This window comes from Taudactylus pleione, unplaced genomic scaffold (assembly GCF_031769625.1).
Source record: "Taudactylus pleione unplaced genomic scaffold, aTauple2 ptg000279l, whole genome shotgun sequence".
Taxonomy (NCBI): Eukaryota; Metazoa; Chordata; class Amphibia; order Anura; family Myobatrachidae; genus Taudactylus; species Taudactylus pleione.
In genome coordinates, this window is record NW_028284681.1 from 1764131 (window position 1) to 1908309 (window position 144179).

Consider the following 144179-nt stretch of genomic DNA (forward strand, 5'->3'; position numbering starts at 1 on the left):
ATGAGGGCCGCCCTCCATAAAAATGGAGCGTCCTCCTGGACGCTCGTATAGCTGTGGGTCACCACCCACAGCCTATACGAGCGTGCAGTTTGATGGCCGCGATGGTCGTGACCATCGCGACCATCGAAACTGCGAGCCGGAGCCTGCGGTTGAGGTTTTCAACCGCAAGGCCCGGAGTGATTTTGGCTCTATCAGAGCCAAAATCACTCCCACTGACATCACTAGTGATGTCAGTGGGCCGGCTTCTGACGGTAGGCGTTCCCTTGGGAACGCCCCCGTCAGGGAGGCACGCCCCCGGCACGCCCACCAAAGGGGGCGTGCTGTCAATCAACATCGACAGCACGCCCCCTTTGATCAGACACAACGAGCGAAGGACTTTCCTTCGCTCGTCGCGTCTGGCGCATGCGCACGACGGAGCTCCCTCCGTCGTGCGCATGCTCAGTGCAGACCATCGACCCACTTGCGAGCGGACAGCCGCTCGCGAGTGGGTCTGAATCAGGTCCAATGTTTTATACCAAGTTGGGGGAAAGGGAAGCCCGCACATATATATTTTTAAGTGTTGTTATTAAAAAAAATATATAATTCTATATTTGCGTCTGCTTAGATTCACATTTTAGTCACTGGTTACTGCTTATCTGCCCTATCCAAGCACTATCTGTAGTGTGTATTCCATGGTACATTGTCATTTTTGTATTTTCAGTTCTCTCAGTGAAAGCATGCCTCCAGTCATACCTCAGGCACATCAGCCCCTATAACTGTATGTGTGGGGGAGAGAGCCGCAGTTACAGACTTACCAATGTGAACAACATTTTTTTACAGTCACATTTTTTTTCTATCAATCATTTTTATTGACATTTTTTAGGTGATAACCAGAACAAAATAAGGGGAAAGGGTGATGAAGAGGTGCAGAATCTAAAACATGGAGGAACGGTTAGGGCAGGGCTTGACAAATTTTTCTAAAATCTAGGAGCCAGGATGAAAGTGTAGGAGCCAGACCACCGCCCCTCCAAAAAAAATTACAGGAGTGAGTAAGGAGCACAGCTCTGTGTGTTATGCAACTGTTATACACAGTATACTAGTCCACAAAATGGACACAGTTGAACGGACACAGTAAAATGGACGTTCCTTCAGTGCTCTGCACAGCTCCCCTGCTTCACCCTGCAGTAATAACAGACCACATTTCACATAAACCAATGGTGCCAGAAAGTACAACAAAACCCCCTCCCCTCATGGTCACACCACTATCCCTCTGAAGCCGCTCCGCAATCCCTGGCCACGCACAGACCCTACTACCGGAGAGCTCTATGCAGCCGGAGACAGTAGACAGCCGGGGACGTACAGGAGGATCAGCGTAGACTGGGACAGACAGCAGGGATCAGAGCAAGCCAGGATGGAGAGGAGTCGTCAGCGCAGGCCGAGACGGACACAGGCACAGCAGTCACCGCAGACGACACTCAGCACATGCACTCCTGTGCATGATATGAACACCGCAATACTATAGGCACGAATCTCCGCCAGAGCTGATGAGGATCTGCTTCCTCCCTCACTGTAAAATCTGGTAGCCATGGCGACCTGGCCCTTGGGATTTGTCGAGCCCTGGGTTAGGGTATAAAGGATACATGGGGCCTGATTCAGAGCTGGACGCAAAGGCGATTACGCATGAAGATCGAGCAATACATAATAATCAAGAGCAAACATCTGGTGCCACTAGCCGGGGGCCGCACATCAGTTCCCCTGCATCAGAGCTTTCCAGTGCCCCAATTCAGCCATGGATATTTGGGCACAGAAGAAAGACTACATCTCCCATGATGAATCAGGGGTAGTCTAAGGAGCAGGCACATGTGCAGTCCAGGAGCGTGGAAGATTAGGTTTGTATCAGGAAGAGTCTCGGGAGCATTCGCATGTGCAACGGGAAAGGACAAAAAAAAACAGGTACAGTGCATCCGGAAAGTATTCACAGTGCTTCAGTTTTTCCACATTTTGTTATGTTACAGCCTTATTCCAAAATGGATTAAATTCATTTTTGTCCTCAAAATTCTACACACAATACCCCATAATGACAACGTGTAAAACGTTTTTTTAAGATTTTTGCAAATTTTATAAAAAACAACAACTAAGAAATCACATGTACATAAGTACATGTAGCTGGAGGGGTAAGGTCTCACCAGAATCCCTGAGTGGGCCTATTATCAACTTGACCACTAAGGGCCTGAGTCAGACCCGCTCGCGAGCGCATAGCGCTCGCAAGCAGGTCGATGGTCGTGCAGTGCATACGCGCGAGCCCCGGAGCGAGTGAGAACTTCACTCGCTCGAGGCTCACAGCAAAACGGGGCGGCAGTCGATGTTGATCAACAGCTCGCCCCGTTTTGTAGGCGGGTCGGGGGGGTGGCTGCACAAACGGAGGCGTTCCCGAAGGAACGCCTGCCGTTTTGTGGGCGGCCCTACTGACATCACACGTGATGTCAGTAGTGAACTTTCTGCTCTATTATAGCAGGAAGTTCACTGGGGCTTGCGGTGGACGAGACCCTACCACAAGGGTCTCGTTGCAAGCCCGATGGTCGCGATAATCACGACCATTGCCAGGCTGCCCGCACAAGCTGTGGGTGGTCACCCACAGCTATGTGAGCGGCCTGGCGCTCGCAAATAGCGAGCGCCTCTGAATCAGGACCTAAATCCACCCCTGTTATTAGTGCTGACAAAGTTATCAATAATATACCTAAAGTGGGAGGTGAAAACAATTAAACTGACAACAGAAACATAACTGTAATAAAATGTAATTATTTCTAAACAATGTAAAAGCAGATGCTATCTAATGCCCAAGTAAGTAATCAGAAAAGTCAGTGAATAGGAGCCTAGCAGGTGAAGCATGGCCATTCCATGGAGCACTAGGGCATAGAAAATATAACCAAGGCACATAGTAAGAAAAATTATAGGTATAGTGAATATATGGGGTATATATCTCACGTAGCTTGATACCAGCCTTGAGTAACCGGGTCTTTGGTGCCTGCTTCAATGGAAGAGATGTCATATGAGGAGGAGTCCTAGTTCACCAAGTGCTTTACGGGGAATCCCCAACGGTAAGAAATGTTGGGGCTTATGTAATAGCGTGCAACTTCCAGCCGCTGCGGGAACTCCTGTCAGTCTTCCCATATATTTAAAGCGTCAATCATTTTAAAGGCAAAGCTAAACTGGTTTTGCCTTTAAAATGATTGCTGCTTTAAAAATACAGGTAGACTTGCAGGAGTTCCCGCAGCAGCTGGAAGTCACAAGCTATTACATAATCCCAGTCGTCATCTCGCAATTCTGCTGTGATGACATGGATGACAGGATCTTCTCTTTGCCAGGGTAGCTGCCGAGAGATCAGGATAAATCTGCAATCCACCTGTACCCTCAGCTTGTTGAGCTCCCCACAGATGTTCTCTTTAACATGAAAGCAATGGACCCTCATCAAGGTATCTCGAGGAATGTTAGATGATTCAACCCACGCTTTAGGGAGTCGATGGATGCAGTCAATAAGTAGATCTTGTGAAGAGGCTGTAGCGAGCAGCTTCTGGAACAATCAGGAATACTGTGAATTTTTTAGTTCATTTGTCTGAATCTGTCCTCCAGCTCAGCCAATTTATCCTTCATGGCAGACATCTCTACTTGGAGGTTGGCATGGGCTGTAAGGAGGTCATAATGAGAGATCAATTCCTGCATTTTAGTTTCTAGGTGGTCTGTGTCCCCAGGCCGGAGATCTCAGGACCTGATTCAGCAAGGATCGCTATTCTGCTAGAAAGCACACACCGCCGTTGCTAATAGCGGTGAAATGCAAATGTTTGCAATCACATTGCGATCACAGCCTAATATAAGGATGCCCACTTCCCCTTACACACATCCGTATACTTGGGCAATTTAGCAAAATAATCAGTAACATCGGACCCATATGCACAGTTAAGGCAGGTCAGACCTCACTTAGGAATTGCTAGCTTCAGCACACGCTATAGGCCTCATACTGCGTATGGTATTGCAGTGGATAATTTATGCACGCTCCTGCAACGGCGTTGCAACGCACCGGCACGCATGCGTTCGTCCGACCACCCCCGTCACCACCTACAAATGGCACTTCCTTTCAATCACTGTGCCCTGGGTTTGTGTAGCCTCTGCAATTGCATTTCCCATCGCAATTGCTAGTTTGCGCATTGCGATGCATGCGCAATGCGAATTAATCGACCAATTGCATGCATCTTTGCTACTGCGATCCTTGCTGAATCAGGCCCTCAGTCCGTAATAATTGCATAGAGGATTGACACACCTACCAACATATCCATGCAAAATGCTGTAAGCATCTGGAACATGGAATGAACTGTTAAAGGTGCACTGGTATCCACATCTAGTCCTAAATCGGCAGGGGTGATGGAGCTGCAGGGCATGGGATGGGATGACAGCAAGGGCAGCACAGCAAGGCAGCATTCTGAGAAGCTTGAACTACTACGGAACAGGCAGAAAGTTGCACACAAGCAGCTTTGTAATTTCGTCTTTGCAACATGCAAATACAGCAGGAGGTGTATGACACCCCCTGCTGCATTTGCAGTCCCAGCCCTCTGACCGAGGTCGCAGGCTGTGATCACCATCGCGACCATCGGTTGCGATGGTGGACGGCGTTGCGCCGCCAGCAAGCTTAGTAAACGTCAATTTACTCAAGCTGGCCGGCTTACAAGGCCAGGAAACTGCATTCGTGCACACAGCCCCTGGCCTTGCCACTCCCGGAAAACGGGGTAAACGCGCCCCCGATTCCAGGAGTGCAGGGTAACCCCGCCCCTTAAATGTCTCTGCCTGTCAATCAAGCAGAGGCATAGAAGGGGCTGCGTGCGAATATGCAGGACCCGTTTTGCACATTTGCAGAATGGGTCCTGTGCAAGCACAGATTTCTGATAATCAGGGATTATCAGAAATCTGTGGCGCTCGCTCTGAATCAGGGCGTTTTATTTTTAATGGAGCCGGCCTCGTGGCAGCTCGCTAAGCTGTGGGTGACCACCCACAGCTTTTGCGAGCGGCCAGGTGATGGTCACGACCATCGGGGCTTGCGACGAGACCCTTGTGGTAGGGTCTCATTCCCGCAAGCCCCAGTGAGCTTCCTGCTCTAATTAGAGCAGGAAGCTCACCACTGACATCACTGGTGATGTCAGTGGTGCCTCCCACAGACGGCAGGCGTTTGTGTAGCCACCCCCACGAGCTGTCAATCACAATCGACAGCCTCCCCATTTTGGTGCGAGACCGGTAGCGACGGAGCGCCCGTCGCTGGCCGGGTCTCACGCATGCGCACGCCAGAGGCGGTGCATGCGCAAACATCGACCTGCTTGCAAGCGGGTCTGAATCAGCCCTTGTGTTCAGCATTGCACGCAACTGAATTAGCCCCATAGATTGTTAGCTCCACCACGGCAGGGACTGGTGTGAATGACTGAAATATTTTCTGTAAAGCACTGCAGAATATGAGCCTGATTCAGACCTGCTCGCTAGGGGGCCCATTTATTAAGGATCGCATTTTGCAATGCGATCAGTGTGTTATTCACTGCTATTTCTGACTTATTATAGAGAAATAGACTGCCAGGCACAAAGCACTTTATTTATGCCGAATACTCCCGATCCGCTGGCCCTACATTATGAAACATATACACCGGGGCTTTCATTCCGGCTCCAGTGGACGCTTCCAGTCGCCATGGAAACTAACCGGAAGTGTCGCCGCGCGATGGATAAAACGAGCCGCTTCAATACACTGACAAAGCGGAAATAAAGGAGTCATGTGCCCGGCTTCAGAGATAGGAGATTTGGCCGTACGCAGCAGAGAGTCATGGGACTTGTAGTATTTTATGTATAGAGACCAGCTGCGTCCGGTACAGTTAGATTGGACGGGGTATTTAAGAGACTGCGTCCCTTACAGGATCAATCCAACTTTGACCTTGAAAAAGACCCAAGCAACGGGTCGAAACGCGTTGGATATTTATTTTCTTCACGGACCCCACGGGACGACGAGGTGCGGATCTTTTAAAGGATACTGATGTCATTTCATCTCAGCCCTGCACGCTGAACTGTGGCATTCTCACATGCACAGTAAAAGACTACACTTTTGCCAGCAAAACTTCATGATCCGGTAATTGTTGCCTTCTAGCCGCTTTTGGGGATTCTTTGTGATACTCATACCAAAATGTTGTGCTACCACTAGCACCTGTTCTTGATTGAAATATCATTTGTTATTTGTGTTCACCTGTTTTTTATGTCATGTTTATATGATTAAACAATATTGCACTATATGCACTTTTCTTTTTTGTATATGGGATTATCATCCTCCATTTTCACCAAGAAAAGGATAATCCTTTGAATCATTTCTCCAACTGATGATTTCTGCAAGATGCAGTTCCCATCAAACAGCTGGATATAAGTATTGTTGTAAAACATAGCGCTGGAATTGTGGTGTTCATTTGTTTTACAAGGGCATGCAGTACCGCCCATGATCGCATTGCAAAATGCGATCATACCGGCCGAATGTATGACCCGGCACATGCAGGGAGACGGGCTCTGAAAAGAGCCCATCCCTGCGATGTGGCCGAAGCACATTCAGGGCTGCTGCGCATGCGCAGTCCCGCGGACTGCACATGAGCGGCGCCCATTGCCGGCGGAGGGATCTGGAAGATCCCTCCGCCGGCTGAAATGCAGTTAAGTGCCCATAGGACACAGCGGCTAACGCTATCTTCAGATAGCGTTAGCTGCTGGGGCCAATATCGGGAATGCTTCGTATTCCCGATATTGATACATTTGGCAGCATCGCATCCCCCATAGAAACCTATGGGGGAGGCGGCTGCCGGCAGCAATGGATGGATCGCAGCAGGTATCGGAGATACCTGCTGCGGTCCCTCCTTCATACATTCGGGGGATACTTAGTATTTGAGGTAAACCCCCGAAAACAGGTGTTTTCGGGGAATTTACCTCAAATGCACTTTGATAAATGGGCCCCAAGATCCGGCCGCTCACTCCCAGTGTATGCAAGTTCAGCTAGGTGATGTCAAGGCAGGTGCTCGCACGGCAAGGCATAAGCACGCCCACTATGTCTTGGCGAGCGATCACTTTGTGTATGTAGATGCCCACCAGCCTGTCTTTAGCCGCCCACTAGCAAACGTCATCTCCTGGAAGTGTATGCAACCATTGGTACATCGGGGTCCATTGGAACTGACCGCGGAACCATTTGCGGTTGAGCGTACCCTACCGCAAGCACTGCGAGCACTTCAGTGTATAATTCAAACAGGTGACATGTACTATGATGCTGCCTGTTAGTTATGCACACCTCTGAAACGGCATTGAAACACTCAGGCACGCCTTCGTCCGCAACTCCACTCCCCCGTTATTACTGCCCTGCCCCTGTTACCACCCACAAACAGCCTCTCCTGTCACTCATTCCACTGGGATGTCTTTGCAGGGTGAGCGAGTGCATCCCGATCGCTCGTACTAGTTTGCACACGCGCACTGCGAACTATACGCATGCGCACATTTGCAAACATTGCCAGCAACGAGTGATCGCTTGCTAGCGACCAGGTCTGAATCAGGTCCTATGTGTGCACTATATAAATAACTAGTAATAAATTAATAAATAAATGCAATGTTACCGTAGTAATATGGAGGTTGAGCATATTTTGTCAACATTCATCATGTCGACATGGTCGTAATGTCGATATGCTTTGCCATATCAACATTGACCATGCTGACATTTATCATGTTTATGTTAAAGTGTCGACATGATTAGAATGTCAAGAAAACAGTCACAGTGGTGCAGCGATCACTTACCTGCTTACAGGGCTCAGGGTGTACCTTCTGGGTCTGGCAGTCAGGTGATGATGACTTCCAGATGTCATCCAGCAGTGAGTAACATCCCTAATCCTAACCCTTCCCTAGTGCCTAACACGAAATATCCCTAACCCTCCCCCTAGTGCCTAACCTAATCCCTCGGGCATTCTGCACAATGTCGACATTTGAAATGTTGACATATGAACAAAGGGCCTGATTCACTACCGATCGCAACTGCGATTTTGCATGCAATCGGTCGATTGTTGTGTTCTGCATATGCATCGCAGTGCGGGTGCGCGAACCGGCCACTGTGGTCGCAGTGACCAGGCAGACCCATTGCAGAGTGATTGACAGGAAGTGCCGTTTGTGGGTGGTGACAGGTGGTGGTTGGCGAAACGCAGGCGTGACAATGCGTTCCAACGCCTTTGCAAGGGCATGCATAAATTATCCACAGCAATGCTGTACGCAGCCTAAGGACTCATAGCATGCGATGAAGTTAGCAATTTCTGAGCAAGGTGAGAGCTTGTGCAAGTGTACTCGATGGTACTTGATTGTACCGATGGTTTTACAGTCTTGCCAAACATTACGGATGTGTGTAAGGCGTCTTTAAGTTGGGCTGCAGCGGTATAGCGTTTGCAATGGATTAGCATACTATCGCAGTGAGACTGCGTGAATAATTGCTATTGCAATCGCAGTTGCGATCGGTAGTGAATCAGGCCCAATGTCAACATAATAACCGTCGACATTTTGACTGTCAACATTGTGACTGCATCCCATAATTTAGCCCTTTTGACCAGACAAAAACAAAATGTAGTAAGCTATATATGTAGGGCAGTGTCATAAGTTCTGCAAATTAATTTACATAACAGTTAAACACATGAGCATTGCTCTGTATAATATAGTTGGCAATGTGGAATGTGCAGTTTGGCAATTGCTAATGTTCAGTGTAGCTCACAACTGGGCTAAGCAATATGGCTAGCCATCGTGAATGTGAAAAGGCCCCCCTTCATGACTTCTGCCCAGTGTTCATGTTTCCTAACACGGTCATGATGAAACTGAAAGCACCCGTCCAGGGGTGTTTTAGGAGAGGAGGGGGCCCTTGTGCAGTCCCCGTCCGGGATCTCCTCCTCTCTCTCCGACATCCGGCAGCACACTGTGCGCTCCGCCAGAACAGCAGACTCTGGGCACTAGTCTAGTCTGCCACGCAATTCTCCCAGTGATTTCTCTACTGCGCATGCACATAACGCCAGGAAAATGGCTGCTGCGGCTATTTTCCACCACTGATAGTGCCAACGTGGGACTCCGGAGAGGTAAGTATTAAAAAATGATGATTTAATAGATACGCTCCTGCACCCGTCGGATATAGAACAAGCCAACAGTCAGATTAATACTCCTTTCACACTTGCAGCCATAACCTGGGTTATTGCATGTGAACGTGCAGCAACCCGTGTTACTGTGCAGTGTGTAAGGGCCAAGCAAAAATAAGTTGGATAGAACCAACGCTTGGAGATGATCTCATCTCCAATCGAAGGTTTAGCACGTGATGGCAGTGACGAGTCGAGCCGCCAGTCTGAAAGGGGTCTCAGCGGGATCGCACCCGGGATGGACTTGTGAACAAAATACCAGGTGCAACGCGGCATTGCGATAAAAAATTGGTATAAGCAGGGGCAGTTTAAGAGAGGAGAGGGCCCGTGTGCAGCCGCTGTGTGGGCCCCTTGCTCTCTGACAGCGCAGTAAACTGTGGCTTGGTTGCTTTCCCTGTGATTTTAGGTGCTCTGCCACAGGCAGATGCAGGACTCTGGAGACTGCAGATAGGTAAGTATAATTACATATGGATGCAGGGTGTGCGGTGTGGGCCCCCCTGGACCCAGGGGCCTGTGTGCACTGCACACCCTGCACCCATTATAGATACGCCCCTGGGTATAAGTGGACTGTGACTCAGGAAACATGTAGCTTTGCAGTAGAGACACATTTTTATACCTTGCAATAATCTATTGCAATTGCTATTTTATTATGTTTTATTTATTATTATTATTTATAAGGCGCCACAAGTGTTCCGCAGCGCCTTACAAGGTACATAAACAAATTAGTTGACCAGTGACTCACAGTACAATACAATACAGGACAAAAAACATGGATAATATACATTGCTACATTAGCAACCATAACACCCAGATAAGCAACAGAGCAAAGCAGGCAAGTGTTTGGTGCCCTAGTGGGGGTAAGAAGTAGAAAGTAGAGAAGGAGAAGCACAAGAAGTTAGAGGGCCCTGTTCGTAAGAGCTCACATTCTAAAGGGGAGGGGCAGACAAACAGGTGTGACACAGATGGGGCAGGCAGGGAGGAAGGAGTATGTAACAGCAAGTTAAGATGAGATCTGGAAGGCTTTGATGAAGTAGTGGGTCTTGAGAGCCCGTTTGAAGGATTGTAGAGAGGTGGAGAGTCTGATCGGAAGAGGGAAAGAGTTCCAAAGGAGGGGAGCAGCACGGGCAAAATCTTGGAGGCGGGAGAGGAAGTAATCAATTGGCATCAGAGGCGGCGTACATTTGTTGAACGAAACAAAGAGGGTGGACAGGAGAGTGAAGGGAGATGAGGTCAGAGATGTAAATGGGAAAGGAACGGGTGAGGGCTTTGTAAGTGAGTGTGAGAACCTTGAATTGGGTTCTGAAAGGGAAGGGCAACCAGTGGAGAGCTTGTAGGAGAGGGGAGGCCGATGCAGACCGTTTGGAGAGGAAGATGAGCCGAGCAGCAGCATTGAGGACAGACTGGAGAGGGGAGAGAAGGGATTTGGGGAGGCCAGATAGGAGGAGGTTACAGTAGTCCAATTTGGAGATGACCAGTAAGTGTATGAGGGTTTTAGTGGCATCCTGGGTGAGAAAGGGTCTAATCTTGGAAATATTTTTAAGATGAAAACGACAGGACTGCTAGTGATTCTGGATATGTGGTTTGAAGGAGAGGAAGGTGTGACCAGACTCCTTTCATCTAGGCCGGCCTTGGTCACGGGTTAGCGTTTTTGGACTCCCACTCACCGTCAGTGACCGCCTGTCACTGACTCTGCCCACTGCGCCGTGGGCGTTTACTGAAGCTACCACCACCAAGCTCCTTTCAGAGGCGATTGGAACCGCTTTTTACGTACAATCAGGCTCCTATCCCCGGCCCCTGGAATCGCTCTGCTGCGTATGCGTCAACTAACTGCAGACACACCTCCTGTTTGGTGTCGGCTGTTCCCACGTTATCCCTCGCAATAGACCAGGTCTGCACGGTAGCTTGGCAGTAGGCTTGAAGTTGGAGACGCTGAGCTCTTACCCAGAACAGCAGGAGAACGGAATAGCGTTTTGGCGCAATTCTGTTGGTCGCAGTGTACAGATGTAGTCGAAGTAAAGGCAAGATGTTTATAGCTCAATGGTCTTTAAAAAGACCCATCCCTTCGGATTGAAGGGGAATAATCAGCATACAGTACAAAATGTTACAGGGATCTTAACAGCAGTTCTTCCCCACAAAGGATTGTCAAAGGTGTACAACTTTACCAGGCACGAAGCCTCCTTTTATGCCACTCCAATACACATCTCCACAGGAAGTAAGCCCGCCCTGTGGTTTCCAACCAATCAACCTAAGTGCATGACCTGTACATGTGCTGGCCACATGCACGTTTAACATGGGTTCCGGACTATAGACAGACAGTAATTAGCTAGACAGTTAATACTTAGACAAGGATAAAAGTTCGACACAGGCAAAAGTCAGACACACTAAAGTTAGACATGTAAAAAGTTCAACAGGTACAAAAGATCAACAGGGTCAAAAGTTCGACATGAAAAAGATCGACACATTTTTTTTTTTTAGGATTGGGGTTATGGTTAGGCACTTACTGGAGGGTTAGGGTTAGGCACTTACCCCCACGGTTAGGGATAGGCACCAGGAGGGAGGGTTAGGGTTAGGCACCAAGGGGAGGGTTAGGGTGAAGATTAGGGCTAAAAAACAAAAAATAATAATTGTCGACCATTTTTGTGGCGACCATTTTCATGTCGAACTTTTGACCCTGTCGCCCTTTTGTACCTGTCGAACTTTTTACATGTCTAACTTTAATGTGTCTGACTTTTGTTTGTGTCTAAATTTTTTCCCTGTCTAACTATTGCCTAACATCTGGTGTCTATCTAGACATTGTCTAACTAATTATTGTCTATCTCTTATACCACACCCGTTTAACATTGTACCCTATGGACAGTGGGGAGTGGTCACTCCTTGGTGTCCAAGCCTGCCCACAGAGCCCGGCACACCCACAGCTCCGACTCATCTGGAAGGCACAAAGCTTTCCTGCCAAAACCGACTTCCAGGAATCTGATAAGGGACCAAGCCAGCCACCTCTGCCTGCATCTGAGCTCCAGAGGTGGGCAAGCAAGGTCCTTGGGCAGCGTTTCCTGGCTCCGGAAGGGAAGCTATTTTGGAGATCCCTGGACCAGTTAGTTGGCTGCCTTAGCCAGCTCCCTATGCCCCTCCTCATACCACTTCCAGGCATGAGGCTGCATAGGGGGACACTTTCTCTCCTCTGGAAGGGGCTGGGGGATCCAGCAGCCCACGGAGGACTCTGGATCCCCTGGCCACCCAGAGCATCACAGGGAAGTGCATTTTTCCTTAAATTATACATTTAAAATACATTGTGTTTGTTTACATACAGTATACACCAAGCCTGTGCCTGCCCACTGCAGCACTGTAGCCCAGGACCTGCTATCCTGGCTCAGTGCTGCACAAACCATTTAGAATATATTTCTTTGTTATTTATTATTTTACTGTGCTCAGCTCTGGGCTTCCCTATACCAGTGCTGGCGGAACCAGGAGCTACTCTCCCGGTCCCCTGCACTCTGCAGCACAAGCAGTGCTTGGCACTCGTTGCCGGGCTTCCCCTGCTGCCATCTAAGTCCGCAGCCACGGGGCTCAGTCCGGGCTGCAGACGCTGCTCCCTGCACTGGGGGTATGGAGAGCGGGCTCTCCCGATCCCCCAGTGTGCGGCCCTTGCAGTCCTCCCCTCGGTGCAGCACACCGAGGGTTAACTGCCCACATGCTGCGCTGCAGAGCTCGGCTCCCAGCGCACAGCACCACCTGGGGACCCGGCTAGCCTGGTCCCCCTGTGCGCCACTTAGCCCTGCAGTCCGGGACAATCGTGTTCCAGCTGCAGCGGCTTTCTGCTGTCCTGGGGCACCTGGTATGGGAACAAATGACAGTCGATCATATGGTTTTAAATACTGAAAAAAAGGACAAAAAAATTGTTCAAATTGGTTACATTTGTGTGTTTTAACCAATTTGTCTGAACAACCATTTTTGGCTATTTTCCACTGTTTGTGAGCAAATGGACGATTGTCATTTGCTCCCGTACATTACCAGGTTTTCATTCCAACCAGCCAGATTGGACAGATATCTGACAGAAAATTGTATAGTGGATGGCCAGCTTTAGACATATTAAATTTAAGACATCCAGGAAGAGATAGCAGAGAGACAATTGGAGATGCGAGTGAGGAGCGAGGGGAGAGAGATCAGAGGAGGAAAGGTAGATCTGAGTATCATCAGCATAGAGATGATATTGGGGGGTCAAAAGAGCTGATGAGTTCACCTAGTGAGAGTATAGAGTATACTAGTATAGAGTGAGAATAGGAGAGGTCTAAGAACAGAAACTTGGGAAACACTTACTGTAAGAGGCTGTGGGGGGGAAGAGGAGTCACAGAGAAGGATCGGTCAGAGAGGTAGGAGGATAGCCAGGAGAGGGCAGTGTCACGTAGACCAAGGGAGTGAAGGATTTTGAGCTATTTTTGAGCTCTCTCTGATTTGTTTTTACTATGTATTGATTTGTGTTTTTAAACTATTTATCTATCTTCTTTTACACACTTATATGTCTTATATGTACACCACTGTTAGACATATACATTGTATTTTTTGATCATGTATGATTTAAATTAGTACTAGTATGCACAAGGTAAACACTGTACTACTAAAACTACTTAACGGGGAAGTCACAGTGCAAAATTAATTATTAATCTAAACAGACACACTAGTATCTGACAAATATATATGACAGACATCATCACGTTGTTGCATTGCCAATCACTGGAATAAGGCGAGTGCAATTTAATATACACATTGCAGTGACAAGAAAACTGTCTATACAGAATACACTGTGAGGAAGATTTACAAAGGATGACTGGTGGACAACCAGCTCCTTAGTATACCTACCCCCATTTATTTTTCATTTTTCCCCCATTTTTGGTACACTCAAAAAGACTGACCTATTGATGCCTATTTTATTTATTTATTTAGACTACTACACTCAGATCTACAGCAAAATAATAGATTATGTAAGAATGGACCGTCCTAAGACTCATTAGTTGCATGAGCTAAGTCATAAATTACATAGGAGCAATGGATTATAAAATGCTGATGCCGTTGAATTCATACATTTCTGCTGACAGTGCTGAGTGCTTCACATACATTTTAAAGCATCTAGGCCAAGTCAACAGGAAATTTCAGCTACGCAATACCTGTTAATTTTATATATAAATATAGTTTCCTTCCGCCTTGAGCTTTAGGCAATATGCCTAGTTGGAGACTGAATTTTAAATCAGGCTATACAGCAGTGGTGGCCCTTCAGCTTTTGTGGGACTACATATCCCAGCATGTCCTTCCACAGTTTTAGCATGCCCTAATAGCAAAACTGTGGCATGCATGCTGGGATGTGTAGTTCCACTGCAGCTGGATGGCCCGAGTTTGACACCACTGCTATACAGTAATTTTAATGAAGTGAACACATACATAGCAGTATCTCGTGATCAACAGGAACCAGCTATTATTAGACCACAAGTCCCATGATTCTTTTCACCCAGCTGCAGTTTAAAAACCTACCAGCTACACGCAAAGTTTCCTGGGAGTAGTAGTTATTGAGGGCTCACTGGCAGCTCTGGTAATCAACTGCTGTTGACGTTACCTCCCCCTCCCTTTATAATAGCTCATCGGCGCACGTGATCCTGTCACATGATATAAGTCATATGAGAGTTGGGAAGTAGTGCCGAGCTGTCGGCGGAGTGAGAATAAGGAAGGCAGTGGTGCAGTACAGGGAGGCTGAGCAAGGTACAGTTGCCATTGCAGCGTTCGCGAATAGCCGCACACAAAGAAGTACAGTGTGTGACAATGGTGGAAACATAACTGAAGACTTAAGGGTGATTAACTAAATGCAACGGCAAAAACTATATGTATAGGTGTTAGGGGGTTAATTGCTGCCGGGGTATGGTGCCCTCATTTTGTCTTTATCCTGATCTCTTGTATTTTCTCCCAGATGCACCTATCTCTGATCTGCTCTGTGCTCCTGGGAGCTCTGCTGGCAGAAGCGGCTCCTGCTGAGGATGAGATCACATATTTGCCAGGGCTGAGAAAGCAGCCTTCTTTCCGCCAGTTCTCAGGTTACTTGGATGTTCCGGGAGGAAAACATCTCCACTATTGGTGGGTTCCAGCAAGAGGCCTTTACCTCCTATTATTCTGACAGTTTTATATTAAATGCATAGAAACGAAATAAAACACTGCACAGATTCTGTTCGACAACCACCCTATATATTATATTTGGTTAATTCTTATAGCAATTTAAACATAGGGAGGGGGGGGGGGGGGTTTGGGGGAAAGGGGTAGTGTATTGGTGCACTAGTTGAACTGAAATATAATTGGTTCATAAATAATGAACAAATTGTTCCGAGGGCCTTATACAGCCCCCAGGCCTGCGGTTTCCCATCCCTGCTCAACAGGATAACTGGTTCATGTACAAAATTGTTTAATTAAAAAGGTGTTGTCTAATTCCACAGTTAATTGTATCCTCAATTTGGTAACTTATGTATCTTATGTACAGGTGTTTTATGAGCACATTTGAGATGATTTGAAGGTACATTGGTTTTTTTTTAGTATTAAAGGGTAATCCATTTTCTTATAGGTCAGTTATCCTCTCATGTATCCGACAACCGACCATATGAACGTGCATTTAAATAGTGATATAATCTCTTACAATTGTCATTACTTCAGACCGGGACTCGGACATCTCAAATAAGACATATAAACTCCCTCCGGTGAAATACACTGTTTATATGTATGCGTAAATTAGTTCTAAGTGGCTCCAGAGTAGTTTCATATGTATAAAATAAATCCTAGTTCCTAAATTAAATAAGGGAATTTAGGTTTAAATGCAGTGTTTGCCCAACAGTCTGATAGTAAGTTGATCCTGTGTTTGGTTTTTACAACAAAACAAAAATAAATAAAATAAAGGTCATTATCCAGTGCTTTGTTATGCACTTTGTGATTTGATAGTATTATGGTGCATGATTGCACCCTGTGGTGCTCCACCTCAGTCCTGCTAGTCAGGTATTCAGAGGTTACAAATGGTAACAATGTTGCTGATATTAGATTATTCTTGAGAAGCCTGTTACAAATTTTGCTTTGCTCCTGAGTATCAGCAGCTAGATGTCGATCTTTGTCAGCTTATATATAATAACAGCTATGCATCTGCACTCCTAAAGTGTCAGTGGAAGGGCTTAAATAATATACATTCCTGTAGCAGAGAGTATCACATGTGTCCTTTTTTTTAACAATGTTATAACGATGTATTTGACGTTCTGCTTCCTTTGTACCCAAGTATATATCACAAATATTTGACCTTCAGCTAATATTGATAATGAGGCTAGTTTAACTCCTAATGATGTGCTCATTTACATATGTTTACAATCAATTATGGTCATGGCGCACAATATACGTTTTATAATGGCACGCTATATCATCGCTCTTGTGTTATCTATTCTGTTAGTAATTGTCTCATGTGTCTGGCTGATAGTCGATTGCTCTTAATCGTTACTGCCCGGCATGTGTATATCACTGTCAGGGCTGTAATCGACGTTATTCATCAACATGCAGTGTGAGGGACACCCGGCACAGGTCCAATGTGCATTTTGTCTATGGCTGCTTCATGGGATCCACCAGTTTTTATATTAAATTAATCATTTCAACTCTTGTCTTAATAGGTTTGTAGAGTCCCAGAAGAATCCTAGCTCTAGTCCTCTGGTTCTGTGGCTGAATGGAGGCCCTGGGTGTAGCTCGCTGGATGGGCTGTTGACCGAACATGGCCCCTTCCTAGTACGTAACTGGTTGGATGTGGGTGAATATTGCTTGTAGACTGTGCTTTAATTGCCTTACTTTTATTGCAGATACAACCAGATGGAGTTTCATTGGAATACAACACATACTCTTGGAATATGGTAGATGCCCTAAAACCAACTGTTACTATTTTAATCTTTCTCCTTAGTTTTTGTTTACTACAATGTTTATCTTTTATTTTATTTTTTTCCCACAGATTGCTAACATTCTTTACCTCGAAGCTCCAGCTGGTGTGGGCTTTTCCTATTCAGATGACAAAAACTATCAGACAAATGATACAGAGGTGAGTTCTCCCATTTGTACACATTGGGAGTTATGTAATAGGTTCTGAGTTGAAGGAACCAGTGTGAGTTTGGTGAGAGATGCTGCTAAATTTAAAATGCTGATAAGTTATAAGGCAAAACCAGCTCTATAACTGTTTTTTTGTTACTTTAAACTTGGCAGTGAACGCCACAAAACCATGCTGGTTCCTTAATCTTGGAACCTATTGCTTTATTCCGAACTAATTTATTCTTCTTCATGCATTCTCTCCATTCCATGTCTAGTCTTATTTTGTTTCTAGATGTGTTGGGCCCAGAGCAACTATTATATTCATTTATTTTCAAACTTGGAAAAGATGAATGAAGAGGGTTTGGCTTGGCCTAGCATTCAATATACTTATACTTATTTTAAGTTATTTAATTAGTGACTAGTTTAATAGACTAGTAGTGGGTGGTCTCTGGTACTTCCAATAATTTGGGAGTTTGGGGCATACTGGCATATTTGGTAAGCTGGGGGACTTGAGTGATGTGGGGCAGCTTTAAGGGCCTTTCTGTGTACATGTGGGATCTATGGTGACTGAGGAGCATGTTGCGGCGTGTTAGTGTTGTGGGGGTAGAGAGGTCATTCTATGTCTTTTTGTTTCTGATATTAAAGTACTATATGGCCCTTTTTGAGTGCTGGAGGGTCAAGCATGTGGCCCTTGAAGTCTATCAGGTTGGCCATCACTACTATTAATTCCTAATCGTTGCTAGTCGCTTGAGAAATAATTGCTTTCCAGTCCAATCGTGTGGTTCCAAAGCACAAAAAGTTATTTATGTAAAGACAATAACATGGTGAAAGATTTAACAATTGGAGTAAAAAGCAATCAATAATAGTACAAGCCGATGCATGCGCACTGGTCCCAGTATACAGTCATCAATCCAGAAGCCTGTGGTCATCAAAGAGGATGTCTGGACACTGGGATCGGGACATAGCCTATATACCTTAGAGTTCAGAGTTAACAAAGGGACTAGTTGACAAGTTTCCATTGGTTCTTGCTTCTGGATTATCTGGTCATTGGTCGGTTCATACGGTGTCATCAGGGGTTTGGCTTCGTCCTCAAACGGTCACATTGTGTAGCTTCCTGCCGAACAACTGGTTAAAACTAGCTACAACTTTGCATATAGGTAATAAGTCTATGCAATAAATCCCTATCACCCATAACTAGCGGACGCAAAATGCGACTTCTTTGCCAATTTAGCAACGGATGTCTGCAAATAAACAGGGATTTAATATGATACCAAACATGACATGTGACTATATTCTAAACCTTAGATCTCACTTAAGTACATTTTACATCATAATTATTAATAACCCAAACCTTTAATAACTCTGGTTATTAACTTAGTGTGTGGGAACCGTTTTATACATATGCGTTCGCATATGTGCGTCTGTATATTGAAATAGGAAGTGTTCGTATGTATGTGAATACGCATGTGAGCGTCTGTGCGTTATGTGCATCAGTATGTGTTGTGGAATCGCATTTGTGTGCATCAGATTGCGCCGACACAAAGTAGCGTCGTGGTAACCAATCGTCAGACCATAGACTATTAGATCGACAGATAATAATTTCAAGCCATCATATCCAATTATGACTTTGACACTACTGATGGGCCTGTCTTTCTAGCCGGTTAGTGTACTAAAGCAGCTTCACGGGCATTTCAAGTCTATCTGTTCAGTGAATACTTAACAAGTCATGTTCTGTGATATACAGCAGGATCCTGTACCTATTGTATAGTTATCAACACTAAGGGGGGGTATTCAATTAAGTCGGAATCGGCGATTAATTTATGATGTCATTTTCACCTATTTCAATTATCCCCGTATTCAATTTCAAAGACTTCTCACAGGTTAGAAAAGTCTTTGAAAAAAACTGATAACTTCACCATGTTTTACATGGCGAAAAAAGTGCTGAATTGGGGTTCCAGGGGGACAGGCTTAAAAAATATAGCCTGCACCCCTGGGAATAGCTGCTAAAAACAAACTGTCAACAGTGTGTGTTTAAAAAAAAAATATATATATATATATATATATATATATATATATAATTTTTTTTTTTATTTTTTTTAAATTTTGGGATTAAAAAAAAAAATTGGAATAGTGTTTAAAAATGCCCCAGGGGTATTCTGTAAGTATGCATCAGGTGTTTTCTAGAATAGGCTATTAGCGGCAAGTGCATTTTTGCAGAATTTAAAAAAAAATTAGTTTATGGACTTAAAAATATGCTAGTACCCATTTTCATGTACCCCAAATTTGATGTGACCACTTAAAAAAAAAAAACGAAAACATAAACCTAACTGCTCTTCTGCATCACTTGTTCTAATGTTGGAAAAAAACACCTGCTGCGGCTATTTAAAAATGCAGAACACATTCTGCAGGGGTACCCAGAGTGAACCCCCATGTCTGGACATTTTTAGGGGCGTCCTAGGAACAAAACCCGAAAATTCCCGAGTTTTTAGCGATGCTAACCTTTCCGCAGGCACCTGTTTTTTGCAGCTTCTTAATTGAATACGGGGATAAAGCGGGCATGCGCACGATACTTTATCCCAGGATAAGCTCCGATGTGGAGCGAAAAGTCCAGCACTGACTTTTCACTCCCAAATTGAGTACGGGCTTAAATGGTGATTTGAAACTTCAGGTAAACTGATGCTTGAAGACTGGCGTATTGAACTCTTCTCGATCTCAAACAATCTATATCTCCCTATATTGTGAATTTTTCACCTGTCCACTTTTGCTTTTACAGGTTGCATATAATAATTATCTGGCTTTGAAGAAGTTTTATCAGCTTTTTCCGGAATACACTGCAAATGACCTTTACATCACAGGAGAAAGTTATGGTGGGGTTTACGTTCCATCACTTGCTGTGGAGGTTTCCAAGGACTCCAGTATCAACCTGAAGGTACGAAGATGAAATATTAAAATAAAATGAGTACTTACAATATTCAATGAAAGTTTAATTATTCAGCGCACATTTTTTGACACATGTGATCTGGAGTTGTCATGTGTTAATTTTTTGTATGGGATATGGTTAAGTTGTGCACCAAAACCTTAGACCAGGGGTACACAACATGTGTCCCTACAGCTGCTATGGAACTACACCTCCCAGCATGCATTTTGCTATTAGGGCATGCTGGCATACCTACTTCTACAGCAGCTGGAGGGCTGCATGTTGAATACCCCTATCTTAGATCTTTGTCTTTAAATTAATGATATATATTTTATGAAACTCTGACATTTAAATAGGCATGTATGGTGTGAAGCTTTCCATAGGTAAATATAGGAAAAATGTATTCTCTCCATTGACCAGTTTTCATTACATTGGGAAAGAGTGGCATGGCGGCAGACTACAGAGATAAGGGAAAGAAAGGGAGTGTGGGAGTTTGCCAGTAGTTCAAATATTTCATTTATTCCAACTTATTCATGAAGTGTTGACTGAGGGCCCCATATTTTAGTAAAGGCTCTAGATGAGTTTTTAATTCTGCTAGACATTTACTCCATACAATGGGTATGCCAAATTCTAACAACATTGCAATCTGTTTATATTGATGATGAGCTACTACTTGTACATAGGGATGCTGACCTGGTGGTTCCCATGCCAGAGAACAGAGCACCTCGGGCAGCTCCACCAGTTGTGAAGAAATGATTGCGCTGACAGGCAGCCTTGTAGACCTCTCACAGGACTTTGGGCGCGATTCTGAGTCTGGCGCTATGCCGATAATCTCGCAAATGGTCAATGGTTTTTCATCTGTGCATACATCTTGGTAGCTAAAGTGTCGCACAGCTTCCCACTGTTGGCATACAGAGTCGCAGCAACAATTCAGATGCAGTCTCAGAAATGTATTGGGCATTGACTGAGGGGGCTATTCAAACACATGGAGAAGTACTGTCATGTGGGGGTGTTGCTGAAGTGATAGTGAGCTCATATGCTCAATTGCTCCTATTGGAGGCCATACTCTGATGGAGAATCTGCTCTTAGCATAGGGCTGGAACAAATTTAGATGGTGTCTGACCTCTAAAGATGCACCAAGAGGTATTCTAGTGGGTGCCTCAATCCTTGCACATTCTGACACAAGTATGCACATCAGGGAAGAGCTTCTACTTGTATTTAGCCTAATATCCCAGACTTTACTTCAGCATAAAATGCACACACTGATGCCACGGAGTCTGACTCTGAAGTGGCCCCTTTGGGTTTATCTTTGCAATTCTTGTTAATCTATAATAAAATTAATGTACTGTAGTAGTTTGTGTTTATATAGCATTTTAATTCATAGCTGTCAACTCTGAATGATATAGATAGATATAGATATCTGTTTATTTGTGTGCATGTTGCTTCTATAAATTCAGTGGCACCCACATTTTGAAGAAGGCGATTGCACGCTCTTAAATGATGGACCCCTTTATTGTCTGGTGGTCACCCAGAGTTACAGGATACCAAACATGCAAAATCTTCCCCATACTGGCCCAAACACACTTGGAGTCATTTTTGAATAAACTGTTTGGTGCATATATAGACTTTTTCTAAACAGCAGGTCTTCAAAGCAGCCAATTATTTAGATTTGGATCCGCATTACGAAGTGTGAAATACACCTGGTTTGTACTTTATTGTATTACTGTTCCAAATTCTGCTGGCTAAATCACTGGTTATCATCTGGTTTGAAAAGCTGCGGTTAAGTAAATAAAACTCCCAGGAGCAGTCATTGTTATCATAGGATATGTATTAGGCGGTGATCCTTTGGGTTCATGTGCAATGCTGACTGCACTAATGACTTCCACTGTCATAAATAAAGGAAAAAGAAATTCAGAATTGCCAGGGGAATTTTAGAACAGACTATAAATAAGAAAGCAGCAGAAACTGACCAAGACAGTAGTGTACATGCTTTGGACTTTTTTCACAACTGGGAATTTTTGGTGAGTCAGCCTAGATGATGCAATGTAATTGGGTGTAATCAGAGTTAAGGGCTCATTAACCTTCTGCTGTGTAGAGTACATGATACTCAAGTAGTGTATACACCTCTATAATGGATCAGATATTTGTTACACAGCCGTATTTCCTCACTTGCTCATTTTGTTTTTAGGGGATTGCTGTTGGCAACGGGCTGAGCAGCTATGAGGCTAATGACAATTCGCTGATTTACTTTGCTTATTTCCATGGAATTCTGGGCAGTGAGTAAGTAAAGTTCTCCCATTGCCTGTCATGTCCCTTTTATGCTCTGGCTGCTGACAGTGCTCTCTCCCTCGCTAACCTTGCATTGATTTGCAGTATCTGACTTCTTCAGATTCGTGTGCTGTGGGAGTATTAAAATGACACACAAATTCACTCTTTGATGGCCTCTCCTTTCTTTTTCACCCATGCAGCCTTTGGACAAAGCTACAGAAATTCTGCTGTCAAGCGGGAATATGTCAGTTCCACAATAACAAGGACACAAACTGCTCCCTGCTGGTAAGGTCCAGTTCCAGGAGGAAGAAATCCCAATGATTGGTTTGTGAAAGAGCTGGTGATGGTGTATTTTAGTTATTGCTCATCTTTGTATACAGGTACAAGAAGCCATGCATGATGTATACAGTACAGGATTAAACATCTACAATCTGTATGAGAATTGTGCTGGTGGAGCTCCAGGCGAGGTCAGGTATGTATGTATGTATGTTTGTATATTTTGTAATTCTTCAACATCCTCTATGGAAAGTCATGCTTAAATGGAAAATACAATCCTAGTTGGTGGGCAATACCTTGTCCCATGCATGACATTTTTTAGTTTGTGTATTGGGTGGATAAGGCAACATCTCACTGCATTCCCATCAAAGGAGAAGGTAAATGTTTGTGCTGCAAGACCCCGGCCCCCACCTTCTTCCCCCAGGTGTTTTCAAGCAGCTAGGACCAAACCGATGACCGTACTGAAGTGGGGCCTTCTCCTTTTGTCCATTCAGGAGCCCAAGTTTGTAATATTTGTTGCTGGCCAGTTCTCACTTGCTGACAGTTGGCAGCAAATGGTAATATTAAAGGAAGAGTGCCCAAGAAGTTTTAGGCACATAAAAGCATATATATATTGAATTGTATAGATGCAACAAAAACTCCCTTTATTGGTTAAGCCCCTAAAACTCTGCTCATTATCCTATCAATTAATTTCCCCTCTAATTTTGATATGATCCCTAATACAGCTATCTTTCTGGCAATGGCGCCAAGCACCCCCTAAAATAGATGGGTAAAACTAATTTCAGAAAAATGAGAAACTGTTTATTTTCACAGGGATAAAGGAGACCATGTTGTTGTTTATTACCCTGGATTAATTTCACCAAAAATGCACGTGCACTTTAACAAGGTGAGTATAATTGCTGTGTATAACTCCTATTCACTCCTGCATTCTCATACTCCTTCCCGTGCCAGCCTATGTCTATTAATGGCTCCATCATGTATGTTATTTCCAACTCACAATGTCTTTGTCAATGTTTTATTGTACTACTTTTTGTTAATTTGTTTATGTTCACATGTTTTGTAATACTTGAAAGAGTAATGTCCATGAGCTCTGATGACACTTAATGCTGATGTGCCTCCTATCTGGTGCAGAAGCTGGTATTACTGTCAGACCTTGAGAAGCCTGTTAGACTGGACCCTCCATGTGTGAACAGTACAGCTTCCAGCACCTACTTGAATGACCTATTTGTGAGGAAGGCCCTACATGTTTCTCCTGAGGTCAACAAATGGGAGGTTTGCAGGTGAGAATTTTATTTTGAATGTATTAAGTAAATCTTTCTAAACGTTAGAAGTTGCTGTTTTTTTTTTTTTTTTTTTTTTCAGTATGTGATACAATTCAAACATTATTATTTATTAACAGTTGCTTATATAGCGCAGCATATTCCGTTGCGCTTTACAAGTGGAAACATTTATAGAACAAAACAGGGTAATAACAGACAGACATAGAGGTAACAGGGCCCTGTTTACAAGCTTACAATCTATAGGTTACTGTAACGGCCTTTTAGCTGTAGTGTCCTTAATTCCTGCCTCCATGTAGCATTAAGTAATCTGGGGCATCTATATTTCTGAGCTAAATATATTTAAATGTAATAACCTTTGCTCTGGTCCCAGCCTTTGCAATTGTCTGGTAGATTTCAGGGGCCTCAGATTGATAAGGCAACAAGAAGTTTTATGGTAGCTTTGTAGTGAATGGCCAGAAATTCCACCATAGGGCTCGTGGAGTTGGTTAAGTAGCAGGGGTTATGCAAATTTTTTTTTTTTTTTTGAACAGATAAAAAAAAAAAAAATGGAGAATTTGTTTGGTTTTGTAGCTTCGACGTAATCAAGAATACCAAATTTGGTATACAGAGATGAAGTTGTAGCTAAAACATTACGCATCGTGTGTGTATATATGTGTGTGTATATGTGTATGTATGTAATATATATATATATATATATATATATATATATATATATATATATATATATATATAATTTATATTATCTCTCTCTATCCTTCATCCCTGTAATATTTTGTTGAATGTTGTGGTGAAACGGTTACCTAATGGCACTATTTTTAAATACATTTTAAAATAGTTTTATTTTTTTTTTTGCTATGCAGCTTTGATGTATACAGAAACTATGGGCGCGTTTACGAGACTATGAAAGACCACTACTTGAAGCTGCTTAGCACTCTGGTGAGTGAAGTGGAGAGTCTAATTTCTAGGAGTGCTGGGAAGGGGACATAAATGCATTCACATAAAGTGGCCTATGTAGTAAACCATTTTTACCGTATCGTTCCTATGTATTGATGGCACAATGCAGGCGATTTTATAGAAATCTCTGGCAAAGTGCTAATTAGCACTGCATGTCGGTGTCCCCATTATCAGGGACTACAATCTGACCCCTATGTAGTAAACTCCAAAAAGCACTGGTAGATTAAACCATCTTCAGATGGTGTAAACTGTTTGCCTATGGGGGCTCCAGGGGCAGGAGAGAGATCTTTCGTTCTCTCCCCCGGCCAGTCCAGGAAGCTGACGCTGTGCGCATGAGCAGTGTCTGCTTACCCCAGGGAAGTGACAGACTTCTCCCAAATGCCAGGGATATAACTCATGGGGACAGTGGTTACCGCAACCGCTGTCCCTGCGAGTTCCCGGTAGTACATAGCCAGGATACTTTTGTTTAAAAATGAAAATATCCCCAGCGGGTTGGAACATTAATCGTCGCTATTATCAATACATACCCAACAAAGGTCTTTTGGGGTCTATTAGACTTTCAAGAGGTTATCTGATGCTTCCTGACATAAGTCTCTTTTTAGAAATACCGTATTTTGGTGTACAATGGTGACGTAGATATGGCCTGCAATTTCCTGGGTGACCAGTGGTTTGTGGATTCTCTGCAACAGAAGGTAGATATTAATGTTCCCCCTCCTCATCTGTCTGAACTCTTACTATACATTCTGTAACACCCATGTATCTCAACTACTGTAGTATCCATTCACAATATAGTCCATATCTTTATCATGGATATGGAAGTCTGTATACCCTTATTGGAATGTTTGTGATGTAGTGCCTGAAGTCAATATGAATCATGTCTTCCTTTTTAATGTAAGCTTGTATCCAACAAAATGCAAGTGGCCTGTATGGTTGAATGAAAGGCATTGGGGTAGAAAGAACAGACTATGCTGTTTCTATGTACTGTATGTAAAAGAGGGGATAAACTTTAATGTTTGTTCACTATAGTAGTGGCTGACCATTGTGTGTTGTCCTGACACCCTTCTGATGTGTTAGCTGCAGGTACAGCGCCGCCCTTGGCTGTATACTGATGGAGACCAGCAGCAGATTGGTGGATATGTGAAAGAATTTTCCAATTTGACGTTCCTTACGATTAAGGTATACCAAGCTTTATAGACTGATCTTCTCCTATAATGCTGTCTATCTGCAAAACACAAGCCCAGTCTACTTCTCTGCTCATATAGCATTCTGTACAACAGTGTATGAAGGCTTACCACTTATACTCTGACTCTTTTCTCCTTGTAGGGAGCTGGTCACATGGTGCCCACTGACAAGCCAAGTTCTGCCTTCATAGTGTTCAGCCGGTACATTAAAAATGAGCCTTTCTAGATGTTCTAATTACCACTCATTCTGCACAATATTTATTGGAGGATAAGGACTCTTCATGATCTAGGACAGGGGTGGGAAATAAGCTGTTCAACTACAAATCCCAGCATGCCTTGCAACAGTTTTAGCATGGCAAAACTGGCAGGGCATACTAGCATGTGTAGTTCTACAACAGATGGGGGGGCCGCTTACTGCCCACACCTAATCTAGGTTGACTCTTTACATGTTGATGCCTGGTCTACATAATCTGAAGATCAATTTGGCAGCAAGTTTATTTGTTGACCTATGTTTCCTCTTTATGGTTAATGTTCCTGTATTAATCTCCCATAATTGGTCCGTCTTGTATATAAGTTTTAAATCTCCCCCTCCCCCTTCCTATATACACTGTGACCTCAGGGTGGTTGTAGGGGTGGCACTGTTATAAAAATTGGGTACATTTCTTCAAGATGACTGATTTACGTTGTTTATTGAGGAGCACGTTGTTTTTGTCTGATCTGTAACGTAACAGTCCTTTTCTTAGCGTGTCCTCCATGAGATGAACAAAGATTATATGGATTTCTATTGTGTTCTGTATAATAACATTGTCATTGCTTCTGCACTTACTAATGTTACAAAAAAGTATATGAATAGCCTTCAAATTATGCTTGACAAATTTCAATAAAGATTATTTTTTAAAAAAATTCATAAAATTCTGGTTTTATACTTAAAGAGAGAAAGTGCTCCTTTTCCTAACCTATGACTTATGAGGCTTTGTCTTTATGTAGCTGCCTATACATTTTATATCTTGGTAAGCTGGCTATGTGATATTGTTCTGGGGTTGAGATCTAGCGATGTAGAGCATTCAATTGGCATGTTCACCTGGTAGACATCTGATATTTCAATGGCCAACCGAGGATGCTTGATGTATGCGTTAGACAGACAGATGCACTTACATTCTAATATCTATCTAGGGATGTGTAAACCCCTTTTTGTATGTTACTGATGCTGCTTGCTGCACAAACCAAACAAAGTATAGCTTCTAAAAGTTAGATATGTTTTGGAAGTTTACTTAAAGATATAATAGCCTGCAGACATTGGCAAGTCCCGTGTGCAACTGTCCGATGTTTTAAAGTAGCCGTAATTAAAAGTCAAAAACAGGTTGATTTTGCCTTTTTTAAATGACTGATACTTTAAATATCGAGCAGTCTCGCACGGGACTCACCGATGCCTGCAGGCTATTACATACAGTGCATCCAGAAAGTATTCACAGTGCTTCACTTTTTCAAAATTTTGTTATGTTACAGCCTTATTCCAAAATGGAATAAATTCATTTTTGTCCTCAAAATTCTACACACAATGCCCCTTAATGACAACGTGTAAAAAAAATTTGAGATTTTTGCACATTTAAAGCAAAAAAAAAAACACTAAAGCTGCATACACACTTAACGTCGTTAGTTATATCGTTCAAAAAATTATCGTTGAAAAAAATCGCTCAGTTTATGAGGCATAACTATGAACTATTATCATTAATGCGTGTTCCCGTTTGTAGTTCATTCTGACTGACCAACTGAACAATTTTTATTAAGGGAAGTTACAAAAATCAGGTGCATCCTGTTTCCACTGATCATCCTTGAGATGTTCCTACAGCTTAATTGGAGTCCGCCTGTGGTAAATTCAGTTGATTGGACATGATTTTGAAAGGCATACACCTGTCCTATATAAGGTCCCACACTTGACAGTGCATGTCAGAGCACAAACCAAGCATGAAGTCCAAGGAATTGTCTGTAGACCTCCAAGACAGGATTGTCTCGAGGTACAGAAAAATATCTGCTGCTTTGAAGGTCCCAATGAGCACAGTGGCCTCCATCTTCTGTAAATGTAAGAATTTCAGAACCACCAGGACTCTTCCTAGAGTTGGCCGGCTGTCTAAACTGAGCGATCGTGAGAGAAGGGCCCTAGTCAGGGAGCTGATAAGAACCCCATGGTCACTCTGTCAGAGCTACAGCATTCCTCTGTGGAGAGAGGAGAACCATCCAGAAGGACAACCATCTCTGCAGCAATCCACCAATCAGGCCTGTATGGTAGAGTGGCCAGAGGGAAGCCACTCCTTAGTAAAAAGCACATGGCAGCCCGCCTGGAGTTTGCCAAAATGCACCTGAAGTACTCTCAGACCATGAGAAACAAAATATTGATTGATTTTTGGTGTGAATGTCAGATATTATGTTTGGAGGAAACCAGGCACCGTTCATCACCAGGCCAATAGCATCCCTACAGTGAAGCATGGTGGTGGCAGCATCATGCTGTAGGGATGTTTTTCAGCGGCAGGAACTGGGAGACTAGTCAGGATAGAGGGAAAGATGAATGCAAACCTGCTCCAGAGCGCTCTTGACCTCCAGACTGATTCGACTGTTCATCTTTCAGCAGGACAACGACCCTAAGCACACATCCAGTGTATAACAAAGGAGTGGCTTCAGGACAACTCTGACTGTCCTTGAGTGGCTCAGACTTGAATCCAATTGAACATATCTGGGGAGCTGAAAATGGCTGTGCACTGACTCTTCCCACCAAGATAGGTGTGCTAAGCTAGTGACATCATAGTCAAAAATACTTGGCTGTAATTGCTGCCAAAGGTGCATCAACAAAGTATTGAGCAAAGGTTGTGAATACTAATAAATAATAAAAAAAAAAATATTTTATATATATATAATTTTGCACGTTGTCTGTGTAGAATTTTGAGGACAAAAATGAATTTATTCCATTTTGGAATATGGCTGTAACATAAAATGTGGAAAAGGTGAAGCGTTATGAATACTTTCCGGATGCACTGTATACCCCATAAAGTTGATTATCATTTTGTTGATGGATAGACTTTTGAAGAAAACAAACACACCCTAAATTAGTCTAGTATTATATGATAGAAGATGTATGCTTAATGTACAATAAGCTAGTCCTCAAAATGTTGCTGTTGCTAAAATAAAATTCTGATAAATGCCATGTTTGGCAAGACTCTCAACTGAGTGCTAGGCTTGGTGCAATATTTTTACGAACATGGTAAGTTTAGAGGGTTATAATTTTCTTACACAATTTGCTCTTGTATTGCAAAATTTGCGGGTCTCATTATATCATGATGTTTCTGTACCTGTACTGCACTGAGGAAACTGTCCCAGAATCAATTGAAGCTACTCTCTCAGCAGATGATATCCCTTGTGCCAAATAATTGGTCAACATTTCTGCAATATTCTTGATTCCTTAACGCACTGTTACAAACCCTTCCATGTGTAACACTCACTCTATGCATTTTCTCTAAATCAAGTTTATAGAATGTTAGCATGAGCCCAGCTAAAGTCCTTATTCAAGCATAAGGGAGTTGAAGCTTTAATCTGAGCTTTCAAAAAGAAAATTACCCAGTTTCTTTACTTCATGTTCGATTCTAGCAAACTGCAGCATCTTGTACAACCAATATGCAGGAACAGACAGGGTGATCATTTCTTCATATCTATCTGTCTGACTACTCAACTTATAAAGCTACCAAACTATTTCCTTTCGGTTATGCGCCAGAGCACTGTATTTGGCACATCAGCTTATTACAGTATGTTCCGTGTGCATGATTTTTGTATTACTAATGCTGTTTCACGATGGTACATTTTCACCAATGCCATAGCAACCAGTCACCCATGTATTTTTCTACTTCACTCCATGGTGGACACGGGCAGAGACCATGGGTGGAGCAGAGGGAGTCCGGGCACCAACTAGTTAACCGTCTCCTAGCAGCCCCTGCTCCTAGCCCCATGCAAACAGTTTAGTCTGGTGCCCTGCAGGAGCAAGACAGTCTTTGCTGCTTTTTATTTAATTTTTATGTTTGTGCAGCGCTGTACCCATAGGAATGAGCTATTGGCATTAGGGGAGCACGTCAGAGGGCAGCCTCTTATCTAGGAGAGGCAACAATTGATACTGGTGTCCTAGCCTTCAGGGTGTCAACTTCCTAGGTGGCTGCTAGGCGAGCCCTCTGACACGTTGACTCAGACTTCAGGAAGGCCATAAGGGCTCTTCTGCAATCAGGGGTAACTCTTTGTGGTCATGATTGTAGCCTCCAGGGGGTGGCCTTCCTCCTTTCAGTGACCTATGTCGTGAAAGTCCTAAAGACACACACCCACTTGGTGACAATACTGAGTGATTGCACGATTACAACATCGTGCATATTAGAATGTCGACATATCGTTCCTGGTGGCCCAGTTGTGACTTGCTTGCTCCTCCTGGCTGCAGCGGCTCCATCACGACTTCTGGTTCCCAGTGATCATGTGACAGTGTCTTCTGTGTCAGACCTCCAGCATTCTGGTGAGTATTACTCCCTGATTCCTAATACTTACCCCTCCCTCTAGTGCCTAACCCTAACACCCCCTCCCCCTGCAGCCTAACCATAACCCCCCCCCTGCAGCCTAACCCTAATGTCAACATTCTGACAACATTGGCATTTCCCTTGCCGACATTGTAATTGAGAGTATCGACATGTTTGTCAACATTTTTAACAAGGTTGACATCGGAACTCTCAACTTTGTGGTGTTGACACTATGAATGTCAACATTGTAAATGTCGACCAATTGGGAACATCCCTCTATAACAGGATTTGTCCTTTTATGATCTAAAATAAATTCCTAAGCCTTTGTGTAAAGCCAGGTCATTCAGCCTTACAGGCAGGGCCGGCACCAGAAATCACAGGGACCTGTAAACACTTTTTTTTTTTTTTTTTTTTTTTAAGGGCCCCCCTCCCCATCCCCGGGTGAAGCAGGTGACTGGGAGAGGGTAGAGAAAAAGGGTGTCATTGTAAGGGTGAGGGCTCTGTAGGAGAAGGGGGAGAGGAGAGATGATAGAGCGACGAGAGAGACTGACTTTGTGCCGGGGCCGGTCACTACATTGTGACGTCAGGCCCCCGGCAACAGTACTCAGAGAGGGGAGGTGCCGGGAGGGGAGATTTCAATGGAGCAATGGCTGTGCCCCTATATGCATAAAAATGTTTATAAAACTCTAGTGCTCTGCTGAAAAAAACTCATTGCCTTTTCTTATACAGAATGCTGTACACATAGCTGAGATTATTTCCACCATCTTCCATTGTTATAACCAAGCAATTGCTGTGTGTCACTGTAGTCACAACCTCATTTTAAGGTCTACTATTCTAGTGTATATACTGGTTTTACAGAGCAGCCTTTTCCTAACCAATCTCCCTCTGAGGTTGTGCATTACAGATGTTTGTCTATCTTCTGTTCTGGTTAAGACCTTTTCAGATGTTTGAGAGTGATAAATATAGCACAATACATTACTGGGAAAATGGAAAGAATGACACACAAGATGGTAAGATGTGTAACCTTTTATAAGCACTACATACTTAAATGGTGATGGATTAGTCTACCTGCGGAAGTAGTTTGGTTGTCTTCTTTTAAAGATTTAGAAACTCTGATGGATTATACTACTATAACATTTAGTCATTGTGAAAGAAAGGAGATGAATATCTATCAATAATGTTTATTCACTACTGTTACTACTTCCTAGGCGTGGCTGGCTACAGTTTCCAGGATCTATTCATGGAGATTTTACTGCCAGGATGTGACGTAAACATGGATCCATGTCACAGCAGAAACTTGTGAAACAAGGCATTGTTTTCCAATCTTGGTGTGGTGAACATGTAACCTCTGCTTCCTGTTCTTCGCTGACAGCAGTGCAAACTGATGTGGTCTTCTGTTGTAGTCTGTTCACGTCAAGGTTTGACATGCTGTGCATTCAGAGATGTATTTCTGCATATCGCTGTTGTAATGCATGGGTATTAAAGATACTGTTGTCTTCCTGTCATCAAGAACCAGACTGGCTATTCTCCTCTGACCTCTCTCGTAAAGGTCACAGAAAATAGTGCACAAAACAAAAAATTCCTTGTTGGAGACTGTTGTGTATGGAGTATCTCAGAAACTGCTAATTTCCTGGGCTCCAACATGGTCTAGAACCGACCCTGTTCAAGGAGCCCTAACAATCCAGGTTTTAAGGATATCCATGCTTGTCCAGAAGGTGAAATTAAATTGACTGAGGTACTAATTGTCATCTGTGCTCATGCATAGAGACCAGGGCGGATTAGGATGGAAAACCAGTCCGGGACATTTATGAAAGCAGCCGTAATGGAGGTGGTGTCCCTCCTCATAGGACCTGAGTTGGATGCAGTTGTAGCCTTCCTTGTGTCTTTTGCTGCGGTCTTGGCTGTGACTTTATGCTACTGCCTCTACAATACCCTTCCCTGGTGTACATCCCTACGTCGGAATATTTAAGGAATGAGACGCTCACTTTCAGGGTCTAAAGACTCAGCTTTATTCATCTTTAGATGCCACCATCAGGGTACAGAGAATCTGTCTGAGCTGGCTTCCAATGTGAGCGATTCAGTGTCTCTGTACACTACTACTTTCAGTAATACATCCATACTACGTTACATCTGCGGCTGATTAGCCAACCCCCCTGTAATTGCCTAGGAACGCCTAACACTGTTCTTAAAGCACTTCTTGGTGAGTCCATTTGAATCTGTACGCAACTATGTACGAACACCATCGGGACACGTGCAGTGCAACTCAGAAAAAAATAAAACCTACGTAATTGCCTCAGCCCCCACAGAAGACTGACCTGTCTGCAGTTTTTGCTGATATGCTTGGCTCCATCTCCGGAGAGCAATGTGTATGTTACTGTTTAGCTCCCGGCATAAGAGCTGTAGTTTATTAACATCACTGCGGAGCCCGGGATGGCAACCGTACCAACACATGCTGCAGGATGAATCAGGCTGTACTTAATTGCCTTGCGGGCAGCATCTGGATTGTTGGCCACTGTCATAGAGACAACTGCAGGGCTCCTGGCTGGTCCATCTCCCAGCCAGAAGCGTTGCAAGTAGCTACAGTGCCTCCGGCATGCACATGCTAATGGTGCCCCAACCTCCAGTAAAGAAATGCAGCGGGGCGGGTAGGGGGTGTGGCCTAATCGTGGAAGGCATGGTCATGCCCCCTTCAAAAAAACAACAACATTTGCGACGCAGTGCTGGGGAGGGGGCCAATGGGGGCACGATCAGCATGATTGCTTCCCCCCCTTTGGCATAAGAGACTGCTCGGGCTGCCTTGGACAGTCTCCCAGTGCAGCCCAGCACACAGCAACATGTGCTGGGCTGCTGTGGATGGGGAGCTATGTCAGACCCAGGTAAGTAGTACCCGCTCGCGGCTCCCCCCCCCCCCTCTCCCTGCACCCCTGTGTATGGGAGATCGGCTGATCGCCCGTACACACTTGCCGATGGACAGATATGTCTGCAGACATATCTGTTCATTGGCTGTGCAGCACATCCAATGTGATATGTCTGTGAACGATACTGTTCACAGACCTATCCTCTGTACACACTGGCCAACGGGGGCACGATATATTGGCCGATCGATTGATCGGCCAATATATCGGCCAGTGTGTACCCAGCATTATGCTCTAGGACATGTAGTGTGTGTGTCTCTTGGGCATAGGGGTAGGGTGGGTAGTGTATATTCATGGGCCTGGGGGTAGGGTGGGGAGTTTGTCACTGGGGCTGGGAAAGGGGCTATGCTGGGGGTGTAGGGTGGAGGCCAGTCAGGTTAGTGTATTGTCCTTGGGTGGGGGGGGGGACTGTTTACATCTGTGGGGCCATGTAGGCTGGGGGGTAGTTTATTCCTCTGGGGTAGAGTGGGTGGTGTATGTAATTTTCTTTATAAAAACTCCACAATGAAAAAGGTACAATGTAGAATTTATATATGCCAAATACATCCCATTTGCTGTATCTAACCATTGGGTGCAGTACATATATTCTATAGCAGGGTATAAATATGTGTATAAATCTTTGTCCTTTGAGATAGTATTTTGTATTTCAATACATTTATTGATAATATTTTTTTGATTTGGTGCGGCACCGAGGAGGGGTTTTATCTTTTGCTGAATGAGTTAAACCACTTAGACAGCACGGTACACCTGACTGGCCAATGTAACCACGATATTGTTAATTTCCTGGACGTTACCATTAATCGCTTAGGCAACAGGCCACACTCTACAGAAAAGATACAGACTGGAACACCATTTTACAAGCAACAAGTAACCATCCACTGAGCCTGAAGAACAGCCTCCCTATTTCTGAATTCATGAGTCATAAGGAACAACACTGACCCAGAGGTGGCTGAGGTACAGTTGGGTGAAATGTTTAATCGCTTCCTCGACAGGGGCTATAAGCGAAGTACCATTTAAGGGTTGCCTCACCAGAGCACATAAGAAAGTGGCCACTAAATTGAAGAAGGCCAAGGAACATATGATTTTTGTGACCCAGTATGACGAGGTCTCCTCACAGGTGGCCCGTTCGATCAAGAAACATTGGCCGATTATAGCCACTGATCAGAGTCTAAGAGGGGTATTCAATATGGGAGCGAAAAGTCCGTGCCGACATTTTTTTTTCGTTTTTTTAAGTGGTCCCATCAAATTTGGAGTACATGAAAATGGGTACTAGCATATTTTTATGTCCCTAAAGTCTTTATTTAAAAATTCAGCAAATATGCACCTGCCGCTAATAGCCTATTCTAGAATACACCTGCCGCATATTTGCAGAATAGCCCTGAACCTAGGGCCTGATTCAGAGCCGCTCGTTCGCTCCGAGCGATGTTCGCACATCTGTGAATGCGTATGGGTCGCAACCAGTCAGTGCGGTCGGAAATCGAGCGCTCGAAAAATAGCGAGTGCCTGCTAATTTGAGTGACAGGATGAGGCGTTTGTGTGTGGTAACAGGGGAAGGTGCTTGAAAGCGAAGAGTGGAGATCCGAACGCAGGCGTGCCAAACAGTCAAAACGGGCGTTTTAAGGGTGTGCATAATTAACAAAGCAGCGTCATCGGCCACGTCACTTGTTTGTCTTAGCCTGAACTGTTCGCAAGATTGCGGTAGGAAAATCCAACCACAAGCACTGCGTGCAGTTCAGACGCCTTTCGATGTACTCGATTAATGTAATAAATAGCGGAGATGACGTAGGATGCGAGCGGCCAGGGGGCGTCTTTACAAAATAGCGAGCGCATGTTTCGCTCAGAGGCGTCAACAGACCGCAAAGAGAGAGCGCTCAATTTAAATAGCCGGCCCCTTTTTCTGAACGAGCGAGCGCAAATAGCATCCGGCTCTGAATCAGGCCCCTTTTTCCCTATTTTTAAACATTTTTTTTCCCAATTTTTTTCTTTTTTCACCCCAAATTTTCAATAATTTTTTTGGGGTGTCCCTATTTTTTTTTAAACTTTTTTTTGACACAGTTTATTTTAAAATGACATTTCCAGGGATGCAGGCTATTCTTTTTTTAAGCCTGCACCCCTAATCCCCAATTCTGCACTTTTTTTCGCCACCTATTCAGTGGTGAAAAGTTATCCCCGTTTTTTTTGAGGAAGATAACTGGTAGGGCGCACAATATAGCTGCCTAAAATTATATCAATATTCCAAAAGAATCTCACCACAATTCACAACAATAGCATGGAATAAAAGATTGAATAGCAAAACCTCTGGCGTTAATGTAATTATGTACAATTATGATACATCCCTTATGATTGATAGTGCGGAAGATGCCGTCTTGTGATGGAATCAAGTTGACTGAAATTTCTCTTTCTGGATCAGGTTTCAAAGTAGTTTCCGCTCGGTCATAACATAAGGGGAAACATCAAGAGGAGAAACCAATGTGTAATAATGTCAGGAGCCACCATGATGTTACAAAGAAAATGGATAAAACTGCTTTAGAATAATCTGTTGTTGAGTATCCCACTCACATCATAAATGAGTGGTAAATGTACTAAGAGGTATCTTTGTATTTCAAATAAGGGTTATGGATAATCTTCTTTAATAGATTTGCGTACCCAACTCACTTTCTCTGTGTTTAGAATAAAAACATATAATGTTCTTTGTATTTCGTCCCACAGGTGGGATCAGCATATAGGTATATTTAACACTTCACAATGCAATGTTGAAGCTGATATAAATGGGACACTCAGCAGCGTACCCCAACTCACGCTGTATTGTAGATAATCACATATAGGTATCCTTTAGATGGAAATTGTGGGTGCATACCCCGACTCACGTGTAGATGCTGGTACTCCCAAAAAGGTATCTTTTTTTAATCAAGATTTATCCTTCAACATAGGTCCTCAAAATTGTTGCTACATTGTATATATAGGCAAAACAAATGTGATTTCAGTCCAAAAGATGTTTTAATGGTATAAAACAAAAGTATCCCATAAAAACCACAATCAGCACCAAAACATGTAGAAGGTGCATAAAATGGTGACTAATGTTCAAAACGCATGTAGCAATAAAAAAATAGGTAAAAAATAACGGATTATCCATTGATATTTTTTATCTAAGTAAAAAGACAAAGTCCAAGTATTGAGCTACTCACACCCCTAGTAGTTTGTCAACGCGTTTGAAGGTCCTGTTCAAACTACATCACCGGATTGGACTGGCAACATGTGGCGTGATCCAATGAGTCACGGTTCCAGTTGTTTTGGGCTGATGGTAGGGTTTGGGTGTGACACGGACCTCAGTTGTCAACATGGCACTGCACAGTCTGCTGGTGGTTCCATAATGGTGTGGGGTGTGTTCACATGGCATGAGTTGGGTCAGCTGGTCACACTGAACATATTATTGACTGGTAACTGCTACGTTGAACTGCTTGATGGCCATTTGCAGCCTTTCATGGACTTAATTTACCCTCACAATGATGGAATGTTCCAGCAGGATAATGCAGTGTCATCAGTTCAAAGTAGAATTGATGCCACGTTGAGTTGCTGCACTTCGCCAGGCTAGAGGGGGTCCTACTCTTTACTAGCCATCTATCTCATAACTTTTGTCACTTCAGTGTACAATACTTGGTACAGCAGCTGGGAACTTGAGAGCCATATTGTGTGGCTGTGTCTCCACACTTCTTTGTGTATCACACAACTGCTGCCTCTCTCACTTAACCCTAGTTATTTGTTGGTAAAATGTATTGACTTCCCAAGAAATTATACACAATGTAGTTATCGGCTCCCTAATAAAGTTCTGTAGTCTTTTAAGAGGTCATCAAGATGGGAGCAGGTCAGCTATGGCTTAGATTGTGATGGTCAAATGTCATTGTAGGATAAGTATTTTGATATATTGTTCTGAGTAATTACACCATCCCTTTTCCATAAGTTATTTACTATTTCTTCACAGTTTTCAGTCCAGTGTGGTCATCTTGTTACGAATTCCAATGCCTACCCCATGTGACACCACAAGAACCCAGCTAGCGAGATCTTCTGCCAATAACAACCGTCCGTTGCTCCCTTAGAACCAGGATGCATTCACCGGTACTTAGGCGGCTGCCTGGACTTATGCTCGAGGTAGTAGCGGCTCACATGGAGTTACAGGGGAATTCAATAGGTAAAGAATGTACAGTTAGGACTGACACAGTTGATGATGATAAGGATATCGATTGTACGGATGTTGTGAGAGTACAGTTTGGTTCTTTGGATAATAGCTTGGGAGCCGATGGTGTGGCAGCTGTGCCGATGGCGCAGCAATGGTGCTGATGGTGCGGCAATTATGCAGATGGTGCGGCAATAGCTGTAGATAAACAGTCTGGGGTTAGCAAATGGCTCTGAGAGCCGATGGTGCCGATGTTGGGGCAAAGTCTATGGTTTGATAATGGCTTTGAAAGCCGATGGTGCGGCAAGTGTGCCGATGTTACAGCGACTGTGCCGATGTTGGGGCAATTGCCGTAGATAAGCAGTCTATGGTTTAATAATGGCTTTGAGAGCTGATGGTGCGGTAAGTGTGCCGATGTTGCAGCGATGGTGCCAATGTTGGGGCAATTGCCGTAGATAAACAGTCTAGGGTTTGATAATGGCTTTGAGAGCCGATGGTGAGGCAAGTGTGCCTTATGATGAACGTTGGCAGCACGGGAGCTGCTGGATGTGGCTAGGAAGCCGTTTGGAGATTGGTGGTAGCACGGAAGCTACATGGAGCGGATAGGAAGCCTTGTGGGAGTTCAGTGAACAGGAACAACCTGACTCTGCAGCCAGGCTGAGGGAACTCACAGACACTCTATAGTCTGCACAAGTGCAATAGATCAGTGAGTATAAATAGGCTGAAGTCCCAATCAGGTTTGCACTTGTGGAATACACATCACTTCCTGAGGTGTGCCAATCTCCTAGCAACAGGAAGAACTGGAGTAACCCCGTCCTGTCTGGGCATACTGTCAGAAAGTGTCAAGTCGTGACCGCGACTTGTAACACATCGTCACTATCCCTAATTTGCTTTTCTCTGCTGTCACTCTTTATATGATTCTCTCACATCTCACTGTTCTTCTCCTTCTTACCCAGACTGCTCATGATGACCAAGAATGATTTTTATTGCTCCTCTTCCCAGAGTACGGTGTAAATGATTAATACATAAAGGAGGAGAATTATTGGGGACTTTGGGCCAAATGTAATAGGTAGTCTGTTTTGGTAAATTGCGAGTTTGGTGCTAAACTCGTAATTTTTCACAACTCTCCAATGTAATAGGGTGTCTGTTCACTAAAACTCGCATTTTTCAGAGTTAAGCTGGCCACACACTAGACCAACTTACATCCAACCAGCCAACTAGTTGATTGGTTGAATGAAAATCTGGTAAGATATGAAAGCAAATGACAATCAGCAATTTGCTCCCAAACGGCGGAAAATGGACAAAAACTGCTGTTTGAAAAAATAGTTTAGATCAAACATTTAACAAACTTGTCTGGACGTCCATTTTCATCTGTTTTCTGGCATTTAGGAGCAAATTGCTGAACATCATTTACTCCCATTCCTTACCAGATTTTCATTCCATCCAATCAACTAGTTGGATGGTTGGATGAAAGTTGGTCTAGTGTGTGGCCTGCCTTACTAAAACTCTTGATTCTCAAACTCGCATCCAGATGTTTTCACATTGAAAACAATCAACTCGCCCAATGTAATAGAGTGTCTGTTTCAGACTCGTCAAAAAAAGATTACCAAAAGTCCCCAAATAATAGACCTGCTTCAGGCTAGCGAGTACATCCTGAGCAGGTCAGATTAACACTGAAACATGCACATATCCATGAGATATGTACTTGTTTCTGTGTGTACTTATGTTAAATGTTTTTAAATAAAAAAAAAATGACGTGCACCCCCCTCCCCAAAACCATAACCAGCCCCGGGCTTTATAAAGCCTGTTCTGGTTCTAAAAATACAGGGGCCAAAATGCGTAGGGGGCCCCTGTATATTAAGAACCAGCACAGGGCTTTGTTGAGCTGCTCCTGGTTCTGGAAAATCAGGGGACAAACGAGTAGGGGTCCCCTGAAAATTCCAGAACCAGCACCGAACTCATTCTAGCGGGGGGATAATGCCACAGCCAGGGAAAACCTTTCACCGGTTTCCCCGGCCAAAGCATTATCCCTGACCGCTAGTCAGTCCAGGCCGGGGATCCCTGTGGAGTTGGGTACCCCCCCAATAAAGGGGTACCCCTCTCCAAGGCACTCCAGGCCTAGACTGATAGCCCGGGGCTATCCCCGACACCCTATGGCCGTGGGTGCCGGGTTGATAGTGTTAGTGTAAAGTGTAAAAATGAAGTTTGCATATTGTCTTTAGTTGTAGAACCACAAGTACCAGCAAGCCTTCCCTGCATGCTGGTATTTGGAGAACCACAAATACCAGCATGCGGGGCATTACGGGCCCGCTGGCACTTGTAGTTCCACAACTAAAGAAATACGTAAATAAACAAACATACACTGTGAATGTAAAATTTATTAAAACATACATTCACACTCACACATACTCACCTAGTATCCGAAGTAATCCATAGGGGTGTACCTTGAAAAAAAAAATCCATACTCACCTCTCCTATGCGTAGATCACGTCCACTTGTCCAAGTAGGCAATCCAGGGGTTAAAATAAAAAAAACGCAAAAAACCCGATCCATGCCGGACTGAGCAAAGGTATGTGTGTACACATACCTTTGCTCCGCGTAAATGACCGGGGCACACGTGTGTCCCGTCAGTGAAGGGGCCACCAGCCAATCAGGGAGCATCTCCGTCGGAGCAGCGACATTGTATCATTGATGTAACCACAAGATTAACCCCTATTAATCTTGCGGCTACGATGTAGCGGTTCCCACCATAGACTTCAATGGGGATTTCTCACCATAGAAGTCTATGGGACACACAGGCTGGCCGCATTCAGCTAATCAGGGAGCTGCTCCGACGGAGATGCTCCCTGATTGGCTGGTGGCCCCTTCACTGACGGGGCACACGTGTGCCCCGGTCATTTACGTGGAGCAAAGGTATGTGTACACACATACCTTTGCTCAGTCCGGCATGGATCGGGTTTTCTGCGTTTTTTTATTTTAACCCCTGGATTGCCTACTTGGACAAGTGGAAGTGATCTACGCATAGGAGAGGTGAGTATGGATTTTTTTTTTTTTTTCAAGGTACACCCCTATGGATTACTTCGGATACTAGGTGAGTATGTGTGAGTTTGAGTGTGCATGTATGTTTTAATAACATTTTACATTCACGGTGTATGTTTGTTTATTTACGTATTTCTTTAGTTGTGGAACTACAAGTGCCAGCGGGCCCGTAATGCCCCTCATGCTGGTATTTGTGGTTCTCCAAATACCAGCATGCAGGGAAGGCTTGCTGGTACTTGTGGTTCTACAACTAAAGACAATATGCAAACTTCATTTTTACACTAACACTATCAACCCGGCACCCACGGCCATAGGGTGTCGGGGATAGCCCCGGGCTATCAGTCTAGGCCTGGGGTGCCCTGGAGAGGGGTACCCCTTTATTGGGGGGGTACCCAACTCCCCAGGGATCCCCGGCCTGGACTGACTAGCGGTCAGGGATAATGCTTTGGCCGGGGAAACCGGTGAAAGGTTTTCCCTGGCTGTGGCATTATCCCCCCGCTAGAAAGAGTTCGGTGCTGGTTCTGGAATTTTCAGGGGACCCCTACTCGTTTTGTCCCCTGATTTTCCAGAACCAGGACCAGCTCAACAAAGCCCTGTGCTGGTTCTTAATATACAGGGGCCCCCTACGCATTTTGGCCCCTGTATTTTTAGAACCAGAACAGGCTTTATAAAGCCCGGGGCTGGTTATGCTTTTGGGGAGGGGGTGCACGTTTTTTTTTTTTTAAACACACACAGAAGCCATCACGGATCTCACTGATCTGTGATGGCTTCTCTAAAACTAGCACCTTTTAATGCTACTCACATCAAAAGGTGTCAGTTTACATAGTCCTAAACGCGCCTAAACTCGCAAATGCAGTAGCCTCGAGCTGAAAAGTTCGCAGGCTATTGAATTTGCGAGTTTCAGTACAAACTCGCACTTTTTAAAAGTGCGAGTTTGTACTGTTACTAAAACAGACTACCTGTTACATTTGGCCCTTTATGTTCAAATTTTGCAAGTGGTACTGTCAAAGTATCATATGAACGTAAGAGGAAAATGTATTTATGCAGATACAGGACCTGATTCAGACCCATTCGTAAGCATCCACTCGCTCGCTCCTGGTCGATGTTATGCAATTGCGCATGCATCGCAGTGCGTGTGCGCGAACTAGTCTGAGCGATCGGGATGCGCTCACTTGCCCAGCAAAGACAGCCCAGTGGAATGAGTGACAGGAGAGGCCGTTTGTGGGTGGTAACAGGGGCAGGCCAGTAGTAATGGGGGAGTGGAGGTGCGAACGCAGGCGTGCCTGAGTGTTTCAATGCCTTTTCAGAGGCATGCATAATTAACAGGCAACATCATAGTACACGTCACCTGGTTGAATTATACACTGAAGTGCTCGCAGTGCTTGCGGTAGGGTACAGTCAACCGGCAAGCGCTGCGTTCAGTTCCTATGGAACCCGATGTACCGATGGTTGTATATACTTCCTGGAGATGACGTACGCTAGTGGGTGGCTAAAGACAGGCTGCTGGGCGTCTATAAACACAAAAGTGATCGCTCGCCAAGACACAGTGGGCGTGCTTATGCCTTGCCGTGCGATTGCCTGCCTTGACGTCACTTAGCTGAATTTGCATACGCTGGGAGCGAGCGGCCGCATCTAGCGAGCGGGTCTGAATCAAGCCCACAGTATGTATGCTGTAACTCTGGAATACTGTAATAAAAGGACCTTACCATGTAAGCTTTCTTGCTTACTTACCCAGGTCTAGCTTACCTCTTCAACTTGTCTTCCTCTCCTAGCACATTACCTTCCATCATCAAACCTTTGCTAATCTCCCCTATCCACAAGAAACTCTAATTCAACTTTGCATTTCTTCAAATAGTTCCTTGTGTTCTCTCCTATTGCTTACAAACTACTTGAGATGCTTGAGTACAACTATTTAGCTCACATTCTCACCCAGCCACTACACTCAACCGAGACTGCCCTAACTAAAGTGACCAACAATCTGCTCATAGCTAAGATGAAGGGTCAATTTTCCATGCTCATACCTTGACCTCTGCCACTTTCAATACAGTGGACTACCCTTCTCCTGCATGGCCTTAGTTCCCTTGGCCTTCATGACAACGTGCTCTCGTAGTTTACCTAGCACCTATCTGAATGCTCCCTCAGAGTCTCTACATCTGGCAAATCCTCCCTTCCACTATTTGGTGATGTCAATGCAGATCTTGAACGAATGCATTTCTCACTTTATACCTCTTCTCTTGATAAAATGACATGCACCTTCGAACTCCTCTTCCTCATCTATGATGAAAATCAAACATACATCTCCTTGCCTGACCTCTTTCTTTATCTTTTATCTTGTGTATTCAGTGGTCTCACCACCGTCTTTACTTGGACATTTTGAAGTTCAACTTTCGGATGTCCAAGTCTGAACTCATCATCTACCAAGTGTCACTACTCCATTTCTAAGTTCTCTAAATGTTGACATCATCATGCATTCCTAAATCATCTGCCTAGATTTCACTTTTTGAGTCTACCCTCCACACATTCAGTGCCTTATAATTTTTGGTTCCTTACTACACTACATGAATATTTTTGTCATTCAGAACATTACCAAAAATCTAATTTATTATTTCATAATCCCTGTCCTTGGCTTCAAGCAATCTTCTCCTGTCATGCTTCCATCGTACCCATCTATCCAGCTCTAATCTCTCCTAAATGAAGCAACAAGACTTATCATCCCTTTTCACTATTCCACATCATCTGCAGTTATCTGTAAATACCTACACTGGCTTCCCATAACTTCCAGAATCCAATTTATGCTACTCAAACTCAACTTCCTCAAATCCCCTCATCAATGCCACCCCATGATATGTCTCTGACGTTGTCAGAAAGACCCTGTCCCTCAAGCCCTGCCTCCTCGCCTAAAGGAACTTATCTTCCCACCTATGTAGATACTCACTTAGGGGCATATTTAACAATAATGGGAATCCCCCCCTCTTAAATATTGTGTTGTTGCACATTGTGCCACACAGCCCATCGCACATTGTTTCAGAACACAGCCGATCCCGGTGAAGAGTAAAGCTGGCCACACACTTTAGATTATTTTTCCAACCAGCCAACTATTTGGTTGGTTGGAATGAATATCTGGTAATGTAAAGGAGCAAATGACAATGAGCTGTTTGCTCCCGAACAACAGAAAACAGTCATTCATACAAGTGGTTTTAAGCCGTTTGAAATAACTAATTGTCTAAAATACTTTTTCTTTTTTTCTTCATTATTCTGGCGTTTGGGAGCAAATGGTCAAATGTCGTTGGCTCCTATACATTACCAGATCTTCATTCACAGATACTCTTTAGGTGTGTGGCTAGCTTATAAAGTACTTTAAATGATAACAATTGGGTCTCATAAAGGTGATAATACTTATGTGTAGTGTATTTTATATTTAAAGGAATTATATACAGTAGCTGTAAGCAGTATATTTGAATAATTTTATATTAACTTTTTCACCATTTATTTATATTACCTTTGGGAGACCCTTATTATGCTTCTATTGGATCCAGTTTACATAGATCCAGTCATGCTAGGAGGCAGGAGTGTCCTGATACAGGTCTCTTATGCTGCCCTGCATTTTTGCTAGGGAAGTCCTTGTGACGTTACTGACAATGGCAGCCATGGCTAGTGGTGACTACAGCAATGCAGGGCAAACCAGCTCCTGGCAGTACATAATTGCATAATTGGTAAATGGTCTTCATTTTTGATGCATTATTAGATTACCTACACTTGATACGATGGATTGTATCACGTTGTTGTTGTTGTTGTTGTATTGATACTCTATAATGAACAGATTACACTAAAGTTGGCCATGCCTGTTAAGTTTCGGTTGTATAGTTGTTGGGTAAAAGTGCGGCATCTACTAAAGCCTCATTGCTGTGGTTCTCCGAGCACCATGCACGCAGAATAATAATAATAGTCACCGACTAATTGTATTTTCAAACAGAAATGATAAAAATACAACCTTTAGTGGTGGTATTTATTGTCACTCACATGTAATTTGAATAGCCCTTTAGGCCAAATTGGGTTAAAATGTTTCCAACACATTTAGGGGTCAATCCAATTAGGTGCGAATTGCCGTTAGAACGGCATAGACACGCCGGCCAGAGCAATTCATCACCCCGGACTCGCACATTTTTAGTGTTCATTCTAGCACCTTGAACCTGTCAAAACCCGTTTAGTTCCTCCTTCCTGCCTGGGGTGTCGCTCTCTGCTCTGGTGCTTTTAGCACACTCAGTTGATGAAACAAACTTCTGATATACAGACCAGAGTGTGCTAAAAGCACCAGAGCAGTGACACCCCAAAAGGTACTGCATTGGTTGTAACAGCTGCAGGGTGCTAGAATGAAGACTATTTGTGCGAGTCCAGCAGTACCGTATGTGCGGCATACCGAACATCTCTCCTAATTGGATTGACCCCATAATATTAAATTTTGGTGCATAACTCCCATCAATGCTAAATTTCTATGAACCATTTATAACAATAAAAAAGGACAATTGATTGGAGCCAGGAAAGGGTAACTAGGAGGAGATATTGTCATCATTATTGTGCAGCTTTAGTATGGCGTGTGATTTGCTGGCTGCACCTTTTAAACTTCAGGCATTTAAGTGCAGTTTCAGGATTCCCTTTTAGCTTTAACCCCATTTTACGTGAGAAACATAACCTTACATATAGTTATCTAACATTGTTTCTGTCCTGAGGCCTCAATTCTGCTTCCCAAGCCTGCTTGAGGCGAGGAAAATCTTCCTGTATTTGAGGAATGTTCTCAATGTGCAGTTCTGTAGAAAAAGCCAATGGCCCCCAAAGCTACACTTCATATAAAAATGTTTTGGAAATAGACCATTTCCTTGACAAGACTTGAAGAGCTGTTCTGGTGACGTGTTTCATCAATGGTATGCAGTCAGTAACTAAGATGTTGGCTCAGAGATAAAAACTACTGGCTGTAAAATGGGAACTTACTATTGTGTGCTTCCACTTCATTAGCATGTTCCTTATTTTTTCTTTTTCTTCAGAAGTATTTTACTGTAATATATTGTGCAATAGAGATGTTGCTTGAACTTTCTTGGTATTGTGTGATTTGTGCATTTCATTAACCAGGGGTTAAGCACCTTTTTGTGACCATATGGCAGAAACACTCCCTTGGTCTGGTAGGTTGGGTCTTTTGAACTGTGAACTTCACATTAATGATCAATCCAAAAAAGTGCATTTCTACTTCAGGGTCCATAGGGGGTCCACAGGGTTGACCTTGGGGGTATAGGTTGGGGAACCAAATCCGGGCACCACGCAGTTAAAGCTTTCAGCTCCCAGGATGCACTGGGTCCACTCTCCCTATACTCTCCCGCCCCCCAGTCTGAGGCACCTCAGTTTAAGTTGGTGCCCGGCCAGAGTCGGGTCAGTGGGGGCTGATTAGCAGCCCCTAAGCTTTATTTTTTTTCTAAGAACAAAGTTTTTATTTTTACTTTGGACTTTTAGAGTGGCAGCGTCGGACTGTCCTTAGGACGTCTAAGCTGCCGCTCCGTCACCCCGCCGGCGCTGAGACGTCAGTACAGATCTGGGGATCTCAGCGGGACCCCAGAGTCTGTACTAGCCGGACTCGGTGGGCACCCAGGACTGCTGCCGGATCCACAGGGAGCAGGTAAGGTCGCGGATCATCGCAAGCGGTGATCCGCACATTTAATATGCAGTCCTGTGCCTCCGGTCTCTGGGGACAGACCAGAGGCGCCGGCAGTGGCAGTGGGCCCCCCCATACCCTGTGTGTCCACTAGACCACCAGGGACTTAGCGATCGGCGCTGGGAGCCTGCGTCCCGGGGGTTCATAGCCGGCCAGGGGAGGAAGCCTTCCCTGTTGTAGCAGCTCCTCCCCTCAGCTCAGCGCGCCTTTCAGTAACCATAGTCTGGCGTCGCTGAGCTGCTTCCTCCATTTCTCCATCTCTGCTGCACTATTTTCTCTCTAGTGCAGCAGAGATCTCCGGAGATGTCAGTTGGTCCAGTCCCCCTGGTACCTCACCATCAGGTCAGTGTACACAGCGCTGTAGCCTTCCCAGACACTGAATCTGGGCAGTTGAATGCAGTGACATAGTGCAGTATATTATATGACATGTTTATGTATATATCTGCATAGTATGTGACTTATGCTAGTGCTGTCTGTACTTTATTCTCTCACCTGTCAGTGTATATCTATCCCTTTTCTTTATCTGCCCTAATACAGCTGTACTTAGGGTGATTCTGAGATCTCACATATATATACTTGTTAATATTTGTGAGGTTTGTCACATACTGTTGCGTGCTGCACGTTGCCATATTTTAGGTGGAACTGTGTGCTGCATACGCAGAAAATGGGTCCCTGCAGCTAACTTTAGCATCAGCCAGGACCAGTATAGTGCTGCTTGATATTTCCGCCAAGATGGTTAGTCAGATAGGTCTGACAAGGAGAAAGAGCGTTATACTGCACCCATTTTTACTATCCTGCAAGTTATGTGCTGCAGGTGTTAATGCGGAGGATTTGACTCATAAAGGGTTCTGTATGTGGCGTCATCTGGTGCCGGCCCCTTTCACGACCCCCTTGGGCGGTTTGTTTTCTCGGGATCCTCTCAATTGCGGATCGCCGGGCGGGCCCCTTTGTTGAAACTCACTTGGGATTACTTCACCATACTGCCCTTTTCATCTCAGGGTATCTCGCAGTTTCTTGCACTCTATCCCTGTGACACAGACTAACGCTCCTTACAGGTTTTCACAGTACATGAATTCCCCCTGGTGCCACAATAGTCTGTCATTCCTGTTGCAGGGATTACCACAACAGCCACCCTGGGTGGATGTCGTTTTTCTACGAAACGCAAAATGGCGTGGTATACGCCCTGTGGTTACTTCCCAATTGGCTCTGCCGGTTGGGAAGTGGAGGCTGTTTTGGGTTCTTTCCCTCTGACAAGGGGGGGAAGCCTTTTTCAGGTATTATTATCCATGCTTTGGGGCTGGTAGTCAGGTCCATTCTGGTTAGAGAGAATGTTGATCCTGCACCTGTATCTTACACCCTCAGTCTAACGGGCCTTCAGGTTCCCTGTTTCTGACTAGCGGGTGGATCGCATGGCGGGACTCTGGCTGTCGCTAGATACGAAGTATCACAACAGCGATTTAGCCTCCTGTCCCAAATTCCCTGAGGGTCATCACGAGCCCCTCCTGGGGGGGATCGGCATGTAACTCGTCTGATTACAGACGTTACTACGCCTTATATTCCTGCGTGGTCGGATTCTACGGATCCGTAGGTGGTAACTCTGCCTGAAATCAGTATACTTGCTTTCAGGGGCTGTTACCCGTCCTACCATGGCTATAGCATGGTTGGTTGCTACTATTGCTTACTGGGCTGATGCATTTGTGACATTTTTTCACCTCCATCACGTCTGGGGTTCAACTGTCTTTGGTCGCTCACATAATGTATGCAGTTGTCTTATGTGGTTGGATACCAGTCTCCTAACTTTCAGAGTTCCGGCTGCGACTGTATCCACTGTACTACCCTATGGCTGAGCTCTGGGAATGCAGAGGTGCAAATACCATCTAGAGGGAAGATCTTGTTTGGTCCTGACCTTGACAAGATTGTAGTAACATTGGTAGTTTTACTAACAACACGTTTACCACCTTCAGCTACTCCCACTACAGGGCTCAGACTAAATCTGTTACTCCTTTCAGTCCTCAGAGTCAGCCTAAAGGCCTGTTTCTTCTTAGGCTGTCGGCCTCTACAAGGGCCGCCATATCCAGTACCGAGCAGACCTGGACTTCCAGCCGACCCTGCTTCTGAACCTCAGGATAATTCTTCAGCCTGACGGGACAGGTCTACAACTGGGGGATTCCAGAGTGAGTTACTGACTTTCTCAGTGCGCCCACTGCTGGTGTCAAGTCGCCACGGCTGCATAGGTAGGAGTGGTACTCTCTCACGGGTATGCCCTCTCATTGCTCAGGCGGCCTCTTTACAGGTGGTGGTGCGTGGGCCCTTCTTCAGACCCGAACAGGGTCTTACATATCCAGAAAACTATACAGTTTTTGCGGTAAGCAGAGCTAGTTAGGCCAACCCCACTATCTCAACGAGGGGCTGGTTGTTCTGCGTTCTTTCTGGTGCAGTGGCTGAATGGTCCTCTTTGGCCTATTCTCTGTTTCAATTCGCTGAACCAGTTTCTAAAGGTACCTGGGCTCAGGAGGAAACTCCTATGTTCCATCATCCGATGTTTGGATCCTGGGGACTTCATGGTATCCCTGGATAGGCGGGACACGTGCCTATGGGTACATATAGAGACCTCTCATCAGCATGGGCTCAGGTTTGCTGTGCCACAGCAACACTTGCAATTTTTCAGGCTCTGCCTTTTGGGACTGTCCTCAGCCCCACAGGGGTTTACCAGCTTTATGGATTTTCTGACAGTTCACCGGTTCAGTATATCCAACTGCTCCAGTATCTGGATGGCCTCCTGCTCTTAGCAGGATGACCGAGGTACTCTACAGCCAGGTCAGAATAACCGTGGCTTCTTCACGGGGGAAAAGTCCTACTTGCCTCCCTCTCAGGGTATTCTTCATCTGGGAGCCCTGCTGGATTCTCAGAAATCTGAGAATTCTTCTGACATAAGACGGGATCTCCACTCCTTGACTAGGAGTATGCGGATGTCTATGTAGTCGACATATGTCAGTACACTCTGGGATGCGTGGTCAAATATCCAGTGTGTCTGCCTTTGGATGGGTGGAATGGGCTTAGTTCTATTCCAGGCCTTTCCATAATTGGCTCCTCTCCAGGTGGAACGAGTTTTTTCCGTCAGATCACTGTTCATACGACGATGCTCTCTCCGGAGGCGAGTCGGTCTCTGTCCGGGTGGCTATGGCCATCTCATCCAGGGTATTCTTTTGCTACGAACAGTGTCTGGTTCGCATTCATTTCAGTGCAGTTGGACATCTGTCGATTCTGCCCTACCAATTAGCTTGTTGGAACTTTAGGCTGTCTTGGGCCTTCCCTAGCATTACACGTATTTCAGGGTAAACCTCAATAGGGTCAGTCTGACAGTGTTATTACAGTGGCTTCCATGGCAACCCTGTTAGTTGGGTGGCTATGACAGAATTGTCTCACATTCTGACATAGGCCGAGGGTTTCCTCCAGGCCATCTCTGCAGCATTCAGTCTAGGAGCTCTCCAGTGGGAAGCGGGCTTCCTCAGCCATCACAAGGTGCATCCCGGGGACTAGTCACTTCTCCAAGAGAGGTTTCGTCTCCTGGTGAGCAGAGGGGGCCTCCCTGAGGTGATCCTCATGGCCTTCTGACTTTATCACACACTACCGGTGTTACGGTCCAGCACTAGGGGATTGTGATGCTACCTTCAGTGACTTTGTCGGTGAAGTGGTCCTTCCACTTTGTGTACCTGGGTCCTCTGGTCTCCTTTCTTGGGAGTCCTACGGCTTCCCTGGCTTTGTCATCAGAGCGCATAGATCAGCTTTTGCCAGGACCTTCCACCGACTGTGGCAGGCTTAATTCTTATGGTATCGTACCTGTCGCTATGATCCTCCAGCGTTCAGGATTTCCAGATATTCTGGCATTCCTTCCAGCTGGCTTGGGTCTCACCCTCCGCCTAGCCTTTCTGACAGTGCGGATCTCTACACGGTCAGTATGGTTAAGGTGTGGAATTGCTCCACTCTGGTATCCAGTTCATCCTTCAGAGTGTTTTCTGGATTATGCCACCATTTGTCCCCCCTAGGGGCTCCTTGGGAGTTAGTAGTGGTTCTTCGTTCCCTCCGGGGACAGTCAATGGAACCACTGGGTGTGATAGCCATTACATGGTCTATTGCTTAGTCTCTCTCTCTCTTATGGCGTTTATATCCGCCAGGTGAGTGTCGGAATTGGGAGAGTTCTCAGGTGCACTCGCCCTGTGTTTCTTCCTAAAGTGGTTTTTAGGCTCCATATTATTCTGGAGCTTAGTGTACGACCATTCAGTCTACAGTCCTCTCAGCTCGTGTAGCCTCATTGACTGCGGTCCGGCCTCTTTGGATTTATGTGATCCATTCAAGTTCCTTAGGGAAATCGAACTCCTTATTTGTGGTCTAAGATTTCTGGTTTTCACAGGAAGAGATGGCCGGCCTATAATCAGATGTTGGCTGGATGGCTTCGTATGTCTTCCTCAGGGGCTTACCCATGGGTAGGCCTTTCTGTTGTTGATGTTTGTTTTTCTTGGGCCGTGTATCCCTTGTGGGCGGCTCGCTGTGGCACCTCGGCTGTTCTGCCTTACTAGGTGGCCACGTGGTCTTTTTAAGGTTCTAGGCATTGGTTTTCCTTTGCCTCTCAGGGTGCTTCCTTTTGGGCGACGGATTCTCCTCTCAGCACAGGAGCGTCCCCACCCTTGGTTGAACTGCTTTGGGACATCCCCAAGGTCAACCCTGTGCACCCCCTATGGACCCTGAAGTAGAAAACAAGAGATATGGTAAGAACTTACCTTTGTTATCTCTGTTTCTACGAAGTCCATAGGGTCCACAGGGCACCCGCCCTGACGCACCTGGCTTCATATGGGCTGTGTTACTGGTCACCGGTTTCCCGTCTCCTTTTCTGTGAGTATGGTTCTTGAATGTTCCAGTTTTCTCTCTCTTTTTCTTTCCTCCCCCAGGCCTTTGGCTACTTACAAACTGAGGTGCCTCTGGCTGGGGGGCGGGGGTGGACCCAGTGCATCCTGGGAGCTGGAAGCTTTAACTGCGTGGTGCCTGGATTTGGTTCCCCAACCTATACCCCCAAGGTCAACCCTGTGGACCCTATAGACTTTGTAGAAACAGAGATAACAAAGGTAAGTTCTTACCAGATCTCTTGTTTTTGTAGAGATGCACATTTACCTCCAGTATGAAGAATGTGCTAATAGATGTCTGATGCCCAGTCTGCTTCTTCTTGTATCTATAAACATGTCGCATTTAAAGGTCTGGGTGCTAAAAAAAAATAAAAATATTCAGATTCTTACCACCTGTCCCATGGTTGATTACTTATGCTGGATACACACTTAAATGAGCGGCCGATTTATGAGCTATACACACACTTACCAATCGGGCGCTCGATATGTCTGGCCTGATATCACAACTGGGCAGGCATTTAAAATTAGGGTATGGTTCAATGGGTCTACATTGTCTAGATAGACAGTGTTTAGGTAGACAATGGAAGATAGACAGGCAAAAGATAGACAGGAACTGAAGGTCGACTGGTGACAAGGTCGACGGGTACAGAAGGTCGACAGGTACTAAAGGTCGACAGGGTCAGAAGGTCGACACACTAAAGGGCGACTGGTAACAAGATCGACATGTATGAAGGTCGACAGGCAGTAGGTCGACACACTAAAGGTCAACTTGTAACAATGTCGACAGGTATGGAGGTCGACAGGCAGTAGGTCGACACTCATAGTGAAATGGTCGACACTTTTTTTATTGTAGGGTTAGTCACTTACTCAGACGGGTCGACTAGTAACAAGATTGACAGGTATGAAGGTCAACAGGCAGTAGGTCGTCACTTACATAGTCAAATGGTCAACACTTTTTTTTGGGGGGGGGGGGCACTTGCCCCGACGGTTAGGCACTTACCCCGACGGTTAGGGTTAGGCACCAAGAGGAGGTTTAGGAATAAAGATTAGGGCAAAAAAACCACACAAAAAACACGTGTCGACCATTTACATGTCGACTGAGTGTTGACCATTTGCATGTCGAATATGAGTGTCGACCATTTGCATGTCGAATATGAGTGTTGACCATTTTCATGTAGACTGAGTGTCGACCATTTTCATGTCGACTATATGAGTGTTGACATGTGTTGATCATTTTCATATAGACTATATGAGTGACGTGTCAACCATTTGCATGTCGACTATATGCATGTCGACCTAATGACCCTGTCACCCTTCATACCTGTTGACCTTGTTACCAGTCGACCTTTAGTGTGTCGACCTTCAGTTACTGTCGATCTATTGCCTGTCAACCTTCAGTTACTGTTGACCTTCTCTACTTGTCGACCTATTGCCTGTCGACCTTCAGTACCTGTCGACCTTTAGTGTGTTGACCTTCAGACCCTGTCGACCTTCAGTCCCTGTCTATCTATTGCCTGTCTATCTAGACAATGTAGACCTAAAGACCGGATACCTAAAATTGCCTGCCCAAGTTATGATGTCAGTGTCGGCAATCCCTGCTGTCAGCATACGGGCTGTCTGCGGGTTGCCTATACACCCAGCCAGACGTACCTATATATCTGCAAGATTTATCACCATCGACTGTGTTGCAGGCCTGACCTGATATGTCTGTGAACTACATTTTTCACACACATATTGGGTGTAAACACTTGTACTAGTGATATCATCTGTTGAACGAACGATATATCAACAAGTGTGTACCCAGCTTTAGTCTAACTGCTAATGTTGAGGTGGATATGCAGCTCCTATATCACAGGACTATGGAAACCACCCAGCATTATGCAGCATGTATTATTCCCATTACAGGGTGAGTGTTTATCAGTAACGTCTGCTTTGCATGTGTACCACAATCTCCGTGCGATGTCTAACAAAATAGGCATGATTCGGAGGCGGACACAGTGGCAATGGCGGATGCAAGTATCTGGTTCACAGACTTAATACATCAGAGTCACAGCGCGCATGCGTCCCGATGGCTGCTGCTCGGAGGTGCAGAACGAATATGGATGCATAGATTAATTTTCTGTGGGCATTCCTGGGAGGTAACGGGGTGTGGCTAGCCAGACAAGGGCATATTACAGACAGCGGCTGCATCTAAAGATGCAGAACTCATACCAGAGGCCACGCTCAGACAGAGAAACTGTACCTGTCATAGGGCTGGTGCAAGTTCCAATAGTACGACCGATGGTGCATTTGAATACACACAGAGAAGGATTATCGCAGCAGCCAGTGGTCTTCTCAGTAGGAATATCATCGGCCTCTTCCTGTGCTGCCCTTAGTCACACCTCATTTTTGTGCCTATTTAATAAAAATCCTTCTCTGACCTTGCTCTTCCCATGTGCAAAATCAGCTAGCCGCATACTCAGACTGCATTAGCTAATAGAGACCAGCTTAACTTTTCTGAGTTTAAATATCCCATTTTGCTGTAACCATACAGAACTATGGGCTGATGGTGTTGATTAAATCTTTAGTGAATGCCTGAGATATCTGTAATATATACAGCATTATAGAAATAATATATAGGACCACATTTTATTCTTTCCATAATCCTGTGAAAACAGATGGTTTTTGTGGAGTTATGGCTTAAAAATTATTTTGTACCAGTCTTAATCACAGCTTCTTCAGGTCTTCTGTTCCAGCTTTAACCATACCACTGTAACCCCTTCAGTGCCAGTCATAAGCATACCACCTTTACTCCTTCTGTGCCAGCCTTAACCTTACAACATTTACTCCTTCTGTGCCAGTCATAACCATACCACCTTTACTCCTTCTGTGCCTGCCTTAACCATACAACATTTACTCCTTCTGTGCCAGTCATAACCATACCACCTTTACACCTTCTGTACCAGTTCTTTTTGCCAAAGTAGTGCATGTTCAGATGTATCTTATTGGCTATCCAAAACACGTGCGAGCCAAATAACCAATAAGTTGCCGGTTTTGGGATCCAAGCATAACCGAGTAAAACCGAACTGATTATCTCTTCTTATGTACTATCTACATAACTTTTTCACTTCTCCTGTACCAGTCTCAAAACATACCAGTCTCACCTCTGATGTTGCATTTGTTTATGTGAGTGCAGACTCATTTCCTTTATATACAAAACAAAAAGGATGGTGCTGATCTGTGTCTGCAATGTGGGAATCATGATATGCAGGAGTCTGGCATAAATTAAAAGGACATTTTTATTCTATACACATATATTAAACATACTTGCCTACTTTTGAAAAAGCATTTCAGGGATGTTGTGAAAGCAACACTTATGAGTGTGGAGGTAAAGTGGACGTGTACTGCTACATCTGAGAGGCGTGTCATAAACCTGACTTACATCCAAATGTAAACAAGCGCAAAACCAGTCAGTAAGATCTACTCGTTGAAGAATATACACTGATGCTTTTCAGAAAATACATGTAATCATAGGGATCATTGGGGGAGATGTATTAACCGCCGAAGTAGCATCAGCGCAAGTTATGTGCGGTGATACAGATTCTCCCCCATATATGAGCGGAAGACTGGCGGTCCTGCTATCTGCAGGATAGCAGCACCGATAGCCTGGGCAATGTATGAACGGTCAGGACGCCTGACAGTTCCGCCTGCTGCAGCTGTCGCTATCGACAGCTACAGCCTGGCGATGCCCCATCCCCACAGCAGGGAGAGCAATGTCCTGCTGTGGGGGCTGCCGGCTCCAGTGCTGCACTCTGGATCTCGCGATACTTGCGAGATCCTGCCCATGCTCAGTGGAGCCGGCCGGGAGTGAGACACTAGGTGGATGCGCTGTGGTATCTAGCGGTGATCGCCGTACGGGGTAGTTATCACTCCCCTGCTCCGGCCGATGAGATGTTAATACATCTCATCGTTAGTGCTTCCTGCCTCGGTAAAGAGGCGAAGCAGGAACAGTTTAAGCGGCACGTTAAGTGCCGCTACAATTCAAACTCCCCCATTGTGCTCTATAACCAATGCAGGGAAATGATACTAATGATCCAATTTGAATGTATATATCTCTGTTTTTTAATATATATAACAACTTCATAATGGGGGTAAGGTGCAATCAGGGAGATTTGTAGACTCTTCAGGGAGTCAGCGTGATTGCTACTATTTCAGGGAATCTCCCTGAAAATGAGGGAGAGTTGACAAGTATGATATTAAAATCAACACATTAGAATATTAGGTACTTGTGTACTTTACGGACTCATTGCAGAGAGAACCCAATGAATGTTTTAAATGGTACTTGTGTACTTTACGTACACAAGTACCGAAAGTTGTCCCCACCTAAAGAAGAAAGTGCTACGCTCGCCACAAGGTTATATTCCTCCTCTATGCCCACTTGGATGGTAGGGAATGACGCTGGACACTGGCTGATGATGTCAGGGTCCTCTCCATGAAGGGGATTTAGACATTACCATGATTGATAATAATAATGAGAGTAGGACACTTGGGTTCTCTCTGCAATGAGTCAGTAAAGTGCACAAGTACCGCATATTACACATATAATAAGTAAAGATAGATGCATACAAACTCCCAAGAGTTCTAGGGATTCATTTATCAATTAGTTTTATCGCTCACAACGAGTAATAAAACTGGCTGCATATGCTAAATTCTGCTCCAGCCAATCAGCTCCCAACTGTCATTTTTCAAACAGATGACAGTTGGGAGCTGATTGGCTGGAGCACCATTTATCATATGCAGTGAGTTTTATCACTTGTTGTGAGTGATAAAACCGGTTGCTAAATGAGGCCCCTAATATGAAAAAACAGGGATGTCTTTGCTCAATTATCATGTAAGTTTGAGCACTATACACTATATGCTGGTGAATAAATCTCTAATAAGATATATCACAGAAATAGTAGGGCTATCCTTTTATCTGTCACGCAGACCTTTAAATAGCAACTGCACAATAACAGTTGATTTTCAGGTACAGCTGTGACTTCGTAGCCAGCCACAGGGATTTCTCCACAGGTGTTAAGCAAGACTTGATTAATGAGCCATTCAGCACAAGTCACCATACAATGTAGCACCTCAAAGCTCCAGCATGCTAGTTTGTAACAGAAGGGATGTTGACAGCATACTGGCGTGCGGGATTTCGACGATCAAAATATCGGTGCTAAATCCCAACAGCGTCGGGATCCCGGCTCCACAATCCCGTCCGCCAGCATCCCGAAGGTACGTATCGGGGGTTAGGGGTAGAGTTAGGGTTAGGCACTAGGGCGAGGGTTAGGGTGCGGGGAGAGGGAGGTTAGGTTCAGGCACCGGGGAGGGAGGGTTAGGGGTAATGCTGCCCATCCACTAGGCGATTAAATTGAACAATAACGACGTCGTTATTGTTCAATCGTTCATTAATCGTTTGAAGATCGTTCACTAAAATTTCTAAAACGACCAGCGATGCGCGTGCCCACTGGTCGTTAAAAGACGTCTATCATCGTTCAAACAAGCTGGTCAACCTGACAACGTCAGGTTGAGCATGTTTGCAGATGATTGATGAGCCTGCACTGAACGACTGCTCGTTCAGTGCAGGCTCATCAGACTGACAAACGACTGCACGATTACAATGTCGTAATTGTGCAGTCGTTTTCAGCTCGTCTAGTGGATGGGCAGCTTAAGGGTTAGAGGCAGGATACTTGCCTAATAGTGTCAGGATTCTGACTGTCGGGATGCCGCTGTTGGTATTCTAACCGGCGGGATCCCATACCCAACCCATAACAGATATATGGCTGAATCAGTTCTACCTTATATGCTTCACATATAGTGCATATTCTCCAGTTAGAATGTCCAGGTATATACAGGCGGGAATTCCAATTGGCATTAAGGATTTCAGCAATATCGACAGTATTACCTGTCTGTGCTGCTATCCTCTGTTAACCGCAGCTTATTAATTCACTGTCAATAGATCCTGTGGTGAAGCTAGGACCAAAGAATCAGTGGCACTTGTAGAATCTCTGCTGTTTAATATAGTGATAAAGGCTGTAAGCAGGTGGTTGGTGATTGCAGCAGCACTGGATTCCCATAGTTCCTATTGCATTTCTCCACACTGCGTCTGTGTTCATCAGAGGATTGACAATTTTCGAATGAACCTTCACAGCAGGATGTGTTGACAGTGAATTAATGCCACCCACCTTGCACTTCCCTTTCCACGGATCGGTGAGCTCTCTCCACCGGTCATCTGGTCTCCAGACTCCTGGTCTGTGACCCCGGTCAACTGACTGTGTTGTAAACTGAGGTCCCGGTTTACAGCACAGCTGACCGGGTCACAGTGCAGGGGCCTGGAGACCAGCTGACCGGAGGAGAGAGCTCACTGGTCAGCGGACCCCCAGCTGCAGGTACGTTTTTTAATTTTTTTTAAACAGCTTTTTTTTTGCAGTGATCAGCTTGTTTTATTTAGACAGCAAAGCTTGACCACAAGGGGCCAGCTCCCAGGTCTGCTCTGCTTCCAGATGGCGTTGTTATAGCAGGGCTCACACCCAGTATATTTCACAATTCTCCCTTAGTACATTTCAAGCAGATCACATTTCCATTTACAAGAATGGGAAATGTGATCTGCTTGCTAAAGATATGAGAATTACAGGGCTTACATGGGGAAGTTTTTCACGAAAAATGCTCCAAAAACCCTTTAATACAGGTCAGTGAAATGAGTGTGAGAACATCTATTTTCACATTATTTTAGTAAAAAAAAAATGTAATAAATAGAGTCCTTATTGTGCAGTTGCTACTTAAAGGTCTGCATGACAGATAAAAGGATATCCCTACTATTTTGCTGCTATATCGGGTTGGAGATGGGATGATGGCATTCAAGATCCCGGTGGTCAGAATCTCAACACCAGCATCCCAACAGGGTTAACATACCGAAACTTGACTGTCAGTATCCTAACCCTCCCCCTCTCTCCCTGGTGCCTAAACCTAATCTAACCCTCCCCCTAGTGCCTAACCCCTAACCGTCCCCCTAACCCCAGTACTTACTGTCGGGATGCCGACACCGGGATTCTGACAGGTGACTGGATTCTGGCATTCTAAACGCCAGCATCCCGACTGTCGGAATTTTTTACGGATCCCTTTTATTCACCAGCATATTGTGCTCTATTGGATTCAAACTTACATGATAATTGAGCAAAGACATCCCTGTTTTTTCCTTATTTGCACTCTTGGGAGTTTGTATGTATCTATCTTGACTTATTATATGTGCAATATTGTAATGTGTTGATTTTAATATGTGTATTGTGATAGAAGCACTGGTAAAGTGGTCAATGGCAGGTACATTTGTCCTAAGTCTTGGCCCATGTGTTCTAAAAAAACCCAGGAGAAGTCTGTTTTGTAAACAGACCAGAGTATCGGCTTTTGGAAAAACTGGTTTGGGTCCTGGGGTGTGGATGTCAAGAGAGGGAGGGCTCCATCCACAGGCCACTCCAGGTTTTGGGCCTTTCAGCCTGGTAACAGGCTCATTAGGGCTTGCATCTGGAAATGGCTAAGATAAGCATGGTTTCTTTGTGGCTCACGCAATTGGAGAAAAAAAACTGGAGAAAAGTGTTCTCCATCCCAGATCAGGTGAAGAAAAAAAAAAGCAAAGTCAATATTTTTGGCTAAAAATGTGGGGATTTCTTTCAGAACCTTTTGGACAGCCCCCCTAATGATACTTTGGCAAAAAAACGACCGCTGAAATTTCGGTCCAATTTTTTTTTTATTCCATGAAAAATCCGTTTCACGTAATGGGGCTGGTATTTCGGAGGGCCATAAGGATGCGTCAAGTGATCTAAACTTCGCACGTGGCTCGCGCAGGCATTTTTTTAGCAGTTATAAAAAAAAACACCTGCGCCAGCCACGTGCGATGTTTAAAACAATTGTCGCATCCTTATGGCCCTCCGAAATACCAGCCCCAATACGTTAAACGCATTTTTCGTGGAAAAAAAAAAAATTGACCGAAATTTCAGCGGTCATTTTTTGCCTAAGTGTGCAACTTACGATTTTTTTTTTGCTAAAGTATCATTAGAGGGGATGTCCAAAGTGTGTTCTGTAAGAAATCCCCACACTTTTACCCCAAAACAGGGATTTTGCTAATTTTTTCACCTGCCCTAGGCTGGAGAAAAGTTTTCTCCAGTTTTAGGCAAAAAAATTGCAGTTTTTCGCCATCCTTGGCAAAATCGTGCGCAAATCGTCCAATTGCGGCCGATTTGTCGGCTGATCTGACGGCCGATTTGCAAACGACGGTGAAAACTGACATTTTCGCCTCTACTTGAATACAGCCCTGTGTCACAGTATATAAGAAAAGTGTCCTTTTAATTTATGCCAGACTCCTGCATATCATGATTCCCACATTGCAGACACAGATCAGCACCATCGTCTTTGTTTTGTATATTCTGGAGGTTTAGCAATTACCACCTTTTCAATTACTGCAGATATGTTTTCTGTATATGATTGGGATTAATGAATATTAATAATGTATATGATATTTAACTAATTTGTTAATTTCCTTTATAACTTTTGTAAATTATTATATTATTTCTCAACCACCATATTCTGACCATTTGGTATATTATTCTTTTTCTAAACTCCTTTTCGATATAAAATTGATTTTATTTTCAATTATTGATCTCCTATAATTTAACTTTAAAACAGTACATGTCATTGTTTTTCCCTTCTCACTAAAGCCTTTTGGACCCAATTCAGATTGTTTTCTAACATATACAGTCCTCTTTTTGTTCATACAACACTGTAAGCAGTACATAAGTAGGGCTAGGAAGCAGTTTTTCTTATTTCACATTTGATTGGTTCACAAGGAGCAGTTCACATGATATAAGACAAACCTGCTTTTGTTATGTTCATTTGTTTGATCAATACTAAGCCCATCTAGTGCACCCCATGTCATGGCATGGCATGGCTACAGACATCTTTGTTACATCAGGCTCTTTTGTATGGTATCTGTTAGTTTAAGATTGTTACAATGTCATAGTTCACATAGGTTAAACAGTTAGCTTTTGCTAAATTACTTATTGCTTTTTAGAATGGTTAAAAATTGTATGTTGGCAGTGATAAATAGTTGTCTGTGGTTTGATATACATTAAATGTTTCTACTTTAACACAATACATGAGGTTCTTCTAAAAGGTTGCTGCCCGCACGGCTGTTACAGATTGGGGCTTCCTGTAGACTTTGGGGCAGCTTTGGATGAATCACTTTAGCATGCCATTGAGTCAGAGACACATTAGATTTGTCTCTCAGATGAACCTCTTTCTGTGGCCACCAGGAACACTCAGATTTTGTGAGTCTCAGAAAGCCTCATTAGACCCTTGGATTGTGTCTGCTTGGGCAGTTGGGGAAGGACGATATTTGTCAATGACTTCACGCAGACTCATAGAGAAGTGCAGATCCCCACCGATGAGAATGAAACCCTGGAATAAATGCAGAAAACAAGATTGCATATCTGGGCCCCCGCTGAAAAAATACATGCACACTTATTCTGGGACTTACTGCGTGATGTGTAGTTGTCTCCCTTGTGAAATCCAAACCCTCGGGAAGTGGGATGCCAACCCCTCTCTTTGTTCTCTCTGCGACACACATTTCATGCAACAAGTTATATTTTGATACCGTGCAGGCACATTGTGAATCATAGAGAATGTATGGTCTTACCATTAAGAATGGGCATCACCGTTAACTGCAAAAGAGTCTTTAAGGGGCTTTGCAAAGGTATGAGCTGCAAAAAAAATGTATATGGTTGTTATTACTTCAGTGAGCCACAAGGAGCACTTTCTACTGACTGTAATAGCTCACTCACTGCCAGGGACTCCAGTGCAGACTTGTTTGAGTATATTCTGAATCTAGAAACACAAAGGAAGTAAGAAATCAGAAGTTTTCATAGACTCTTCAGGAGACAGACACACTTAAATTAAGGAGAATGTAAAGTAGTTTATATAGTTAGAATTCACGGGCTTCACTTGTAACAGCAGATAGCTCAATGGTAAGCTGTCTGACTGCAAATCAAAGTGTACAGGATCGATTCCCAGCTATGACTGTGATGAGACGCAGAGAGGAGATTCTGGCCTGGGACTCACAGAGCCAAGGGAACTCTTATATAACGGCAACTTCATGATATGCTGCCATGGCGTTCCACCTCTGCCAGGCCTGCTACGGCGACCAGGGCACATGCCCTGCTTGTTACACCACTGACCAGGCTAGCACCATGTAATTAGGACCCTCCCCCTAGCGGCAAAATGCTGTAATTCGCGGGTCAATCGGGAGGGAGCGAAGCCAAATGACAAGTCTAATGGAATCACATCATATTGGCTCTGCCTCCTCCCTATTGACGCACAAATTGTGGGATTTTGCCGCGAGGGGTTGGGGCTTAAAAACATGATACCTGCTCTCAAGTCTGTCATGGTGGTTTCTGAGTACCCTGTACGTAACTGCTTTTTAACACACTGACGAAAAATCCAACCATTTAAGGCACATTTACTTTCATTGCTTCAATAGCATTCAGGTAGGTTTTGTTTGTGTCCTCAAAATTCCCATCTATTTGTATATGCGGGATGTAGTTTGAATCCCAGCAGTGGTGAAGCCGGCGCTTAGAATGCCGGTGCCGGAATCCCAAAACCAGTAAGAATCCTGGGACCAGCATCCCAATGGTAAGTAGTGTGGTTAGATACCTTGAGGTGTTTTTTCAGCTATGTTTTAATGGGAGTCGGGTACGTCGACCTCTTAAAAGTATCACACATTTTCTGGTGTTCCCGTCGGAGTAAATGTGCACGATATAAAGATACTGCTATAGGTTTAAACCTAACTAACCAAAACGTACCAGAACTTACACAATTGTAATTTCCCCATTGAGTGGTTTCCCTTTAAGCGGTTTTTTAAGAGCCCCTCATTTTTTTGGACTATTAAGTGTGTATGGATATGCACACATGTGTAAATGCATAACTATTTCTATTAAGTGCGCTCTTTGATCTTTTTTCCGAAATTTTTTACTTTTGTGTATACATTTTCTTGATATTGGGCAAGATTGGATAATAGATTGGAGCTGACATTTATATAACTTTGCGCCCCTACAATATCAATTATCACCATAAACAAGTGTTCTGAACTCAATAAAGCAGGGTGTTATTGTGTGTAATTATAATCAACAACTTATTTGGGTAACTCCACAGATAATTTAATTAGTGTATATGTTTTATTATTGAGAAATGGAATTACCCCTTAAACCCGGTGCTCCTTAGGGTATACACACTCAGATAGTGAACCTAGGCAATAGCCCATTACCTCTTATTAGGGCAGAGATGAACCAAAGGTTTAGCTACATTACCTCTTGAGGTCTAGTTGGACTTGTAAAGTGGTCTTCTTCAAAGTCACCTTGGCATTGAGGCGGGATTCCTGGGGGCACATAAGATATGTAATGTTGTTGAAAATGTATACAGCCGAGTTTTGCACACATGTTTAAATCACATTTTTTCCCCTTTTAATATAGCTTCTCCATTTTGCTGGTGTGTAGGGGTGTTTAGCATTCATGTACATGAGTACTACATTAGCGCGGCTATGTTAGTGATCTGCTGCATTAACCACAGCTTCATTATCTGTTACTTTATAGGCAAATGGATTGCTACACATACCTCTCTGTCCATGTACACTGGGATATAGCACACCTTATCTGCAATGGGCACTAATGGAGAGAAATACTGATTGTGTGCATTAGACCTCACAGAAGATCTGTATACAGACAGACAGAAAGAAATTGATCCAGTGTTGATATTTACAATGCAGTAGTCTTTAGTTAAGGACCACAGGTAATTCTAGCTGTGTACTGGATTAGGCCCCAAATCAGGCCTGTACATTATAGGGAAAGTGGTAGGACTTCCTTATTGGCCTGTGGACTAAAGAGGGCAGTCCTGGTCATGGTCTATTTCACTGTAGTACCCTATTAGAAGTGACCCCCTTCTCCCGTACTTCCTTCTGTCTAGATGCCATTTTGCAGCAGCGCTCATTGTCTAGTTCTTGACTCCTCCCCAAATGGTGTCTCAACGTTCCACCACAACTAACCGGTGTTGCCTGCCTAATATTTGCACACTACTTACGCTGTGTAGGCAGAAGGGAGTACAGAGGGGTCTATTTACTAAGCCGTGGATGGAGATAAAGTACCAGCCAACCAGATCCTAATTGTCATAAACACAGCCTGTGACATGGCAGTTAGGAGCTGATTGGCTGGTACTTTATCTCCGTTCATTTTCTCTCCTTCCAAGGCTTAGTACATAGACCCTAGAATCTTTTAGGAGAAATCCTTCATTTCCAAAGAATGCCAATATGAAGTATTAGGGTAGTGACCTATAAAGTTAAATAAACATTAAAAAGGTAACTTCTAGAAAATAGTAATTTATTATAGTAAATGCCAGAGCATGTTAATCTCTTCTCCTCTGGTGCTCTGACAATCATAGTGTAACTATCTCTGGAACCATACCATGGTCATGCTGCTCAGTTGCACAGGGGGTTGGTCTGCTGGAACCAGATAGATGTTCAGTATGGCGTTGACTGAAACGCTGGTTCCTGTTGGTTTTATGGTAAACCGTGGAGAGGTCGAAACACGGAGGTCTAGCTTCATAGGGGCCTCTGCCACAGAAGGATCCTACAAGTGTAAAGAAATGTCAGCACAGTGCAGCCTGTAAATTGTTAACTGTACAGCCACCGATTGTGCAAGTTGTTGCACTTTAAAAGATGAGAGAGGTCTGTAATTTCCATCATATGTACACTTTATTTTTTTTCCGAAAGAATATACAAATAAATTGTTTAAAAATCATACAATGTGATTTCCAGAATTATTTGTTCAGATTCTGTCTCTCACAGTTGAAGAGTACCTATGATGGAAATTACAGACCTCTCTCATCTTTTAAAGTGCAACAACTTGCACAATCGGTGGCTGTCCAAATACTTTTTTGCCCCACTAATATATATATTATATATATATCCTAGTGCAACATCCTAGAACACCGAGTAGTAAAAAAATAAATAAATGTAATATAATACTATGGTGTAACTGGCACAAATGTGCTTCCCTCAGCGACCAGTCAGACCTGTGCTTCGGGTAGTCTTGCAGTTTGCCCTTATTAATAACTAAGTATTTACATGGATCTCAATTTTGATGCACACCTGATGAACAGTGCTTTAATATGCCAATACCCCTTGCCCCATTCAATGTGCACGTCTTCCCTACTCTCAAGTTAGTAGAAGTGTACGTAGGTGTGTAGTAGAGAATCTGAAAATGGGTCACAATTAAAAGTCCAGCATTCTACTACTTTGGAATCATTGCACTCTTTAAACGTTCCTGTTTTTCTCCCAGCATACTATTTAGTATAGTCTAATTTATTGATTAATTTAATCATGAGGTCTTAATGACTGTATTTATTATGTGTGTCTCTTGTGTGTTTTAAGCTGTGTTACAGTGTTCTATTGGGCTAATGAAGTCGGTTTATATAAGTTCTATCATTTAACAGCTGTACCACCTTATTACATAAACCTTGAAATGTTCACAAAGAACAAATCTGTTACAAATACATTAGTGGCTAAAAAGTATTACATGTAACATAAATTAGAGCTAAATTACAGTGGATTGATAATAACAAAGCAGCGTACCATTTTACTAGATGGGGAAAAAGGGCATTTGTCTTGGGCAGCAAGAAAAGAAATTGGTTCACTATAAACTGCCTAGTAATGAAATCTGGATATTAACGCAAATAAATATTTTCTAGCTCATTCCCTGTAGGCACACAGGATGTGGTGCTCTAAGCTGCATCCAATCTACTAGCCGCAACTTTTCCTGTAACTTCATTACATGGAGAAGAATATAGTGCAACTGCTCAGTGGCGAAACTTCCGACAGGACACCCTGAGGCATGGTTTCCGGGCACTGCCCCCTAGTTTATCTTATGCTGGGTGTTGTGGTGCGCCAGGTTGCGCACTCACTGTGAGGGCTTATGTAGTGGTGGCAGTGGAATAGCTAATACACTATCACCAATGCACTGTGTAATAATAACATTTATACACTCTCCCACTGCAGGAGATACTCAGGAAGTCAATCAGGTTATTTTATTTGTTTCCTTTGTTATGTTTCTGATTTGATGAATAAAAAATAAATGTAATATATGAGCTGCATGTATGGCAAATGCTTCTGCCGCCCTATGCTACCTCTAGTTCTTTACATCCTACACAATTTACATTTTCATATATTAACATCACTTGGAAAGAGGAATGTAATGATTATTTCCATGATGTGTGCAGCTCCTTACCAGAAGCATGAGACTTGCAAAATATGAGGTCCGCAGCAAAACTTCCAGGTCTTTAGGCATCTAAATGATAGATATCCAGAGTTAAATCAAACAGATTATAATAGTGTCCCAGAAGGTTTAATAATGAATCAGTTAGTGCAACACATTTACTACTAATGCCACACACTTACTACTAATGCCACACATTTACTACTAATGCCACACACTTACTACTAATGCCACACACTTACTACTAATGCCACACATTTACTACTAATGCCACACACTTACTACTAATGCCACACATTTACTACTAATGCCACACACTTACTACTAATGCCACACACTTACTACTAATGCCACACATTTACTACTAATGCCACACACTTACTACTAAATATGATGATATTGCCGATCATCCAAATAATTTTACTCAGAACTACTTGATTGTTCAGCATTACCCTCACATTACACTGCAACTCATGTAAGGCGAAAGTATTACCCAGGAGCGTCTTAAGAGAGGAGGGGGCCGGTGTACAGTCTCCATCTGGGGCCCCCTCCTCTCATCCCGGCAGCGTACTGAGCCAGAGCGCAGAAGACTGAGCACTAGTTGACTCTAGCGCTGTGTCAAAGTCTACTAATGCCCCCATTATAGAGACGCCACTGGTGTTACCTCCCTCTTCCTCTACAGGCAGCTGAAGTTCCTCTAGCATCTTTAGGCCAAATATTAATGGGATTTAATAGCAAACATCTGAAGCTACAGTAAGTTTAGCTGTTTTGACATCGCTAGTCCTGTTCCGGTGTATGACTCCACACAGTATATATCTACAGTGTAAGCCAATCTGTCAATGTCTGAAGAACCTACTTCTTAATATGGCAACTTGCTGCCAAGGAGTAAAAGAGCATGGACAGGTGTAGTTTAGATACAAACATTCCAGTTGTTTCATGTGTAATATTCATCTTTGATTTTCAGTCTTTGATATATTTATTTATATACTCGTATACTGGCTTTACTAGCTTTTTAGTTGCAGTTGTCATGGATGTTTAGCGTGCTTTTATCTATATATTAAAAATTACAGCTGATTTAAATTCTGTCATCACACTGGTGCCCGCACGTGTACATTAGACATTACGTGCACAGTGTCTGCACCTGCCACTGATCACCTACCAGGCATGCACATGCGGTGCATGTTAGGACGGTCGAGCACCCACCAGGCCGATGACCCTGCACAAATGACTAGACAGAGGCAACTGCGGTGCAGCAGCTAAAGAGGACGTGCCCGCAGATGAGGACTGGAGGTAAAGGTAAGTGGAAGAGAGACAGAATATAGAGGAAGACACTGATGGCAGGAAGGAAAGAGACTGAGGGGCAACGATGGGCAGTAGAGAAAGACTGAAGGAGAACTAGGGCAGGAGAGTAAGACTGAGGGGCAGCAAGGGGCAGGAGCAGGGACAGATTAACAATGGGATAAATGGGACTACAGCTCCAGGACTCCACATAAAAATAGGTCCACCATCATGACAGCAAGATGTTCAGCAGCCGTCCAGCTGGCCACACAGTCAGCCATATTTTCCTCACAAAAAAGTAATGTTTTTTCCACTTTCATGTATTTAGGGAAACATTGGGCTGATCGTGTAGGGGATGTATACACCCACATACAACTCCTCTGCTTCTCACAATAGGCCATTGAGCAATTTCAGCCCCAGGACCATGTGGCCTTTAATCTGCCCCTGAGCAAGAGAGATAAAGATTGAGGGGCAACAAGGTGCACAATAGAAAGAGGGGGCAATTTTTCTTGGTGATGCCGAACATATATCTATTTATGGATATATGCATGAGCTGTTGAAGCAGAATATATAATGAAAGAGATTTGTATCTTGAAATCAAAGGTGGTCCCGCACTGATTGAGTGGTAGCAATCTTAAATCTGAGGTAGTCAATACGTTTAATATATGTATAATATTACTTTTGAGCCTATACAACTCCAATAGTTGGAAAGTATTTCTAGTTTCCGGAGGTGCCCCCAGACATAGTTGTTTGAATAATATATATATCAACAAAAAGGGAAAGGGAAGAGAAAAAAGGAAAAAGCAACTTTTCCTGGTCTGGTGCACTGATAGGCTTGAATATAGATTAATCTAGTCTCCTCAGAAAAATAACTAAAATATAACTTTTATTACGCACTTGTAAAAATATATTATAATAGTGCAATCAGATAAAGGGCGAAATCTATAATGAGTAAAGTAAAGTAGGATATATTGAAAGTAAGTGGTTGGGGCTGCTTTGTCGGCGTTCCCTGCACGCTGCCGGACACCGCACTCAGATGCGGGATTACAAATCACTACACCCACGTATGGGATAGTGATTAGAACACTCGGTATACTGTACTGACCATAACAACACTGCCATACTATTGTCGGCGGTGTTGTGGTATACTTATATGATCTAAAGATACACACTTGTATTAATAATCTCCCCTCTGGTTATCCCTAAAATATTAGTGGAACCAATAGAGCAGATATTAAGAGCGACTGTGACTCTCTGCCTAATATTATTCCTCTTTATATATACAGATAACTTATGCTCCCCATAAGAAGGTGATTATCCATAACATTAAGGTGTTGATAAGTGTGGGGGATTTCTGTGCGGTTACCCTCATACGTATAAACTACATACTACCACATTTGGCCCCGATAGCGTCATGATATATGTGAGAAATAATAATTATGTACACAAAGAATATTTGTGAATCCTCATATGACAATCGAGACACTTGGTATCTATTCATATAAAACATTGTATCCATTTAAATACAAACAGGACTATCTGCTTTGTGACTACTGAATATTATAGATACTGAGTGCCTTGTGAGAATATAAACACTTCTTGGTATTTAAACAACGGTATTAAGATACCTTGGTTGAGTTGACACAATAGTAAAAAAAAATATATATACCTATTATATCTATGTGTACAAGGCTATTACCTACGAGGAACGATTCATATTACTAACAGCTATACATATGGGCAGTACTATTTAGGATATCTGGTGGGGATTGTGTACATACACTTATATAGATATCATATTATATCACATACCAGTGTATTCTATCACTATTATGATAGATATATGTAGTGTATGATAAGATATAGAATTTACAATAGTAATTCTTTACAATAGGATACGTATAATCCGGCAGGTGCAGGAGGTGTTTTAACCACTTACTTTCAATATATCCTACTTTTCTTTACTTTACTCATTTTATATTTCGCCCTTTATCTGATTGCACTATTATAATATATTTTTACAAGTGCATAATAAAAGTTATATTTTAGTTATTTTTGTGAGGAGACTAGATTAATCTATATTCAAGCCTATCAGTGCACCAGACCAGGAAAAGTTGCTTTTTCCTTTTTTCTCTTCCCTTTCCCTTTTTGTTGATATATAGATTTGTATCTTGGTAGTCTATACATATGTTATAAACATACTTGTATTTTATGGACATGTAAATACGATCACGAATGATAAATTAATCTGTCTAATGATTACCTGAGTACTGACATCTGATTGATTCATGTGCAGCTGATCAGTAATTAATGAAAAAAATGTTCTATTGGCTGTCAGATATATAAATATGGACACTTGTCTGACATTGTTGACTGACCCTCTGGGGAAACCGCTGGATACTTTTAGCGGAGAAACACGCCAGAGACAAGTCCAGTACTCCCGTAGAAACCCTTACTGTGGCTGGCAAGCATTGGAATAATATCCTATTAAAAGGAACATTCAAAGAGAAAGTGGTCTCCCTCTCCTGTGGAAACAACTATAAGGCTATACTAACCAAGTGTTGGTCCCAGGCTAGGGAAATACACCTAACAGCGGCTTCTGGAATTAGAGACTCCGAAACCAGGAGAATAAAAGGAGTGTGGAGGATGTGGAAATTAGCACTGGATATGACAACTGATTTGTAGCTATTGGAAGAGCTTTATTGATGTCATCAGATATAACTGATTGAATAAGACCCCACACATATTAAACCAGCTCAATATCCATAAGAGGTTACTATTCCCGTGGAGAATTTGAATACAATATTTGTGGACTTCGTCCGATACATCTTTTACTGGACATACTATCTTTTAGTAATTTGTTATATATAAGGAAAAAGGGAGATTCCGTTAGCAACACATGTTGCATATTTTCAAGGTAATTTTTGATGTGACTTTTTTATATTACTTTTTTATATTCTGCTTCAACCTTGACCATCTTTTATGGATGTATATGTTATGTCATACTAGATTTTTATTTATCAGTCAATCCAGAATGGTCTGTTTGGGAGCTGCGTGACGATCAAGGTTGCTTAGGTGATCGTCAGACGGCATTGATTGTTTTAGGTTATCTATTTATATATCTTTGCACATATATATATATAACAGCAGAGGGACTGGCACTCAGAGTATAGCAGTATGACTTTACCGGGTGCCTCCACGGCAAAATGTAAAGTTCCAGAAAGGTGCGGCACTCTCAGATGAATTATACAGGCACCTGTTGTGCCTGTATAATTCATCCGAGAGTGCCGCACCTTTCTGGAACTATATATAAATATAAGGGACAGAGGTGTAGTCACAGGGAAAGGGAAACATAGGAGGGAATAGTCAGAATGGAAAAAAAAATAAAAAGGCAACCGCTAGTAAAATCATATAGAGCAATCACACTTACCTGTTCATGAGAAATTTCCAAACTGAGCACATCTGATTTATAGTATGCATACATTGCCGAATCAAAGAAATACTCAGAGAGTGCAATGTATACCATGCGTTCCTTCTGCTTTATGTGCAGTGCTGGGGACGTGTTAGGGATTGTATCATTCTTTGCAGATAATGGAAAGAACATGCCCTGAAAATAATGGAAAAAAGCTTGAGTAGAATGTTTGGGAATCATACTCTGCCATTGTGCAGTGCACTGTGTGTGCTCTGCTGTGCAGACACCATAAGCCCAGAGCTATAGGGATGTTACATTTTACCTCTAGTACACACAGCTGCATCCACTGCGAGCGAGGGTGATGCAGTTAGATTGCCTGGTGGCATCATAGAGATCATTGTATTCTATAGTAAATGTTAGTACTGTCCTCACTAAAGAGCAGGACACCCCTAACATAGTACATAGTACATTTCCGGTATGCTATGCTCTTAGTAAGTACAGAACAGGTGTTCTCAATAGAGATTAATGATATCTTATCATAGCAGCGGTTCTACAGCAATGACTGAATGATAAAGTGCTGTGGTTTATGTAGAAGGGTTTTCATTGTGTGGTCAAGTAGATTTGGCTTCCAGAGAATGTCTAACCAAAAGCTAGAAGACATTAGAGTGGGGCATGGTCATTGGTCACAGAACAGAAACGTTAGTATGTGCTGGGAGGAGAGGGGAACCCATTACCCGAATACAACCGGGGCTCAAGATAGTTCTAATTTGCCAATGGCACTGCAATAAGTTACTTACCATGGCAATGCACTAATACAGGGGGCCCTAAAAAAGTTTCTGTCTCAGGTCCCCTAGAAAAATTAACAAAGCTTTTTTAGTCTTAAACCTATTACACATTCCCAACATAAGTTCATGTTCTAAATTAAAACTTACACCAACAATTAAAACTGTGGGGGAGATATATCAAATTTTGGAGACAAAGGGGGTCATTCAGACCCGGTCGTTAGCGCCGATGCGCTCGGACCGTGTCGATGGCCCCCCACAGAGCATGTGCATGACGGCGCCGTCATGCGCATGCGTGAGACCCGCTACGACCGACAGCGCCGGTCGTAGCGGGTCTCGATCCAAAGGGGGCGAGCTGTCGATGTTGATTGACAGCTCGCCCCGTTTGGAAGGCAGGCCGGGAGTTCCCATGGGAACGCCTACCGTTTGGGGGCGGCCCCACTGACATCACTAGTGATGTCAGTGGAGAGCTTCCGGCTCAGACAGAGCCGAAAGCTCTCCGGGGCTTACGACAAGGGAGACCCTACCCTAGGGTCTCGTCGTAAGCCCCAATGGTCGCGATGGTCTTGACCATCGCGACCATCACCTTAGGCGGTCGTAAGGCTGTGGGTGTTAACCCACAGCCTTACCACCGCAAAGGAGGACGTCTTGAAAATTCAAGAGGTCCTCCCCTCATTCAGACCGACCGCACGCTCTGTGCGACCGGCTCTGAATGAGGTCCAAAGTACCAACCAATCAGCATCTAACTTATTTTTTTAGCACAGCTTGTAAAGTGACAGGAGCTGTTCGGTTGGAACTTTCTCTCAATTTGGTAAATCTCTCAACTTATTAGCTGATCTCCTGACATTTACAACCAAGTTCTAACAGAACGCAGATATTGGATCTTTAAATTCCAAAAAATGTAAACTCACAAAATGTAACCGGTATTATAAGTGTAAAAAAAGAACATTCTTTCGGTGGGATGTATCAAGTATCGCATGTGCTTTGTGAGACATCCTGCCCTCTATTGCATGCATACTGTACCAGCGTTTATTAACAGAGGTATGCATGATTATTTACAGTACCTTTTGGGACAATACCTCTGATGCAAAGTACGGACTTCCAGGTCTATAACCCGGGAGTCCTAATGCACATGTGCGGCCCTCGTCCAGCTGAAAAGGACTCATTACAGTAAGAAGCCCATAGGCTTCTATAGGCAACGGACAACGTGGCATTACCTGCAGACCATTTTATTGCATACAGGGAACCATATGTACTGCAGTAAACCTCCTAAAACTGCAGAGGTGCGACTGCATTTTTTAGATTGATACATTCCGCCCTTTGTTCTGTACTCCTAGTCTCTTGAGAAAACTTGATACATAATTTTTGTAGGCATTATCAGAAGATTATTATGTAGCATGGGAAAATATGGGAAAGTTAATTACACCTTTAACCTGAGTCACTAAAGCTATGTTACTAATGGTCCCTTTCTTGGATGGATGGATATTTTTTCTAAATAATCTAAATCGCCCTATGTATTCTTCCTTCCAAACTGTTCCTCCTTTGGGTCGGATGTTTAGATCTATAATGAACATTTAAATGCATGTTGGCGTATTTTTGAATTTTGTTGCCCTCCTATTACACTGCATTATGGAGTTGTGTGCTAATTTGTATTAAAATGTCTGCACAGAGCCCGTGTTTGTACATAAAACACAAACAAAAGGTGTGACAAGTCTGAATTGCCATCTGGAATGTTATAAGTGTTTATTAAGGTATATAAACACCTGAGGGGCGGATGCAAAGGTGAGCACAAGTCGGTCGTAATTGTTCCCACATTACATGCATGGCATGTATACATATATTTGCCCGTACACAGCTCTGCAACCAGACCGTCCATATCCATACTCTTGGTGTCATACCTGTAATTATTATCAGGGTGCACTTGCACCAATTCTACTAGGCACAAAATATCCATCTGAAACAGGCATATTTATTTACTCATACACACAACTCTGCAGAGGCAGCAACTTCAAAGATATACTGAAGAATTTAGGGCCTGATTCAGAGTTGGGAATAGAGTAAGATTGCGCAAGTAACTGTGCATCTTGGTAAAACAATGCAGCACTGCAGGTGGGGCAGATTTAACGTGTGCAGAGAGATTTCGATTTGGGAGGGATGTGCCCGCACTGAAATCTTAATTGCAGTGTAAAAATAAAGCTGTCCAGCATTTGTGGGCTACATGCAAAAGCAGGGAATGGGATTGAAATGCCGACGGCTGTGTAGCCGCCGATTCAAATCCCGACAGCGCTAGCCCGACGCGGAGGAAATCCTGAAAGCGGAGGTAATTAATCTAACCCTCCCCTCTCCCCCGCTAACCCTCCTTCAGGGGTGCCTAACCCTAACCTTCCCCCCAGTGTCTAACCCAAACCTTCCCCCGTTAGTTCCATAAACCTAACCCTCCCGGGGACGTCCATAACCCTAGCCCCCCCCCTAATGCCTAAACCTAACCCCTCCTTTCCCTAGCCTAACCCCAGGTCCCCCTGGGGGGGTCCCTAAACCTAACCCCCCCCATCCCCGGCTACATCGCTACTTACCTCCGGTGCTAAACGATCGGTCAGGCATCCTGTCTGGTCCCGGCATCGGGATTAACATAGGCGTCTGTATTTCGATACCTATGTTAAATCCCCTGCCGGTATTGTAGTGTCAGGATTGAGACCGGCGGCCATGCGTTCCCTGGTCTCATAACTACATCCCTAAACGCAGCCAGTATTTACCCTGTATGTATTTGCTCCCTCTGCATCGCAATATGGTTTGTCCAGGTATACAGTTACTTGCTATTGCTTACTCTATTCCCAACTCTGAATCAGGCCCTTTGTGCGAAAAAACAGCATTAGAGCACAGTTACTCATACTCTGCTGCAAGTAGATTTGTTACTGGGCTGCATATTTCTTGACATTGTTGCAGTTGCGTATGCTTGGCTCCAGAGCATATGTTGTGCAAAATACAGAGACTGTCTTTAATACATGTATTATTAGCTTTACATGTTATAATAATTTGGAACATGTTTCTAGGCCGAAATGCAACATTGCAGTGCAAAGCTCGTCATATTATAAATTTGCTGATTATACATACTACACACTTGCAGGGCTGTAAGACATGTGCCATGGTGCAGGGCACGAGACGTCTGTCAATTTTCGGTTTATGATAATTCTCACTTGTAGCTTCTTCTTCTTGGATATCCTGGCTGCCCCTGTCTCCTCCCTGTCCGACTCCCCCTCAATCTGGCCACCTCCCCAAGCACCATGAATAACATCCTTTTTATTTAACACACACATTTCAAAATACTGTAATACCCGACACTCAAACCCATCACCTCTCACATGGCAGTCAGACACCTTACACATGGAAGTATCTGCACCTGCAGTAAAAGCCTGCCAATTCTAGTTATATGAAACACAATATACTTTTGCAAAAAATAATCAGCATTGCAGTTGAGCAGATCTATGTAGTGTGTGGCTACACCAGTCTAGTTGCGCTTGTCCCTGTAATTTGGTGCACTAACAGTCTGAATAATTGTCTGGTAAGTACTGTATCTGGCTCCCCTATTTGAATTTTGGACTGCGCTGCACCCCCACTTCTGGAGCCGCCACTGGACGTGAGCACACAGAAAGCAGGCGGTGAAGTGTAACATGCCTCTATATAACACAACTTGTTGTACGTTGCCATGGGGGCCAAATTGGTTAATCTTTGTGGCCTAAACAAATATGTCTATTGACAAAGCCACTGTACACGTTACTCCTACCCGAAAATCCATGTCCAGGCTGTCCTCCGACACATCAGGGTCAGTCAGGAGAGAATAGTCAATGCCTATGTAATCATCTACTGGATTCTTCACTGAAAGACCAGAATTAACATCATGAATATTTTGAGAATTCCATAGGGGTCATTTATGAATAACAAAATGGCAACTCCGCAGTGCAAGAGCAGCTTTTAAACCACCCTGCGCAAAGGTTTACAGAGTTGAAAACCGATGTTTGCAGATGAAGTGGGCGAAGTGAAGTAGGCTGACTTTGATATTTATTTTTCAATAGATTTTCACATTACTGCATTGTGCTTAGGGCGTTAGATTGGGGCAAATGGAAGACATCCATTGCACCTATAGTAGTTACTACCGTGCAGATATGTATACATTAAATTGGAATTAAAATGACATTGAGACAATGGCGTTGGTTTTTCTGGAAAGTCGAGGAAATGCAAATAAAGTGCACACAAAGTTTTATTTTCTACTTTCTATGGTCTACTTGCCAAGATTGATAATTGCAGTTAATAGTTTAGTAATTCTATACTAGTTGGGATACCCAGCACTGCCCGGGTTGAAGACTGGTTCTTAAAAGGTGTCAAATTACTGATTTCTGCACTTTTTATTAATGGTCGAAAATGATAGCAAGCAAGTGATTTTCAGCAAATTAAAGTCTTTCCAGCATTTTGGGGTGCAGAAAAATATCTGTATATTTCTCATTTTCTTTACTCTGCAACCTAGTAGCTTACACAAGTCATTCATTGGATTGTACTGTCTTATGCTTCCCTAATTGTTTTTAAACACGTTCACAATGAAAATCCTTTATATGTATTGATTAATGGACATTGCTAATGATAAGCAAATGTCCATTCTCCGTATCAAGTCACTGATATTTTAACTAAAACTTACCTGTTAACTATGGCTGGTGTTTGGTGTGGGAATGGCCAGTCATTGCTTAGGCCAAGGGTGTTCAACATGTGGCCCTCTATCTGTGGAACTACACATGCCAGCATGCCCTGCCACAGGTTTGCGATTAGGTATAGCTAAAACTGTGGCAGGACATGCTGGGATGTGTAGTTCCACACCGCTGGAGTTTGGACACCCAGGTTTAGGCACTCCAACTGCAAAAATATGTATTATAATTAAGTAATGCTTCGTTTTAAAATGAACTCTCCGATCCCTGCCCTTTTTATTGCTTCTGCCGCGGTTCTTATACAGCGATCAGTGTTCATTGATCATTGGCTGATAACTGCATGGAGTGGCTGTCAAAGTTCACTGCAGGCAAAGGAGCAACTAAATTGGCTGCAGAGTGTGCAGTACACCTGGGCCCAGGGTGGCCCACACCGCACACCATGTACCTATTTCATATGACACAGGATTATTTTTATGTGCAGAAGTCTTGTACAGTGCCAGAGTCTTTGCGAGGTACTGCGTCTGCACCGTACATCTTCACAGGGGCTACCTCCAGTCTTAAAACACAAGGTAGGGTATAGCTCATTCAGCCATTAGACTGATAGCTGCTGAGCGAGGGACCCAGCAGGTAGAACAGAAAGAAGCAAGATGAAGGTGGCACCTGGGATGAGCCGGACAGTGTTTGTGCAGAGGGATGATGACAACAGTTAGAAATACCTGAAATCAGTGGCATCACACCCGCCGAGGGGCGACACCAAGGTGCAGACTCCCCCCTCAGTGACAGGAGCCAGGTGCTGCACTGTAGCAGTAAGTGCAGCACTCAGCTTCTGATTGTTAGGGAGCCGGCACTGCAAACAGGGCAGTCCGCACCTCCCGGAACCCCCCACCCCAGTAATCACCATGGGGGTTCGGTCCACGAGACCCCTTCCCTGACCGGCGCACCCCCTTTTCGTCGCCACACGGCTCCGCTGCACACACAGCATCCCTTTGCGCACCAGGTGGCACCACGGGGAGGGATAGCTCTTATCAGATTTAGGGCCGTATTCAATTAGAAGCGAAAAGTCAGTTGCTGGAGTTTGCCGTCTTCGCCGGTTTTGGGTGCGAAAAAGTATCGCGCTCGTCCCCGCTTATCCCTGTATTCAATTCCAAATCGCCGAAAATGGGACCCGGCGAAACTGAAATCGGCGAAAGGTTCTGTCAGTTTTGGGGAAATCAGCCTGACACCCCCCAAAAGATGCACTGACATGGAGGCTCACTATGGGTATCCCTGAATAGCCCTGCTAAAGGTATTTGGAGTCGTTAAATGGTCTCAATAGGGGCTATTTAGCGTCTTTCAGCAAGTGGTGAAGAATAGCATTTTACAACTTTTTTGGGGGAAAATAAGTATTCCCATCAAATTTGGGGTACATGAAAATGGGTGCAAGCATATTTTAAAGTTGCTAAAGTCAAGCATTAAAAAGCGCCAAAAAACGCACCTTCAGCAAACGCCTGCAATCCAAAAAACACCTCTCCCATACTTGCAGGCCCCCCCAAAGGCTATTTTGCTAGTTTTTGAATTTGTACCCCCACTTTAATTTTTTTTTTACACAATTTGCGTCAAGGGGGTGTACAAAGGGTACAGGGTGGTTTCCGCACCTCTGCATCCCAAAACCCCAATTCTGCCCTTTTTTCCGCTGGGTATTCATAGGCGAAACTTATTCGCCCATTGCGTTTTCACACTGACGAAAAGGCGCTGAAATTGAATACGGGGATAAATGAAATCGGCGAAAATGACGTCATTGGCGAAAAAGTATCGCGGAAACTGACTTTTCGTTTCTATTTGAATACAGCCCTTAGTGCCAAATATGGCTCTACATGTCATAATTTACATGCATTTCAGACATATCAACAAATTAGACATAACTCCACTTATTAGACTTGGAACCAGATATACTATTGTACATCTGACTTGGCAAAATATATGGTTCTACATATTATATTAAATTACATATAACTCAGTATATTATGTACGTTTTATGCTTGGCACCAAATATTGCTCAGCAAATTATATCTGACAGCTAATACAGTATGGCTCCACTGTGTATTTAGTAGCAGACATGGCTGGGCACATCAGACTACTAGGCATCAAATATGATTTAGATTTGTATTATAATTAGCTTCGTATAAAACCCAAGACACTCACCAGGTATAGTGTGGAGCAGAGAGTTTAGCAGCACCATCCCTGCATGTCTGAGTGCTGGACAGATCTGTAACAAGAATCATGTAATGTGGAAACAGGTCTGCATTCCATTATATATTTAAAAAATAATATGTGAAAGATTATTAAAAGACAGCTAACCAGAATATTCAGGTAGGTCATTAAAAAAAAAATTCTTAGGACATTCAGAAATATATATGTATATGTATAAGGCATTTCTGAGTGACTCTAGAAGAGAATGGGATGTAGATGGCTTCCCGGCTCCAGAGTCCTGACACCTCGACGGTAAGTATTAGGTTTAGGGATCAAGGTTAGGTGGGGGGGGGGGAAGTGGTTAGGATTAGGCTGCTGGAAAGTTGGATAAGGGATACTTGGACATTCTGCCAGGAATCTGACTGTTGAGATGCCGCTGATTCTGACCGCCAGCATCCCGACGGCCAGGAACCCATACCCAGCCCCTTGAAATAAATAGATTTGCATTTTAGGAGTAGTGATTCTACTGTGACATTTGTCCTAAGCAAAAAGCAAAAGACTAACGGGAAGATTTATCAAGCCTTAGGGGTCTAAGGCTCAATGTACGAAGCCTTGGAGAGAGATAAAGTACCAACCAATCAGCTCCTGTCACTTTACTGGCTGTGTTTGAAAAATGACAGGAGCTGATTGGTCGGTACTTTATCTCACTCCAAGGCTTAGTACATAGACCCCTTAGAGAGTGATAAAGTAGAGAAGTTGCCCAAAGCAACCAATAAGCTTCTAAAGGCCATTTTACAGGCTATGCTAGAAAAATGACAGAAGCCGAATGGTTGCTATGAGCAACTTCTCCACTTTCTCTTTCTCCAAGGGCCAAATGTAATAGGGTGAGAGTTTAGCAGTAAACTCTGCCAATGTCCGATAACATACAAACTTGCATGTTTTTAGACAAAAAAAACAAAAAAACTGAAGGTGCCTACACCCATAGCGATGTGCTCACATCCCACAATGTGTACGATTTCCCCCTGGACTCTCCCCGGTAGTCGTGGGCACGATTTGGTCTGAAAAAGCTGCCAATTTGACACACAATCTATTGTGCCTCATAAACTATCCAGTGCATAATGACTTGAGATTGTTAGATCTGGCCAACAGCACGGCAGATCTGAAGATGCGATGTGCGACCTGCGGGGACACGCATTGCATCGTGATCGTGAGTGGGGACTCACGATTTGGGCATATTTTACATGATCTGTTGTTCCGATACATCGGAATCGGCGAGACCGGGTAAAATATCGCCATGTGTGTAGGCACCTTCACGATGTAAACTCTCATCCAGATGTTTTCCCATTTTGAAGATAAAACATGACCAATGTGATAGTTTACTGCTAAACTCACATTTTCTAAACGCTCACCCTATTACATTTGGCCCCAAGAATTGAAACATCTCCCCATTAGCGGTTAATTTACTAAATGACGGCTTTGAAAAAAAAAATGTAAAAAAGATGTACTGCACTTATTATTGCTATTTTAAATTCTGGGGCCAAAAATGTTGTTTAGTACATAAACCCCTTAGTCACTGACTTTTTATTGTGCAGGTTATTGTTGGATGAAGCAGCACCCAATAAGCAGCAGGGGCTGGCAATTTTAGACTGTCACTTGGGGGACATGTAACTAGTAGATGGCCCATGGAAAAGCAGCATCACTTCATTATAGCAATGTGTTGAAGCCATTAGACATAATTCATTACCCAGCTGTGGAGATGTTCATATAGGATGTCTATAGATTCTTGAACAGGTTTGACAAATCTGTTCTACGCCATGGAGTTTTTTACATTTTAAAAAGATTATAAAGAGGAAAAAAAATTCAGGATAGTCGAACAAGATGGAGCATGGGTAAACCAGTTTAATATTCAAGATTCTCAAAAAAAACCCCACTCAAATATTTCATAACAATCTTCAAATACAGTATTGCTCAAAGTTTTAATTCATTAAAAATCCTTATTTTACGCCTAATGCGCGAGGTTGACTGGGGAAAGGATTTGGGCAGGCCCCCAGATGCAGTTTCTACTCATCTCAAAGAACATTCCTATTAGCTCTATTATAGGTGGCATTTTGTTCCATCGAGACTCCAGAGACTGCTTGGCACAGCTTTCCCTCAGGGTTGGAGAGGTTGTGATGAATTAGGCCACATCCTGCATATCTAGAAGACCTGCCTAAAATTGCAAAATGTTGGGATAATATGGTCTCTTTCATATCTAATTTTAGCCTGTTTCTAAAGATCCAGGGTCCTTTCTTTTATGCTCATCAATTGAACGTCTGCCCAGCCCAAGCCTTTTAAAATCATTGAAAATTGATCAACATTGATTTTGTTTCTGGGGCTAAATCACACATTTATTAACAGACAAGTTTTGTTACGTATTAGTAAATGTGCGATTTAGCTCCAGAAGCCAAGCATCTATGTTAATCAATTTTATTCAATTTTAAATCGATTAAAATCAACCTTTAGTAAATATACCCTCTAATATCTGTACTGTTTAATTTGTAAATAAAATCGTAGTCAATTTTTTATTAATAAAAAAAAAAAAAAAAAGTATAATTTAGGGCTTTTCACATTATTTAAAAAAAAACAACAAACCCCCCCCCCCACTAATTTTAGCACAAAAGGCACATTTTGAACCCACAGATTAAATCGAGTTATACTGATGGCTGTAATGCAAACATGTTGAGGGCCTCCGAACTGGTGCAATATGATCACATTTCAAACCAGTTTGAATGTTTTCTACATCCCTGTATGTAAACATATTTTTCCTAATGCCCCATTTATTGCCAGCCCTCCTCTTATATTATGCCTAGTATTAATAGTATGTGTTCTTCAAGCATATTACTATTTATAGTAAATAGAAAAAAAATAGCATGCATCAAGGCATCGGTTTCAATAGTTTTTGCAGCACTTCTACATTATGTAGATAAAAGTGATTGTTCTGTTTGCTGTCAGTGTCCAATCAGATTTTATTGACGTCAGTACTTTGTAGGTCCACCATGTGCAGTGAGTACGGCAGACACCCTTCTTGGCAAACTGTCCACAAGTTCCTGGATAACAGCAGACGGTATGTTTTGCCATTCCGCCTTAAGTACAGTGACACCGAAGAAGGTAGAGTCAGCCTAGAACACACCCATCGCTCTAATTCGTCCCAGAGGTTAATGGGGTTAAGATCTGGACTCTGAGCTGGTCAGTCCATCTGGGTTACCAAATTTTCTGTATACCAGTCCAGCATCGCCCTGGACACATGCCAGGTGGCATGGTCATCCTGATAAAAACATTTGTTTCCGTAGAACTGCCACAATGTAGGGAGCACAGAGTTATTGAGAACATCTCTATACTTTACAGAGTTAATGTGACCATGCATTACAACTAGTGAAACCATGCCAAACCAGCTGAAACTTTGGGTGTCCAATCACTTTTGTCTACATAGTGGACCTACTGTACCTGCTTGTTTAGGAGGAATCTCATTCCTGTTGTTATGAATGAAGCAAGAAATTCATACACTGTCCTGCAATGATGAGAAGAAACAAGTGAAGACAGGAGGGTAGATAAGACAAAGATCTGTAGGAATAAATATGCCCGCCTTACTACCACTCATGAGTAGAGATAGCAGGGGGTATGTGGATACAGGGAAGAGCCGTAGTAGAGAAGAGCACTATTATTATATACAGTATTAGAGAAATCTATTCTCCTATGCCTCAATAATGTTCACTGGTTCCTGGTGAATTGATAGGGTGCATATTTATGAATATTGTTTCAGAATACAAAATAGATTAACTAAACTAGTCACACACTGTAAAGTTAAAGGTATAATTTATTATGACTTCAGATCCATATGATCCTTGAAATCACATCAAGAGATCGTGCCTGTGTATGTAGTTAGCAGAATATATAAGTGAATAAAGAGGATATAGATGAGATTTAAGGAGATGCAATAATAATGTAATACATAAATCACGGCAGCAATATTAAAGAAAGTACTTGGATAATAGTGGTAGTTATCTCACTTGAGTGTGCCACTGAATCCAGCCTGCATCCTTTCGATAGATGCCTCGCATGACATGTTAGCAATCTTTAGTCGTCCTTTTGAATCACGGGCAAGATCCACATCTGTTTTAATGTGTACTCCCTCTGCTGAGGCATTGATCATCCCCACATCATAGCTGTGGGATAAATAATGATACTAAACTGCATTTCTAAGTACTGAAACTCCATTGCAAAAAGCCTGGTGGCTAATTATTAGCGCAGAGAGGAGCATACGGATAATACAACAATGAGGAAAATACTTACAAGAGCCAGTAGAGAAGTTTTCTCTGGAAGTTGAGACTGATAGATGCATTATTTATGTCCAACACCAACTGCTTGTCTGGCTGAAACCACAATGCGGACTGCGACAGTTGTAAATGTGTAACACGGACACTGCAAGAGACAATACCAGGTAACACACATCTGTGAGCCAGTGCTTAGATAGCAACCATTGGGCCAATTTTGATTCCTAGTACCAAATCAATTTCCAATGTTGCTAGTTTGGGAGTCCTGAATTGTAACTGAATCCCAGGAGATTAAATTATTAGGAATTTTATGGTAAGTGGAGTTGCTTAGAGTTCATTTAAAATGTCATAAAAAAAAAAAAAAACCTTAAAAAATAGTAAGTTAAGGTTACCACATTTTGGGGTCTATTTGGGTGAAGATAAAGTGGAGGGAGATAAAGTACCAGCCAACCAGCCTATGACATGGAAGTTAGGAGGTGATTGGCTGGTACTTTATCTCTGTTCACTTGATCTCCATCCAAGGTTTGGTAAGTAGACCCCTTAGATTTCAAAACAACTTATTTTACACAAAACTTTTGTCTAAAATAAGGAATAGTTTAGAGTATGAACAACTTTTTGTCTTTCGCTGGATGAGATACCAGTTCAACTAGGTGGGGAGTGCACCTTCCTCTGCAGAGACCCCTCCCCCCCACAACAAGATGACCTTTATTTTGTATAAAGTTGATGGTAATCGCTAGTCTTCTTATACTGTCAATGATGAGTACTATTTGCATTTTGTAGGTGCATTTGATGGGAAAGAAGCACACTTTTATGAGCCCAAATACTAAAAAAAAAAAAGCATTTCTATTATTAAAACAAAAGGAGTAACTGTGCACCTGGACAAACCAGGTTGCAAAGCAAGGGGTGTAAATACAATTATTTATTTACTTTACATGTAGGGCAAATACGGGCTGCTTTTACATGTAGCCCACAAATACTGGGCAGCTTTATTTTTACACCATAATAAAGATTTGAAACAAATCCCTCCCAAATCTAAATTTCTATACACCTCTTAAATCTACCCCATCTGCAGTGCACCATAGTTTCTCCAAGCAGTGCGGTTACTCCCTTTTACTCTTGCAAAAAAAAAAAAAATCACTGTTTTTGTGAATAAAAGAGAAAAAAAAAAAAATCAATGGTCATATTGCCATGGAAATGAACATGCGAAGCACTGTGTATACTCACTCACTGATGCTGTAGCTGAACCTCCCCTCTTTCCCATTCAAATCTGGAATTGTGATATTCTCCAACTCCTGTTCCACAAACTTCAGTCCCTCTTGTTTCACTGGTCACAAGAAACGACTGCTCAGTCCATACTCACACACATGTTAAGCCACACGTATTCTAACTTAAACATACACTTATTATACCAAATGCTATGGTTTTCTCTTCTGTCATTTCCAGTATGAAAGGTTTTTGTGGTTTGTATTTATTCTTCTTTTTAATTATATATTTATTTAATAGCTAAATCAGAACCGCTGAATAGTAATTATTTTATTTAATAATAGTAATTATTTTCTCTCATGTATCAATGTCACTTCTAAATTCAATACTTGGATTTTTTGTGGCTGGATTGTAAGTGTAAATAATACTAATTATTATTATTATTAATAATAATCTTACCACCTATCATATATCATTTCATATTGTACCATGGCATCTTAGCTACATGTCCATGATAGTCACCAGAAGAACTGTCAGGCTTTACAATCTCTACTCACCAAACTGGAGCCCCTTAGAGGTTATCCTTATTCTGCAACCTGGATTCTGGGAGGAGGACTTTGACACCACAAATGGAATAGCAAGTAACAGAAGGTACACTGACATAGCCATTGTCCTTTACAATCTGAAAGACAAGGCATGTAGAAGAAACGATAAGCAAAAGCAACTAACAATTAATATATTTGCAAAAATATGTGCCAAACATAATGGCACGCATGACAGACCAAGAACGTCAATCAATTCTTCCTCAAAAAACAAAGATAGTCTACAGACAAACCCCAACGTTCGGCATAGATCTTATACGAAGCCACCTCAAGGAAGAATAAAAGACAAGCACCTGGCTACCGACAAACACCTCAGGTTTCCGGAAGAATTAATGGCCACTTTTACAATATCAAGAATCAGAAGGAAAATCATAGCATCCCGGTACATTTTAAAAAAGACATGCAAGTAACCCTGCAACCCTGATCTTTACAGACCTTAAAAAAAATTAAAGCACCATGGAGGGGAGGAGATTTTACAAGTATACTAACTTAAGAAGAAACCAAGACAATCTACGAGCCGGACACCTTAGCTCCGAAGGGGCTGAACATTGATTTTGAAATTACTCTCCTTATCTAGCTCCGGCACAGCCTTTTGCACACAAAGATTTATACAACCCACCACCTTTACAAGGCGTCACTTGTGTAGTTAAATATAAATAAATTTTTGGAACCATCGAGCCCCTACACTGATGTAAAAGGGATATATATACACAACACAAGGATAGAACTCGTACAAATACAAGTTGTTTCTACGATACGTACATCAATATTTTTAGTAGGGCATACTATTACATATATTTACTATTTATTATATTGTATCTATTTATTATTGCTCCATTTTAATTAATCTACTTATTTTCTATTATTCTCATTTATTTGTATACGATCTGCACATAAACCAACGACAGCACAAATATGGAATATATCCCCCCTCCATCATACTACATTAGAACTATGGATCTTATGTACAATAAATTGTCTTCTAAGGGGTCAAAATACTATATCCAAGGATAATAGCCATCTTAAGTTGGTACACCCATCGTGCCCAATTTCCATGTAATTGTTACACTCTCCAATCCCGAAGTATACATCAATAATCACTACACCTCCAACCCAACATGTTTTATTCCCGTAGATTAGTGTTTATATAATTTGTCTGTAACTGTCAGTAGATACGTAATCCTCTATACCTATATGTAAGTCTTTATGCTATATATGCAGTCTCTAAACCACTCAACTTTATATATTTACGAATATCCACCATGGGCATCAGATCCCCAATGAACAGATTTAAACAGATGCAATCTATTAAACACCAGTCCCTCTGCTAAGATAACGTCAATGATCATTAGAATAAAAAGATGTGTATACAGACATAGGATTATCCCTTTGAGCCTGACCAAGCTTGTTGTGACAAGCGAAACGCGTTGCAACTTGGGAATCGGAAGCATGCAGCAATTACCTTCTACAGTGTATGAGAGTTTGCCGGCGGACACCCGTACACCATTCCAGCCCTCTGTCTACCAAGGGAATCGTGACCTCCTTGGATGATAATATAAAGGAGGATGGACACCAGGATAAGGAGCAAAACAAGCAGGGGAAACTACATGCAGCAGGACCAGGTGAGTAAAATGCTCAAGGCATATCACTATTACCCTGCTGCAATATCCCTGTCTAATTAGTTATACCACTGCACTGTGATACTTATCACACTGGATTTAGAAAACATTGGTCCTTACCTTGGTGCACAAAGCATTTGCATATCCATCAAACTTTATTTTGCGTGCAACACAACAAGGATATCTGTGCATCCTGACCTGTTGAATGTTCTTTGCAGTGTGGTGCATATATTATTATCTTCCTAAGGAACAGCTACAACAGTTCTGCATATATCTTTACATTATACTGCCGATTCTCATTGTTTGCATATTGTTAAGTGTTAGTATACCGGTATTAGGCACAATTTAATTGTATTTAATTTATTTTTTTTGTTTAGGTAGTACTACAGAACACTACGCTTCTTTCTGTATATAACATATATAACTGTGGCCAGAGCCCGACCACACGTGGCTAAAATCGCCACCCCGGGACGAAAGGGGTTAACCCTCATTGCACGGCACCATCTTTAAAGGGACAATCTAGGCGCAGGATGCCATGTACTGTAGATTTAAGGGTGATATTGCATTTTATTATTTAAAGTGCTGTGCACAGTTTTGAAATTGGGGAAACATGTTTGAATGTACAGGCTATGATCTTGTAGAAATGTAACTGGTATTGACATTTGGAGACAAACTGCTGTTTAGACATCCTCACCTAGGGATAGATATGGTAATGGCCCTAGCCTGGCAGTGGAGGGTTGATGTTGACTGAACAAGCCTTTTCTTTGAAATACAGGCTAGGAAGGCTCCTGTGTGTCTCTGTGTATAATACTCAGCAAGTTGGGGAAAACAATTTGGTTGTGTTTAAGACGCTCTAATTGGACTGAACTTCCTAAGAACTGGGAGGTGTTAACACAGGTAATGCCATACTGGTTTTATGCATTGTTCCTCGTATTTGAAAGAATGAATGCAATTTATCAGTTCCTGTGAAAAATTATATTTACCATTTGAGAGAGAGTTTATCCTAAGTTTGTGTGTTTTAGGAAAGCCAAAATGTTTTTGGGTGGTAAGGAAGAAATTTAGTTAATTTCTGTGAAATGTAATATATTTTTATTTATGTTTTGCGAGACAGCATGATTGGCTATAAGGAACCCAGGGTGGACTTACCCCCTGTGGTAATGTGTATTGGAATGGCATAAAAGAAGGGCATGTGAGCCCTGTGTGCGTACATCTTTGTATATCTTTTGAAGATCAAGACTGCTGGAAGCAGTAGCGGCTCTTGGCACGGGCAAGCCAGGCCATCGCCCGGAGCGCCATTGTATCCGGCGGGCGGAAAAAACGCCCACCCTCCCTCCCAGCGCTATCTATTCAGGGGGAGGAAGCGGAGGAGGGAAGGTGCGGTAACACAGGACGGACCTGGGCACAGCAAAGCCTAGCGCCGGCCCTGGCTGGAAGATCTCTGTATGCTGTACCCCCTTGATGCTAAGGGGAAGGGTAATTTTAAAGACCATTGAATAATAAACATCTTTTCCGTACGACTGCATCTGCATCTTGCGACCAACAGAATTGCGCAAAACACTATTCTGTTCTCCGACTGTTCTGGATTGAGCCAAGTGTCTCTAAAGCTCCCTCTGCTAACTACCAGGCAGAGCCTGGTCCACTGCGAGGGATCAGTGAATATCAGCCGACACAAACAGGAGGTGTGGCCACAGCTAGTCAACGCATGCAAAGCAGTAAGCTGTTCCAAACGCCGATGGGAGGAGTTTGGTGGTGGCAGCGACATACATACCCTGCGCAGTGGGTGGAGTCAGTGACAGGCGGTCACTTATGGTAAGCGGGAATCCCTGATACCCCGAGACCCAGTGGGGATCAAACCCAATCTGTGATCGGGAGTGGAGGCTGAGGCCGTCCAGTCACAATCTTTTACTATGTACATAACTATTCCTTATCAGACATAAAAATATACAAAAAAAAGGGTTTTATTTTGGCCTTAATAAAATTGCTATATTATATACTGTAAATATATATAATAAAAAAGTTTTAGGCAGCACACAAAACTTAATCAAGGGTGCCAGGATCACATAATTTATAGCAGTTGGTCCTGAGTGGACAAAATCCAGCACACCTCTTTAGAAATAGTTAGAAAAAAAACTTTTATTATTTAAAATGTTACCATCAGGGTATAATGACAAGCCATAAAGCCATAGTAAAAAATGTAATACTCAACACATATTATTGATAAGCAGCCTTCACAGGGCCCAGGGAGCCAAGCTCTGAACCCATATTAGCTAACCGAGCTACCAGCATAGCTATCTTTTCCTTATCTTCATACTATGAATCTCTATCCAGTAATGATACTGGATCAGAACCTCTATATACCCCTGCCTATACCTTCTAATATCCTACCTATAAACCTCTAAGGATGACGCTAATTTGCGTACGCAGTCATACAGTAAATAAAGACTTAAGACCTGGAATCTGTGGTTCCAAAGCACAAGTATTATTCAGGTAAAAGTACAGTCAGTTACACGCTATTGATCCATACACAATTCGGCGCAAAGGAATTATACAGACCCAAGTACAGTATACATACGCAGCGCTTTCTGGTCCAGATGTTAGGCATCAGCAAGAAACCCCTCGTCCCTCAGCGTTCAGCAAGAAGACTAAGAACCCAGTGTTGGAGCACACATTTATACCCCCCCAGAATAGACAGGACAATAGAGAAGTTTGTTGTTTATGCCATTGGCTCCCATGGGGGAAGCATCTGTTACAGAGCGTTTAACAGGCTGGTTCAAATAGACTCAACCCAGCCTCCAACAACTGGGGGTCTCTGCCCTCCCACCCCATGCAATCATCCTAACAGTTGTTCATATAATATACATTTTGTTGCTTGAAGTCTCTGCGGTCCATAAGTTGAGAATGCATGATGTGATCTCCACACCGATAATACCGGAATTCTGTTGAAAGAGTACGCATCAATACGAAACCAAACACGGCTTTCTTAGCATGTATAAAACCTTAGTTATCAAATATCTTTATTTCACAGCATTTATACTAACTGAACAAACTTAAATCTTATACCTTAAAGCTTATTAAACCTTTTATGTGGATATGTAATGTGTGAGTATGCAGGATTTGATATAAAGACGCTAGTTAACTTGGGGCAGATGCGTGCGCATGAAGCTAATAAAACAGTGTTTTCACACAAGGTCTTATGCATTCGCTAATACGTGACTAGTTAACAGAGCAATTGTGTGTATTAATGTGTGTATGAGGAATAGTGCACTTAAATCTCACTTACTAAGTGAACACCTAGCAGTGTTGAATGCTGAGCCTTATAGTTCCACATGCCCCTTCTCTCAGCAGCCCCCACCTTTCCCAGGCTCAAAAGAAAAGGCCCTTTATTCTCCCAGACTCTTGTGTGAATACAAATTAGCCCAGCTACAAGACCCAGACCTAAGATAACACTCTTGGCTTTGAAGTTATTTCATTGCAGGAAGCCTGCTAATGTAAGGTGTGTATTCTAGCCGGGCCACCTGGAGTGAGAGCAGACGTTATCCAGGAAGCTTATCTACACAAGCTAGTTGTCACGTGGCCATTTGCTCTGTTCAGCTAATGCAATCCAATTTTGACATACTGTAAAGCCATTTCTGAAATATATCCTTTATAATACGTAAAGTCATGAAATGGGCTTTTGGTGAATCGCCGTAACTTATGGCGATGGTCACAGATGCATTCGCATGATGCTAATAGTATTATCGCCACATGTACTAAAGTGTGAGTTTATCTAAAATGGCGCTTAGGCAGCCATTTCGCAAAATGGCATCTTGCGGCCAGTTGCAAGATGGTGTCGCTGCGATTCAATTTTAAACTGATCTTGTCTCAGCCAATAATCCAGTTTCGACAGCAGGTAACAGCCATAATTGTCAGCTGTTTGTTATACTCAGTAATACATATATTAGAATAATGCCACCATAAATTGCAGTCTCCTTGCTCAGCAAAGCTATCAGTAACTGAAAAACTGACTGCCAGAGCAGTAAGGGCAAGATTTTCGCATAGATAGTTATACGGAGGGCTAGATTCAGATAAAATTGAGAAGGTGGCTAAAAACGCTGGTAGTGCTGTTACACGGCGTGTGCTAGATCGCTCGTATTTTGCATGCTGGTGATTTCTCTACTAACTGTTACAAGTTGCACTTACGACTTGTTCCTATCCAGCAATGTTCCTCCTTCTGGCAGTATTGTTCCTGGTGCCGTTCCGTTGGTTGCTAGGCGATCCAGACGCCGCAGGATGGCACGTGTTATCCACAACATGGTATGATTGGTTCCAGCTCCTAATTGTGCACACAGACCATTTGCTGCCTCTTGCCAATTATAGCGTTCCTTGTGGATCTCTTGGCTCTGCTGCATGGTCAGCGTTATTATTCTGGTTGTTGTGAATCCTTCTCCACTGGCTCTCTAGCTGCTCCATCAGCCTCCAAGCTGCTACTGGCTCCCTAGCCACTCCACCTGCTCTCTAGCTGCTCAGCCTCTAAGCTGCTACCGGCTCCCTAGCCGCTCCACCAGCTCTCTAGCTGCTCAGTCTGCCTCCAAGCTGCTACCGACTCTCAAAGCCGCACCATCGGCTCTAGTTTCTCCATCTATTCTCCAAGTTGCACTACCGGCTGCAGAGCCGCACCACTGGCTTTTTACTCTTATCCAGTATCTTCCCCAATTCTCTGGTTCCCGGAGGTAATCCATGTAAACCACTACTACTCTGAGTTGTAAGACCAGGTGGCCACTTAAGTACCGGTGAATGCTTCTAGTTCTAAGAGAACAACGGGCGGCTGTTAGTGGCAGAAGACCTCATTAGCCTGGGTTCTTGGGCCTTTGGGTTACCGCCAATAGATGCAGCCCTACAATCTGTCAATGCCTTCTTCACTGCTATGGGCAATTGTATGATGACCCTGACAGAACTGCTTTGGTCGAGTCAAAATTGCAGTCCCTCAGGCAAGGTCAGAAGGCAGCAGAAGATTACTCTTCTGAATTCGGTAGATGGGCAGTGGACTCTGGTTGGAATGACCCGGCCTTACACAGCCAGTTTTGTCTTGGACTCTGAGGCCTTCAAAGATATTCTTGTTCAGCATCCTCCCCCTGAGTCTTTAGATGACCTTATGCATAAGGCAGTCAGAATTGACTGTCGTCTCCGTGAACGAAGACGGGAGCAGAATTTTCCTACAAGATTGCATCGGTCTCCCACCTTGGTTCAGTCTTCGGAACCGAAAGAGCCTATGCAAATTGGTGCCTTTCGTTTACCTCCTGAAGAGAGATGCAGTAGACGTTCCCAGGGTCTGTTTGTATTGCGGGAACAAGGGACATTCTTTGAGTAATTGTCCACTCAAGCCAGTAAAAGGCAAGGCCTAAGTGTTCAGGAGCGATTGCATTTAGGCCTGGCTCCCATTTCCTCCAAAAATTCCATTCTAGTTCCTGCAGTTGTCCAACTCTACTCTGGCCACTTTTGCATTTCTGGATAGTGGTGCAGCTGGCAATTTCATGGATAGCTTTTTTTTTTTTTTTTTTTTAATCTTTGGGTATACCCACAATCCCTTTGGATCAAGACATCCCTATCTGCGGACTGGATGGAAGACTAGTCTCCAATGGTCTTATTAAATTCAAAACACCTCCCATTTGGTTGTTAGTAGGATTTCTACATTCGGAGCTCATCTCGTTCTACCTTCTCCAGTGTCCATTAGCACCCATCGTTCTTGGTCTCCCTTGGCTCAGGGATCATAATCCAGTCATTGACTGGTCCTCCGAGGAAAATCATAAGATGGAGTCATGCATGCCAGTCTCGTTGTCTTGCCTTACCTGTTTGGACGGCTCAGCCTACAATTGCTGAAACTCTTTCAGCCATACCCAACCAATACCGGGAGTACTCCGATGTCTACTCCAAACAAATGGCTGATGCCCTTCCTTCTCACCGCCCATATGACTGCCATCAATTTAGTTCCTGGTGCCAAGTTACCTAAAGGTCGGTTATATGCTTTGTCGGTGCCCGAAAACAAAGCCCATGGAGGACGCATTGGCTAAAGGATTCATTCGCCCCTCTAAATCTCCAGTCAGGGCTGAGTTTTTTGTTGTTGAGAAGGACAGTTCCCTCCATCCTAACATCGATTACAGGGGTCTCAACAATATCACCATCAAAAACTCCTACCAGTTACCTCTCATATTGGTCCTTTTTGATCAATTGCATCAAGCCACAATCTTTTCTAGGATCGACTTTTGGGGAGCCTACAATTTGATCCAAATTAGGAGTGGTGATGAGTGGAAGATGGCTTTCAGTACTCACTCAGGACATTAGGAGTATTTGGTCATGCCATTCGGCCTAGCTAACGCTCCTGCGGTCTTTCAAGACCTGATCAATGATGTCCTTCGTGAATTCCTGGGAGTCTTTGTGATTGTAAACCTTGACGACATTCTCATTTACTCACAGTCCGTGAGTCATCAACATGTGTGTCAAGTTCTTCAGAAGTTGCAGAAAACCACCTCTTCGCTAAGCTGGAAAAGTGCGATTTCGACGTCAGTCAAATTGCTTTTCTAGGCTATATCATATCCTCCCAGGAGTCCTCTATGGACCCGAATAAGGTCAAAGCGATACTGGAGTGGGCCCAACCATCTTCCCTTAAAGCTATTCAGTGCTTCCTTGGTTTCGCTAATTACTACAGAAGGTTCAGCAAGTTCTTCTCTGCTATTGTGGCACCCAAAAAAGGAGCAGACACCCTCAATTGAGCACCCGAGGCTGTCCGAGCATTTGAGGATCTTAAGGCCCCATTTACACAGGCTCCTGTTCTCCGCCACCCTAATCCGGATCTCCCGTTCATCCTGGAAGTTGACACCTCTGAGATAGGAGCTGGAGTCTTTTTGTCCCAGAGGGATTCTGCAGACAATAAAGTTGCACCCCAGTGCTTTTTTTCTCCCGGAAGTTCGCCACTGCAGAACGCAACTATGATGTGGATAATCGGGAGTTACTCGCTATTAAATGGGCTTTTGAGGACTGAAGGTACTGACTGGAAGGGCCAAGCATCAAGTCACTGTTCTTACAGAACTTATCTTACATTCAATCTACTAAATGGTTGAATTACAGGCAGGCACGTTGGGCATTGTTTTTTTACCAGTTTCAATTCTATCATTTCTTTGTGTCCTGGAGTCAAAAAACATTAAGGCTGAAGCTCTCTCCAGAAGTTTTGTACCAGTTCAGCAGACCACTGTCTCCGATGAACCCATTATTCCTAATTCTCACATTCTCTTTGCTATCACCCGGAATTTGGCTGAGCTTATTTGGGCCTGTCAGTTGGAAACACCTTCGGACAAACCTCCTGATCTTTTGTTCGTACCAGAAAAATTCAGAAAGTCAGTCTTATTGGATTTCCAATTTCTCAATGAGCTTTTGGTCATACCTGCATTAGTAAGACTCAGGAGTTACTATCCTGCTCGGTTTGATGTCCACGAATTTGTCCTAGCATGTGAGGTTTGTGCCCAAAATATGACGTCGCGGACAGCTCCTTCAGGTCTGTTACTTCCTCTCTCTATACCTAAGAGACCTTGGACTCACATTGCCATGGACTTTGTCGATCTCCCAGTTTCAGCTAGTTGTTCCATGATCTGGACAGTCGTGGACCGCTTCAGCAAAATTGCACACTTCATTCCCTTGTCTAAATTCCCTACTGCCAAAGACCTCTCTGGGTTGTTCCTCCAGCATATCTTTTGCCTGCATGGATTGCCTGTGGGCAGTCTCGGATCGGGGAGCACAATTTGTTGCACAGTTCTGGAGAACCTTCTGTTCCTCTTTAGGCATCTGCCTCTCCTTTTCTTCAGGATATCATCCTCAATCTAATAGGCAAACGGAACACGCCAATTAATCTCTGGAACAAAATTTACGCTGCTATGTCTCCAAATGCCATAACGACTGGGTTTCTCATCTGCCTCTTGCGGAGTTTTTGTTTAACAACTCGTGCAATTCAGCATCTTCAGTCTCTCCTTTCTTTTGTGTAACTGGTTAACATCCCAGGGCTAATTCGTTTGATTCCAGTTTCTCCAATGTGCCCGATTCACCTTCTGTTTCTCGGCTCCGTCGCATTTGGAGCAAGGTACATCTAAGCCTTCGTAAAGTTTCTCTCCACTCCAAGAAATCATTGCTCAGGTGAATCTGGTAGCTTTCAAGCTTCCATTACCTAACTCTCTCCACATCAACAACACCTTTCACTGTTCTTTATTCAAACCGGTCTTCAGCTCTGCTAAATTCAAGCCCAAATTTCCATCCAGACTTCCTTCGAGTGTTGTCCATGGTCAATGCAAGTTTTCCAGGGGTCGTCTGCAGTTTTTGGTGCACTGGAGGGACTATGGCCTGGAGGAACGGTCCTGGGTCCCAGAGACTGCGCTACATGCTCCTAGGCTGAAAATACTTCTTCCGAGATTTTCCTGACAAACCGGGTTCTGGGGGTTCTTCAACCCTGTATCAAGGGCGGATACTGTTACAAGTCACGCTCATGACTTGTTCCTATCCAGCAATGTTCCTCCTTCTGGCAGTATTGTTCCTGGTGCCGTTACGTTGGTTGCTAGGCAATCCAGATGCCACAGGAAGGCACATGTTATCCACAACACGGCATGATTGGTTCCTGCTACTATTTGTGCATGCCGACCTTTTGCCACCTCACAGACTATAGCGTTCCTTGTGGCTCTCTCGGCTCTGCTGCATGGTCAGCATTATTATCATGGTTGTTGTGAATCCTGCTCCACCGGCTCTCTAGCCGCTCAGTCAGCCTCCAAGCTGCCTAGCCGCTCCACTGGCTCTCTAGCTGCTCCATCAGCCTCCAAGCTGCTACCAGCTCCCTAGCCACTCCACCAGCTCTCTAGCCACTCCATCAGCCTTCAAGTTGCTACCGGTGCTCAAAGCCGCATCACCACCTCTCAAAGCCGCACCACTGCCTCAAAGCCGCACCATCGGCACTCAAAGTCACGCGAACTGCGCTCAAAGCCGCACCACTGACTCTAGTTTCTCCATCTATTCTCCAAGTTGCACTACCGACTGCAAAGCTGCACCAACATCTCCCAGGCCGCTCCACTGACTTTTTACTCTTATCCAGTATCTCACCCAATTCTCTGGTTTCCAGAGGTAATACATGTAAACCACTACTACTCCTAGTTGTAAGACCAGGCGGCCACTTAAGTACCGGTGAACGCTTCTAGTTCTAAAGGGAACAGTGGTGGCTGTTAGTGTCGGAAGACCTCGTTAGCCTGGGTTCTAGGGGGTTTACACAGAGCAGCCTTGGGATCCGTAATAGGGCAATCCCAATTTGAGAGGAAAGTCCCACCATTCTGTGGTTGGCTTGTTTTCTTGACTCAAGGGCATACTGCTAATCTTCCTGACTCCCTGAAGAGTCTAGTAATCTCCCTGATTGTGCCTTACTCCCATTATGAAGCTGTTATATAAAAGAAAAAACAGATATATACATTGAAATGGGATCATTAGTATAATTTCCCTGCATTGGTTATAAGGCACAATGATCCCTATGGCTACATGCATTTTCTGAAAATTATCAGTGTGTTTTCATCAACAAGTAGATCTTACCAACTGCTTTAGGGCTCATTGACACGCTCCCCAGATGTAGCAGCACATGTCCACTTTCCCGCGCGCTCATACATGTTGCTTTCACAATCTCCCTGAAATGCTTTTTCAAAAGTAGGCAAGAATGCTCAAGGGAAGTTGGGAAAGATGGCTTTATGCACCATAGTGGGCCTTTGGTGAGTGCAGCAATTCAAGGGTGTTTAAGGGCACAGCTGGGGAGTGAGATTAGAGGTAGTCTTGTGCTTCAAAAGCACTAGACACATTCCTGGGATGTGGCTACACAGTTGTGACAGGATATGCCTCATACACGCCACCCATCCCCTTTGGAAGTAGTGTAGCCATGTCCCAATTAGGGAATGTCAATTGTTGGTAGGTATGATATAACACAATTGCCTATTGCACTACATATACCACTTTGCCTTACATTATACACACCTCCTCTCACAATGTAGAAGTTGCTGCACACTAAGCATTTTTCTATGGTTCTCTTGTTATCACCAGCCTGATATACCATGCCATCCAAGTGAATTAGCTTCTACATGCAAAGGCACGTAGAAGCTATCACCATTGATATTTGGCGAATTTTACCACTGACAATATCAATGCTATCACCAGGGCCGAAACTAGGATTTATGACATCTCTCCCATAGTGCCCGTGGGGAGAGCCGGAAGCTGGAGTTCAGGTGAGAACTCCAGCTTCCAGCTACCACGGTGCTGCAGGGAAGGAGCCGGGCACTCTGGTAATAAAATCTCAGCGGGCGTCCGGCTTGGAGCCTCCCTGCGGCGCTGGGCTGGGGGACACTGGCGGCAGGTGCAGCGGCTCACGTGCACCTCCAGCCCCCCCCCAAAGTAATAACCTTTAAGCTGGGTACACACTACTTGATATAGTTCAATCGAACAAATTATATATTGGTAGCGGATCGGTAGGTGTGTACAGGGGTGCTGAGAGAGTACTAATTACCCGGGCTGCTGGAGGGGCCCGGCGCCACCCCCTCCTCCCTCCCTCTTAAGTCTCAGCAACCCGGCACACGCTGGGGGTGAAAAGTAAAGTGGGGGGACATGCATAAAAACTAGCAAAATAGATTTTTTGTAGGTCTGCAAGGATGGGTTAGGTGTTTTTTTTTATTGCAGGGTGCGCAATAGGTGCGTTTTGAAAAGCGGCTGGAATTGAAAAGCCGAGATCGGTGATACTTTTCTGCGAATCTCGGCTTTTCGAGTCTAATTGAATATGGGCCTAAGTCGGGTACCGGTGTACCCAGCATAAGATATATAAGGAAATAAGAAGAAAAAAGGTCTATCACTGGTAGGCCCAGACTGGGACTTTAATATTGGCCCTGACATTTCAAGCACACAGGCCCTCCTCGGCGATAGCTCTCGGCGTTCTCCTCTTTGCTCTTCGAGCGGCTCCCATCATCCCCCAGTATGCCTTACAACCGTCCTGTCAAGCAGAGCGCCAGGAGGCAGAGCTGCTCGGCCAGACCTCCAAACAGCTTAGTCTCTGACTGTCAATTCAGGGGCAGATCTAGATTTTTCTTTTAGGGGAAGAATTTTAACAATCAATACATACTCTTCCCTTTCTATTCCTAGTTCTTAGTCCATACTCTTACAATACAAATATAATTAAAATGAAAACATATAAGTGTACATCATTCTCTGTACTGAATCACACACACTTCACTGTTCAGTAAGCCTTGTAAACTGTAACTATATATAAAGCAGTTGTAATTGTTAGTTTAGAGTGACCACTGCTGACAGGCAGATCTACAGTATGTAGTTTGCGGCTGCAGGCTAATAGGGGGTACTGAGTTAATCCGTGCTGCCCCTCTACTAGCCTGCAGCCACACACCACATAGATCTGCTTAGCTGCAGTGATCTAAGTGAAGAATTACCAGGCTTGCTACACAGGAGCAAATAGGTGTTAAGTGAGAGACACAAGGTTGTGAGTTCAAGTCCACTGCATGGCATGCTATGCATTGTGTGTTTTCAATACTTAAGGTGCATCCACACATAATGATTTTTTTGAACGATTTAACTATAACGACGACGTTATTGTTAAATAGTTTGTAAAATCATTCATCTTTTTAAGCTGAACGATAATCGTTCATTCGCGTTCACGTTTGTAGTTCATCATCCATTGTGACTGTCCAACAAACGATTTTCGTTCAGAAAATCGTTCATGTTGTGCAGAATGAATGATAAACGATTTCCATTCATTGTATGCATGATTAAAAAATCGTTCATCGTTTTTGAATACCGTTCATTATTTTAGTAGCCAACAATTTTTAGTGAACGATTTTCGTTGACTTTTTCAAAGGAAAATCTGAATGAAAATCGTTCACTAACATCGTTGTGTGTGCATGCAACTATAGTTTTAAATGAAAGTTAATTTTTCACAAAGTGCACATATTTCCTGCCCATTGGACAAGCTGGCTCAAAGGGGTTGCTGACAAACTATTCACATGAGGACAGAAAGGAAGTGTGCCAGTATTCTATTTTTTTTTTTTTTTTTTTTTAAAGGTAATTTCTGTTTTAGATTAGTCATCTTTAAATTCTATAATTGCATCCTATTTTTAATACTTCTGATTATAAACAAAAACATTAGAGGACCCCTGTAAACTAGAGAAATGCATGAAAATGGTGCGCAAACACCAATAGCAACAGTGCACATATATTAAAGAGCACCCAACATTTACTCATGAAAGTTTTGTTAGATAGTAACCTTGAAAGATGTACAGAACCTAGCATTCATATTTATCAATTGGTCCTAATTCCCCATGTCAGTCCCAAGTTTTAAGGGCTTCAAATTAGAATTTTCTGTTCCTGGAAATGTTCATATTTTTCAGTGTACACCAAATATATTCAGAAATAATAAAAAATCTCATATACAGTGACATTTTCATTAGCTCTTCCTGTTATCTGGAACTTACAGGTTAAAATAAATTAATAAGGTGTTTCATAATATGCAAAAATATATAAAAATTAGTAGAGAACAAATCATGACGGGAGTTTAGTATACGTCATACTTGCAGGCACTTTACTTCTCCCCACAACTCTGCCGATGGTGCATGGCCGGTGGTGTTGCATCATTAGGTAACACCGCCTCACTGCATAGTGCTGCAAATCGAGGGTCTCTGAAGGGGCAGTGCTAAAGTGTCGCAACTCTCATTTCCTGGCCCTATGCCCCCTCCCGATTCAATTCACTAGGACGTGTGAGAGATAGAGTACCACCTAGTATTCCGGGTGGAGGGGACTACCAGATCATTTGGAAGTCTCTCGGACATTATGGGAGAGTAGGTAAGTTTGGAATATGAAGGTCCACCAAAGCAGTATTGTGCATTACATACTAAAGTATCCCTGGAAATAATTTCAAATGGTTGGAAACTAGGGAGCTGACGTAGATTTTACAGAGGTTACTTACATGTTATCACACTGCATAATTCTCTGGAACCAAGTGTACGTAAGAAGTGATGCAGAGTCACGTACAACTCATGTGCATCTCTACTTGCAGCTGAAGTGATGCAACTTGGTGGTAACAGTGTGTTTCCACAGAGGCAGAATTTATGTTAAAGGAATTGTGGGCTGAAACGTGAATTTTCAGACCTATTTTTTTTGCACCAAGTATAGGGACGTGCAAGTGTGCAGTAATAATGATAACTGCTAGGAAAGAAAGTACAGATGTGGTCAGTCCCATAGGCAAATGCAGGGGGGGGTTTCCGTCTGCCTGGAAACCCCCCTCCCCAGCTCACACCATGACCACAATAGAACTAGTAATATAATACAATGTTACTAGTGCTGCATGTTCTTCTCAGTATCACAAATGAAATGAATGGCACAAACTGTGGATCTTTTAAAATGTGTCAGCCAGTAATAAATATACCTGTGCACCAACTAGGAGATGTGGAAAACATGCACTGTTAGGGGTGCACTGCTATAGACCATCAATAGGGTTATTTATTAATACTGTATAATACACTATCCAGTACATAAGGAGACCAATATGTACATATATGTCCTGGGCAGTGCTAAGTTCTTCTGCTGCTCCCTCAGATTCCCGGACTTGCTCCAATGCTCAGGAATGGTGCCTACAAAAGAAAAAAAAACATTCTGCTCAGACAGGATGGACCTACTGCCGTATCTAATGGCTTACTGTGATCGCTGGTCCTGTATATGCTGGAATTATGAAACACAATATACTTTGTAGTAACATATTAAAGCTGGATAAGAGCTAATTATGCCCTCTTCATGGACAGGCCACACTCACTCTAAAATCAAGCATTTGGAACCCCCCCCCTCTAGAGATCCTGTGTTTGCCACTGAGTCCTGCCAACAGATGCGTACAACTAAGCGTGCAACCAAATATACGCATTTACTCTATGCAACCCGGGAGCAATTACGGACAACTTGCATTCAACTCTGCTTCGGCACCTAAGTGTATCTGCTAATATAAAAGCATAATATCCAGGTGACATATGTAGAGACCAGCATCCTGCTATTCATGTAGATTGTTATATACTGTACAAGATTTACTGTTGCTATTTAAGGTCACTGTCTATAGTTCAGCATCATGTGATTCTACCCTTTTTTTAGTCATCTTTTAATATTTAATTACAGTGAGGCTGTTTGTCCAGACATTCCAACCCAATACTCTGATGTGATCAGTATCAGACACCAGGGCCGGGTGATCATGGGTTCAGAATTCCCACTGTTGTTACTTCAGCAGTTGTGGTCAGATAAAAGCCGGTAAACAAGTGGTATTAACAGATGTCCGAACCTCGTGATCTGATGATTCCTTTTGAAAAACAAACTTTAAAATTGCACAGCAAGCAAGTCAACATTTCCATGTTCCGTTCTTCCTGTACTCTTTGATAACAGACTGCAGGCAAAAGTTCACTGGCACAGAAACCCATTCCAGGACCTAGGCGCATCATGAGTGCTGTAGGACACCACATCATACACTTGAAAAGTGTAACTCTAGCTGCATCCATCCCTGTTATTATATGTGTGTAAAGCAAGTGAAGGCTTTAACCCACTCATACTATAGCACCACAGGCTACACCCTGGTTAGTTCTTTATAGACTGCACCATATATAGTCCTACAATTTTATTTATGTGGGTAAAGACCAATAGGGTGGGTAACAGTAATTACATCCAAGCAGAAGACGACTTCTACAAACCAAAACTTACATACAGCCATATTATGCCAGTACACAGTACTATTCCATACTCCTCATTAACTAGACCCAGCCCAAGAAACTTGCAATTTAACAAGAACTGTGCAATTGGAAACATAGTGAAGCTTTCTTGATACAATTCATAGAGCATCATTAATGGAGCCATAGAGGAGAGTATGGGATATATGTGTAATTATAGATGTAGGTAACATGCTTTATGAATGCACAACTGGAAATTCCTGACCAAGAAAAAGAGAAGCCATGAAATCAGCTACAATCTCCCATAGGTGCCGCTATTGCCAACTGCTAATATATCATTGATGAGATGTCATGAAGGGGGAATATAATACAGATAGTGGGGATTCAGGTAGTAGGGATCATGAACCTTACAAAGTTATATTTCAATAATGATTGTTTTTCCTATTAACAATTTTATGTTCCTTTATATTTTCATGTGTTTTTTATTATTATTTTATTTAAGGATTTATAACTGTGAACCCAACTATGGACTTCTAGTGCAGTGCGGAGGTGTGAGACATGCATGCACAGAAGGAACCCATGTTTGTATGGGAAATCTAATGCTGATGAAACCCGGTGAACCTTATCTGCAAGGGCCACCTCCAGCAAGAACACCAGTTTTAACCGTATAATAAACAATCTGGTTAGTCTGCTGTGTTGTCTTGAGCGGTGTATCCCCTCTTCTATATTATAATATGATTAATAAAATACTCCTCCTGATTGGCTGCATATCTATAAAGTAGGCAGATTTGCCAATGGTTAACTCATTTACGCCAGGACCTCTAGCAAGATGAAAAGTAACAATCCCTACAATACAGAAAATGTGGTCAAATATTATTCAACAAATAAAGCAAATATTTATTTAAAAATATTGGTGACACTATTAGTTATTATCTGAAATAGGAACTATTAATATTTGCTACAGAGGTGGGTACAGATAAAATTTACTACAAGTAAGGAGGCTGTCTTTGTGGGCCCTCGCACCTACAATGGCGGCAGTTTTCCACCATGCAGTTGTCTTAAACTGTATACCATTTAGGGGTTTGAAATCAAAGACCATCTCTAGCAATTTCTGTTTCAATCCTCCAAACTGCTGAATACATCTGTTGTTGGGACGGCAGAATCGTAGATTTCAGACCACTGGGAAAATCGGCATTTGATAAATTGACCCCTTAATGTTCAATTATAGCAGTGTTGGCTAACCTTGACACTCCAGCTGTTATGGAACTACATAACCCAGCATGCACTGCTACAGTTTTGCTATTAGGGCATGCTAAAACTGTGGCAGGGCATGCTGGGATATATAGTTCCACAACAGCTGGAGTGTCAAGGTTAGCCAACACTGAATTATAGGATCAATCACTAGAATGGAGCTTCGAATGAGTGCCATGCTCTGTGGCATAAGCATGGAAAGATCTTTCCATGTTGAGTCTCATAGCCATAGACGTAACAGCTAAATTACCGTACACAGGGCTCGATTCAGACCCGCTCGCTAGATGCGTACGCTCGCTAAATGCATATGCAAATTCTGCTAACCAACAGCAAGGCAGGTGATCGCACAGCAAGGCATTAAAACGCCCCCTATGTCTTGGCGTGCGATCGCCCTGTGTATGCAGACGCCCACCAACCTGTCTTAAGACGCCCACTTATGCACGTCATCTCCAGGCAGTGTATGCAACCATCGGAATCGAACAAAGCGCTTGTGGTGGGCCATACCCTACCGTAAGCACTGCGCGCATTTCAGTGTAAAATTCAGCCGGGTGACATGTACTATGACGCTGTATCTTAATTATGCACGCCTCTGAAACAGCGTTGAGACGCTCTGAGAACGCCTGCGTTTGCACCTCCGCTCCCCCGTTTTTATAGACCGACCCCTGTCACCACCCACAAATGGCTTCTCCTGTCACTCACTTAGCTGGGCAGTCTATGCACAGCGAATGCTTCCCGATCACTCGGACTGGTTCGCGCATGCGCACTGCGATGCGCACGCACAATGCAAACATCTGTGTGCGAATGCTTCCTAGCGAGCGGGTCTGAATCGGGCTCAGTGTCTATTTATTAAACTGATATGATAGATTTTTGTAACAAGGTTTACCCCGATAGCTTATAAATAATGTCACAGGGGCCGCTGAGCGCAGTTTAGCTCACCAATGGTACTGGCTGGCACAAAGCCTGTAGGGATGCATGAGCCGGCATTTCTGGTTCACACATGCACACTGACATTTACAGAAATCTCGCCGACACTCTATGGGCCCCTGAAGGTTTGTGACCTAGGGAGACTCAAATTCTTACTATCTCAGGGTTGGCCTCTATTGGAGAGCGCCATTTAAGATTTCAACTGGTAATCGTATGCCCTTAACTTTGCCACTGCTAATGATAAGTAGTTTGCAACCAGGGTTGGACTGGCCCACAGGGGAAGTCCCCGGTGGGCCCCAGTGCCTGAGGGCCCCACCTCCTCTTCCTATCAGGTTTCAGACAATGCACTGAAATTATACATTGTTCCTCTATTACATGGTCAGTTACTTGGTAGAGCAGGAATATGGATGAACAGACCACGCACTATAGTATTCTTGTTGTCTGCAGGCTATGTCCTTTATAATGACTGGCCAAGCCTCTGTGGAGGCTGGCCACACCATTTAAGCATAGGCCCCTACCAGTGCTTTCCCTGGTGGGCCTTTCATGCCTCTATCCGACACGGTTTGCAACTATACCTTATTGATTATGATATTATAATCTATACATTATTGAAATATAATGTAAATTCACCTGTCAGTTATCTTTCAATGGAACATACATTATATCCTATTTATAATTGTTTTATTTCTACGTATGTCTGCATTTATGAACACAAGTTCAGTCTTACCATTATCCGTGTCATTGTGGATATTTTAATAAAGGGATAAAGGATCCAACGTCACACTGAAGACAGCAGACTCTGGGGTGTATTAACCATGAAAACAAAAGGAAGACAAAAAGGTCTTGTCCTCTGAATGGCGCACAATAATGTTGATGTATTATTAGTAATAAAAACTTAATGTTTATTAGATATACTTTAAAAATGTCCCTCTATCTCTAGGACAAGATGTATAGTGAAATATTAATTAAAATATAGAAAGATAGTGATAAGAAAATGTATTAGAGAGCGTGTGTTAAAATAAAATTATCCCCGCAGTGTGTCTGTGCGATTATTACTACGGAATCAAGACAAGAATATTGTGGTTAAACTAGAGGTCACTTAAGTAAATTGCAGCAGCTTGGTTTAAATAGAGGAAACTATTGATTATTGCCCTTAAGTTGGTCATATAGAAATAAATACAACAGGTGGGGTGAGATTTCACATTGGGATACCTGCACACACGTATCTTGATTGCACCAATTAATATTTATTACCCATTCATTAAAGAGTGAAAATGACATGGTACTTTTGGATAGTGAATCCAAATATTTGTTATAAGATTACACCTACATGTGATATTGTTGTGTGGTCTATAAAAAACCTCCCATCCTGTGTAGGACTCTAATGGTATACGTATATATTCCAGGATCGGTTAACAATTGTTATTCCTAAAATGACCTATAATGATCTAATATCACACTGCCAATTTTATATTGATAATCCCGAAAGCCTCTATCTTAAACACTATAAAATAAATATATTGTAGCTTTATTATGAGATTATCATTTTTAGTGACATTGTACAAGGGCTCATTTATAGTAAAATCCCTTGAAACGGACTGATCTATACTGAATGTCTATTATTGTCTCTACTGCATACAATTAAATAGTAAATGTTTCCTCAAGTGACTATTGTCAAAATATTCAAAGAGACTTTATAACGAGTACTGTAGGAGCATTCTATTCAATCTCAAACCTCTTTTCCTTGTGTATTAACCATGAATTGCCATTTTTTGGAGAAAAAAACAAGCTCTATTCGCTTGCTGATCTCACCTATCTACAGTATTGTGCAAAAGGTTTAGGCAGATATGGAAAGAATGCTGCAAAGTAAGAATGTTTTCAAATATAGAAGTGTTAGTTTATTTTTATCAATTAACAAAATGCAAAGTGAATGAACAGAAGAGCAATCTAAATCAAATCAATATTTGGTGTGACCACCCTTTGCCTTCAAAACAGCATCACTTGTACACAGTCAGGAATTTTGTAGGATTATAGGGCCTGATTCAGGATGGATCGCAACTGTGATTATGCAGGCAGTGTCACTGCAAAGGTATGATAATCCACTGCGATCACTATGCCATCGTATTACTACATAAGGAAGCTCACCTTACACATCTGTAATACTTAGCAAGACTAACAAAACTATCGGTAACATCGAGTACCATCGCAGCCTTACGCACACTTGCACAAGGTCAGACCTTACTCAGAAATTTCTAACATTTCGGTACGCAGTGAGAGCTCAAGCTGCATATGCCATCGCAGTGGATAACTTATGCACGCCCCTGCAATGGCGTTCAAACGCACTGGCACGCCTGCGTTTCTCCTACCACCCCCATCGCCACCCCAAAACGGTACTTCCCGTCAATCACTCTGCGATGGGTCTGCGTAGTCACGGCGATCACAGTCCCGATCGAAGGGAGGTATTTGCGCACTGCGATGCACATGCAGTACGCAAAAATCAATCCAACCTGAATCAGGCCCACAGTCAGGCGTATGATTAACCAATCATACCAAACAGGTTATAATGATCATCATTTTCATATGTAGGTTGAAACTCAGGGCCTGATTCATTACGGATTGTAAATGCGATTGCAGTAGCAATTACGCAAGCAGTCTCACTGCGATAGTATGCTGATCGCTAGGCTGCCGCAGCACTACATAAGGATGCCCACTTTACCTTACACACATCCGTAATCCTTAGCACATACTTACCGACTTTGAAGATTCTCTCTCTGGCAGAGCTGCTTCTGCTGGCCAGATCGGGGGGTGGGGCCAGGCTGTAGACGTAATTAGCCCCCACCCCTTTCCCGGAAAAGTCCTTGATTCGCGGGTCCGCAAGGAGGGGTCGAGACTAAAAACCACAATTTGCATAATTTAGGCCCGTCCCCTCTACGGACCAATTAAATCTCCCCATCTTGCCCTCTTCACTAGGAAGTGGGCAGGATGCGGGAGATCTGCCTAGACTTCCGGGAGTGCCGGGGGCTACCCGAAAAATCGGAAGCCTCCCGCGACTTCCGGGAGTGTAGGCAAGTAAGCCTTAGCAAGACTGCGAAGCCATCTGTAACATCAAGTACCATCGCAGCCTCACGCACACTTACACAAGCTCTGACCTTACTCAGGAATTGCTAACTTCATTGCACACTATGAGTAGTAGTTATACTGCATCAGCAAGGTCTCTCCCAGGCAAAGATTTCAAAGTAGACTGGGCTTTCAAGATTAGGGTTAGCCTGAGGGTGAGAACTAACCAATAATGGCTTAAGATGGTCCGGTCTGTGATAAATAAAATGAACCATTGGAACAGTGATGCCATAATGCTTCTGTGTTTTATTAACCAGTGAAAGCTTTAGCAGATGAATACCTCATATATGGCAATGTTTTATTATACAATAGTAGTAGACAAACATATGGTTTTGAAAGAAAAATTACTAATCAGAGGAGTGTGGATTAATAGATAGTAAAAATGTATACTGTCTAGATAGACACCAGATGTTAGGTCGTCAATAGGTTGACTGGGACAAATGGTCGACATGTAAGAAGGTCAACAGGTGCAAATATTCAAAAGGTCAACATGATTATTTTTTTTTAGCCCTAATCTTCACCCTAACCCTCCCCTGTGTCCCTAATCCTAACCCTCCCTGTCGGGCTAGGTGCCTGACCCCAACCGTCCCTTCTAGTGCCTAACCCTAACCCTCCTGGAGCCTAACCCTAATTATCAGGGTAAGTGTCTAACCCTAACAAAAAAACATGCGGCGACCATTTTAATGTCGACCATTTGTATCTTGTCGACCTTCTTACATGTCAACATTTAGTGCGTCAACCTTTTGTCCCAGTCGACCTATTGACTGTCTAACATCTGGTGTCTATATAAATTTTGTCAACCTTTTTACTGTCCATCTGTAGTCCGGCACCCATTCAGACTGGAGTTATGTCCCTCTGAAGTGGTTTCAGGAGTAGAACAATAAAAATTAAACATATCTACAACACCCATTCACTGAAAAAAATAATATTACATAAAAATGTTTTGGTGTTTTTGCTTGATACATATTTTTTGATCCAAAACAGGAACATTCTGCATATGACTACATGTAGTTCACAAGCAGTGATATTATCTTAGTAAAGAACTCAATGTCTTTGTTTCTGGAGTCAAAACACTAAACAAAAAGCAGAATTTGGCTTAAGGCCTTTGCTTTGGGATAAAAGTGACTTTCTCTGATGAGCTGCCAGCGTAGCGGTGTCATGGTGTGAGGTCCCATAGGTGGTGGGCGTCTCACAGTTCTTACAGGTTTTTGTTAAGTATGAAAAAAAAAAAAAAACCACAATGTCAATAAAATAACTTTCCTTGTAATCACAATTAGAACTGGTGAAGTCCAAATGTATTTTCTCTGCAACTAAAAATGGATTTTAAACTGAACTATTACTGTCACCACATAAAAGCACACTGTGCTCTCGCTACTTACCTTTGGCATCCCAGCGGTCGGGATGTCGGCGCCGGTAATGTAAGCGTCGGCATCCCAACGCATCTGCTCTGTAAAGTAGCACTCTAATATAAGATGGAAAAACAAATCACTATTTTAGGCCAGAGACTGCCTTTTGCAACTATTTCTTGTGGTTAGTCTCACAGACTTGGTCGCGTGATGCGGAAAAGGGGGTGGGAGCAGGGATAACCAATCAGAAGCAGATTGAAAAGCTGCAATAGCCCGCACATAAAATCAACAGGTGCCTGGCAAGTATTTGATGTACTTTAAAAAAGCAGGACAAATATCAGTACTCATTTCCAGCTCTTCCACAGCTGCAGCCTTCTCTGTTTGTAAAGTAATGGTGCATACACACGGTCAGATTTTTCTTCAGATCTGAACGATAACGATTGAAAAAATCGTTCATCATTCAGACATGTCAGATTTTCCTTCAGATATGAAGGAACGATGAACGATGAGCGTTCCCGATGGTCAGATAACGATATCTGACATCTGATGTGTTTGCAGTCAGATTTGGACGATTCCATTCATTTTAATGCAGTCAAAATCGTTCATCTGACAAATCTGACCGTGTGTATGCTCCATAACAGAATACCTGCTACTCTATGCTGTAAGCAGGACCCACTGAACCTTGTCTTGCATCTGTCCCCGGCGTCTACCCATTCGCACACTGTCCATCCTTTGTGTTCTCTCTAATTGTATGGCCGTTACATGATTTGTACATGCTCTAAATTGTATAATTACATGCTCCGAGAATTTACACACGTCCACACTGGGCACACAGCTGTGCTTATTCTGGGCATACACTATACAATTATCTGTCAGATATCTGAACACAGAAAAAAAAAAAAAAAAAAAAAAAGGAGGAGATGTGCCCCCCCGCACACTGCAGCAAAAACAATACTTAAATCCTACATGATAATAGTGATTCAGAGGTATTAGTTACATACATTTGCAAATATATGAATAAGCGCCAGGCCAATCGTCAAGGCTCCTCTATACTGGCGTCCCTAGCATTAAGGGGTTCACGTCCGATAAGCAAGGCACCCCAAAAAAATTCCAACCAAGGGCCATACCCAGGGCATCACACGAAAAAGGGAAAAAGGTGATAGTGAAGTATAAAGATAAGATGTGTAAGTATAAATCAATAAGTGTTAATGAAATGAGAAAGAATTTGACGATTGGCCTGGCGCTTATTCATATATTTGCAAATGTATGTAACTAATACCTCTGAATCACTATTATCATGTAGGATTTAAGTATTGTTTTTGCTGCAGTGTGCTGGGGGGCAAATCTCCTTTTTTTTTTTTTCTGTGTTCAGAGTAAACCCCGCTCTTTACAAGCACCTGTGTTATGCAATTAAGCTGATCTGAGCAACTACCATTTTTTTTGTCTGTCAGATATCTGTCTGGTTGGAATGAAAATCTGGTAATGTATGGGAGCAAATGACAATCGACCATTTGCTCACATACACTGGAAAACAGACAAAAGTTGTCGTTCAGACAAACTGGTTAAATCAAATGAATTTAACCAATTTGACCAATCATTTTTGCCCATTTTCCAGTGTTTAAGACTATATGATCGACTGACATTTGCTCCCATACATTACCATTCCAACCAGCCAGATTGGACAGATAATTGTATAGTGTATGCCCAGCATTACATGACTCTTCCATTCATATCTCTTGTTTTATCTGTTTTTAACTGCTTCCTTGCCTCTTTGACACTGCAGAACTTACAGTGCCTTATAGGTAAAGACATACTATCCTTTCTTTTTAAAAAAAAGCATATCAGGGATATTGTGAAAGCAACACCTATGAGCGCGAGTTACAGTGGACGTGTACTGCTACATCTGAGAGGCGTGTCATAATACTGACTTACATAAATGTAAACGAGCCCCAAAGCAGTTAGTAAGATCTATTTGTTGATGAAAACACACTGATACATGGCTTGCTCATATACTGTGTTTTACAAGGGGTTCCATACAAGTGCAAAGATAAATCTTATATGAAAATGCATGTAGCCATAGGGATCACTGTGCCTTATAACCAAAGCAGGGAAATGACATGGATTATACAATTTGAATGTATATTTGTCCGATTTCTTCTATTTTTCCCCCCCAAATATATAACAGCTACATAATGGGGGTAAGGTGCAATCAGGGAGATTGCTATTATTTCAGGGAGTCTCCCTGACAATCATGTAGTACAGGCTATCATGAGGAAAGATTCATGATAATGATAATTATTTTTCTCTCTGAAACGCAGAGAATACAACTTGCACTAAAGAAGAGCTGCCAGAGAAGGAGATATAAGGCCCAATTCACATAAGCACAAGGTTACATAGGAACCCCGCGTACAGTGTCTCGACGGGATGTTATGGTTCTAATACATGCACCTCAATCCCTGTCAACAAACCAACAATGTAAATTTCACTTTAATACCCCTACAAATTGTAAGTTTTATTTACAACTTACAAGTATAAAAAAATATAAAATTTGGCCTGATACTTCAGACACTTATTTTCTGAAATGATTTCACAGGTTTATTCCTATTTCTTGAACTAGCTATAAGATGTGTATAAGAATGTCAATGTGTGCCGTTGAGTACCATCAGGCAGAAAAAAATTGTTCCTGCTCATAAAAGGATCAAAGACTCTTTAACAACCTTCATTATAAATAAATAATACAGGACTTGATAGTTTAAGAACAAATAATTTTTATATCTTGACCAACCCATAGGGACCTTCAGTAGTTTGCCTTACGTTATGCATAGTATGCTGCACCTTACGTTGTGTGTAGTACGCTGTGTATAGTATGCCTTATGCTGTGCATAGTATGCTTAAGTTGAGCATAGTAAGTTGTGCCTTAAGTTGTGCATAGTATGTTGATTTTTACGTTGTGTATAGTATGCTGTGCTTTACGTTGTGGAGAGCACATCGTGCCTTGTTTAGTGCATAGTACGCAGTCCCTTGTGTAGTGGATAGGGCCTGTTTCGGAGTTTTACACTATGCTGATATTTTCGCAGTTGAGCGATAATTGTAAACTGCGCAGGCATCCAAGTTAAGGTACATTACAGTAGTCACTCGCGATAATCATTTATTCACAGTGTGATTGACAGACAGGGAGCATTTGGGGGAGGTAACGGGGGGGGGGGGTGGAGGCAAGGAACGCAGGGGTGTCACAACACTTGCAGGGGTGTGTCACATCCTGCGTCTGCAATTCCCTGTCTTTGCAGAGGATTGTGTAAAAATATCTGCAATGTATGGGGTTCACAGATTGTCGATTCCGACCAAAAGTGATCGGAATCGGTAAATCAGGTTGTCCAACATGTTGGATTTCACCGACCAGTAGGGGGGTGTAGTGATACTATAGCCTTCAGGCTACAATGGCTGACCTCATCTAAAGGTGATGTTAGATTTTTGGAGCTTGTTATATTGGGCATTTTCTCAGTCCCCATAAAAAAGTTATAGGGGCTGTTCCTGAATTTGGAAACACAGGGACTACTGCAGATATCTCTGATTTCTTCTGCAGGTCCCGTTTGTTGAATACTAGGGGTGAGCGGGTTCGGATTTCTGAAATCCGAACCCCCCCGAGCCCCCCCGATCCGAGGCAGATCCGAATCAGGCTCGACTTTTCCCGCCTGACTCGGATCTGAAATCGAGGCAAAACGTCATCATCCCGCCTTCCGGGTCTTGGATCCTATATAAAGGTACCCGCGTCGGCGCCATTTTCTCACTTGGCTGTGGACAGTGAAGAGGGAGGGTGGGAGTTAGGGCTGGCTGGGCTGTGTAGTGTAGTGTAGTGTAGTGTAGTGTAGAGTAGTGTTGTGCTGTGCTGCTGTTGTCCATAGGGGCTGTGTCCACTACTTCAAAGTCCATAGGGGCTGGCTGGACTGTGTTGTGCAGTCAGTTCTCCATAGGGGCTGTGTCCACTCCAAAGTCCTGTGCAGAGTCCCAGTCCTAAAGGTGTGCTGTAGTGTTGTCCAGGGGGTGCTCTGTCCATCAGGGGTTCTCCCCCCAAGTGCTAAAAAAATAATATTTTTTCTGTGTTTGTGAATTGTGTGCGCAGTAGCCGCACGTGCATCAACAAAGTAGTGCCAAGCGTGCGCCTGTGTCATAAGTAAAGGGCCGGCTGGCTTGACAATTAAAGGGTGCTGTAACCCCCAAAGTACACTCCAAACCAAATAAAAAAATATTTTCTGTGTTTGTGAATTGTGTGCGCAGTAGCCGCACGTGCATCAACAAAGGAGCAGCGCCAAGCGTGCGCCCGTGTCCCATAAGTAAAGAGCCGGCTGGCTCATTTCTTAAAGGGTGGTGTAACCCACAAAGTGCACTACTCTCCAGCAAAAATAAAAAAATATTTTCTGTGTTTGTGTGCGCCTTAGCCGCACGTATATATCAAATCGATATAACATAAATGGAGGACCAAACTTTCTCCGATAAAAATAAAATAGAGAAAGATCAAGAACCACTTCCTCTTAGTGCTGAAGCTGCTGCCACTAGTCATGACATAGACGATAACATGCCATCAACGTCGTCTGCCAAGGCCGATGCCCAATGTCATAGTAGAGGGCACATACAATCCCAAATGACAAAGTTCAGGAAAATTACCTTAAAAAAAAACATTTAAATCATCTGAAGAGAAACGTAAACTTGCCAATATGCCATTTATGACACGGAGTAGCAAGGAACGGCTAAGGTCTTTCCCTATGTTCATGACTAGTGGTTCAGCTTCACATGACGATGGAAGCCCTCCTCCCACTAAAAAAAAAATCAAAAGAGTTAAGCTGGCAAAAGCACAGCGAAGAACTGTGCGTTCTAAGAAGAGATCACAAATCCCCAAGGAGAGTCCAAGTGTGGTGGCGGTTGCGATGCCTGACCTTCCCAGCACTGGACGGGAAGAGGTGGCTCTTTCCACCATTTGCACGCCCCCTGCAAGTGCTGAAAGGAGCACCCACAGTCCACTTGCTGATATGCAAATTGAAGATGTCACTGTTGAAGTACAACAGGATGAGGATACTGGTGTAGATGGCGCTGAGGAGGAAGTTGGCGAGGAGGATTCTGATGGTGATGTGGTTTGTTTAAATCAGGCTCCGGGGGAGACAGTTGTTGTCCGTGGGATGAAAAAGCCCATCACGGTCATGCCTGGGCAGAAGACCAAACATTCCACCTCCTTGGTCTGGCAATATTTCTATCCAAATCCGGACAACAACTGTCTTGCCATATGTACCTTATGTAAAGGTGGAATAAGTAGGGGTAGGGACGTTAACCACCTAGGAACATCCTCCCTTATACGGCACCTGCAGCGCGTTCATAATAAGTTACTGTCAAGTTCAGAAACTTTGGCTAAGACCGTAAGCAGTCCAGGGACACCTAAATCCCGTTGTCCTGTTGTATCCAAGCGCCTGCAAACCACACTGTCAACTCCCTCCTCGTCAATTTCCTCCTTAGTCAGGATCGGAAGTAGTCCTGCAGGCCATGTCACTGGCATGACTGACTCTCCTATCCGGGATTCCTCCGGAGGATCCTGCATTGCTACGCCTCCTGCTGCCGCTGCTGCTGTTGCTGGGAGTTGTTCATCATCCCAGAGAGGAAGTAGGAACACCACTACTTTTACTAAACAATTGACCCTCCAACAGTCCTTAGCGAGGAGGATGAAGTACGACAGCAGTCATCCTGAAGCAAAACGTATAACTGAGGCCTTGACTGCTATGTTGGTGTTAGACGTGCGTCCGGTATCCGCCATTAGTGCAGTGGGATTTAGACAATTGATGGAGGTAGTGTGTCCCCGGTTCCAAATCCCGTCTAGATTCCACTTCACTAAGCAGGCGATACCGAGACTGTACAGAAACGTCAGAAAAAGTGTCCTCAGTGTCCTGAAAAATGCCGTTGTACCCAATGTCCACTTAACCACGGACATGTGGACAAGTGGAACAGGGCAGACTAAGGACTATATGACTGTGACAGCCCACTGGGTAGATGTATCACCTTACGCAGCAACAGCAGCAGTGTCACCAGTCGCAGCATCTCAGAAACGCCAGCTCGTTCCAAGGCAGGCTACGCTGTGTATCACCGGTTTCAGTAAGAGGCACACCGCCGACAACCTCTTAGAGAAACTGAGGGAAATCATCGCCCAGTGGCTTACCCCACTTAGACTCTCCTGGGGATTTGTGATATCTGACAACGCCACCAATATTGTGCGGGCATTACATCTGGTCAAATTCCAGCACGTCCCATGTTTTGCTCACACAATAAACTTGGTGGTGCAGAATTTTCTGAAAAGCGACAGGGGTGTGCAGGAGACGCTTTGGGTGGCCCGAAAAATTTCTGGCCACTTTCGCCATTCAGCGACTGCGTGCCGAAGACTGGAGCGCCAGCAAACACTCTTGAACCTGCCCCGCCATCACCTGAAGCAAGAGGTTGTGACGCGGTGGAACTCAACCCTCTATATGCTTCAGAGGATGGAGGAGCAGCAAAAGGCCATTCAAGCCTATACATCCACCTATGACATAGGCAAAGGAGGGGGTATGCACCTGACTCAAGCGCAGTGGAGAATGATTTCCATGTTGTGCAGGGTTCTCCAGCCCTTCGAACTTGCCACACATGAAGTCAGTTCAGACACTGCCAGCTTGAGTCAGGTCATTCCCCTCATCAGGCTTTTGCAGAAGCAGCTGGAGAAAGTGAAGGAGGAGCTAAGATGGAGCGATTCCGCTCGGCATGTGGGACTTGTGGATGAAGCCCTTCATTCGCTTTGCCATTATTCCAGGGTGGTCAATCTGTTGAAATCAGACCACTACATTTTGGCCACCGTGCTCGATCCTAGGTTTAAAGCCTATGTGGTGTCTCTTTCCGGCCGACACAAGCCTGCAGAGGTGCAAAGACCTGCTGGTGAACACACTGTCAGCTGAAGCGGAACGTGACACGTCAACAGTTCCTTCTTCATTTTCTCCCGCAACTGGGGCTGCCAGGAAAAAACTTAGGTATCCTAAGCAACCCGCTGGTGGTGATGCAGGGCAGGCAGGACCAAGTTTGGACATCTGGTCCGGACTGAAGGACCTGGCAACAATTTCTGACATGTCTACTGTCACTGCATATGATACTGTCACCATTGACAGAATGGTGGAGGATTACATCGGTGACAGCATCCAAGTAGGCATGTCAGACAGTCCATACCTGTACTGGCAGGAAAAAGAGGCAATTTGGAGGCCCCTGTACAAACTGGTTCTATTTTACCTGAGTTGCCCCCCCTCCAGTGTGTACTCCGAAAGAGTGTTTACTGCAGCCGGGAACCTTGTCAGCGAAAGGCGTAGGAGGTTGCTTCCACAGAATGTGGATAAGATGATGTTCATCAAAATGAATTATCAGCTCTTCCAGGGAGACCAGCCTCCAGAACGTACAGAGGGACCTATGGTGGTGGATTCAAGTGGGGACGAATTAATACTTTGTGAGGATGAGGATGTACACACTGAAGAGGGTGAGGAATCGGTGGATGAGGAGGATGAGGATGACATCTTGCCTCCGTAGAGCCAGTTTGTGCAGGGACAGATTAATTGCCAGCTTGTTTTGTGGGGGCCCAAACGAACCAATCATTTCAGCCACAGTTGTGTGGCAGACCCTGGCGCTGAAATGATTGGTTTGTTAAAGTGTGCATGTCCTGTTTATACAACATAAGGGTGGGTGGGAGGGCCCAAGGACAATTCCATCTTGCACCTCTTTTTTTTCTTTGCATTATGTACAGTTTGGGGCCTAGTTTTTCAAACTGCCATCCTGTCTGCCACTGCAGTATCACGCCTAGATGGGTCACGTGTTTGTGCCGCCCACTCGTGTCGCTTAGCATAGTCATCCAGCTACCTCGGTGCAACCTTTTGGACATAAAAACACTACTGTGAGGTGTGAGGTGTTCAGAATAGACTGGAAATGAGTGGAAATTAAGGTTATTGAGGTTAATAATAGCATAGGAGCAGAAAAACCTACAAATTCTGTGATTTTAGCTGTTTTTATGCTTTTTTTCAAAAAAATACAGATCCAAAACACAAAACCCAGAACCCAAAACACGGAAGGGTGGTTTTGGCAAAACCAATCCAGATCCAAAACACGAAGAAAGATCCAGATCCAAAAACAAAACACGAAAAGTGGCCGGTGCACACCCCTATTAAATACCCATATACTTGAAATGAATGCAAAAACACAATAATAAATAGTCCCCATATAACAGCTATCTTGGGCGTGTGAGTTTGTGTCTTATAGCGTATTAATGGCCATGGACACATGCAACATGTAAATATATAAACCTATATGACATTTGGGCAACATGAATGTAGTGGGAAAGTAACATTAATTGTGTTCAGTAAAAAGTTGCTACAGAAGATTTTTGATAGTCAGGGATATAAATTCAGGTATATTATAAACTGATTATAGCACAACATAATTTTCACAAAATCTGTAACCAATACTGCGTTTTACTCATGTCTGTTTGGTCTACTTGAATAAAATATTTTGTTTACAAAAAAAACAAATTAAAAACAGCAAACTTTTTTATCACAAGCGAATTAAATAAAAACTGCAAAAAAGTAGAAAGAAAAAGTAAAAAAAAAAAAAAACAAGGCGATTTTGGGGTAATTGAGACAACTTTAAAACCCAAAAATGACATGTAATTATTGGGCTAATTAAGCTATTTGAAAACTTCCACTTGCCTAATTAGTCATTTTTTTCAAGGGGTTCTGCACTGTGGACCTGACTCAGATGTACGCTATTGCAATGGCAGCGGTGATGTCGCACAGAACGCAGCTACGAATTATACCAAGTACTCATTTCCTGTCCAGTGCTTAGAGACCCCCACTAACAGCGTCTCATATTCGCTGCTCACGCTAAAAACTGGAAACATTGATTGAACACAGGTCAGATGCCCATCAGTCTTCTGAGTAAGTCTAATGGTGCATACACACTGTCAGATTTTTCTTCAGATCTGAACGATAATGATTTTCAAAAATCGTTCAATCGTTCATATCTGAAGGAAAATCTGACATGTCTGAACGATGAACGATCCCGATGGTCAGATAACTGTATCTCACATCTGATGTGTTTGCAGTCAGATTTGAACGATTCCATTAATTTTAATGCAGTCAAAAATCATTCATAGTTCAAATAGTTAAAATCATTGGTCAAATCGTTCATCTGACAAATCTGACCGTGTGTATGCACCTTAACCTGCCACAGACACATCAGGTCTTCAGACATGTAGAGGGCTCTCCAACTGCCAGCATGAACGCAAAGGCTAATTTATGCACACCCAGAAAACGAAGTTTAATGGTTAGACACGCCTGTGTTTTTTTTTCTAACTACCCCCATTGCCTTCCCCCAACAATCGCTCGATCATGCGTAAATATCAGTATTGCATACTTCTCTGAATCAGGCCCTGTGTCCAGACATTTTTACCTTAAAATAAAGAGTTTCACTACTTTTTCACCTGTTCAGGGGGGTGCGCAAAAAAAAGTGAATTTCATCTGGAAAAGCAATGGGAGTTTGGAATTGGATTGCAACTGTAATCACTAGCAACTTGAGGAAGCCTGTTTAAAAAGTAACTCTCAATGGTGTTAAGAGATTAAGGTATTTATAAAATAAAATGTTTTTATACATATATTTTTTTTTTTTTATTTACAAGCTGTGCACAACTGAAAAGACAGGTCTGAAAAAGAAAAGTGGTCAGTTAACACTGACCACTCTGGGGAAGCATTGTCTTTGTTATATTTCATAGGCTACTTGCCAGTGATGATGATAATAATAATAATAATAATAATAATAATAATAATACCACAATAAGCATAGATAAAACAATCTTACTTATCATCATGATGGAGGTTGTAGTAATACATGAACCCTTAAATTCGGGAAAGAATTGCATTGGAGAATTTCCAATATTGTTGCACCTAACAATATAACTATTTTGGAAGAGTACAGCAAATGTAAAACACTCAACACCTTATGCTGCTATACTTATGTTTATTAACATAAAAAAAAAATAAACATACCAATTTACTCAATTAATTCCAGTTAAATAACTTGCAATTAATGATACAAATAAGAATAAATTATTCTGTGCTCTAAATATAAAAAATATTTGAAAGTCACTGGAAGAGCAGAAGAACAGATGTTTCCTGGGTGACCCAATTTCCACCTGATAACTGCCTCCCTGACTCCCTAAAACTGCTCTCACAATCTGTCACAGGCTTAACACCAAAGCAGCCATTAGCATTAGTATGAATAACCAGACCATATCTGTCTCACCAAACGGTTGTCTTATTTTATACCCTTGTTTCACTACTGACTGTTCAGTGCCACGAAGCAGATTCCACTTAGAGACACATCTGACATAAAAGTGTAGTACACGTGACTGATATTTCTCACTCAGAGTACGTTAGGTTATGGTTTAGTCTTTTTCAGTGGTGTCTAAAACACGCTGTAACCTGTATGAGATGACATCATACATTTTAATGATTGTTTTAAGCTATGCACAAGGCATGGCAGCGATCGCACGAGGGCCTGTGGATGATAATATATTTCCTCTCTGATATAAAGAGGTCACTATATAGTGTGGCCAATGTACTCAATAATCACCTAAATAGTACTTTCATTAGGATGTGCCAAGTTACATATATTTATTATTTATTTATTAACAGTTTCTTATATAGCGCAGCATATTCCATTGCGCTTTACAATTTAATCATTAATAGAACAAAACTGGGTAATAACAGACAGCTATATAGGTAGGAAGGCCCTGCTCGCAAGCTTACAATCTATAGATATAGTAATATACCTGTCCTTAAATGCTGCATATTAAACTTGAAGACTAACTTAGACATGTAAACTAATTAGTTGTCACTTAGTAATTAATATTATTATTGACAACAGTCATCTTAAGAAATCTGGGGGCCAAGGGAAAGACAGAAATTTAGACCCCCAACAGTCATCTTGATTAAGAAGATAATTGTAAATAAAAGTAAATTTCCTTTCAAAAACAGACAAATATTGCGAATATAAAAGTTATTTTGGAACCATGACAAACTAATCAAATGTTGATAAAAACATTAGTGTTTATTTTGGAACCATGACCTACTAAATATACATTGATAACAGTACAGGGCTTATTCTTGAACCATGACAAACTATAGGAAACCTTGATCTAAAAGGCCCCTTGGAACTGGGGTTTAGGAGCAAATGCAAAAGCCACAGACGTAACCATGCACTTTGGGCCTGATTCAGCAAGTATTGCAACTGCTAAAGCGTATGCAGACGGCCGGTTTCTCACTGCGCATGCATCGCAGTGCGCGTGTGCTATGGCACCGATACAATCGGGTGTGCGATTGCAGTGACTACGCAGACCCATCGCAGAGTAATTGACAGTAAGTACCGTTTGGGGGTGGTCAGAGAAACGCAGGCGTGCCAGTGCGTTTGAACGCCGTTGCAGGGGTGTGCATAAATTAGCCACTGCGGTGGCATACGCAGCTTGAGCTCTCACTGCATGCAGGAAAACTAGAAATTTAGTTGTAGGGTCAGACCTGCCTTAAATGTGCGAGTGGCTCCGATGTAACCGATGTTTTGGCTGGATTACAAGGTATTACGGATGTGCGAGAGAGGAAGTGGGCATCTGCATGTTGTCTGTGAGAGCTTTGCAATTATTAGTCGCAGCAGAACTGAGTTTCCAATTGCTACCGTGACCGCAATAGCGATCCTTGCTGAATCAGGCCCATTGTCCACACAATGCTAGACACATGCTCATTAATGCATCTCAAAACTCTGCTGTACTATAGTGTATAATGTACTTAATGAGCATGTTACTGAATGACAGTGTTTCTGAATGGTATAAGGAACAGCAAAAATTGATGTAAAGCAACCATGTGTGGACAAGTCCAATCCACTTACAACATGTTTTTTTTCCAGCATCCTGCCAGGAGTGGAGGTCCAGGTGGGAGGTGCAGGAGTGTGGTGGTGCATATCGTGCCCTCGTGGCCGGGTCCCCACTGTGCAATGCCGCAAATTGCAGCACTGTGCAATAGGGGGAAGGGCCACAATAATGCGATCACTGCAAAACACATCTTCAAGCCCCTGGAACACCCACTTCCCTAGGGAAGAGATGTGGGGTCTGGTCTGCTGTCTCTGTAGTTTGAGTTAGTTTTTTGAATTTTGTGAGTCTTCCAGACATTCTGAGAGAGTATGTAAGTATGGCTTGCATTATTCCCGAGTCTAAAGCTGGGTACACACTAAACGATGTGTGTACCCAGCGATCGTCAGATTGAGCAGCATGTAGGACGGACCTGACGATGCGGCTGGCGACCCCGCGGGAGCGCGCACCGCCTGACAGTGCGTACACACACTGCACAAATTTCCGTTGGAAATTGTCAAAAATATCGCTGTGTGTATCCAGCTTAATACTAGCATGAAAGTGCATTTAATACACACCTCCCAACCCTTTATTCATCTAATTTAATGTTTAACTGGTTTTCATTTTAGCTTAATTTCTCAACTTGGCGAGTCCATTAACTGGCTTTTATAAAGTAATAATAATAATAATAATAATAATAATAATCTTAAACTGGCCACACACATGGCGATCTGCACACGATCAGCCGATGTGTGCGATTTACCTTGAAACTCTCCCCGGCAGCTCTGCACATGATTTGCACATGCTTTGGTGTCCAATCTTCATACGATCTCTCCTGCAGTCAGACTTTCACAGTGCATCGCCTCCTAGATTGTCAGATCTGCCCTACTGCACGGCAGACCTGACGATACGATGTGCGACCAGCGGGGATGCGCATCGCATCGTGATTGTGAGTGGGGACTCACGATTTGGATATATTTTACACGATCTGTCATTCCAATGTGTCGGAATCGGCCAGATCGGGTAAAATATCGCTATGTGTGTGGCCAGCTTTAGCATTACTGCCTTTTAGTTTACCACAACTGTGCTGATTTTCTTAACATCACTTTTTAAAATCAATTGATAAGTAACATCATGTTATTTCATTTCTCATCACCTGGCCTTGCAATTGTAAATATTTTCCCTTGGAAAGACCCATCAGGAACTATAATGTAAGATACTCTGCTTAGGAACACAACACAGATCTATAAACTCCAGGATATGTCTAATCTTGCATCTGGCTCTTAAGAAAAAACAAACCTAAACTACAATACACTTCTGAGGAGTCTGAACTAAAGCTGGGTACACACTGTACAAGTGTCTGTGCAATCAGCAGGTAATTGTATGATCTGACAGAGAATTGTATATAACACAAGTACAATCTCTATTTATCATAGAAAATGGTCTGATTAGATGATTCTCTCATCTCATGTACATGCTTGAGATCCAAAGTTTAGTCCAGACATTGTACAGTGTGTACGTTCTGCTGACCGATATCTGTGCAGCTTGTACAGGGACATGATCTTACCTTCCAATGATCAGGACAGATAAATAGTAGGATTGGAGAGACAGTTGTATAGTGTGTATGTGTGAATATCTGAGCTTTTCCTCGCAAGGGCAAATCATGAGTTGATCACATCATAAGTAAAAATTGTACAGTGTGCCCCCAGCTGTAGACAGTTTAAAACAATTTGTAGAATTAAAACTATCATATATTTGGTTGACCACCTGTCAGGAGTAAATACATTATAATTAGATCTTATCACTTGTATGTTGCCTAGCAGCGTAGTGGCCCCTCAGTCTATACACTGAATATATTGAATCAGACACTGAAGATAAAATTATGTAGATTGTTGAAATAACTATCTGATTAGAAATCTGGTCATTCATTGCAGAGCTGGGAATTGTTTTATGAAGGAATAAACATATTTTATGTGAATGTGACTTTAGTATACAGAATTAATGGTTAGAAGTCTGTGCAGGTCCATAAGGTGTTTTGCTGGAAATAGTCTTCTAAGTCAAGGTGTTTGAAGATTTCACCATTACATATAGAATTTACTGGATGAGAAATAGATGGACTCTATCTGCTTGAGTCCCAATTGGATGCATTCATTCTGCAAAGTATGTTTGCTGAATACAAAACATAATAAAAAAGGTAGGTAACTCATTGGGGTTGTTTCCTTAAAATACAATAAAATACAATATATTTATTTAATTCTAATGCAAAAATAAAGTGTAAATTAATATTCTCCTGTGCACATAGCCACATACACAGTATTCTGCTCACACTCACCTTGTCCCTGTGCTCACTTGCAGTTTGCTGATGCTGTGCAGATCCTTCACTGGTACAAGACTAGAGAGCTGCCTGCAGAGGCTTATATAGAGCACACATTCACACACACCAGGCACAGCCCCTCCTCCTCCCACAGACCACACAGCTGGACACAGAACAGACCCTGAGGCTGCAGCATATCATGTAAAAGACTTGAGCAGGAAAAAACACAACATGAAAGACATTAAATACAAATATACATTGCAAAACCACAGGAGTCCCACAAAACTACTCCATGAAGAAGATGACATAGCAACACAGTGACAACAAACACTGTAGCAACAGAGGGAACATGATCCAAACACAACAGATGTACAACAAATGGCATGTACATTTGAGCAGCACAATAGCACAGTGGTTAGCAGCACTGTACTCTATTCTGACCAGGGCACTATCTGCATAGAGTTTTCATGTTCTCTCTGCATTTGTATCATACTTGCCTAATTTCAAAATCTTCTTTCCGTGAGAAGCCCAGAGAGGAGACACAGGTGGCCGGAGATGGGGTCAGGGCTGGACTATTTGCTTAGGGATGGCCATCGACCATCAATGTTTCCAAAACATTGATGGTTGCTGGCCGATGTCAACTACTTTTGCCATTGGTTCTCTGCCATCGATCGTTGAGCAGGAGCCTATGTTTTTTTTTTAGTGGCAGGACAGAGCTCAGCCCTGCCCCTGGCGGCCGCTAAGCGCCCCCATTTTTCATTGGTCCGCGGCCCGGCATGCCCGCAGCAGAGGTGACCATCGAGGGGGTGCAAACCATCGATGGTTAATCATAGATGGTTTGTGTGCCATCGATGGCAATTGATGGGCCCATTGATGATAATAATCGATGGCCACCCCACCAATGACCATCCCTATATTTTCTTCATTATTATATATGTATATAAATAGGGGATGGGGGTAAAATAATGTGATTAACATAGAATTGTATCACTAGGCCCTTCCCCCCCTCTTCATGTAATGCGATTCCAGGGATTAATTTACCCATCCTGCTCACTTCACTTGGAAGTGTGCAGCATGTGGGAGGAGTACTCACTCTTCCTAGAGCCAGGGGATTACCAAAAAACGTATGAGTCTCCAGGTGGTTCCGGGAGAGTAGGCATGATTTGTATTGGTTTACTCCTTACCACTGATGTACATAATTAACTCCTTTACTGTCATGTGTATGGTAGTCACTTGTGATTAGGGTCAAAAGTTCATCCTAGGCACCTAGGGTCAAAATAGACAGTGCCCAGGTACGTCCAAGGCAGCACTGGTATTTCCAGGTACGTCCTCCCTGGTATTTCTGGCTTGCGTATGTGCTGGAGGTGCAAAGGAGGAAGTGATGTTCCAGTAATCCTGTCAGTTGTGGATAATCTCCTTCTAATTATCCACAGGTCTCTTCAACCTTATCCCTCCTTGTGTCTCTCCAGCTTCATTCCCCCATGTTTCTGGAACTCCAGCCCCACAGTTTCTGTCCAGACAGCCCCCAATGTCTCTCCAGTCAGCCTCCCAGTGTCTCGCCACCCCCCAGTGTCTCTCCAGCTCCTGCCAGTCCCCTTCTGTCTCTCTAGCCCCAGTGTCTCTCCAGCTCCAGCCAGTCCTGTTCTGTCTTTCCAGTCATCTAGTGTCTCTCTAACTCAACCAGCCCCCTTCTGTCTCTCCAGACCCCAGTGTCTCTCCATCGCCAGCCTCCTTCTGTCTCTCCAGACCCCAAATGTCTCTCCAGCTCCAGCCAGCCCCTTCTGTCTTTCCAGTTTCCTAGTGTCTCACCAACTCAGCCAACCCCCTTCTCTTTCTCCAGCCCCCCAGTGTCACTCCAGCTCCAGCAATGCCCTTCTGTCTCCAGACCAGACCCCCAATATCGCTCCAGCCATTCCCTTCTGCCTCTACAGCCCCCCAGTGTTTCTCCAGCAGTTCCATTCTTTCTCTCCAGCCCTCCAGTGTCTCTACAGCTTCATCCAGCCTCTTCTGTTTCAATATCCTCCATCATGGCTGCTATAAGCACAAGGCATACAGGCCTATTTTTTAAAATCATTTCAAGAAGATTGTGCAAGTAAAGATTAGGCGGCCCAAATTGGAGAGTGTCCTGCCCTACCCAAACAATACTTAACTGGCTGCCATTGTCATGGAATAAAGTACTGTTCAACATTAGTAATTCAGTATGTAAACGCAGCTGTTTAGGACTATGCTCAAATAGAGAGCTACTGTAAATTCAGAATTAATAATAGCATACAGCACTGCTACACAATGTATTTCTACAAATAATCTCTACAATAAAGCGTCTCTACAAAAGTTTTAGGTAGTCATCTTTGAACAACAATAAAATACATCATTTTCAAAGCTGAAATTCATATTTGTTCAATGACAAATTGGGCAAATTAAAAAAAAATTGTTTTATTTAATTCATTTCAATTATTTATTTTTTTTACAATTCCCTAGTAAATAAAATATGTATTTCAAAACTACATTCACTACTATGAAGTAAATAGATCAAGAGTTTAATAAACGTTTAATTAACAGATTTTTTTTCTACCATACGTTTACGGCAATACTATAATATATAATTAATAATGTAATATATATAATATTACAATGTAATAAGGCTGGCTGTAATATTTCCCATGATGATAATGACACCATGCTACCCTGGATCAGGTTGGAAATACAAGTCTCAGCATACATAGTCGCTGGAACTTCTAGTTCCACAAAAGTTGCAGTGCCTAGTCCTACTCTGGAAATGACTCTCACTTACCATGAGTTCATATAGCCAATGTTTGAGTGCGATTACAGTCAGGTCACATGTACAGTCCTTTACAGAAGGCTGCGGTCACTCTCTGGGGTGTCTGGGAGACAACTATTTTGGGAGTGTCTCAGTCAGTCCATTGTCCAGTATGGCACAAGGGATTTGTTTGATAGAGGGAAATCTCCTCTTCAGTTAAGCTGTGTACACACTTACCAATCGTCTACCCGATGTGCCGGGCTTGACAGCTCAACTGGGCGGACATTTAAAGTACCGGCCTAGTCGAGCTCACAATCACCGCCGGGTCCCTGCAGCATTTGTACAGGCGATCAGCGTGTCACAGGTACACACCAGTAGATGACCAATATAACTTTCATATATATTGCCCATCTGCTGTGCTGCACAGCAGATCGGATATATCTGTGAACGACGTCGTTCACAGACATATCCGCTGTACACATAGATAGATATATCGCCCGTTCAGTGGAAGTGGTTGATATATTTGTATCACTCTAGTGTGGTGGGTGCTGCCTTGGACGTACCTGTGATCTTCTGAGCTTACACTTACTGCAGAGAGGCGGATGGCCCCAATCCCAACACAATGAATGGTACAATGGTCAAAATAACGTTTAATTTTATTTATCTGGATCTCTTCAATTCAAATTCGGAACCTCTTAATCAAGGGTTACACAACAGCAAATTACACACAGTAACACAATGGGGTCTATTTACTAAGCAGTGTTAGGAGATTCTATTTACTAAGCAGTGTTAGGAGACAGAGTGAAAAGTGATAAATCTGTGATAAGTTGCCAGCCAATCAGCTCCCAACTGTCATTTTTCAAACACAACCTGTGAGATGGCAGTTGGGAGCTGATTGGCTGGCACCTTATCACAGACATCACTTTTCACTCTGTCTCCTAACACTGCTTAGTAAATAGACCCCAATATCTTATATTTATGCAACACTTTACAAGTATTTTCCAATATCAGTACTCAGGAATTTCTATCATGTAACTCCATCATCAGTGTTAACACTTCAGACATACAGTATAACTTTATGATCACCCATAAGAAGTAAGCAATTGGTGATAAGCAATATCTCTACATGACAATATACATATAATTACGTTTTGTAAATGTAATATATACTATCCCAGTCTTTATTTATCCTGACACAGGTTAGTGATATTGGGGCTGCTGAAGCTTCCTATGGGCTGCAGGCTCTGAGACTCTGTAAATCGTTGGTTTAATGGGTTTACGAGACTGTCTTATATATTTATTTTGCAGGAATTGTTCATTAATCTTAATTGCCTCTTAATGGAATTAATTTCAGCAGTGACAGTGTTAACAGCTCATTAACTCCCCTGAGGTAAAGGCTTGTGTAGTGACTGTCCCTTTTGGTGTTTCACTCTTTAGTCTATATCAGTAAACTTATCAGCCATCACTGAGGGACCTTTAGCTAACTTCATAGGGCTGTATCACTTGTCTCAGTCCCTGGCTGTAGAAGGGAAGCAGTGGGCAAATGTTCAGTGGTACTTACAGGGCTGCTCCTTTCCCCTCCTTTCGGCCTGAAGTTTCTACTCCACCCGATCAGCCTCAGTCACTGCCACACCTGCGATGCTGACGCTGACTGGAGATCTGGCTGTCATCAGGATGAAGTGCCTCGAGTTTACCTCCAGCTCTACCCACTTTACGGGAGCTGCGCCTCCAGGCCCTGACTCCTTCACTTCTTTGTGGTTGTGTGTCACAGAGTATATATTTTCTTGAAAAGGTAAAGTTAAAGGTCCTATGCAGTTGTACTACTTGGGTTATTTTGATAAGGATGAGGTCACAGTAACTAGGAATGTCACTAGCAGTATTACTGTAAATATGATTTTTTTTCTCCTGAAATTCAGCAAAATTGTCATTGCCTGATTTGTAATAAATGTGGCAATTGTGTACTAAGCGCTCACCTGATGTTCAGTGGATGGCTACAAAGGGTAAAGTTGCAACTAAGTACTCCTAAAAACATAATGAATGTGAAGGACCAGATGGGATATGTATATGACATTGTTTATCTTAGAAGACACAGTGCTCCAAAATAAACAACTGATTGTATAAAATCCCAAGGAGTGGGATGGTTGCCAGGGATATTAGCAGGCTCCTTTAGGGTACCTCCATCCGTAGTGTTGAATGGACACTACGTCTCCCTCTAGACACCTATGGTGTGGCAACCTATCTTGAAATCGGTATATGGGGTTAACGGGGTGGTGAGTGTCCCCCTTTAGAGGGTTACTCTGCGTATGTTACTTACGTCACCCTATGTACACTATAGATGTGTAACTACGTACCCGTTTGTGCCTTCTGGACACTTGTAGTGTAGCAGTCACCACCCGGTTAACACCTTCTACCAATTCAAGACAGGTTGCTACACTACAGTTGTCCAGAGGGCACAAAAGAGTTTGTAGTTACACATCCACAGTGTACATAGGGTGACGTAAGTAACATAAGGAGAGTAACCCTCTAAAGGGGCACACTCACCATCCTGTTAAACCCATATACCAATTTAGGTAACCACAAGGCTCAGTCCTAGGTCCTCTACCTCTCTTGGGAAATTAATCAGCTCTTAGGTATTTCAGTATCTACAGTATGCAGATGATACCCAAATTGAACTATCCTCTCCAAATTCTCACTCAATGCCTTTCTGCCATTTCATCTTGGATGTCATCTTGCCGCCTCAGAGGTCACATCTTTATTTCTGTTGAAAACATGACAATTAACCCTACCTCTCTGTCTCACTGCTGGGCACACTTACCGGCTATGGTGGCAGGGTCTTTGGTGCCACTGTGCTGGTGTCCGATGATGGGTCTGTGTGGACAGTCTGTCGGGTCTCCCCTGTCCTTCACTGCCGTAGTGGGTCTGTGGTGCTTAGTTGCCGACTTTCTCCTTCCCTGTCATCCTCCAGGCAGTTGGTGTGGTGTGTTTCGAGCACCCACTGGTTGTTAGGGTGTGGAACTAAAGCCTTTTTAAGACATGACACCCCTTTTTTTAAGACTCTCATACCCCTCGGCCTGGGGGTCACCATGGTGGTGGGGTAGGGGTCCTTCTATCCCCCGGTTACTCCTACCAACTCCTACCCTCTGAACCATCTCTTACTTTCTCTACATTTGAGGTTCATGCTATACGCCTCTTCCAACCAGTTCACCTTAGAGTATCTGTCCCCCTGACCCTCCTTCCAAATTCATTGACAACTTTGTTTCCTGGCTCCCTCACTTTCTTTCCTCTGACCTTACCTCTATATCCTAGGTGACTTCAATATTCCTATTGATATCCCCACAGAAGCCTCTGCCTCCAAACTCCTTACCCTCACGTCTTCATTTGGTCTCTCCCAATGGACATGCTCACCCTCCCATGTGAGTGGGCACTCGCTTGACCTGGTCTTCACTCACTGTTGTGATATTTCTGATTACTCCAATTCCCCATTCCCCCTCTCTGACCATCACCTTCTCTCTTTTAACCTATCCCTCTCTCCTTCCCTTCCTCTACTTCCTAAGGCCACCATCCCTAAGCGCAACGTTGAAGCTATTGACACCATTTCTTTTTCTTCCCAGCTTGACTCACTTCTCTCCCCTATCCTGTCTCTCTCCTGCCCTGAACAAGCCATTTCCCTATACAATACCTCCCTTACTTCTGCTCTGGACTCTGTTACTTTGGCAATCACTATTCACCCTCGCAGATTTACACCTCAACCCTGGCATTCCAAATGCACCAGATACTTGCAAAAGTGTACACGAACTGCCGAGCGACAGTGGAGAAGATTATGCTCTAAGGCTGATTTTCTCCATTTCAAATGTATGCTCTCATCATACAGTACTGCCCTCTCCCTCTCTAAACAGTCATATTTCAAGAACCTCATTTCCTCTCATTCCTCAAATCCCCAACGTCTCTTCACCACCATCAAGTCTCTCCTCCGCCCACCCCCTCCTTGCCTCCCCTCCTCGCTCTCTGCCCTTGACCTTGCTACTCTCTTTACATCTAAAATTGACTCCATACATCAGGACATCATATCCCACCAGTCCCCCTGCTATCCACCTCCACCTTTCCCAGATAGCCCCTCTCCTTCCATTTTACCAACTCTAACTTTCTTCTCCCCTGTATCTGGAGAGGAAGTAATGTCCCTCATCCAGTCCTCCCCCCCTTCCACCTCTCCCCTTGACCCTATCCCTTCACGTCTCCTCCGCTACCTCTCTCCTTCTGCCTGCTCCCATCTTGCCCACCTCCTTAATCTCTCCCTATCATCAGGCACTGTCCCGTCTGCATTCAAAATGCCCTTGTCTCCCCCATACTAAAAAAACCTACCCTTGATTCTAACACTCTCTCCAACTACCGTCCCATCTATCTCCTCCCTTTTGCCTCCAAGCTCCTTGAGCGTGTTGTTTACAGCCGCCTTACCACCTTTCTTTTCTCCCACTCCTTCCTTGACCCTTTTCAGTCTGGCTTCCGTTCTCTTCACTCCACTGAAACTGCCCTCACAAAAGTCAGCAATGACCTCCTTGCTGCTAAATCCAAGGGCCACTACTCATTCTCCTTGACCTCTCTGCTGCTTTTGACACTGTGGACCACCCTCTCCTTCTGCAAATCCTTCACTCCCTTGGTCTACGTGACACTGCCCTCTCCTGTCATCCTACCTCTCAGACCGGTCCTTCTCTGTCTCTTCTCATGACTCCCTCCCCCCTACATAACCACACTTCCCACCATTTCTTTATCAATTGATGGCACAACTATCTCCTCTAGCCCCAAAGTGCGCTGTCTTGGAGATATTCTGGACTTCTCCCTCTCCTTCAAACCACATATCGAGAATCTCTCACAGTCCTGTCATTTTCATCTTAAAAATATTTCCATGCTAGACCCTTTCTCACCCAGGATGCCACTAAAACCCTCATACACTCATTGGTCATCTCCAGATTGGACTACTGTAACCTCCTCCTATCTTGCCTCCCCAACTCCCTTCTCTCCCCTCTCCAGTCTGTCCTGAACGCTGCTGCTAGGCTCATCTTCCTCTCAAAATGCTTTGTATCTTCCTCCCCTCTCGTACAAGCTCTCCACTGGCTCCCCTTCCCTTTCAGAACCCAATTTAAGGTTCTCACACTCACTTACAAAGCCCTCAGCCATTCCTCTCGCATTTACATCTCTGATCTCATCTCCCTTCACTTTCCGGTCTGCCCTCTTCGTTCAACAAATGCACGCCGCCTCTCATGCCAATTGATTACTTCCTCCCACTCCCGCCTCCAAGATTTTGCCCGCACTGCTCCCCACCTTTGGAACTCTCTCCCGCTTCCCATCAGACTCTCCACCTCTCTTCAATCCTTCAAACAGGCTCTCAAGACCCACTATTTCATTAAAAGCCTTCCAGCTCTCATCTTAACTTGCTGCTACATACTCCTTCCTCCCTGCCCACCCCATCTGTGTCACCCCTGTTTGTCTGTCCCTCCCCTTTAGAATGTATGCTCCTATGAGCAGGGCCCTCTACCCTCTTGTGCTTCTCCTTACTCTACCTTCATCTACTTCTTACTCTCTACCAGGGCACCTAACATTTGATTGCGTTGCATTGTTGCTTATCTGGGTTTTTTGGTTGCGAATGTAGCAATGTATATTATCCATGTCCTGTATTGGCATTCGGTATGAAAAGCCTGCTGCCGCATGACCAGCAGTTCGATTCCCGGCTGTGGCAGCCCGACAAAACAGCAGAGCCCGGCAGCAGAAGCCCGACAGCGCTGGAAATCCCGATCGTTCCTAAGGTAAGTACTCACTAACCTAACCAACCCCCTAACCCTAACCCTCCTTAGGGGTGCCTAACCCCTTTCTCCCCCCCAAGTGCCTAGCCCTAACCTCCCCCCCTCTAAGTGCCTAACCCTAACCCCCCCTTCCCCGCTGCCTAAACCTAAGTCCCCCGGGGGGGTTGCCTAACCCTAAATCCCCCCCGGGGGTGCCTAATCCTAACCCTCCCTCCCCCTAGCCTAGCCCTAACCCTCCCGGGGGGTGCCTAACCCTAATTCCCCCCCGGGTGCCCTAAACCTAACCCTCCACCCCGCGGCTGTCCTCTCGCGGCGCCCGGCATCCCTTCGATCGGAATGCCGGGTGCCTGTCTCCCGGCGCCGGGAAAATGATTTTAGATGCCAGTCATTTATCCCTAGGCGGGATAGAGGATTCGGGAAGGCGGCGGTTGGGATTACGGCCACCGGCTTCCTAAACGTATCCCCCTGTATTGTAAGTGAATGTAAATCAACCTATTTGTTTATGTACTTTGTGAGGCGCTGCGGAACACTTGTGACGCCATATAAATAAACAATAATAATAATAATAATGATCAAGTGACCTTTGATGTCAGATTGGTGCCAAATTCTCGTTCTGCACACTCGCTAGTGACCCTTAACTTAGCTTGCCTACATTCCCACATAGTCATCTCTAGGGGCAGTGAAAGGGCTGTTACTTGCAGATTCCCAGCAGCGAGGGCTGTCCAACCTTGCGATGGTTCTTGATAAAAACTGAGGGGGTCCAATAAACCTCACTCAATACTGACAGTGCTAACCCCAGTCTGACACCCTCAAGCTCTCTGCCTAGGTGTCCACCTTGACTCTCAACTGTATTTTGGTCTCCACATTCAGAGGGAGATGTACCAAGCCTTAGAGAGTGATAAAGTGGTGAAGTTGCCCAAAGCAACCAATCAGCTTCTAGCTGCCATCTATCTAGCACAGTCTTTGAAATCACAGTTAGAAGCTGATTGGTTGCTTTGGGCAACTTCACTTTATCACTCTCCAAGGCAACATCTCCCCCTCAATCTGAATGAGATTGGTTTCTGCTGTACAGTATTGCAGTGTTATTGATGCACAATAACTAGGGTGTTTGTTGTACTTAAAATAAATGGTTTAAAATATGGATGCAAATGGGTGTTAGATGTCTGCAACACGTGTCTGGGGTAAACTTGGCACAAATGTAAATATCTGCCATTATCATGCATCCTAAGGTAGTTGTTGCCTTGCAAATGCTGACAATTGTGGCTTTGTTAGTAAACACATTTTGTACTAAAATTTGGGGTGCAATTGTGAACTAAAGAGCACAGGAAAATCAATAGATAGTCAGGGCCTCGGTACTAAGCATAGCGAGGTCACACATGAAGGCACACCTATACCCCCATAATCAGGGGTCTACTACAGGTGCCATTTCAAAACGTAGCTATGTCTCCCTCACACTCCTGGGTCCCCAAAAAGGCACTTGTGCCTCACCCCTATCAGCGTAGTTATGTCTCCCTTACACTCCTGGGTCCCCAAAGAGGCACTTGTGCCTCAGCCCTATCAGTGCAATATATATTATATATAGTGGGCCATACCTGCTAGAAGCAGGCAGGACTCTGTGACTTTGCGTACAGTCTCTAACCTGGTGCAATGGGTAATTTTGCAGGGTAGCCATGAAGGTATTGTCCTGTCAGGGAACAAGTACAACTGGTGTTACCACTGAGCTTTCACATGCCACTAAAGTCAGTTACCTACAAAATACCTATGGTCAGAGACCAGAGGAAGGACTGAATAGTGAAGCAATTGACACAGAACTTATTTTGGCCTGGAATGATGGTTAATGCCTGGACCTTCTGTAGGAACTATGATGTTTGTAATCAGCTTGGGCATCGCACTATACTTGTCTTTGCCAATAGAAAGGGAACCTTTTCATTGAGTAGCTGTGGTCATAGTAGGTCCCCTGCCTGTGGTCAGTAGATTGGGGAAGAGGTACATTTTCACTGTATCTGGCTCTATCCGCCATCCCTGCGGAAAAGGTAGCAGATGCACTACTAGGTGTCACAAGCCACAGTCGCGTCCTGTTGGATGGTGCTTCTCACGAACCAGTTGCTGGGAGACAGAGATGTCATGCTGTCAACTTGTAAAGTACTTCCATCTGGCTGACATCATTGTTGTTGGATCTGGATTCGTGCGTCCTCCTTTTTCTAATTGGCTGATGCATTGTTCTGATGCCGGTGATAGCGTTTCACGTGTTTCCGGTTCAGCTGTGAGTCTCCTGTTTCCAGTCTCCCTGTCTGCCTCGTTCAGTCACCTGCCATTTGTGTCATCCAGGCGGCGCGGTCCGCATCACAGTCACCTGCCATTTGTGTCTTCCAGGCGGCACGGTCCGCATTAAAGTCAACTGCTGTTTGTGTCATCCAGTTTACTGCCGCTTGTGTCAACTCAGCGGCACAAGTCGCACCTCTGCACCAAGTGTACACAAGCCTGTATACTACTGGTTGTGTCAACTCGGCGACACGAGCCACACCTCTGCACCAAGTGTACACAAGCCTCTGCACTGCCACTTGTATCAACTTGGCGGCACAAGTCGCATCTCTGCACCAAGTGTACATAAGCCAGTGTACTGTCGCTTGTGTCAACCCAGCGGCACAATCCGCACACCAAGGCACACCAGTCCCCAAGGCTGCTCCACGGCCCAAAGGCCGCATCTTGCTTCACGGCCCAAAGGCCACATCTCACCAAGGCTCACCAGCCCCCAAGACTGCTCCACGGCCCAAAGGCCACATCTTGCTTCATGGCTTAAAGGCAACATCTCACTAAGGCTTACCAGCCCCCAAGGCTGCTACACGGCCCAGAGGCCGCATCTTGTTACACGGCCCAAAGGTCATTCGTTGTAACATCTTTCCAGCCCTCAAGGCGGTAACAGTCGCAGCTTGCCAAGTGTTCCAGCCTCAAGACTGTAGAGGGATGCTTCCATTATAATTTCTCTTGGTCTACTAGAGCTACATAGCCCCAGGGGCTGCATATCACCACCTATCCTCAAGGCGTACCCCAATCATTCGCTTTGCACAATCCTCCGTTCTACATTAATTCAGTGTTGATTCCGTCTGGGAATCGTGACATTATCACCGGCCTCAATTAGAATTAGAGCTGTTGAAATGTTATCATGGATCCCGGCCAGCTCAAATACATGCTGCTCAGATTCAGGCCTTGACTCAGAAAGTTCAAGAGCTATCTCTCCGGGTCGAGGAGACACGAGCCGTTCCTGCTCCAGCTGGTTCTCCTGAACCTATACTAAATTTGCCAGACCATTTCTCTGGCAGGCGCAAAGATTTTCTCAACAGTTGCAAACTATATTTTGAGCTTTGACCCAGATCCTCGGGTTCTGAGACCCAACGAGTTGGCATTATAATCTCCCGCTTCAAGGCGATCCTCAGACCTGGGCATTTAGTCTTCCTTCCACACACAGTGCCCTCCTGACGGTAGATGCTATTTTCCCTGCCTTAGGTCTTATGTACGATGATCTGGATAAGGCGGCAATGGCAAAAACGAACGTTCGGTTCTGGCCACATGGTCAAAGGGCTGCAGAGTATGGAATTCTGCAAGTGGTCGGTTGACTTTGGGATTGGCGTCTGAGCCGTTAGCACAACCTCTCAGTGGTGGGTCTCAATAGTGAAGAACTTTCCAGGATTGCTATATCTTCTCAAACACCTCCCATCCGTTTGTCCATAGGTGCCTTGCATTCTGAGGAGATAACATTCCTATTGCTTCAATGCCCACTGGCACCACTGGTCTTAGGTCTTCCGTGGCTCAGATAGATCTCAGGGGAGCATATAACCTTGTTCGTATCAGGCAAGGTGATGAGTGGAAGATGCCCTTTAACACCCATACTGGCCATTATGAATATCTGGTGATGCCGTTTGGCCTGTCCAATGCCCCAGCCATCTTCCAAGACTTCATCAATGATGTTTTTAGGGAATATCTTGGAGTCTTCGCAGTCGTCTACCTCGATTATATCCTGATTTACTCTGCATCCCTGGAAGAACATTGTTACCATGTGAGACAGGTGCTACTGAAACTCTTGGAGAACAATTTATATGTGAAACCGGAGAAGTGTGAATTTGAGATCCAAGAGGTATAATTTCTTGGATACATCATCTCGTCCCGAGGCTTCTCGATGGATCCTGGCAAAGTCAAGGCTATCTTGTACTGGGTTTAACCAACCAATTTGAAAGCTGTAGAATGCTTCATTGGCTTTGTCAATTATTACAGAATATTTATAAAATCCTTCTCGTCCATTGTTGCTCCAATTGTGGAGCTTACCAAGAAAGGAGCTGATGTTGCAAACTGGTTAATCCAAGCTCTTCAAGCTTTCAACTCCTTAAAGTCCACCTTTACTTCTGCTCCTGTTCTCTGACATCCCAATCTGGATCTTCCTTTTCTTTGTGAGATGAATGCCTCCGAGGTCAGTGTGGGTGCTATCCTGTCGCAGAAAGTTCCTGAGAGTGATAAATTACATCCTTGCACTTTTTTTCCCGGAAATTCACCTCAGCCGAGAGGAATTATGATGTGGGGAACCGTGAGCTTTTTGCCATCAAATGGGCATTTGAGGATTTGAGGCACTGGCTGGAAGAAGCGAATCATGTAATCACGGTGCTCACCGACCATAAGAACTTATCTTATATCGAGACTGCCAAGAGGTTGAATGCCAAACAGGCTCGGTTGGGCATTGTTCTTCACTCGCTTCAACTACATAATTTCGTTCTGCCCTGGTTCCAAGAACGTAAAAGCAGATGCGTTGTCTCGTAGATTTCAGCCTGTTCAACTGCTCACTGTCTTGGATGAGACCATTGTCCCAGCTTCCAACATCCATTTTACTGTGACCAGAAGCCTTGCAGATCTCATTTGTGCCTGTCAATCTGAAACCCCAGTGGAGATGCCACAAGATGCCCACCACTCCCCAAAGGTTTAAAAATTGAGAAAAAAAATCCTCATTTACCACTGCAACAGAACAGTTTAGAGAGAAATGCTCATTCTCCCTTATGAATTTAATTATAGAGGACAGGAGAAATTACATAAAAAACTGGAGAAAGGAATAGAAATTAACAAATCATTGGTATTACCATTTATGTATTTACCAGAATGTAGAGATAGGGAGGAAGAAATCGAATCAAAAATGATGAGATTGGAAAATGCTTTAAAAGATAGAAAGTTGAAAAAGTTCAAGAGGGATAAGGAGAATATCATGCATAGCCCATATGAAAAAACAAAACCATACAATAAGAGAGATTCATTTCCATCTAGGGAATTTTATTCAACATTTTAAGATAATAATAGGAATTAGAGAAGACAACAACCATATTTCACCCCTAAAAGGGTTTCTCCAACTACTTCCCGGAATAACTACTATACTCCTTATGAAGATCATGAGAGACTAGAATATAAAAGAGATGGGAGATATAGAAATAGATATGATTATGATTATGGTTGGAAGAAAGTGGGGAGAAAGAGAGATGGCTACCACAAAATTGAGAACAATAGGAGAAGATTTGAGAACGAGGAAAACAATAACATTTTCACGACCCCTTTACGGAATAGATTTGATCCAATTTTGCATCTACCAATATCTTTCCTTAGAAAACATTTTTTAGGCATGAAACCCAAACCGAAACTTAGAAATTAAGCAGTAATAAGAAATCAAGGGGTAAGAGGAGAAGTAAAAAGAGACCCTGGAAAAATAACAAACAAAAAAGAAACAAGAAAGTAGAGGTAAAATCTACTATTTTGTTTAGGAACACAAATGTTAGAGTCGGAAGGGGAAAATGGTAAAGTAAAAATATTTAATTTAAGTTTACATGTTTTAAATACTCATGAGAAGTCACTTCTAAGCAAAGGTTTAAAATACGCCCCTTCGACTAAAATCAATGAATTTGAATTGTTTGTAGACGTGCAAAAATTAATTTGAAAGTTAACGGTGAAGAAATTCTTCCTTAGTAAAGATGGCGAGGACAGTTTAGGACAGGTGGAGGGCGGGACCACGTCCACATTTAGACCTAAATCAATATTTTTTCCTACCCATATGAAGGGATGTTTTTTAAAGACTTTTGAAACACAAGTTTTAGATGATATTAGGGGCGTAAAGTCTAAGAAAATTAATTTAAATTTTAAAGAAAGATTGGCCTTTAAAGATTCGAAAAAATTACCAAAATTTGATTATCAAACCTGCCGATAAGGGGGGCTGGATTGTTCCATTATATGTAGAGGATTATGAAATAGGAGTATTTAAAATCTTGAATGAACCGAAGATCCTACAAAAAATTGAGGAAAGACCCGACTGAGCATTTCCAAATAGGACTAAAAAGCTTAATTGATATACAGTATATACAGAGAATGGCACCTTAAAAATTACTGAATCTAAATTCTTATACAACAACATGCCGATGGTGCCAGTATTATATATCCTTCCAGAGGTTCACAAAAACCCAACTAATCCTCCCGGTCGTCCTATCATATTATGGCCAATCTTTCTGAATTTTTTATTTCCACTTACAGCCTCTAGTTGTATCTAATAAGTCCCATCTTAAAGATACCAGTGCCTTTTTTAAATACTCTTATGGAATTAAAATGGGAGGACAACTATATAATGGTGAGTGCCGATGTGAGTGCATTGTACACCACATGATCTTGAAGGAATGTCGACCTTTTTAACTAGAACAATTTTAGAGTTTTTACTGAAAGGAATAGATTTTATCTTACATCACAATTATTTTATCTTTAAAGATGATTTTTTTACGTTCAGCAAATCGGGACTGCGATGGGCACTAGGTTTCACCCAGTTACACCAACATTTTTGTGGGCGTATGGGAGGAAGACATGGTGTGGAATAACAATCCCTATGGTGCAAACCTAGTGTCCTGGTCCTAATATATAGATGATATATTTTTCATCTGGCAAGGTGAAAAATCCATTTTAGAAAGTTTTTGTGAAGTTTTAAATAGAAATGATAAAGAAATTGTTTTAACCTTTGATATTCAAACAGAACATATTAACTTTTTAGATGTAACGGTGTGCATAGAGGGTGGCAACATACAAATGAAAACATACCAGAAATCAACAGACTCTAAGTCATATTTAAATGCTAATAGTTGCCACCATACTCAATGGCTCACATCGATACCTGGGGGAGAGTTTAAAAGATTAAAGAGACTGTACTGACACAGAGGTTTTAAAAAAAAAAACAGCTATTAAAATGAAAGACTTTTAAAAATAATGGATATAAGGACAACATAATTATGAAGGGACTCAAAGCTGCTGAGGATTTAGATAGAGATGATTTATTGGCCTCTAAACCTAAGCCCCAGAAAGACAGTAAGTTTCAATGGGCATTCATCACAATTTTTATCTCTCAACATAAAGAAATTGAAAAGATATTGGAAAAACATTGGTCAATTATAAGAAAAGACCCCATTATAGGTGAAGTTGTTCCTCCAAAACCTATACACATCTATAGGAAAGGGTCTAATTTAAAAACCGAACTGGATGACAGCGCACATTTAGGTCTGGATAAGAATAACACACATATAAAATCTACAGGTTTCTACAGATGTGGTTTAGGCATAGGCTGCAGGAATATAAAAAAATCATATGAGAGTAAGAAAGTTTCAGAAATAGAAATGGAATGAAGCATCAGATAAAAGACTTCATTACCTGTAACAAAAAGAATGTAATTTACGCGATCCAATGTAAATGCGGAAAGTTGTATATAGGAAGGACATCCAGACAGTTAAAAGTGAGGATTGGGGAGCACTTGCGGAATATACGAAAGGGACTGGAATCCCATTCTTCATCCGCCCATTTTCAAGATGTACATCAGTGCTTTACAGAAGGAATCAGTCATTTTTATGGTATTAAAACAGTCAAAAGTTCAATAAGACATAAAGACACTCAGTCGCTTTTGGCAAAAGAGGAAATGAAGTGTATTTTTAACTATATAACACTTTCACCTTCAGGTCTTAATCAAGAGTTTGAAGTGAAATTGTTCTTTTAAATATGTCCATCCACTGCTGCTTATCAATTTTATTCAGATGTACTAGATATACATTTTTTTACAATAGTTATCTTAAAAGACTTTTAATAATACCTTTTTAATATTTACCTACTCTTTTAGCGTAAAGTTTGCACTATGTCCATTTACTTTATGCACTTTCAAATTATACCAATGGCATTTCGTATAGAATTTTATATGTTTTCTTTTAATATATATATTTAAATTTTTATGTTGTGGTAAACATGTATCTCTATTCACACTAGGTTTTGCTTCTAAAATATTTATTTTGGTGCAGTATCTATAGCTACAGTAAAGGGAGAGATAATGAAATGTGGCGATTTTCTGATGGACACCTTTAATATGAAGGACCTCGATTATCCACAAGTCGCATTAAGGATTCACAAATGTGAGCAGGTGGAGATCGCTTTCCCCCCCGTTGAATATCACGTCGTCTTACACATGATCAGGACGTTTTTAGATCATCTCTAGGAATGGAACATCAGGATGCACACGCCTACGACATCATTTCCGGGAGTCAGACCAGAAGTTTGGATTACATCGGAACCACGAGGGGCATTGCGACCGCGGCATGGGTGGGCTATATGTCCGCACATCACCAGTGACTATTGAAGAACTTTTACACATGTTTAGGGTAGTCCCTCCCCCAATTTCAATGATCAGTTTATTGGGAAGGGTATTTAAAGTCTGTTGTGAGAACAAATCCCATGCACCTTGAAAAAGATCATTCTATTGATCGAAACGCGTTGGTGGAGGGACCATTTTTGTTACGGTATGGATTTGATACTTTGTAATTTTCTCCCCTGGAAAATATTTCACTAAGGGTAGTTTAAGAGAGTCTGGTAATCCTACACTACTTTGTTTTAGTGTATACTGACAATCTTTTTCCAGTATGATCATTGCAAGATCAATCAGATGTTTTTAGAACAGTTTGTTTTCATTTCAATAAACCTTTTATTCTGATACTTGGCCCATTCCCTCTTTTTTTATATGATCCGATCCTATACATACAGTCAGGTGCATAAATATTGGGACATTGTCAGAATTTTCATATTTTGGCCTCTATTAACCACCACAATGGCTTTGAATTGAAACAAACAAGATGTGCTTTAACTGCAGACTTTCAGATTTAATTTGAGGGTAATTACATCCAAATCAGGTGAACGGTGTAGGAATTACAACGGTTCTATATGTGCCTCCCACTTTTTAAGGGGCCAAAAGTAATGGGACTATCAACTCAAAAGCTATTTCATGGACAGGTGTGGGCTATTCCCTCGTTATTTCATTATCAATTAAGCAGGTAAAAGGTCTGGAGTTGATTCTAGGTGTGACATTTGCATTTGGAATCAGTTGCTGTCGACTCTCAATATGAGATCCAAAGAGCTGTCACTATCAGTAAAGCAAGCCATCATTAGGCTGAAAAATCAAAACAAACCCATCAGAGAGATAGCAAAAACATTAGGTGTGGCCAAATTAACTGTTTGGAACATTCTTAAAAAGAAAGAACGTACCAGAGAGCTCAGCAACACCAAAAGACCCAGAAGACCACGGAAAACAACTGTGGTGGATGACAGAAGAATTATTTCCCTGGTGAAGAAAAACCCCTTCACAACAGTTGGCCAAATCAAGAGCACTCTCCAGGAGGTAGGTGTATATGTGTCAAAGTCAACAATCAAGAGAAGACTTCACAAGAGTGAATATAGAGGATTCACCACAAGATGTAAACCATTGGTGAGCCTCAAAAACAGGAAGACCAGATTAGAGTTTGCCAAACAACATCTAAAAAAGCCATTACAGTTCTGGAACAAAAGTGAAAGTTAGAGTTAGGATTGTTTAGTTTGTCCCATTACTTTTGGCCCCTTAAAAAGTGGGAGGCACATATAGAAACCGTTGTAATTCCTACACCGTTCACCTGATTTGGATGTAATTACCCTCATTAATGTCGCAAAGTTTATGCACCTGACTGGATGAGGAACCTATGAAAGAGGATAAGAGTGTGGTGGACAAAGAAACCTTTACATGCATATAGAGACCATCTGAATTGTAAGTTTAGGTATGCTTCCCCATACCATTCAAGTTTGAAGTATACACCGGGTGAACGCTGTATCGAGAAAATAAACCTTTATATATTTCTATACCACCTGCTACATGTGAGTGGGGTACGCTCTATAAAGATATTGAAAAAGACTTTGTGATTTGTGTACTGTACAAGACGTCTGTGTGGAACAGATTTTTATTGTCGTCTATTTGTATATGTTTTTTTCATATTGTGAACCATCCTTCACATGAGTCACATCAAAGACATCTATATCTGGACCTTTTAAAACGTCTATGTATTATCTGTATTCATATATGTGTTAATAGCCAGCACCCACTATTTGTTCTAATTTTTTTTTTACTGTACAAGGGATCCTGTTTGTTCCGGAAAGATTTCAGAGAGCTATTTTGCTGGAATTTCACTCTTCTAAACTGGTTGGTGCATCCGAGCATTGCTAAAACTACTGAATAATTGTCCCGTTGAGTTTGGTGGCAATATATGGGTCAAGATGTTCGTGAGTTTGTGCTAGCATGTGACACCTGTGCTCGAAACAAATCAACTTGCACCGCTCCTCCTGGTCTACTGCTGCCCCTTCCTACTCCTTCCAAGCACTGGACCCATATTGCCATGGACTTCATTGTGGATCTTCTATCTTCCTCACGTTGCACCTTTATCTGGACCATTGTTGACCATTTTAGTAAGATGGTGCATTTCGTCCCACTCACCAAACTGCCATCTGCTAAGGAATTATCTTCTCTGTTCGCCCTCATATTTTCCGACTCCATGGTTTACCTGTCGATATCGTTTCCGACTGAGGGACTCAGTTTGTGGCACAGTTTTGGAAGAATCTTTGTTCTGCCTTAGGTATCAACATAAGCTTGTCCTCTGGGTACCCTTCACAGTCTAATGGACAGACAGAACGGGTGAACCAGTCTCTGGAGCAGTACCTCCGATGTTTCGTCTCCAAGTACCAGAATGACTTGGTGTCCCTTCTTCCTATCGCAGAGTTTGCCTTCAACAATTTCTGCCACTCATCATCCTCTGTTTCACCTTGTATTCCATCCTCTTTATCAGTTTCTAGGCTACAATCGGTTTGGAGGAAGGTTCGCCAATGTCTGATCAAGGCATCCTGACTCACCAAGATTTGGGTAGACAAGCATCTGAAGCCATGCAGTTTTAAAGTGGGAGATCTGGTTTGGCTGTCCTCCCGGAATATTAACATCCTCCAGCGATCACAGAAATTATGTCCCAGGTTCATTGGGCCATTTAGGATTATCTTCCGAGTCAATCCTGTGGCCTTCCGTCTTAAGCTGCCTGCTAGCCTCAGGATCAATAACACTTTTCATTGTTCTTTACTCAAGACAGTGTCTTCATTCCTCAGGTTCGGCTCTCAATGACCAGTAAGACCTTCACCCATGCTTATCCAAGGACATCAAGAAATTGTGGTGGAAAGAATCCTGGATTCCCAGGTCTCATGTGGTGGTCTCCAGTACCTGGTCCATTGGAAGGGGAATGGACCAAAAGAGTGGTCCTTGGTTCCTGTGAGATCTTTGAATGCTCCTGCCCTGATAAGGAGATTTTTTCGGAACTTTCCATAGAAGCCGCAGTCACGTTATGTTGTATGGTGCTTCTCATGGACCGGTTGCTGGGAGATAGAGACGTCACGCTGTCAACTTGTAAAGTCCTCCCATCTGGCTGACATCATCGCTGTTGTATCTGGATTTTTCTACCTGGCTGATGCATTGTTCTAATGCCTGTGATAGTGTTTTACGTGTTTCCTGTTCAGCTGTGAGTCTCCTGTTTCCAGTAGAGTATCCAGTCTCCCTGTCTGCCTCGTTCAGTCACCTGCCGTTTGTGTCATCCAGGCAACATGTTCTGCATTACAGTCACCTGCCATTTGTGTCATCCAGGCAGCACGGTACGCATTACAGCCACCTGCCATTTGTGTCATCCAGGCGACATGGTCCGTATTACAGTTTACTGCAGCTTGTGTCAACACGGCAGCACAAATTGCACCTCTGCACCAGGTGTACACAAGCCTGTATACTACTGCTTGTATCAACTCGGCGGCACGAGTTGCAAGTGTACACAAGCCTGTGTACTGCCACTTGTGTCAACTCGGCAGTACAAGTCGCATTTCTGGACCAAGTGTACACAAGCCTGTGTACTTTTGCTAGTGTCAACTCGGCGGCACAAGCCGCACCTCTGCACAAAGCGTACACGAGCCAGTGTATTGCCGCTTGTGTCAACCAGGCGGCACAAGCCGCGTGCCAATGCACACCAGCCCCCAAGACTGCACCATGGCCCAAAAGGCCGCATCTCGCCAAGGCACACCAGCCACCTAGGCTCCACAATGGCCCAAAGGCCACATCTTGCTTCACGACCCAAAGGCCACTTCTCGCCAAGGCTCACCAGCCCTCAAGGGTGCTCCACGGCCCAAAGGCCGCATCATGCTTCACGCCCTAAAGGCCACATCTCACCAAGGCTTACCAGCCCCCAAGGCTGCTACACAGCCCGAAGGCTGCATTTTGTTACATGGCCCAAAGGCCATTCGTTGCAACATCTTTCCAGCCCCCAAGGCAGTAACGGCCACAGCTTGCCAAGTGTTCCAGCCCTCAAGGCTATAGCAGGACTCTTCCATTATAAATTATTTTGGTCTACTAGAGCTACATAGCCCCAGGGGCTGCATATCACCACCTATCCTCAAGGCAAATCATCCGCTTTGCACAATCCTCCGCTCTATATTAATTCAGTGTTGATTCCGTCTGGGAATCGTGACACTAGGAAAATTTTACATTTAACAAAATTTAAGTTGGGATCTCCAATGCAATCCAAACTGGTCAAGGCATAGAGTTCATGAATTAACTGGGCCAATGCCTCAGAATGAAGTGCAGAGTGATGTAACTCTGTCACACCCTACCATCCACAGACTGTACAAGTGGTTCAACAAAATTCTAAAGCAGATACTATGGGTATTTGTGACACACCCAGGAGTGACAGTGGGAGCTACACCTGCAACACCTTCATTTTATTGGAAGATACATCGGGAGTCTACTGGTTTCTCCCACTTTGGGTTACTGCATGACCACAGAGACTGGGATCCCTTGACCTGTTGCAAGGGGAGCTGACCACCCAATATGTCTTTTGTGATGCAGTATGCAATAAGGCACAGATATTCATTAGAGAACTTCATTGTACTTGTACAGCAGAAAACTTGGTATGATCAGTGTGCCAGAGTTTTTGAGGTTTGGATAGAAGGTGCTAGGTCTGATGCCCACATGTCAGAACAAGCTCCAGTCTGCCAGATATGGACTGTACACATTCTCAAAATGACTCAGTGACATACTTACCCGGTATCATCTGATAGTGTTGGTAAACGGCTACGTACCTACCATAAAAACATGTTGAAGGTATATCAAGAGCATATGGAGTCAAAGGCTGTGGTTTGATGCTTACCAATGGAGTAACCGGGCAGCGAACCACTATCTGACCTCTTCTTTGCTGTCAATGGTAGAATTGGTGTAGAGAAAATGTGCTAGGGAATCCATAGGAAGGAGCAGCTGAAGTCAGTGCTGCTGTCATCTGACACATTGAAAAAGAAATCCAGGCTGGACTTTACTGGTGATGCATCACTTAGAAATTGATGAACAATTAGGCAGCCCTTATCGGGATATATATAAAATGATTATTAACTTGCTGGTATATATTTCACTTTTACAATTAAAGCATCAAATCATAGTGCTGCTGGACCTGATTCAGAGTTGTACACTATGCCGAAGTTTCTGCCACTGCGCGTGCTTAGAGTTGCACTGCGCAGGCGTCTGAGTCGCACTGCACATGTTTTGAGGTACATTACCATAGTCACACGCTGCAAGTGTTTATTCGCAGTGTGATTGACAGGCTGTGAGCATTTGGGGAGGCATCAGGGAATGTCGGCTAAATACGCAGGCGTGTCTTGACCATTTTGGGGGCGTGTCACATCCTGCATCTGTAATCCCGTGTGCAGGAAACAGGGCTTCAGCATCTCAGTTACGGCGCCCATTCTGAGTGACCATAGACTTGATGATATTAAAATTGAACCTCTATATACCCCTGCCTGTACCTTCTAAAATCCTACCTATAAACCTCTAAGGATG

The 144179-nt window shown here is 43.3% G+C and overlaps 2 protein-coding genes across 5 annotated transcripts; one reads left to right on the forward strand and one right to left on the reverse strand.

Annotated features, from left to right (window-relative positions):
- The first annotated feature begins 14818 nt into the window (after nt 1-14818).
- Nucleotides 14819-26727, forward strand: CTSA (cathepsin A). 2 transcript variants are annotated; one of them, XM_088481919.1, is made up of 15 exons: nt 14819-14924; nt 15130-15293; nt 16850-16961; nt 17033-17083; nt 17179-17265; nt 20026-20181; nt 22358-22449; nt 22638-22722; nt 22818-22909; nt 23527-23599; nt 23845-23993; nt 24854-24929; nt 25550-25639; nt 26022-26123; nt 26271-26727. In XM_088481919.1, exons 2-15 carry the CDS (start codon nt 15130-15132, stop codon nt 26352-26354), a joined length of 1413 nt encoding a protein of 470 aa, XP_088338045.1. In that variant the 5' UTR covers nt 14819-14924; the 3' UTR covers nt 26355-26727. The 2 variants fall into 2 exon arrangements, with proteins under 2 accessions (XP_088338045.1, XP_088338046.1); XM_088481920.1 differs by lacking the exon at nt 14819-14924 and adding an exon at nt 14931-15013.
- A 33291-nt stretch (nt 26728-60018) lies between these two features.
- PLTP (phospholipid transfer protein) lies at nt 60019-121477 on the reverse strand. Of its 3 annotated transcripts, XM_088481923.1 has the most exons (17): nt 121409-121459; nt 99363-99441; nt 84114-84238; nt 83578-83677; nt 82373-82501; nt 82090-82245; nt 81527-81590; nt 78056-78119; nt 74965-75056; nt 70420-70596; nt 65724-65783; nt 63903-64067; nt 62757-62824; nt 61236-61278; nt 61091-61154; nt 60932-61008; nt 60019-60852 (listed from the first exon to the last, which is right to left on the reverse strand). In XM_088481923.1, exons 3-17 carry the CDS (start codon nt 84223-84225, stop codon nt 60730-60732), a joined length of 1494 nt encoding a protein of 497 aa, XP_088338049.1. In that variant the 5' UTR covers nt 84226-84238; nt 99363-99441; nt 121409-121459; the 3' UTR covers nt 60019-60729. The 3 variants fall into 3 exon arrangements, with proteins under 3 accessions (XP_088338049.1, XP_088338048.1, XP_088338050.1); XM_088481922.1 differs by lacking the exon at nt 99363-99441 and having other exon boundaries at nt 121409-121477; XM_088481924.1 differs by lacking the exons at nt 99363-99441; nt 121409-121459 and adding an exon at nt 99237-99326.
- Between the last annotated feature and the right edge of the window lie 22702 nt (nt 121478-144179).

What these genes read in the sequence shown, in the direction of transcription:
- PLTP (XM_088481922.1), bottom strand. Translation starts at nt 84,225, where the DNA reads ATGGCTATGTCAGTGTACCTTCTGTTACTTGCTATTCCATTTGTGGTG. An exon ending in TTCAGCTACAGCATCAGTGA is followed by an intron (nt 82,502 to 83,577) that starts GTGAGTATACAC and finishes TGTCTCTTGCAG; the next exon opens with TGTCCGTGTTACACATTTAC. An exon ending in TGGAAATTTCTCATGAACAG is followed by an intron (nt 65,784 to 70,419) that starts GTAAGTGTGATT and finishes TCTATCATTTAG; the next exon opens with ATGCCTAAAGACCTGGAAGT.
- CTSA (XM_088481919.1), top strand. Translation starts at nt 15,130, where the DNA reads ATGCACCTATCTCTGATCTGCTCTGTGCTCCTGGGAGCTCTGCTGGCA. An exon ending in ATCAGACAAATGATACAGAG is followed by an intron (nt 17,266 to 20,025) that starts GTGAGTTCTCCC and finishes TTGCTTTTACAG; the next exon opens with GTTGCATATAATAATTATCT. An exon ending in TGGATTCTCTGCAACAGAAG is followed by an intron (nt 25,640 to 26,021) that starts GTAGATATTAAT and finishes CTGATGTGTTAG; the next exon opens with CTGCAGGTACAGCGCCGCCC.